Source organism: Bufo gargarizans, chromosome 1, assembly GCF_014858855.1.
Source record: "Bufo gargarizans isolate SCDJY-AF-19 chromosome 1, ASM1485885v1, whole genome shotgun sequence".
In the NCBI taxonomy this organism is placed as follows: Eukaryota; Metazoa; Chordata; class Amphibia; order Anura; family Bufonidae; genus Bufo; species Bufo gargarizans.
In genome coordinates, this window is record NC_058080.1 from 630,832,581 (window position 1) to 630,976,759 (window position 144,179).

Genomic DNA, 144,179 nt, shown 5'->3' on the forward strand with positions numbered 1-144,179 from the left:
AGCCAACAGCGTAGCAAAAGAGGGAGCAGTGGGCAAAAGCAGAACACCCGCCGCCAAGAGACTCCGCCTGCTACTGACCGCCGCCATCTGGGACCGAGCACCCCAAAGGCAGCTTCAAGGAGTTCCCTGGCATGGCACTTCTTCAAACAATGTGCTGACGACAAGACCCGAGTGGTTTGCACGCTGTGCCATCAGAGCCTGAAGCGAGGCATTAACGTTCTGAACCTGAGCACAACCTGCATGACCAGGCACCTGCATGCAAAGCATGAACTGCAGTGGAGTAAACACCTTAAAACCAAGGAAGTCACTCAGGCTCCCCCTGCTACCTCTTCTGCTGCTGCCGCCTCGGCCTATTCTGCTGCTGCCGCCTCGGCCTCTTCCTCCGCCTCTGGAGGAACGTTGGCACCTGCCGCCCAGCAAACAGGGGATGTACCACCAACACCACCACCACCACCTCCGTCACCAAGCGTCTCAACCATGTCACACGCCAGCGTTCAGCTCTCCATCTCACAAACATTTGATAGAAAGCGTAAATTCCCACCTAGCCACCCTCGATCCCTGGCCCTGAATGCCAGCATTTCTAAACTACTGGCCTATGAAATGCTGTCATTTAGGCTGGTGGACACAGACAGCTTCAAACAGCTCATGTCGCTTGCTGTCCCACAGTATGTTGTTCCCAGCCGGCACTACTTCTCCAAGAGAGCCGTGCCTTCCCTGCACAACCAAGTATCCGATAAAATCAAGTGTGCACTGCGCAACGCCATCTGTAGCAAGGTCCACCTAACCACAGATACGTGGACCAGTAAGCACGGCCAGGGACGCTATATCTCCCTAACTGCACACTGGGTAAATGTAGTGGCAGCTGGGCCCCAGGCGGAGAGCTGTTTGGCGCACGTCCTGCCGCCGCCAAGGATCGCAGGGCAACATTCTTTGCCTCCTGTTGCCACCTCCTCCTTCTCGGCTTCCTCCTCCTCTTCTTCCACCTGCTCATCCAGTCAGCCACACACCTTCACCACCAACTTCAGCACAGCCCGGGGTAAACGTCAGCAGGCCATTCTGAAACTCATATGTTTGGGGGACAGGCCCCACACCGCACAGGAGTTGTGGCGGGGTATTGAACAACAGACCGACGAGTGGTTGCTGCCGGTGAGCCTCAAGCCCGGCCTGGTGGTGTGTGATAATGGGCGAAATCTCGTTGCAGCTCTGGGACTAGCCAATTTGACGCACATCCCTTGCTTGGCGCATGTGCTGAATTTGGTGGTGCAGAAGTTCATTCACAACTACCCCGACATGTCAGAGCTGCTGCATAAAGTGCGGGCCGTCTGTTCGCGCTTCCGGCGTTCACATCCTGCCGCTGCTCGCCTGTCTGCGCTACAGCGTAACTTCGGCCTTCCCGCTCACCGCCTCATATGCGACGTGCCCACCAGGTGGAACTCCACCTTGCACATGCTGGACAGACTGTGCGAGCAGCAGCAGGCCATAGTGGAGTTTCAGCTGCAGCACGCACGGGTCAGTCGCACTACAGAACAGCACCACTTCACCACCAATGACTGGGCCTCCATGCGAGACCTGTGTGCCCTGTTGCGCTGTTTCGAGTACTCCACCAACATGGCCAGTGGCGATGACACCGTTATCAGCGTTACAATACCACTTCTATGTCTCCTTGAGAAAACACTTAGGGCGATGATGGAACAGGAGGTGGCCCAGGAGGAGGAGGAGGAGGATGAGGAAGAGGGGTCATTTTTAGCACTTTCAGGCCAGTCTCTTCGAAGTGACTCAGAGGGAGGTTTTTTGCAACAGCAGAGGCCAGGTACAAATGTGGCCAGCCAGGGCCCACTACTGGAGGACGAGGAGGACGAGGATGAGGAGGAGGTGGAGGAGGATGAGGATGAAGCATGGTCACAGCGGGGTGGCACCCAACGCAGCTCGGGTCCATCACTGGTGCGTGGCTGGGGGGAAAGGCAGGACGATGACGATACGCCTTCCACAGAGGACAGCTTGTCCTTACCCCTGGGCAGCCTGGCACACATGAGCGACTACATGCTGCAGTGCCTGCGCAACGACAGCAGAGTTGCCCACATTTTAACCTGTGCGGACTACTGGGTTGCCACCCTGCTGGATCCACGCTACAAAGACAATGTGCCCACCTTACTTCCTGCACTGGAGCGTGATAGGAAGATGCGCGAGTACAAGCGCACGTTGGTAGACGCGCTACTGAGAGCATTCCCAAATGTCACAGGGGAACAAGTGGAAGCCCAAGGCCAAGGCAGAGGAGGAGCAAGAGGTCGCCAAGGCAGCTGTGTCACGGCCAGCTCCTCTGAGGGCAGGGTTAGCATGGCAGAGATGTGGAAAACTTTTGTCAACACGCCACAGCTAACTGCACCACCACCTGATACGCAATGTGTTAGCAGGAGGCAACATTTCACTAACATGGTGGAACAGTACGTGTGCACACCCCTCCACGTACTGACTGATGGTTCGGCCCCATTCAACTTCTGGGTCTCTAAATTGTCCACGTGGCCAGAGCTAGCCTTTTATGCCTTGGAGGTGCTGGCCTGCCCGGCAGCCAGCGTTTTGTCTGAACGTGTATTCAGCACGGCAGGGGGCGTCATTACAGACAAACGCAGCCGCCTGTCTACAGCCAATGTGGACAAGCTGACGTTCATAAAAATGAACCAGGCATGGATCCCACAGGACCTGTCCGTCCCTTGTCCAGATTAGACATTAACTACCTCCCCATAACCATATATTATTGGACTCCAGGGCACTTCCTCATTCAATCCTATTTTTATTTTCATTTTACCATTATATTGCGAGGCTACCCAAAGTTGAATGAACCTCTCCTCTGCCTGTGTGCTAGGCCTAAATATATGCCAATGGACTGTTGCAGTGGTGGCTGACGTGAAGCCTCATTCTCTGCTATGACATGCAGACTGATTCTCTGCTGACATGAAGACAGATTCTCTGTTACGGGACCTCCCTCCTCTGCCTGGGTGCTGGGCCTAAATATATGCCAATGGACTGTTGCAGTGGTGGGTGACGTGAAGCCTCATTCTCTGCTATGACATGCAGACTGATTCTCTGCTGACATGAAGCCAGATTCTCTGTTACGGGACCTCTCTCCTCTGCCTGTGTGTGTGCTGGGCCTAAATATATGCCAATGGACTGTTGCAGTGGTGGCTGACGTGAAGCCTGATTCTCTGCTATGACATGCAGACTAATTCTCTGCTGACATGAAGCCAGATTGTCTGTTACGGGACCTCTCTCCTCTGCCTGGGTGCTGGGCCTAAATTTATGACAATGGACTGTTGCAGTGGTGGCTGACGTGAAGCCTGATTCTCTGCTATGACATGCAGACTGATTCTCTGCTGACATGAAGCCAGATCGTCTGTTACGGGACCTCTCTGCTCTGCCTGTGTGCTAGGCCTAAATATATGCCAATGGACTGTTGCAGTGGTGGGTGACGTGAAGCCTCATTCTCTGCTATGACATGCAGACTGATTCTCTGCTGACATGAAGCCAGATTGTCTGTTACGGGACCTCTCTGCTCTGCCTGTGTGCTAGGCCTAAATATATGCCAATGGACTGTTGCAGTGGTGGGTGACGTGAAGCCTCATTCTCTGCTATGACATGCAGACTGATTCTCTGCTGTCATGAAGCCAGATTGTCTGTTACGGGACCTCTCTGCTCTGCCTGTGTGCTAGGCCTAAATATATGCCAATGGACTGTTGCAGTGGTGGGTGACGTGAAGCCTCATTCTCTGCTATGACATGCAGACTGATTCTCTGCTGACATGAAGCCAGATTGTCTGTTACGGGACCTCTCTGCTCTGCCTGTGTGCTAGGCCTAAATATATGCCAATGGACTGTTGCAGTGGTGGGTGACGTGAAGCCTCATTCTCTGCTATGACATGCAGACTGATTCTCTGCTGTCATGAAGCCAGATTGTCTGTTACGGGACCTCTCTGCTCTGCCTGTGTGCTAGGCCTAAATATATGCCAATGGACTGTTGCAGTGGTGGGTGACGTGAAGCCTCATTCTCTGCTATGACATGCAGACTGATTCTCTGCTGACATGAAGCCAGATTGTCTGTTACGGGACCTCTCTGCTCTGCCTGTGTGCTAGGCCTAAATATATGCCAATGGACTGTTGCAGTGGTGGGTGACGTGAAGCCTCATTCTCTGCTATGACATGCAGACTGATTCTCTGCTGTCATGAAGCCAGATTGTCTGTTACGGGACCTCTCTGCTCTGCCTGTGTGCTAGGCCTAAATATATGCCAATGGACTGTTGCAGTGGTGGGTGACGTGAAGCCTCATTCTCTGCTATGACATGCAGACTAATTCTCTGCTGACATGAAGACAGATTCTCTGTTACGGGACCTCTCTCCTCTGCCTGTGTGTGTGCTGGGCCTAAATATATGCCAATGGACTGTTGCAGTGGTGGCTGACGTGAAGCCTCATTCTCTGCTATGACATGCAGACTGATTCTCTGCTGACATGAAGCCAGATTCTCTGTTACGGGACCTCTCTCCTCTGCCTGTGTGTGTGCTGGGCCTAAATATATGCCAATGGACTGTTGCAGTGGTGGCTGACGTGAAGCCTCATTCTCTGCTATGACATGCAGACTGATTCTCTGCTGACATGAAGCCAGATTCTCTGTTACGGGACCTCTCTCCTCTGCCTGTGTGTGTGCTGGGCCTAAATATATGCCAATGGACTGTTGCAGTGGTGGCTGACGTGAAGCCTCATTCTCTGCTATGACATGCAGACTGATTCTCTGCTGACATGAAGCCAGATTCTCTGTTACGGGACCTCTCTCCTCTGCCTGTGTGTGTGCTGGGCCTAAATATATGCCAATGGACTGTTGCAGTGGTGGCTGACGTGAAGCCTCATTCTCTGCTATGACATGCAGACTGATTCTCTGCTGACATGAAGCCAGATTCTCTGTTACGGGACCTCTCTCCTCTGCCTGTGTGTGTGCTGGGCCTAAATATATGCCAATGGACTGTTGCAGTGGTGGCTGACGTGAAGCCTCATTCTCTGCTATGACATGCAGACTGATTCTCTGCTGACATGAAGCCAGATTCTCTGTTACGGGACCTCTCTCCTCTGCCTGTGTGCTAGGCCTAAATATATGCCAATGGACTGTTGCAGTGGTGGCTGACGTGAAGCCTCATTCTCTGCTATGACATGCAGACTAATTCTCTGCTGACATGAAGACAGATTCTCTGTTACGGGACCTCTCTCCTCTGCCTGGGTGCCGGGGCCTAAATATCTGAGAATGGACTGTTCCAGTGGTGGGTGACGGGAAGCCAGATTCTCTGCTATGGAACCTCTCTCCAATTGATTTTGGTTAATTTTTATTTATTTAATTTTTATTTTAATTAATTTCCCTATCCACATTTGTTTGCAGGGGATTTACCTACATGTTGCTGCCTTTTGCAGCCCTCTAGCCCTTTCCTGGGCTGTTTTACAGCCGTTTTAGTGCCGAAAAGTTCGGGTCCCCATTGACTTCAATGGGGTTCGGGTTCGGGACGAAGTTCGGATCGGGTTCGGATCCCGAACCCGAACATTTCCGGGATGTTCGGCCGAACTTCTCGAACCCGAACATCCAGGTGTTCGCTCAACTCTACTTAACACCTGAACTGGTCCTTAAGAAGTGGGTTTTGGCAATTTTCTTAAACATTTTAAGAATTGCTTCTAAAATTCTAAGCCTTCTAACGTCCTAAAAAAATAAAATTACATTTCCAAAATTATGCCAACATAAAGTAGACATATGAGGAATGTTAAGTAATAAATATTTTATGAGTTATCACTTTCTGTTTTGAAGAGCAGAGAAATGGAAATTTTGAAAATTGCAAATTTTTCCACATTTTTTGGTAAATTTGGGATTTTTTCATAAATAAAGGTGAAATATATTGACTCAAATTTATGACTATCATGAAGTAAAATGTGTCACGAGAAAACAATCTCTGAAAGTGCTTTGATAAGTAAAAGCGTTCCAAAGCTATTACCACATAAAGTGAGAGATGTGAGATTTGCAAAATTAGTCCTGGTCAGGAAGGGGGCAAATGGCCCGGATGTGAAGTGGTTAAATATCCCTCTTTCTGATCTGAGGTATAGATTTGCATTGCTACATTTATAATATTGTCCCAGAAGGTGTTTGTCTGGTTCCCCTCTGTATATTTGACCCTATCTGTTATATTATTTCATTATTTGATGCAATTAGCATTTTAAAAATTTCTATATTCAGATAATGTTTGCGCTATTGTGCGCTAAGAAAACTGTTAAAGTGTATAAATATACTGGAAAAATTGACTTTCACGCAATGAACCATAAGTGTCCCTTTCTGACCACCCAAAAAGTTGGGAGGTATGCTATGGCTATATAGCGTTCTTACACACACAAACACACACACGATTATAACAGTACCTTTTGTAGTTTTTGTCCCATCTAATAAGGCTGAAAAAACTAGTTTATAAAGTTATACAAATAGGGCAACCCAAGTGTCCAGGGGCGGTGTTCAGGCTGCAAGTGCCCAGGCCCCTCTGTGATCTGCACACCTAATCCCTCCCCATTGTATCCTCTGCCCGCCCTGTAATGATCTTCAGTCATTCTTTTCATTTTTCACCTTCGCACTTCACCGCTGAGCCCAGGCATGTGCAGTGCTCTTTCAACTATTTGGCAGAGGTACAGACATGTGCAGTGCGCATGCGCTGGTTAATGCCATGGCTCACCAGCAGAGTACAGCGAGCAGGGACATTAACCAGCATATGCGCACTGCACAGGTCTGTGCCTTTGCCAAATAGTTGGAAGAGCACTGCACATGTCTGGGTCTGGCGGGGAAGTGTGCAGACGAGAACTGAAGAGGATGATGCAAGATCATAACAGGGTCAGAGGTCATAATCGGGTCAGAGGATACAATGAAGAACAGTGCAAGAATTCTATATAAGCAGTCCAAGACTTGGTGACAGACTCTCTTTAAGTTTGAATAAATATTACAATCCCTAAGATAACTTCTAAGCTATTTGATGTAACAGATATGAAATAATAACTGAAGACGAAGAGACCATATCCAGGAGCTGTCTTCCCATCACTCTCACTTAGACAATAGTCTTGAAAACAAATTGGGCAGTTGTAAAAATCCTCTATTATCAACGCTTTTCAAGGGCGAATCGTCCGCTTCATCAGGCACAATAGTGTAAGCACAATAGCTTTATAATATTGTGCCTGACGAAGAGAACAATTCACCCTTGAAACGCATTGACTCCCCAATTTGTCCTGTGCCTAGAGTGGTGGGGAGACAGGCCCTGGATGTGGTCTTCTTCTTTTTCAGTTATTATTGCATATCTGTCAAACTGAATAGCTTAGAGTTTATCTTAGGGATTGTAATATATATTTGAACTTAAAGTGTCTCTCTTACCAGTATCAACCCTATTAAACCAGACATGCTGACTGGTAGGGATCATTATGCTGATTAAAAGAATACCTTTCTTTTGTCTGTATGACAAAAGAAAGATGCAGAGAAATCTCCATTTTTATTCATATGCAAATGCAGAGAAATCTTCAAGCACTAGGAGGCAGGGCTGAATCCTTTTAGCATTGCTTTGTACCACCTCCTGTGCTCTACATACTTTTTTTGCTTAGAAACCTGAAAACTATTACTGTTTTTTTTTACAGGCACAATATATGATTATAAAGAAACCATCAATATTTATTTATTTATTATTTTTTTAATCAGATATTTATTTTTTATTTTAAGCCTAAAAACATTATTCTTAATTTGATAAGGAATTATATAGACTTTTATTATGGGTTAAATGTGGGGGGGTGGGGTGGAATCCAAAATAAAAAAAACTGTAACATTTATACTCACCTAAAGAATTATTAGGAACACCATACTAATACGGTGTTGGACCCCCTTTTGCCTTCAGAACTGCCTTAATTCTACGTGGCATTGATTCAACAAGGTGCTGATAGCATTCTTTAGAAATGTTGGCCCATATTGATAGGATAGCATCTTGCAGTTGATGGAGATTTGAGGGATGCACGTCCAGGGCACGAAGCTCCCGTTCCACCACATCCCAAAGATGCTCTATTGGGTTGAGATCTGGTGACTGTGGGGGCCATTTTAGTACAGTGAACTCATTGTCATGTTCAAGAAACCAATTTGAAATGATTCGAGCTTTGTGACATGGTGCATTATCCTGCTGGAAGTAGCCATCAGAGGATGGGTACATGGTGGTCATGAAGGGATGGACATGGTCAGAAACAATGCTCAGGTAGCCCGTGGCATTTAAACGATGGCCAATTGGCACTAAGGGGCCTAAAGTGTGCCCAGAAAACATCCCCCACACCATTACACCACCACCACCAGCCTGCACAGTGGTAACAAGGCATGATGGATACATGTTCTCATTCTGTTTACGCCAAATTCATACTCTACCATTTGAATGTCTCAACAGAAATCGAGACTCATCAGACCAGGCAACATTTTTCCAGTCTTCAACAGTCCAATTTTGGCGAGCTCGTGCAAATTGTAGCCTCTTTTTCCTATTTGTAGTGGAGATGAGTGGTACCCGGTGGGGTCTTCTGCTGTTGTAGCCCACCTTTCTTTCCCATTCTGACATTCAGTTTGGAGTTCAGGAGATTGTCTTGACCAGGACCACAACCCTACATGCATTGAAGCAACTGCCATGTGATTGGTTGACTAGATAATTGCATTAATGAGAAATAGAACAGGTGTTCCTAATAATTCTTTAGGTGAGTGTATATTATCTTAGCAGATCCCAGTGTGGTGAAGCTATAGTACATAGTGTAAATGATATGTAGATGCTAGCGACACAGCTCTGCCCTCAGTATGTCAATCGGGGGGGGGGGGGGGGGGGGGGGGGGAGTGTTATAAAGCAGTGCTGAAAGGATTGAGCCCCACCTCCTGGTGCTCAAACTTCTCATTTGCATATGAATGTTTAGCATACAGACAAAACAAAATAAAGGTAACGTTTTAATCAGCATGATGAGCACTACAAGCCAGTATGTCTGGTTTAAAAGGGTTGATCCTGGTGACAGGCCCTTTTATAGTGGTGGGGAGACAGTGCATGGATTTGGTCTTCTTCTTCAATTATTCTTTTCGTGTCCCCGGCTCACGGCTAAACCAGCAAAGCCAGTGGTGGACCATGGCTGCAGCTCCAAGCCCCCTCTGACAAAAAGGATCCTGTATATCATCCGGACAAGGCTGCTGTGATTTTTCACAAGTCTCCAAGGAAAGCTCATTAACCCTGATCCACCAGAACTGTACCTAGGCGATATCACACAAGAGGCGCTGCTTCTGCAATTTTAGTCTCATATATGCATAGACATAGAAAACCGCAACTAATTTTTCATAGAAGTGTCACTTTTGCAACATCCAAATCCCATAATGATATTTGAAGAAATATTTTCCTTTTCCTTCTTCAATTTTTATGTAGAACATTCCAAAAATAAAAAATGCATATACAATTTGCCAGGGTTATCTTGCATTTTCTTTGATGTCTAATGTGATGCACATGAAAGGGCAAACATTCTCATTTTTACCTTCACATATCAATGTGGAAAAACTCTGCTGATCACCAATAGCCGTTCAAAGTGAATGTTTTGAGGCCAGCCATAAATGAAAGTATGTTTTTTTTTCTAGTTTTTAACAACAATTAATTGATTTTAGCCACTAGTTGTCATTATGTAGCAGCTCCACATTTGCTTCCTTATAATACACCACTGCCTCTCATGTCGCATCAGAGGCAGATGTGCTTACAAAATAGCTGTCTAAAATGGGAACTGGAGTGGGTTTTAGAAAAACGGAAAAAGTCTGACCACTGACTTCAAGAAGTTATATGACCGAGCTACTTATGCAATAGCCTGCTATTTCAGTGTAGGCTTTCAGCAGAAGCTTAACGATGTGATTAAATAATAGATTACATAGAAAAAGGTACAGTGGGGGAGATTTATCAAACTGGTGTAAAGTAGAACTGGCTAAGGCTACTTTCACACTAGCGTTCGTCGGTCCGCTCGTGAGCTCCGTTTGAAGGAGCTCACGAGCGGACCCGAACGCAGCCGTCCAGCCCTGATGCAGTCTGAATGGAGCGGATCCGCTCAGACTGCATCAGTCTGGCGGCGTTCAGCCTCCGCTCCGCTCGCCTCCGCACGGACAGGCGGACAGCTGAACGCTGCTTGCAGCGTTCGGGTGTCCGCCTGGCCGTGCGGAGGCGTGCGGATCCGTGCGGATCCGTCCAGACTTACAATGTAAGTCAATGGGGACGGATCCATTTGAAGATGCCACAATATGGCTCAATCTTCAGGCGGATCCGTCCCCCATTGACTTTACATTGAAAGTCTGGACGGATCCGTACGAGGCTATTTTCACACTTAGCTGTTATATGCTAAAAATAATGCAGACGGATCCGTTCTGAACGGAGCCTCCGTCTGCATTATTATGATCGGATCCGTTCAGAACGGATCCGATCGAACGCTAGTGTGAAAGTAGCCTTAGTTGCCCACAGAAACTGGACAGGTTCCTCCTTTCATTTTTCTCTGCTCCTTTGGAAAATGAAAGGCGGAATCTGGTTGCTATGGGCAACTAAGCCAGTTCTACTTTACACCAGTTTGATAAATCTCCCCCAGTGCCCTCACTGTGCACAGTGTTCACCAGTTCTGGCAGCTGAATGATAGTAGGATGTAGGAGCCATTGGTATCATGTGAACATGTTTCAAACCATCAGGACTCCAACATGCTCATCTCGTCCATACAGTGAAGAGAATTGGGTGCTTCTGCATCACTGTGGTTGAGTAAGGGCTCGTTCACATGACCGTATGTATTTTGCGGTCCGCAAAAAATAGATCCGCAAAAGAAACTGATGACATCCATGTACATTCCATTGGTTGCGGAACGGAACAGCTGGACCTTCATAGAACAGTACTATCCTTGTCCGTACTGCAGACAATAATCGAACAAGTCATATCTTTTAGCGGAATGGAAATACGGAAACGGAATGCACACAGAGTACCTTCCGTTCTTTTTGTGGACCCATTGAAATGAATGGTTCTGTATACGGACTGTATATGGAATGAAAAAAACTGCCCGTATGCGGAACACAAAAAACGTTTGTGTGAACGAGCCCTAAGGGTAAAATCACATGTGTGTCACAGGCTTCGTTCGGGGCCTCCATCACAAATTCCATGTAAAATACTAGAAAAATTCCTGTATATTTTCTCTGCTTAAAGTCCAGACTCCCAAATGGTAGTCAATGGGATCAGTGGTTTTCATTTGGCGTTGGTCAGGTCCGCTATGTGCCGAACAACAGAAATAGATAGACTTGAGGTGAATGCCACCTAAAAGCTAGATGGGATTTTGTTGTAAATAAGCTCTATTTTTTTATATGATATTTCATTTCAATGTTTTTTAATGGTGTCTAATGAAAGGGGAGAGAGTAGGTTGTTGCCACTGTAGACTGACATGGCATATCAAGTGGATATTCTAGAAAAGTCTAAACAGTGGTGGTTAGACCTCTGAGGCCCGGGTCACACGTGATGGAAAATCCAGCAGAAAAATAGCTACCTTACATATATGGCCTATAAGTCTCTTCATGCGACTAAGGCGCTCTCTCCCCAAGGAGAGATAGTACCCCCCAAATCCTGACTTATGCCTCTTTCACACGGGCGTTGCGGATTGGGGCCGGATGCGTTCAGGGAAAATGGTGCGATTTTGACACTAAAACAAGTCAGTTTTCACTGCGATTGCGTTCCATGTTATAAGGGAAAATAATAATGATCGGGTCTCCATCCCGATCGTCTCCTAACAACTGTGCGTGAAAATCGCACCACATCAGCACTTGATTGCGGATGCTTGCGATTTTCACGCAGCCCCATTCACTTCTATGGGGCCTGCGTTGCGTGAAAAACGCAGAATATAGAACAAGCGATGCGTGAAAATCACTGCTCGTGTGCACAGCCCCATAGAAATGAATGGATCCGGATTCAGTGCGAGTGCAATGCGTTCATGTCACGCATTGCACCCGCGCGGAAAACTTGCGTGTGTGAACGGGGCCTTAGGCCTCTCACCCTGTTAAGCCAATACTCTCTGCTCTGCACTGGGAGGCAATCACCCCAAAACAGCTGCAGATGAGTTTCTGGCTTATTTAATATCTGAGTCATATATCAAGGCCTATTAAGGGTCAAACATTGACTTATAGGATAGCTGCCTTAGGCTGAGTTCACACGGGCGAGATTTCCGCGCGGGTGCAATGCAGTAGGTGAACGCATTGCACCTGCACTGAATCCTGACCCATTCATTTCAATGGGTCTGTGCACATGAGCATTTTATTTCATGCATCAGTTCTGCAATGCTTTAAAATCGCAGCATGTTCTATATTCTGCGTTTTTCACGCAGCCCTGGCTCCATAGAAGTGAATGGGGCTGCGTTAATAACGCATTGCATCTGCAAGCAAGTGCGGATGCAATGCGTTTTTCACTGATGGTTGCTAGGAGATGTTGTTTGTAAACCTTCAGTTTTTTATCACGCGCGTGAAAAACGCATCAAAACGCATTGCACCCGTGCGGAAAAAACTGAACAACTAAACGCAATTGCAGCCAAAACTGACTGAACTTGCATGCAAAATGGTGCGAGTTTAACTGAACGCACCCTGAACGCATCGGGACCAAATCTGTCACGCTCGTGTGAACTCAGCCTTACATCTGGTGGCATCAGAGACAGAGCTTATTAAGAGCTCATTAGCATTCCTTGTTTCAATAGCAAAGAAATGCAATAATACTGCACGTATTACATGCGGTTTTCGCCTACGGAAAAGCCAAAAAGCCAGCAGATTTCTTTCTCTCCATTGAGAAGGGTGAAATCCGCAAGATAATTCTGCTGTATTAATTGACATGCGGCGATTTCAAATCCACAATTCCTCAGTTTTTCTGCTGCGTTTTTTTACGCAGCACATGGATGAGAATTCACAAATCGTCTCTGCGTTTAGGAAAAATCGCAGCATGTTCTATAGTGTGCGTTTTTCACATAGACCTGACTCCATAGAAGTGAATGTGGCTTTCCTGAAAAATGGAAGGCATCCGGATGCAATGCAGTTTTTCTCTGATGGTTGCTATTCTTCAGTTTTTTTCACGTGAGTGGAAAACGTGTGCAATCCCGATCTACAGAATGCAAACACTGAATGTATTCTGTGAAAAAACTTGCATGCAAAACCATCCATTCATGCACAGTATATATTTTGCGGTCTGCAAAAAAACGAATCCGCAAAAAATATGGATGACGTCCGTGTGCATTCTGTATTTTGCGGAGTGGAATAGCTGGCCCCTGATAGAACAGCACTATCCTTGTCCGTTATGCGGACAATATAATAGGACATGTTCTATTTTTTTGGGAACAGAAATACGGACATCCGGAAACGGAATGCACACAGAGTAACTTCCGTTTTTTTGCAGACTCATTGAAATGAATGGTTCCGTATACGGTCCGCAAAAATAATGGACACGGAAAGGATCAAACATATGTTAGGCTATGCCTAATCTGTTTCTTGACAGATTTCCTCAACAGAACTCATATGGTTCCTTAACCTGTCTTAACCTGTTCTATGGTTGCATACAGTAAAACTTAGAGGAAGGAATTTCGTGTCAGTTATTACATACAAAGTTGCAACTGTGAAATGTGCCGTTCTGGTTTCTGCTATACTACTAAACGTCTGAATGGTGCTGCTTTATAGCTACTAATCTAGGAATTTGTACTTTATCTGCATAATTATCATTATGTATGAAGAGCAAAGGCATAACATATCATAAAGATAACATGTAGCGTGTAACAACAATAGAATATGTTTAGATTATTTAATCCTGAAGTAGAAGGTACCACTCTTTCACCTTATCAGACATATCTGACATTTACAGTATCTAACACAAATAAACGACTGTTTGTCTGTAAGTAGGTTAACTATTAGGCTGGTTTTAGACAGGCGTTGCAGGAAAAGATGCAGGTGCATTACGGGAAAATGCGCGATTTTTCAGCGCGAGTGCAAAACATTGCAATGCGTAAGAAAAATCGGCATGTTGGGTTAGGTGTTATGTAGATTGTATTATTTTCAAATAATAGCATTCTTAATACAGTATGCTTAGTACAATATGGCTGGAGGGGTTAAAAATAATAATAATAATTTAGCTCACCTTAATCCACTTGTTCGTGCAGCCCGGCTTATCTTCTTTCTTCAGGACATGGGTAAAGGACCTTTGATGACATCACTGCGCTCATCACATGGTCCATCACATGATCCATCACCATGGTGACGTCATCAAAGGTCCTTTTCCTACTGCACAGCAAAGAAGAAGACAGAAGAGAATCCGGGCTGTGCAAACAAGTGGATTAAGGCGAGTTAAATTATTTTTATTTATTTTTAACCCCTCCAGCCATATTGTACTATGCATTCTGTATACTCATAACTATGTTATAAGGGAAAATAAAGATTGGGTCCCCATCCTGTTGGAGGGGTTAAAAAAATAATTTAACTCATCTTAATCCACTTGATCACGCAGCCCGGCTTCTCTTCTATCTTCTTCTTTGAGGAATAGGACCTTTGATGACATCACTGCGCTCATCACATGATCCATCACCACGGTGATGGATCATGTGACGGACCACATGATGAGCGCAATTACGTCATCAAAGGTCCTTTTCCTGTGCACAGCAAAGAAGAAGACAGAAGAGAAGCCGGCTGTGTGATCAAGTGGATTAAGGTGAGTTATATTATTTTTTTATTTATTTTTAACCCCTCCAGCCCTATTGTACTATGCATTCTGTATTCAGAATGCTATTATTTTCCCTTATAACCATGTTATAAGGGAAAATAATAATGATCGGGTCCCCATCCCGATCGTCTCCTAGCAACCGTGCGTGAAAATCGCACTGCATCCGCACTTGCTTGCGGATGCTTGCGATTTTTTTTACGCAGCCCCATTCACTTCTATGGGGCCTGCGTTGCTTGAAAATTGCACAAAATAGAGCTTGCTGCGATTTTCACACAACGCACAAGTGATACGTGAAAATCACCGCTCATGTGCACAGCCCCATAGAAATTAATGGGTCCAGATTCAGTGCGGGTGCAATGCATTCACCTCACGCATTGCACCCACTCGAAAATCTCGCCCGTGTGAAAGAGGCCTTAGGGTGCCTGCACATGATGCAGATTATGTGTGTTTTTTTCTGCACGGTTTTTTGTTTGGAAAAAACACAGCGTATTACAGTACCAGCAAAGTGTATGAGATTAGACAAACCTCATGCACACGTTGCTTTTTTCTTAGATGCGGAAATTGACCTGCCGTGTGGATTTTGAAATCTGCAGCATGTCAATTGTTGAATTGTTGCGTTTTTTTTTTTTTTTTTAGTTTTTTTTTTGTCTGTGTGTATTTCACCATTTTCAATGGAAGGGTGAGATCTGTGGAAAATTCACACCAAGAACCGCAGTTATGTATTCGTGTGGATTTTCTGAACGCTGCCCTCCACCTGTGTGCAGGCGCCCTTAGGCCCCTTTGACACGAGCGAGTTTTCCGCGCAGGTGCAAAGCGTGACGTGATTACATAGCATCCGCCCATTCATTTCAATGGGTCTGTGTACATGAGCGTTTTTTTCACGCATCAGTTCTGCGTTGCGTGAAAAACGCTGCATGTTCTATATTCTGAGTTTTTTACGCAGCTTTGGCCCCATAGAAGTGAATCTGGCTTCAGTGAAAAATGCATTCCATTCGGAAGCAAGTGCGGATGCGATGCGTTTTTCACTGATGGTTGCTAGGAGATGTTGTTTGTAAACCTTCAGGTTTTTTATCACGCGCGTGAAAAACACGTCAAAACCCATTGCAGACAAACTGGCTGAACTTACAAAATAATGCGAGTTTCACTGAATGCACCCTGAACACATCTGAACTTAGGCCTCTTTCACACTACCGTTTTTTTTTTCCGTTTTGCGGGCCGTTTTTTGCGTTCCGTATACAGTCTGTCGGAACCATTCATTTCAATGAGTCCGCAAAAAAAACGGAATGTACTCCATATGTATTTCATTTCCGCATTTCCGTATCTCCGTTTCGTGGAAGGATAGAACATGTTCTATATTTCGCTGCAAATCACGTTCCGTGGCTCCATTAAAGTGAATGGGTCAGCCAAAAAAATGGAATGCATACGGAAATGCACCCATATGTCTTGTGTATCCATTCCGTTTTTTGCGGAACCATCTATTGAAAATGTTATGCCCAGCCCAATTTGTTCTATGTAATTACTGTATACTGTATATGCCATACAGAAAAACGGAACGGAAAAACAGAACCGAAATGGAAACACAACGGAAACAAAAAATGGAACAAAGGATCCGTGAAAAACAGACCGCAAAACACTGAAATAGCCATACGGTGGTATGAAAGTGGCCTTAATCCGTCACGTTCGTGTGAAAGAGGCCTTATGGTGACTGATCCCTTTGCACGGGCCAATTACTGGGCCATTTATTGGAAATAAGGATACGTATGATTGCCCTGTGCTCGTTTATTGGGTGAAAGAACCTACATTTATGAGCAACAGATTGTGCTTTGTAAACAGAAGCAATGATTCCTTATAGCAACAGCCATCCCCATACAGAGGAAATGCATGCTGCATATAAGTGCACCTCTCACCTCCACTAACAAGCAGGCAGTTATCGGGAAGAAATGGTTCATTCCCAAAAACTGACTTCTCAGTAAGCCCCTGTCAATGGGCCTTTACAGTGGGCACTGCTGGCAAAACCTGCAGTCATATTGTTTCCTTGACAAAGATGGCAAAAGTCTACCAGCAATGATACTCAGCATGATCAGCTTCTTACAGGCTGATCTGCAAACCCAACATTCTGCTAACTGAAATACCTAATTGAAAAGGCTCAGTTCACACTTTCATCAAAATATAAAAAAAAAATTGCTTCATCATGGGAACAAAAAAAGTACCCAGAATGCTTGATTTGTCTGTATAATGGATCCATTGGGTATCCCTAATGGCGTCTGACATTTTGATGTAAAGAATTGTGTAGATGTATTTAAGGCATGGATGTCAAACTCATGGCCCTCCAGATGTTGCAAAACTACAACTCCCATCATTCCCTGATAGCTGTAGTATGCCCAGGCATGATGGGAGTTGTAGTTTTGCAACCGCTGGAGGGCCACGAGTTTGACATCCCTGATTTAAGGCCTCGTGCACACGACAGTTGTTTTTCTTGGCCTCTGTTCGGTTTTTATTGCGGATAGGATAGGGACCCATTCATTTCAATGGGTCAGCAAAAAAATGCTGATAGTTCATCCGTTTGTGTTCCGCGTCCGTTGTCCGTGTTTCCCTTCAGCAAAAAAAAATAGTGCATGTCCTACTTTTTTCACATTTGCGGACAAAGATAGGCATTTATTACAAGGGATCTGTGGAAAAAAACTGATCCTCCCAAAAAACGGATGCCAACTGTGGTGTGCATGTAGCCTTAGGGCTCATGCACACCACAGTATTTTGTATTTAGTATACTGGCCGTTTTTTCAGTTCAGTATGCGGTCCGTATACTGAACCATTAATTTCAATGGTTCAGCAAAAAAAAAAAAACTGAAGTGTCTCTGTGTGCATTCCGTTTCAGTATTTCCGTATTTCCGTACTGTGAAAAGATAGAACATGTCCTACTCTTGTCCGCAAATCACGGTGCTTGGCTCCATTCAAGTCAATGGGTCCGCAAAAAAAACGGAACACATACGGAAATGCATCCATATGTCTTCCGTACCTGTTCCGTTTTTGCGGAACCATCTATTGAAAATGTTATGCCCAGCCCAATTTTTTCTATGTAATTACAGAACGGAAAAACGGAAAGGAAACGGAAACACAACGGAAACAAAAAACGGAACAACGGATCGGTAAAAAACGGACCGTAAAACACAGAAAAACCCATACGGTCGTGTGCATGAGCCCTTAGGCCTCATGCACACGACTGTTGTTGTGTTCCGTTCCGCAAAATAGAGTTCCATTGTTCCTTGATCCGTTTCCGTTTTTGTTTCCGTGTGTCTTCCTTTATTTTTGGAGGATCACCAGACATGAAGAAAAGTAAAAAAAAGTCTAAGTCAAGTTTGCCATGCAAATGATAGGAAAAAAACTAACGCGGATGACAATCTTGTGTGCCTCCGCGTTTTTTCACGGACCCATTGACTTGAATGGGTCCGCGAACCGTTTTCCGTGAAAAAAATAGGACAGGTTATATTTTTTTTGACGGACTGGAACCACGGATCATAGACGCGGATGACAAACGATGCATTAGCCGAGTTTTCAACGGACCCATTGAAAGTCAATGGGTCCACAGAAAATCATGAAATACGGAACAATGGACACGGAATGAAAAAACGGTCGTGTGCATGAGGCCTTAGTCTGAGAAACCTTTTTTAATAGGTTATTAAACCTGTTACTGTGTTTGGCTACTGCAGCTTCTATGTCTCACAGTATATATCAGCTGCAGATTGCTGTGGAGTGGAGGAGTGCTTGTTTTTATAAAGACGGAATCATAGGTAGATGTTGCATTATGGGGTCATTGTGCTTTGAACCTCTAAACCTTGGTTTGTCTTTTGTTCAAATTAGGAATTATTAATTTTCCATCTCTACTCAAAACTGTTGGTAACCACCTTGTAAAATAGATTATGCAGTGGGAATGTACAATGTTGTATAATCTCCTGTTTCCATAACAATGGACTTTAAGAGTCACTCCATTCACACACTGAACATATCATGGGTTTAATGAGCTCTTTGACACAGAAGATTTCTGCCAGTGACGGTTGCCTATAATCGATTGGCGCTAGTTTCAAGATGTTTCACCCAAGCAGAGCAATGCTCGAATAAGTGGCCACATGAATGATCCTTCATCAATTATGACCATTTGCGCAGCTATTCATTTACATTATTGTCGGCAACATATCCCCTGCCATATATATCTATGCCCAAAAAATATCAGTTTGTTCTTTTGTTGAATGATCGATGACCATGCAAAACTGCTGACAGCACAAGTTAGGGGCTGGGAAAGCAGTACAAACATATTTTTTTCAGATGTTTTATTATCAAGGAGTAGTGTGAATATGAATTTATAGTCTGCTGGGTGTTACCACTCCCTTTGTCATAGGGGTGTGTCCCTACAAAGTGACATTGTCCAGTAATTCCTGACAGTATCAGACAGTGTTGGGACACATCCTCTTGATAAACAAAACATTTCAGGAGAGCTGACAAATCCTCTTTAAATCCAGTGTCTGACAGGTGTCATCTTCTCTGAATCCCCATCTAGCCATTATGGCTTCTGACCAGATCCGTAAATAAATTCAGACTTCAAACCATAGCTAATATATATATATATATATATATATATATTCAGACCCCATACCAGACTCCTCAGCTAATCTAGACCTTATACCAAGAGCCTTAATTAATGCTGACTCCAGACCAGACCAGATACATTTAGCCCCCAGACCAGACTCCCAAATGAATCAAAATCCTAGGTCAGACCCCTAAATAATTACAGACATTTCAGACCCCAGATCAAACAGTAAAAAATATCCAGGCACCAGACCCCCCCCCCTTCCCCCCCATATAATTAACCTCTAATCCCCCAGACCCCTATGTAGCTTTAGATCACGGCAGAATCAGGCCAATATGTACACCATCTAAACTACATCCTAACATTAGATAATGTTAGGACCCAGTTTGGTGGCACCTGAAGATGAAGAGAAACTGAGCAAGGAGGGTAAGTAACAATAGCAGTTATCAATTGGATACCGACACTGTTGTGGCAGGTCAACACTTTAAGCTGGGGCTACACATTGATCTTAGGTGCAACTAAGGATCGGAGTGTTGCAGTCCATCCACAGAAACTAATGGGGTTGCAGCACCACTCACAAGTTCCTGTGACCGAGATTCGAGAATTGCAAAAACCTCTGGGGTTGAGGTTGTGGCAACTTGCTAGTAACGCTGTGACCCCATTCATTTCTATAGCTGCACTGCTATACTGCGATTGGTAGTCTTTTTCACGCTCAAGATCACAGTGTAACCTCAGCCTTATGTGTCAAGATTTGCGCTTTTTGCAGCCACTGAGGCTTCTTGGCAGCCAGAGGTCCTGCATTGCCATCCAAACTAGTCATATTATAAATCTCCAGTGTTTGTGTACCATAATAAGGTGTCTTTCTGATTGCCTCAGTTATATGACATGCAATGCTGGCTGCTCCAAATTTAAAATTTTTGAGGGAAGATTCCACATAAGGAACTTGTGTATGCCTATCAAATCAGGGTCATTCCAAAGTACTTCATGGTTCCATAGCGTCCATGAAATGTTACTACATATTTCAATTTAAAAGCATATTTTTGCACAGAATTGACTGTATTAAATAACATAGAATTGACAAATTAATGTATTATTAATTGTCCATCTCATTATCTAAGGAATTAGGCTACTTTCACACTAGCGTTTGGTGTGGATCCTGCACAGATGGATCCGTTCAGATAATACAACTGTCTGGATGCGTTCAGAATGGATCCATTTGAATTATCTTTAACATAGCCAAGACAGATCCGTCTTGAACACCATTAATATTCAATGGAGGACGGATCCGTTTTCTTTTGTGTCATAGAAAATGCATCCGTCCCCATTGACTTACATTGTGTGTCAGAAGGGATCAATTTGGCCCAGTTTCGTCAGACGGACACCAAAACACTGCAAGCAGTGTTTTGGTGTCCGCCTCCAAAGTGGAATGGAGATGGAACGGAGGCAAACTGGTGCATTCTGAGCGGATCCTTTTCCATTCAGAATGCATTAGTGCCAAATTGATCTGTTTTGGACCGCTTGTGAGAGCCCTGAAAGGATCTCATAAACAGAGAGCCAAAATGCCAATGTGAAAGTAGCCTTATGCTGCTGCACTTTTAAAGGGGTTCTGTCATCGGATATATTGTGTTCTGTCTTCTTACACGTTCACACAGTGTGCAGTCTTTACAGTATTTGTAGAGCAGCACAAAATGGACCTTCTGGCCTGCCTGGAATGCACCAGTTGTGGAGGGACAGCCAATCCAACGCCGTCCCAGTGTGCAGTCTGACATTCAGCATAAGCCATTCCTGTCTTCCAAATAAGAGGACTGTTATTTGTAGTCTAACTTGTTTATTGGTCAACAGGTTGTACTTCCTGGGGTGTGCGCATGAGTGAGAGATTGTATATGTGTGGTAAAACTGCAAGTATACACATAGCATGTATAAGTATTAAGCATTAATTAAGATTGTTATTATTAAGATTGCTCGTACAGTAACATTACATTAACAGTGAAAGCACATGGTAAAATGGCTGCCTATACATAAGATTACATACCTATCTAACAGTCATATCAACTCCCTGAGTAACAATTACAACTGAACATCTCTGCATAACATCATGTCCCTGAAACAAAGGTAGATATATCACCAGATATGCTTTTACAAGGATGGTGCAGTTTGAGAAGGAGACATGCATAGGACAGCTCTGATGATGCCTCCCCCAGAGGAAGGAATTCGCCGAAACGCGTGTCGGGGTTACGTGGCTCTCCTGAGGTGTACATCCCCACATCTATGGGTATGTAGACATGCTATATTGTTGTGGACTTTGAGGGATGTGCTCATTGGCTCCAGGTGCTCAGCTATACCCACTTGGGTTATCCACAGGTGGATGTTCACTGTGCACCTGAGCCAGTTTTGCATGTATTTGGAGGTTTAAGCTGTCACCACAGCTGCAATTGTGGTATCTGACCATTTGATATGGTGACTTCTTATGCACTTGCACTTTAACCTTCTGTTGGCTGTTATATGGTCCCACAACTTGGAACCATCAGACATCCATATGTTGCGGTGTTATCTGCAACCACTTTTTTGATATGGTGTTTTGCCACTCAGTATTTGCACTTTTGCATTTTTATATCTGTGGTTGCAGTTATACATACAGAAATCAGTGAGGTATTGTACTCCTTTTTTCTACCGCCTTTTGCACATTGCATACTCCTAAACCCCTCCCCCCCCATGTCTCATTTGTGTTAACATGCCTCCTCAGATGTAGCCATTTTTTATCTGTTGTCTCATGTCTCGTTTTTATGTGTCATTAATTCAATAAAGGATTTATTTTTGACGATATACCTGTTTAATCTCAGTTTATTTATGTTTAGTTAGAGCCCAGCCGGGCAGGTGTTTATTTTGTATGAATTATGTTTGTTTTGCTGAGGTGCCAAATAAAGCAATGTTTGGACCTTAAACTTGGTGTATGGAGAAGATACTTGTGTGAATGACCCCCGGAGAAGAGCTAACCCCATACACATGATAAGAGAACTCTTTTAAACACGTGAATGCTTAACTCACTTGGAACCACAAGTCCATGACAGCTCAGCAGCCATATTTTTTAAACTAATGTTTAATGATTGATATATTATTTTTGTAACTGCTAGTGCTGTATTTAAGATTTTAAAAAGCATAATTTGCTCAAAATGAAATAGACTCAACAAATTTAATTACAGTAGGTAACAAATTCATATCCATCTCTTTACCTTCCAGTTTGTGGTGCAGCACTATTGAGCATACGAACGTTCAGCTCACAAGTCCCAGGACGCATGGGCAGCTATTTTTTTCTATTTAAGCAGGCATGACAAGAAATCTAGAGTGAAAGGAGAGAGGCTTCCATACCTCCCTACCGGTAATTACCTGTAGTGCACAGTGCCAGTAACCTGCTGTGATCTTCGCTTACAACCCACAGATATGAGTAAATAATTAATAGGTGGAAGTTAAATGGATATGGATTATACAATTTTTGCATTTGAATGGAGGTTAAATGAGATGAGTAGAAGAACTTCTGCTTTCTGTGCCAAAACCAGGGTGTTTCACAGAAAACCAGCATGTGAGCTCACAGTCTATGAATACAGTGGATGTGCTTTGTGAAGGGAGGAGGAACGGGAGGAGGTGGAAGACAGGTACAGCAGGCGTTGTCTGCTCATGTGATCTATGCCCTCAGGTGGGAAGACAGGGACAGGTGAGATAAAGGGGTGGAAGGGGTGTTTTTTCACTGGCAGGTGAGTTCACCCCAAACTGCAGCCAAGAAAAAAAAAAAAGGTTTCTCCACCTTGCTTATGACTCAACACATGTCTGACCAAGATGATATTGTTTTGCTTCACTTGCCAAGCGGCAGAAGAACTTGTGCACCCTGCACAGATAACTTCTCAGGAGCACTGCTATCATTCCAAGGATCCTTCAAGAAGCTTCTGCCCTCCACACACCCTAGGTTGGACTGTCAAGTGTATGTCATGGAAGGAGGCATAGACAACCCTGTATTTACCACTTTGGGTGAAGTGGGCTTACAGATCGTTGATAAAGAAATCAAGGTTAAAGATGGAGTGAAGGAATCACAGGCCCACCATATAGATGAAGAGTTCAAAGAGGGTCCATGTGGATGGGGCAAAATTACTCCGAGCTGTCTGCAGTGCTGTAACAATCCCAAGGGTTACCTTGTTATGTACAGTCTCCTGGCTATTATGCAAGGTGAGTACTACAGAAATGGCATTCCTTTCTACAGCGTTCCCTGCTAGTCAGAAGTACAGTTGATCATTATTGTAAAACAAAACATGCAGTTGATCATTATTGTATGTATATGATACAGTCCAGCCTTGTTGTTTATAACACATTTATTAGTCACTGGTTTATCAGTATTAAGATATATATATATTTATACTTTACAGTGCATTATTACTAACAGTACTGTACTGTTACTATTTAATGCATGACTATATTACACTTTGCTTTCTCCTTAACATGTCTGCAGAATCACTATACTAGTGAGGAAACTGCTTAGTTTTGAGTTTGGAGCTCTTGATACTAAAGAATTGTTAGTAAATATTGAGTTCCACAATTCAGCTGTTAATGAGGTTCCTTATGCCTATTGCACCTAAAAAGAAGTTCACTTTGAGATACTGTATGAGCTGGGACTCCAACCGATCACGGTAAAAGAGCCCCCCCCCCCCCCCCCCCCGTTACCCCTGTGGTACTCAGCTGTCTCCGGCAGTCCCATAGATATGACTGAAGCTGCAGTGTGCATGCCTGACTTGCCCACTGGGGCACTGCTGGGTAAGAGGTCCCTATTCTGTGATCATTGGGGGCCTCACTGTTCCCCCGCTCATGTAATAGGTATCCCCCATCACCACATGACTTGTTATCACCAGAATAACCCTTTAAGTCTGACTTCAGACTCAGGCTGTGGCTGTTTAGTATTGTTTTAAGATTGTACTTTGTAAAATTTTCATGTGATTAAAAACATTATATTTATTTAGTCACATGTTGTTTTTCTATGTTTTTAGAGCATATATGTACAGTTTTGCTTTTCCCATTTTTGTTTTCGTGCATTATTTGATTGACTTACCACTATTTTATTATATAGTTGGAAAGGCATGGTCTGTTGAGCTTTTTTTTCTTTGATGTCTTGAGATGTTATACCACCTTTTCCTGCACACTTTTACTTGAGTGAGATTGGGAATTTTTTTTTGTAGTTTTTTGAAAATCTGCAGCTTATAAATCTAACTTCCTGATAAATCATTCTCAACAAGCATAACCATGCCCACTTTACCACCGAGTTTCCAAAAGTGGACTGTGTGGTGTGAAAATACTAAATATCACAACACTTTTTCGCAAGAAAGCTCAAAAAGATGAAAATCATATTTTGCTACTTTTTACCTCAGAATTCTGGCATTCAGGGTTTGATAAATCCCCCCTCCCCCTGCGAGTCCTTTTCCAGACTCCCACCCATAACATAGAGTGAAGCCTCTCTAAAAGACCACTTCTTAGGGCTCATTCAGACGGCCGTATGAATGAGTCCGCATCCGTTCCGCAATTTTGCGGAACTGGTGCGGACCTATTCATTTCAGTGGGCCCGCAAACTGTGTGCTGTCTGCATCCGTGGATCCGTTCCTTGGCTCCAAGAAAAAGATAGAACATGTCCTATTCGTGTCCGCATGTCCTATTCTTGCGGACAAGAAGAGGCATTTTCTATTACGGTTATGGCCATGTGCGGATCCGCAAAGCACTACAACTGTCTGAATAGGCCCCTAAAGAAGACCACCCCCTTATCCAGACTAGATTGTCAGTTCCACCATTTATTCTGCATACTGGCTATCTAAGAAAACCCCATTTCAATGCAATTTGGATAGTTATATCCAGTAAACCTTAACTTTAAATTCACTGAACTGTAAAGGCTGTATTACACAGCCCGATGTGGCAGACAAATGCTTCCCTCCCGGCAATCGCCTGCTTGCTAGTGGAGGAGTTAGCTGCTATTACATCTCATGCTATTACATGCAGCAATCTATAGTGGTTTGCCAGCGACAGATATATGCCGCCTGCAAATGATAATTTTTTAACATGTCAAAAGATATGGATTGCCCAGTGAACTAAGGTTTGCACGTTCATTGGGCAATCGGCAGCACTTCAAGATGATCGCTAATGAGCGTTCATACCAACACTCGTTAGCAATCATCTGCCAAGAAATCGGCGGTTGTAATACAGGCTTAAGACTTGAATTACCTTCATTGGAGGGGGAGGCGTTATTTCCCTAATTTAGATTATTATTCATATGTAGTAACATATTCTACTGAAACATTTTAATGATATTTCCTAGAACTGCTACTATTAAAACTTCCAGTGGTGCAATAATGTGTACTTCCCCCAGTTAGTTCCTATGTTTGGTGTTGATACTCATATTCCCAGTGTTTCACAAGTTTAGAAGTGACCTATTGATCTACATAATACCCACCTTAGGTATATTTCATTATTTGTTGCTGTTGGCCATACTGTGTATGAAAAGTGCATCTCTTGCACAATTAACCTGTTTTTGCCCATTTACCATGAAACAGACAGAGTTAAGACAATATGACAGTTGGTACTGTTTTCAGCTGAAGGATTATAGCTTTAAGGAGGTTGTCCCATTAAGGCAACTTATCTCCAATCAACAAGTTAGGGGATAAGTGTCTGGTTGGCAGAGATCCAAAAGCTGGGACCCCTGCTGATCATGAGAATGAGGACTGGTTCTTCCTGTTTGAATGGAATGCACACATGCCCACTTCTCCATTCAGCTCCTTGATACTGCTGGAGATAGCTGAGGGCTTGTACTAGACTATCTCCGGCAACACAGTATAGCTGAATGCAGCTGTGACCACTGCTCCATTCAAAACAGAGAGCACAAGCCCCCATTCTCATGCATGTTGGGGACCCCAGAGGTCAGACCCCTGACGATCAGACACATCTTTTATCCTGGTAAAGGATAAGTTGTCTTCATAGGACATCCCCTTTAAGGAACATTTTTATAGAAGTCTATTTAAGAATGTCTACATATAGAGCGTTCCCAGACAAGGAATGTACCAGTTGGTGATTTTCTTCCCCACTTTTCTAGTGTTGGGAATAAAGATATTATGCATAAAAACCTTATGTAGATTGGGTTCACACATACAGTATTTTTTTTTATGCTGTTTATGTCTTTTTTAACATGCGTTTTTATTTTCTTAGTTTTTTTTTTTGTTGGGGGGGGGGGGGGATTTTCCAGGAAAAACTCCAGATGTTAGCAGAAAATCAGTGAATTTTATAATGCATGCCACACAAATTTTATTGCTAGTGGGAATGTTTTTCAATTGTGGTGGATTGCTTGTTCCCATGCCATTTTTTTTTAAATGCAGCATGCTGTAGCAATGGTGCTTTTCCCTTTCACTATAAAGAAAAACACCTAAAAAATGCAATTCATGTATGTATAAAAAAAAACTCTGAAAAACACCATAAAAATGCAGATGACCTCATCCATTTTTACAAGCATTTTTTAGCGGTAAAGAAAGGCTGAGGCAAATTTATGTGTAAAAGGGACCTTATAAATCCCCTGCCATTTTTACTGACACAATTCAAGGCTACTGTACCTGCACACATGAATATATTTGCTTCAGATTTTCCATGTGCATTTGCATGTGGAGTTCACTACATTTGTGAAACTAATCTGCATTACTTGTGAATTTTGCAGCGGATTTTGGTGCAGATTTGTCCCAGATTCTAAGGGTCCTTTCACACTAGCGTTTTTCTTTTCCGGCACTGAGTTCCATCAAAAGGGCTCAATGCCGGAAAATAAATGATCAGTTATATCCCCATGCATTCTGAATGGAGAGTAATCCGTTCAGGATGCATAAGGATGTCCTCCGTTCAGTCATTTTGACTATTCAGGCAAAAGAGAAAACTGTAGCATGCTTACGGTTTTATCTCCGGCGAACAAAAAAAATGACGACTTGCCTGACGGCCGGATCTGGGACTTTTTTTCCATAGGAATGTATTCGTGGAAAAATACCGGTATGCCGGATCCGTCCTTCCGGTCTGAGCATGCACAGGTTTTCACAGGTGAAAAAAAAAAATGACGGATCCGTTTTGCCGGATGACACCAGAAAGACGGATCCGGCATTTCAATGCATTTTTTTTGACTGATCAGGCATAAGTCAGACAGTGATGTTGGACGAGAGGGACTGGCTCACGATCTCTGTTCTAGATCCTCCCAAAGGTATTTGATGGGGTTAAGGACATGGCTCTATGCAGGCCAGTCAAGTTCTTCCACAACAAACTCCCCCACCCAAGCCTTTATGGACCTTACTTTGTGCACTGGGGAACAGTCCTGTTGGAACAGAAAAGAGCCGTTCCCAAACTGTTCCCACAAAGTTGGAAGTATACAATTGTCCAAAATTGGTATTCCGGTCTTGGTATTCCGAACCATTAAAGGGGTTGTCCCAAGCATAGCCACTGAGTTATTCAATAAAATGTATTTGTATAGAGCCACTTGCTCTTTGCTCTTTTCCTTATGTCTTTGTCAAGCTTACTGAGAAGGCCGCACATGCTCAGTTTCATCCTTCAACTGCCTCCTGAGTTGTGATAGGGAGAGCTGAGACACGCCCCCTTAGCTGCAGCAGAAAAGACACTCCCCTTGATCTACCAGCATGATATAAATATAGAAGATCAATGAATGGAGATCTGTGGATCCATGTGAGGTGCAGGGCTGGTTCTAGCTTTCTTAGAAAGAGATTGTCATGTACTATATGATGTCAGATTTTAATGTTTTACATTAATCATGGGATAACCCCTTTAAGATTTATCTTCACTGGTATTAAGGTTTCTAGGCCAACCCCTGAAAAACTACCCCATAGCATTATCATTCCTACACCAAACTTTACAGTTGGCACAATGCAGTCAGACAGGTAACGTCCTGGCATTTACCAAATACAGATTTTTTCCATTGGACTGTCTAAAAGAGAATTCAGAGGTTAGGTAGAAGTGAAGAGATAGCTTGAATGCCTTTCTCATGGGAGATAGAGGTGTATAAACTGTTGACATCAAGTGTCACAAGCATACTTTCAGGGGACATGTTTTGTAGACTTGAGATAATGGATAAGAAGTGAGAAGTATCTAGAAGGAAGGAGTGTGTTTGTTTGACCAAGGGGGCTAATATTTTTTCAAGAAAGATGGATAGTGGTGAGAGCAAAGAATCTGTGGAAGCTACAATGGGCCTTCCAGGTTGGTAGGTCAGATTTTTATGGATTTTGGGTAGTATATAGAATACTGGTAGAATGGGGTTTTCATTAAGTAGAAAGGTGTAGGTGGCTTTATCGATAGTCCCTGTTTGAAAGTGGTGGTCAAGAAAGGTAGTGATGTCACTTTTTAGTTGAGAGGTAGGGTTGCATTGGACCTATTCGTAGGTGGTTGTGTCAGCCAATTGTCTTTGAATTTCTTGGATGTAGGCTGTGGTATCCATTACTTCTATCGCGCCGCCTTTGTCCGCCGGTTTGATAATGATCGATTTCTCTAGTTGAAGTGTATTGAGGGCAATGTGTTCTTCACTTTTCAGTTTTTTGGGAGTTTGTAGAATGCCTCTTTTTAAAGCTGAAATGTTTGTTTTAATTTCTCGGTCTTTGAGGTTGATGAATGCCTCAACTCCATGATTAGTCTTGGGGGGGGGGGGCATAAAATTGCTTTTGTTTTAAAGGCCTAGTGATCGAACAGATAATGTGGTAGAAGGTGTAGGTGGTGGGGGTGGTGTGGTATGTTGTGCATATTATGATATTTGTATCACATTTTGCATTTAGTATCACAAAAACTATGATGTTTAGTGTTCATTTTATTTACTTTTATTTCCCACAGATAAAATGATCCCAGTCAGCCAGGTAGTATGTCTCCAACCAGTAACAATAGACCTAAGATTATCTAGGGGATAATTTTGATAATATATATTCTATATACCTATTTATATACTTACCCATATACCAACTTATCTATTCTATGCCACTATATGTGTTACATCAACCCTGTTCTCCCTAAAATAGGAGGTATAATTATTATATGCCTGTTTCTCAACCACTACTTTTAGATTTACATTTTGCCATTTCTATATATCACAATATAGACACATTATACTGTTACACAGTTGATGTCCTGAGTCATGGATGCAGCTAACAGACCACATGTAACAGGGACACATTTATTCTTCATGGTACGCTAAAGAAAGTATCATCTTTTGACCGCATAATACTGAGATCCATTCATTCTGCTGTATCCTGTTGTCTGATGTACAGAATAAAGTAACTTGTGGATGAACAATTTATTGATGAGTTCAGCTATCTGATAAGGATTGTCCGCAGGGATTATATCTGCTTATATAGGCCAGGCATAGAGGTCTTACAAGGGATAGTTCGCTATCACAACAATCGGAGTCAGTATACACATACTATAAGATACTTATGTTTCCAATACTCAATATAAAAGGTAAATACACAAAGACTGCCTCTCTTTCAAGATAGTATTTTGACTGCCTCTCATTATTATAACATTTAGCCACTCCCCCCTTTTCATAAGCAATCATAATATATTTAAACACTAACCACACATAAGCCACAGTCTGCCAGTTCCCTTTCTGTGTTCCATAACCACACCGCACATGCGCCCGCTCGCGATGATGTCAGGCGCCTTGCGTCATGTGCCATACAGGAATCATGTTACGTCTTATAATTATTACTTATTATCTTTTTTGAATGTATCCCAAACAACTCTTCCCATTGATGTTCCTTACTTTTGTCTATATACGTACAGTACCAGGCCGTGAACAAGGTCTAGGTTAGACCGAAACGTTGGCCAGTGGCCAAACATAAATGTTTTTCGGATGGAGTAAGAATAAAGAAAAATAAGAAGTTCATGCAACAGAACTCAGAGTGCCGCGGTCTTTTCCAAATCTATGAGTCTACAACTTCATGACTGAGTTGCTAAACACTTCCATTTTGTAATAATACCAGTCATAGTTTGTGGTGGAATATCTAGGAAGGGATGAAATTTCACAAACTGACTTGTTGCAGAGGTGGCATCCTATTTCAGTATCCTGCTGAAATTCATTAAGCTCTTTACAACGACCTATCATTTCACAAGTGTTTGTAAAGGCAGACTGTATGGCTAGGGGCTGGATTTTATACACCTGTGGTAATGGAACTGAATGAAAACCTGAAGTCAATGATTAAGAGTTGTGTCCAATACTTTTATCCATATATTTGAATCCATGACCTATCTGCAATCTGTCATTGTTTATCAGGTTGCTGATTCAGGATCTACTTAAAAGTTAAGTGAGTTTATAAATAAATTGCTTTACTCATAAGCTGCCCATCTTGATTTACAACCTCTATAATTACCTATTCTCTTTCACATTTCCATTTCCAAATGTGCAGACTTCCGGCTTCTTACCTCTCTGCTTTTCCAGCTCATTTGGTCTGTACAGAAGAGGTGCCAGTGATTCACATTTTGGAAAGTTCACGCTTTGAAGCAGGCGCTCTGCAGTACTTATGTGAATTAGCACAATGTAGTGCGGCAGAGAGCATGGCGTTATAGGTGCTCATCTGTTACAAATATGTTCCTGGTTGGTTCCAGCTGTCTTTTGTGATTTTATGATCGATATTCAGTCTCCATGGGAAACCCTTATAAAGTTGTGTCTGTGGCATACAAAGGTTGCAATTTGTTGTGCAAAAAAATTAGATCTTTTACAATGCACTGTTCAAAAATGTGGACCAGACTTTTAGTAGAAGGCCGCTGCTTTTGACATAGAAAGTGAGTACTCATCAAGTGGTTCCTTCAGGTTTATAAACGATTTACATTTTAGGTGCTGGTCTTAATAACCCCAGCGCTGGCGGTGGATTCGTGAATTTATATAGAGGCGCCGGCCTCTACATAACTTTAGCGCCACCACTGCCAGCCTAAATCTACACCAGTTTCCTTGCCTAAAACAGGTGTAGAAAATGATAAATGGGGTGGGCCTGCCAGCCTGTCCCCTTCTTTTTAGACGTGAACAGGGAAAAGTCATAGATTCCGGCACAAATAACCTTTTGTGCATTTATCTGCAACAGATATACGCCCGAAAACTGGCCAGAAAATAAGCCAGAAAATCTGCTATGCTAGTTTTGTGGTGTAAGGATGTCGCAAGTGATGGTGTCATTTGGTCCACATTTTAGCGACATTTGATGAGCCTCGTCACTTTTAAAAGTGGAGTGAAAAGTAGGTAAGCATTTCAGATTAGAACACCTTTTAAGTCTCATTTATGATGTGTGACTTTTTAAACAATCACAAAAAAATTTGCATCTCCACAACAGCCAACCCCCTGGTGTAAATATGTTATTACTGTGGGTCATTTCATAAATTTGGCACAACCTCACAATGTGAAGACCAACCAATACCAAAACTACTGCAAATTAAGTTTTCCCCCCACAGTCTGTATTATGTGGGAATTTTCAACACAGATTCTTGTTCCTAAAAATCAGCAGCGCCATATAGTACCAGCTAAACAGATGAGATTTTTAAAGTCTCATGTACATGGAGTGGAATTGTGAGCGAGGAAAATAACCTGCGGTGCAGCTTTTGACATCCTCAGGATGTCAATTGTTTGTGTCGCTTTTGAGTGCACATGTCACCTTTTGCAAGGCAAAGGGTGAGATCAGGGGCAAACCTACAGTTGCAAGAAAAAGTATGTTAACCCTTTGGAATGATATGGATTTCTGCACAAATTGGTCATAAAATGTGATCTGATCTTCATCTAAGTCACAACAATAGACAATCACAGTCTGCTTAAACTAATAACACACAAAGAATTAAATGTTACCATGTTTTATTGAACACACAATGTAATCATTCACAGTGCAGGTGGAAAAAGTAAGTGAACCCCTAGACCAGGGATGTCAAACTCGTGGCCCTCCAGCTGTTGCAAAACTACAACTCCCATCATGCCTGGGCATACTACAGCTATCAGGGAATGATGGGAGTTGTAGTTTTGCAACATCTGGAGGGCCATGAGTTTGACATCCATGCCCTAGACTAATGACATCTCCAAGAGCTAATTGGAGTGAGGTGTCATCCAACTGGAGTCCAATCAATGAGATGAGATTGGAGGTGTTGGTTACAGCTGCCCTGCTCTATAAAAAACACACATCAGTTCTGGGTTTGCTTTTCACAAGAAGCATTGCCTGATGTGAATGATGCCTCACACAAAAGAGCTCTCAGAAGGCCTACGATTAAGAATTGTTGACTTGCATAAAGCTGGAAAGGGTTATAAAAGTATGTCCAAAAGCCTTGCTGTTAATCAGTCCACGGTAAGACAAATTGTCTATAAATGGAGAAAGTTCAGCACTGCTGCTACTCTCCCTAGGAGTGGCCGTCCTGTAAAGATGACTGCAAGAGCACAGCGCAGACTGCTCAATGAGGTGAAGAAGAATCCTAGTGTCAGCTAAAGACTTACAAAAGTCTCTGGCGTATGGTAACATCCCTGTTCGCGAATCTACGATACGTAAAACACTAAACAAGAATGGATTTCATGGGAGGATACCACAGAGGAAGCCACTGCTGTCCAAAAAATACACTGCTGCACGTTTACAGTTTGCACAAGAGCACCTGGATGTTCCACAGCAGTACTGGCAAAATATTCTGTGGACAGATGAATCCAAAGTTGAGTTGTTTGGAAGAAACACACAACACTATGTGTGGAGAAAAAGAGGCACAGCACACCAACATCAAAACCTCATCCCAACTGTGAAGTATGGTGGCGGGGGCATCATGGTTTGGGGCTGCTTTGCTGCGTCAGGGCCTGGACGGATTGCTATCATCGAAGGGAAAATGAATTCCCAAATTTATCAAGACATTTTGCAGGAGAACTTAAGGCCATCTGTCCACCAGCTGAAGCTCAACAGAAGATGGGTGTTGCAACAGGACAACGACCCAAAGCATAGAAGTAAATCAACAACAGAATGGCTTAAACAGAAGAAAATACACCTTCTGGAGTGGCCCAGTCAGAGTCCTGACCTCAACCCGATTTAGATGCTGTGGCATGACCTCAAGAAAGCGATTCACACCAGACATCCCAAGAATATTGCTGAACTGAAACAGTTTTGTAAAGAGGAATGGTCAAGAATTACTCCTGACCGTTGTGCACGTCTGATCTGCAACTACAGGAAACGTTTGGTTGAAGTTATTGCTGCCAAAGGTGGTTCAACCAGTTATTAAATCCGAAGGGTTCACATACTTTTTCCACCTGCACTGTAAATGATTACATGGTGTGTTCAATAAAACATGGTAACATTTAATTCTTTGTGTGTTATTAGTTTAAGCAGACTGTGATTGTCTATTGTTGTGACTTATATGAAGATCAGATCATATTTTATGACCAATTTGTGCAGAAACCCATATCATTCCAAAGGGTTCACATACTTGCAACTGTATGTAAAAAAAACTATATAAACTGCACTGACGTGTGTGTACTGTACTCTTAGGCCTCTTTCACACGGGCGTCATGTTTTTTGCCCGGATAAGAGGCGGGTGCGTTGTGGGAAAATGCGCGATTTTTCCGCGCGAGTGCAAAACATTGTAATTTTGCACTCGCGTGAGAAAAATCGCGCATGTTTGGTACCCAAACCCGAACTTCTTCACAGAAGTTCGGGCTTGGGATTGATGTTCTGAAGATTGTATTATTTTCCCTTATAACATGGTTATAAGGGAAAATAATAGCATTCTGAATACAGAATGCTTAGTATAATAGTGCAAGAAGGGGTTAAAAAAAATTAAAAAGTTAACTCACATTATCCTCTTGATAGCGTAGTTCCCGGTCGGTCTCTTCTTTAGCTGTGGGCTAAATGACCTGTGGTGATGTCAGATCACATGCTCCAATCACATGGTCCATCACCATGGTGATGGAGCATGTGATCTGACATCACCACAGGTCCTTTAGCCCACAGCTAAAGAAGAGACCGACCGGGAACTACGCGATCAAGGGGATAAGGTGAGTTAACTTTTTTTTTTTTTTAACCCTTCCAGCACTATTATGCTAAGCATTCTGTATTCAGAATGCTATTATTTTCCCTTATAACCATGTTATAAAGGAAAATAATACAGTGAATAGACTGTCACCTAGCAACCATGCGTGAAAATCGCACCGCATCAGCACTTGCTTGCGGATGCTTGCGATTTTCACGCAACTCCATTCATTTCTATGGGGCCTGCGTTACGTGAAAAACGCAGAATATAGAACATGCTGCAATTTTTACGCAACGCATAAGTGATTCGTGAAAATCACCGCTCATGTGAACAGCCCCATAGAAATGAATGCGTCAGGATTCAGTGCGGGTGCAATGCGTTCAACTCACGCATCGCACCCGCGCGGAAAACTCGCCCATGTGAAAGGGGCCTTAGGGTATGGGACTAGATGCTGTGCGATCTGCAACCCAAAAGCACCAGTACTAAGGAATATTTTCACAGACTGACAATAATGAGATATTTAGACACGGCTCAGGTGAACCTCAACTTTAAATCTATTAACATTTTTTTCTTGTGGAGGGGGAGTTATTTCACTGCATATTTATCACATTATCACATTAAAGTAAAGTGCAGGATCCAGATCTTAGCAGTGAGAGAAATATGATCTCCCATGGACACACAGCTTTTTTTTCTATAATATTTTCTATGTATTTTAGTATACCGTATATGTTTTATGTAAATTGTAGAGCTTTAACTGTACTATGAACCTGACAACCTGCTGTGTACACACTGATACATGGAAAGCTGTTAGGCTACATTCACATGAAAAAATGGCCATGAAAACTTGACACACTGTCCATTTTCCATGGACATTTGTAAACCATTTTTGCATCTATTTTCTGGCCGTCTGTCCAAATTTAACGTACATTTTAAAAATTGATGAGTTCAATTGGCTTTTTTTTTAACATTAAGTCCCAACCACTCTAATGCCCTGTGTATTCATAATGTCCCTCATAGTGCCCCCAGTATGATTAATTCTCCCATTGGTGGCCAACCGCATTATTAATGCCTTCATTAGTAGCCCCGAGAATTAATAATGCCTCCCTTAGTGGCCCCCATTATTAATAATGTCTCCATAAGCAGCCCCAGTATTAATAATGCTTCCATTAGTGGCCCTCAGTAATAATAATGCCCCTATTAATGGCCCCCAGTATTAATGCCCCCATTAATGGCTCCCAGTGTTAATAATGCCTCCATTAGTGGAGCCCAGTATTAATAATACCTCAATTGGTGGCCCCCAGTATTATTAATACCCCCTTTGGCTTCCATTGTGCATGTGTCAAAAAACAAACAAAAAAAACCTCATCCACTTAAGCACACAGGCTTGCTCACTAAATGGAGCAGTAAATAACCTTCACTCCCAGTGTGATAACGTCATACCTTTCCTGCTACATACAGTGAGGAGTGAGTGTCCCCTTCACTGAAAAAAGCAGGACCTGTACTCCCAGCAGGATGACATCATCATGCTGGGAGCACAGGTTATTTCCTGCTACATATAGTGAGTAGTGAGTGTCCCCTTCACTGGAGAAAGCAGGACCTGTACTCGCAGCAGGATGACATCATCATGCTGGGAGCACAGGTTATTTCCTGCTACATATAGTGAGTGTCCCCTTCACTGGAGAAAGCAGGACCTGTACTCGCAGCAGGATGACATCATCATGCTGGAAGCACAGGTTATTTCCTGCTACATATTGTGAGTAGTGAGCGTCCCCTTCACTGGAGAAAGCAGGACCTGTACTCCCAGCAGGATGACATCATCATGCTGGAAGCACAGGTTATTTCCTGCTACATATAGTGAGTAGTGAGCGTCCCCTTCACTGGAGAAAGCAGGACCTGTACTCGCAGCAGGATGACATCATCATGCTGGAAGCACAGGTTATTTCCTGCTACATATTGTGAGTAGTGAGCGTCCCCTTCACTGGAGAAAGCAGGACCTGTACTCGCAGCAGGATGACATCATCATGCTGGGAGCACAGGTTATTTCCTGCTACATATAGTGAGTGTCCCCTTCACTGGAGAAAGCAGGACCTGTACTCGCAGCAGGATGACATCATCATGCTGGAAGCACAGGTTATTTCCTGCTACATATAGTGAGTAGTGAGCGTCCCCTTCACTGGAGAAAGCAGGACCTGTACTCCCAGCAGGATGACATCATCATGCTGGAAGCACAGGTTATTTCCTGCTACATATAGTGAGTAGTGAGCGTCCCCTTCACTGGAGAAAGCAGGACCTGTACTCCCAGCAGGATGACATCATGCTGGGAGCACAGGTTATTTCCTGCTACATACAGTGAAGAGCAAGTGTCCCCACACATTCAAGTGGAAGAGGTAAGTACTGTATTTTTTTTTTTTTTAATTACACACCTTGAAAGGCCCTCTGTACCCGCTTTTAACTGGTGCACTCCAGTTTAAATAGCTGCTATTGTTTGACAGCGGCTAAAAACCCCAGCTATGTAAATAGTCCCGTTGACTTCAATTGATTCTAAAAATGGCTGTGTTTTTCCCGTTCATATGAATGTAGCCTTAATAAACCTACATATTAAACAGTTCATTATCTCTCCCTCTGCAATATCCTGCACCTACACCTTAAGGATACTTTCAAGATAATGGTGTAAAGTAGAACTGGTTTAGTTACCCATAGAAACCAATCAGATTCCCTCTTTCATTTTGGGCAGCTCCTTTGGAAATGAAAGGTGGAATCTGATTGGTTGCTATGGGCAACTAAGCCAGATCTACTTTACAACAGTTTGATAAATGACCCTCAATATATATAATACACATGGAAATAATGATGAGTAAATGACCTATTCTATACAAGAAGAACAGGGATCCTGTATATGCGTCTACATTCCCACTTGCGTTGTTGTTTTACGGTAGTGAGATCCGGCAGAGAATCTCCATACTGGAAAAAAAATGTTTACGTGTAGTTCTCATGCATTCTGAATAGAAAGAGATCTGTTCAGGATGCATCAGGATGTCTTCCGTTCCGTCAGCATTTCGTTTTTGTGACTGGACACAAAATCGCTGCAAGCTGTGGTTTTGTGTCCGTTCATAAAAAAAAGGGGAAAAAAAACGGATCCGGCACTGAAAACAATGTAAGTCAATAGTGACAGAATGTTTTTTAGGAGTCTAAAAACCTGGATCAGTCACCCATTGACTTTCAATGTATTTAGTGACGGATCCGTTTTTTCCCCATTTTGATTTCACACAACTGCATCCTAACAGAACGGATGCATTCTGATGTGCAAAATCAAAATGGATTTGGATTCCGGTGTTGAGATCCATTCAGGGAACTGAAGCACAGCCCGCTGAATCCTGACATATCCCCTTCTTCCCGCACTCAGACCCTTTGATATGAGCATCTGAGCATTTTCACACTGCTAGGCGGAGGCGTTTTACAGGCCAGGGCAGTGCCAAAATGTGTGCTGGTGATGTTACCGGGCTCACTGCTAGGCAGAAGCCTCCGCCTAGCAGAGATCCGGTACGTCACCGGAACTGCAGAAAAAGCCCCTGCCCAATTCAGCGCAGTGCAAGGGAAAGCATCGGAACATGAAATGCTCCGATGTTCATGTCAGAGGGGCTAAGTGGGGGAAGAAGGGGATATGTCCGGGTTCAGAGCCCTTTAAAGGAAGGAATGCTGTAATTTTTTGCACCGTGTATGGCCAGTAGTGCTGCTGTGTGGGAAAAACAGCGAATGTCGGGGAGGCGTCCCAACTCTTGCACATGAGAGAAGTTTCATTGAACCTGAGATGGATTTATAAGGAAAACATTTCTGTGCCCTGTTTTTGTTAGCATCCGAATATGTTGCTTACTAATGTAGAGTCTTCAGAAGCTCTGGGTGCATGGATGACACATCTCAAGCAGTTCTGTCCACATAATATTTCCTTAAAAAAAATAGATATATAGACTAGTATGTCACGTATTGGATTTTTGAATTATTTTAGATTATAAAGATTTATTGCTTTCGCAATAATGGTTTAGAAGTGGGACAAAGCGGGACATTTCACATCTACATTTGGGCTAGGACTCAGGGGTAGGCAACCTCCGGCTCCCAGCTGTTGTGAAACTACAACTCCCAGTATGCATACTTGCTCTGCTCTTCTAAGAACTCTCTTAGAAATGAATGAAGCATGCTGGGAATTGTAGTTTCACAACACCTGGGAGCCGGAGGTTGCCTACCCCTGCGGCTAGGTTCACACTAGTGTTAGGAGATCCATTACCCTGTTCCAGTAGCCTTATCCAGAATAAATGCCAGCTGTTTGCTGAATAAAAACCACTGCATTCAGCGGCATTTGACTGGCCAAAACCCAGCATTTATGCCAGAAAGTGGCTGGGCATCTGGCGGTTTCCGACATTTTCCGACTACGCCCGGTGATCTCCAGCAGGCTATTCCTCTGCCAGAACAACCTGCCAGATTTCAAACATGGATGTGAATGTACTCTAGGCAATGACTACCTTGCTCAATAGGGTGTATCTATAAATGCCAAGCTACATGGAACTATTTAATTGTAGGTTTCATTACTTTTAATAAGTTCAAACCAGATAATATATTAATAGTCTGCTCCTTGGTATCTAGTAACAGCAGCTACCTGCAAACAGTCCTACTGAAACATGAGCTCTACATGTAAATGTCTGACAAGGAAGGGGATTAGTTAATTCTCAATGAAGCAAAAAAAAGGCCTTTTCATGCAGCTCAACAATACAGTTCGTAGCACACAATTAGGATCAGTTACCTGTGGGGCTCCTTTCGCAAGAAACTAGTTTCTGTGCATTTACTGTAAGCCTGGACTTAAAGAGGACCTTTCATCGGTCCGGACTTGATTAAAGGGGTATTCCCATCTTCAGTTTTAATACTTACCTTCGTCCAGCGCGACGTCCACTTCCTGGATTCGGCTGGGCTTGAGTGACGTCTTTTCCCGGCCAGGCCCAGCTTGCGCAGAAGACTGAAGTTTTTCTCCCGGCCGGGACGCGCAATGTCCTGAATGCGCACGCTCCATGGTGACTTATTCCTGGCCTGTATAATACAGAGCCGGCGTGCGCGTTTGCGGCTCTGTTCTATACTTGGCAGGAAGAAGTCATCATAGCGCATGCGCGGCGGCATGCGCGTTCAGGACATTGTGCGGCCCGGCTGGGAGAGAATCTTTAGTCTTCTGCGCAAGCACGGTCCGGCGGGAACCGACAGGAGAGGTGGCCGTAACCAGGGGAGACGAAAGACAACATCAGGTAAGAGGGGACTAATTTTCTCAAAAAGGTTGGGAATTGGATAATAAAATGTATTTAGAAAAATTATCACTGTCAAATCATTAACAGATTTAACAGTGATCATTAAGATGGGAATACCCCTTTAAGTAAGTAGCAGGACATTAATGTTGTGGCTGTAATCTCTCCCACTCAGTCTCAATGAACTGTAGTTTAGGATTATATAACAGACAAGCTAGATCCACTTTGCAGTGCTCCAGATGGCGACCAAAATGGTCGCCAATGCGATTTAGAATTTACAAATAGCGACAAGACTTTTTAGTCTTGTCTCCATTTGCGACTAGACCCAACACTGCAGCTCTGTAGTTCAATACTGCAGCGGGGCACAGGAGATGATAGTTCTCTTCACCACCGCCTATGAGGTAGTAAATACCCGCGCAGGCGTGCATGATGACATCATCATTGCCGGCTCATGCGTGATGACGAAATCACGCCTGCCTGCGCCGGGACACAGCAAAGTGATGTGCTTCCTTTTGCCTGCCTGTGTCCCTCCATTTCAGGCTGTAAGAGAAGAGGTTGCAGCCTGCATCATGAGCGCTGGAAAATGTGGGATACAGGTGAGTGTTCGTTCACTGCCGACTTGGGGGCCTTTACATACAGGAATCATAGCACTGCAGGGGGCATTGTGGACATAATACAGAAGGGGCCCTTTGGGAGCATTACTCAATGGGAGCAGTATGAGGGACACTACAGGAGGGACACTTTGGAGGACATTACTATAGGAGGGGCACTGTGTCTGACATTATTACAGAAAGGGCACTGTGGGGGACATTACTACAGGAGGGGCACTGTGGGGGACATTACTACAGGAAGGGGCACTGTGGGGGACGTTACTACAGGAGGGGCACTGTGGGGTGCGTTACTACAGGAGGGGCACTGTGGGGGACGTTTCTACAGGAGGGGCACTGTGGGGGACGTTTCTACAGGAGGGGCACTGTAGGGGACGTTACTACAGGAGGAGCACAGTGAGGGACATTACTACTGGACGGGTGGTGTGGGGGACGTTACTACTGGAGGGGTGGTGTGGGGGACATTAATACTGGAGGGGCACTGTGGGGGAGTTTACTGTTGAAAGGGTACTGTGGGGGACATTGCTACTGGAGAGGCACTTTGGAGAACATTAATAATGGAGTTGTCTGTGGGGGACATAACTGGCAGCATTATTGGGGCACTCTAGAGGAATTTGTAATACAGGGGACAGTAAAACTACCATTCCTACATACAAACTCTCTATAGGGGCATTACCAGGGCATTTTTTAATATGAGGGAAATATATGGGGCATTATTGGATGTACTGGGGGGCATTTTAATCTTGGGGCACTATAGCAGGATTTTTTTGTACATGGCCATTACTACTACTACATTACCTGGGGTAAAATAGGAGATATTAATGCTGCAGGCACTGTAGGAGCATTTCTATTACAGGGACATTATTTTTTGGGACACTATACAGGCATTATTACTGGGAGCACAATATAGAGTTTTATTATTATTTTTTGGGGCATTTTAACGGACATGATTATTACTGGGGGAGGGCACTCTTGGGGACATTATAATTGCTGGAGGCACCACAGTGACACTATGTCTACTGGGGTCAGTATCTTTTCAGCCGGGTTATTGGGGAGCACAGTGGGCACAGGACTCAGAGGGACAGCAGGATGACATTGTTGGGAAACCAGGGTGGGGAGGTTGTGTTGAAAATGTAGGGAGGCTTATAGAAAAATGTAGAAATCTAACATGTTTTAAGAAACTCTGCAGAAACCAGATGCGGCTGAAAAAATTTGTCATGGCAGTCTGGATTAAGCAAAATAGAAGAGGAAAGAGAAGGTCTACATGACAGGAGATGTCACTGGATGGAAGAGGTATGTGTTGCTGTAGACTCCTTTGTTTCCTAGTGCTGGCAGGAAGTCTGCTGTATGTAGAACTGGCTCACAACTGTGACCTACATCTCATCATGCTCCAAGTCTTTTTTTATTAGAAATATAAATTTAAATTTGGCGACTAAAAATGTAATTTGGCTCCTAAATTTTTCAGCTCAGAAGCCAATGGCTCCTAGGTATTTTGTTTAGTCTGGAGCACTGCTTTGTAAATGTTTACCAGGATCTTGAAATGTATAAAATATATTGTATCTACTCCATCTCATAAGAAAGCAATTGTTTTTCAGAGAAGATCCAGGGGAATACTTCCCTACTGTACATGCATGTATATAAGACAATGGACACCTTTACTAATGCTATCTAATACACTAAGTGACAAAAAGAATAACCCTTTCCTGACAGTGGTTTTCCATTTTTTGCATTTTAGTTTTTTTACTCCCTGCCTTCTTGAAGCCATAACCTTTTTATTTTTCTATTCACATTGCCTTATGGGGACTTGTTTTTTGCGGGACACGTTGTACATTCTGCCACAGTTTTATGGGTTTTGTTTTTACGTTAAAACTGACGTGCTCTTCATTCTCCAGGTCAGTACTAGGGATGAGCGAACTCGAACTGTATAGTTCGGGTTCGTACCGAATTTTGGGGTGTCCGTGACACGGACCCGAACCCGGACATTTTCGTAAAAGTCCGGGTTCGGGTTCGGTGTTCGTCGCTTTCTTCGCGCTTTTGTGACGCTTTCTTGGCGCTTTTTGAAAGGCTGCAAAGCAGCCAATCAACAAGCGTCATACTACTTGCCCCAAGAGGCCATCACAGCCATGCCTACTATTGGCATGGCTGTGATTGGCCAGAGCACCATGTGACCCAGCCTCTATTTAAGCTGGAGTCACATAGCGCCGCCCGTCACTCTGCTCTGATTAGCGTAGGGAGAGGTTGCGGCTGCGACAGTAGGGCGAGATTAGGCAGATTAACTCCTCCAAAGGACTTGATTAACTGATCGATCTGCAGCTGTGGATCATTGAGCTGCTGATCCTCAATTGCTCACTGTTTTTAGGCTGCACAGACCGTTTGTCAGTCTCATTTTTCTGGGGTGATCGGCGGCCATTTTGTGTCTTGTGGTGCGCCAGCACAAGCTGCGACCAAGTGCATTTAACCCTCAATGGTGTGGTTGTTTTTTGGCTAAAGCCTACATCAGGGTGAAGCTGTCACACCAAGTGCATTTAACCAGCAATAGTCTGTTCATTTTTTGGCCATATACAAAATCAGGGGCAAGCTGCGCCTGTCACCAAGTGCATTTAACCCTCAATGGTGTGGTTGTTTTTTGGCTAAAGCCTACATCAGGGTGAAGCTGTCACACCAAGTGCATTTAACCAGCAATAGTCTGTTCATTTTTTGGCCATATACAAAATCAGGGGCAAGCTGCGCCTGTCACCAAGTGCATTTAACCCTCAATGGTGTGGTTGTTTTTTGGCTAAAGCCTACATCAGGGTGAAGCTGTCACACCAAGTGCATTTAACCAGCAATAGTCTGTTCATTTTTTGGCCATATACAAAATCAGGGGCAAGCTGCGCCTGTCACCAAGTGCATTTAACCCTCAATGGTGTGGTTGTTTTTTGGCTAAAGCCTACATCAGGGTGAAGCTGTCACACCAAGTGCATTTAACCAGCAATAGTCTGTTCATTTTTTGGCCATATCCCAGTCTAATTCTGTCACTAAATCCATACCGGTCACCCAGCGCCTAAATACTAGGCCTCAAATTTATATCCAGCTAAATCTGTCCCTAGTGCTGTAGCTGGGCGAGTTATTTAGTGTCCGTTCAAGCACATTTCTTGTTCTGGGTTGAAATACAATTCCCAATTTAGCAATTTCATAATTTAGTGGTTCCTGCTATATCAGAGCTATTTGAAATCTATCCCAAAAAGGGTATATAATATTGAAGGTGCACATTGGGTCATTCAGAATAACTTCACACACACCCGCTACTGTGTATTTCCAAGTCTAATTCTGTCACTAAACCCATACCTGTCACCCAGCGCCTAAATACTAGGCCTCAAATTTAAATCCCTCTAAATCTCTCGTTACCCACCGCTGTACTGTTGTTGCTGGGCAAGATATTTAGTGTCCGTCAAAGCACATTTTTTGTTCTGGGTTGAAGTACAATTCCCAATTTAGCAATTTCATAATTTAGTGGTTTCTGCTATATCAGAGCTATTTGAAATCTATCCCTAAAAGGGTATATAATATTGAAGGTGCACATAGGGTCATTCAGAATAACTTCACACACACGCTTCTGTGCATTTCCAAGTCTAATTCTGTCACTAAATCCATACCGGTGACCCAGCGCCTAAATACTAGGCCTCAAATTTAAATCCCTCTAAATCTCTCGTTACCCACCACTGTACTGTTGTTGCTGGGCAAGATATTTAGTGTCCGTCAAAGCACATTTTTTGTTCTGGGTTGAAGTACAATTCCCAATTTAGCAATTTCATAATTTAGTGGTTTCTGCTATATCAGAGCTATTTGAAATCTATCCCTAAAAGGGTATATAATATTGAAGGTGCACATAGGGTCATTCAGAATAACTTCACACACACGCTTCTGTGCATTTCCAAGTCTAATTCTGTCACTAAATCCATACCGGTGACCCAGCGCCTAAATACTAGGCCTCAAATTTAAATCCCTCTAAATCTCTCGTTACCCACCGCTGTACTGTTGTTGCTGGGCAAGATATTTAGTGTCCGTCAAAGCACATTTTTTGTTCTGGGTTGAAGTACAATTCCCAATTTAGCAATTTCATAATTTAGTGGTTTCTGCTATATCAGAGCTATTTGAAATCTATCCCTAAAAGGGTATATAATATTGAAGGTGCACATAGGGTCATTCAGAATAACTTCACACACACGCTTCTGTGCATTTCCAAGTCTAATTCTGTCACTAAATCCATACCGGTGACCCAGCGCCTAAATACTAGGCCTCAAATTTAAATCCCTCTAAATCTCTCGTTACCCACCGCTGTACTGTTGTTGCTGGGCAAGATATTTAGTGTCCGTCAAAGCACATTTTTTGTTCTGGGTTGAAGTACAATTCCCAATTTAGCAATTTCATAATTTAGTGGTTCCTGCTATATCAGAGCTATTTGAAATCTATCCCAAAAAGGGTATATAATATTGAAGGTGCACATTGGGTCATTCAGAATAACTTCACACACACCCGCTACTGTGTATTTCCAAGTCTAATTCTGTCACTAAACCCATACCTGTCACCCAGCGCCTAAATACTAGGCCTCAAATTTAAATCCCTCTAAATCTCTCGTTACCCACCGCTGTACTGTTGTTGCTGGGCAAGATATTTAGTGTCCGTCAAAGCACATTTTTTGTTCTGGGTTGAAGTACAATTCCCAATTTAGCAATTTCATAATTTAGTGGTTTCTGCTATATCAGAGCTATTTGAAATCTATCCCTAAAAGGGTATATAATATTGAAGGTGCACATAGGGTCATTCAGAATAACTTCACACACACGCTTCTGTGCATTTCCAAGTCTAATTCTGTCACTAAATCCATACCGGTGACCCAGCGCCTAAATACTAGGCCTCAAATTTAAATCCCTCTAAATCTCTCGTTACCCACCGCTGTACTGTTGTTGCTGGGCAAGATATTTAGTGTCCGTCAAAGCACATTTTTTGTTCTGGGTTGAAGTACAATTCCCAATTTAGCAATTTCATAATTTAGTGGTTTCTGCTATATCAGAGCTATTTGAAATCTATCCCTAAAAGGGTATATAATATTGAAGGTGCACATAGGGTCATTCAGAATAACTTCACACACACGCTTCTGTGCATTTCCAAGTCTAATTCTGTCACTAAATCCATACCGGTGACCCAGCGCCTAAATACTAGGCCTCAAATTTAAATCCCTCTAAATCTCTCGTTACCCACCACTGTACTGTTGTTGCTGGGCAAGATATTTAGTGTCCGTCAAAGCACATTTTTTGTTCTGGGTTGAAGTACAATTCCCAATTTAGCAATTTCATAATTTAGTGGTTCCTGCTATATCAGAGCTATTTGAAATCTATCCCTAAAAGGGTATATAATATTGAAGGTGCACATTGGGTCATTCAGAATAACTTCACACACACCCGCTACTGTGTATTTCCAAGTCTAATTCTGTCACTAAACCCATACCTGTCACCCAGCGCCTAAATACTAGGCCTCAAATTTAAATCCCTCTAAATCTCTCGTTACCCACCGCTGTACTGTTGTTGCTGGGCAAGATATTTAGTGTCCGTCAAAGCACATTTTTTGTTCTGGGTTGAAGTACAATTCCCAATTTAGCAATTTCATAATTTAGTGGTTTCTGCTATATCAGAGCTATTTGAAATCTATCCCTAAAAGGGTATATAATATTGAAGGTGCACATAGGGTCATTCAGAATAACTTCACACACACGCTTCTGTGCATTTCCAAGTCTAATTCTGTCACTAAATCCATACCGGTGACCCAGCGCCTAAATACTAGGCCTCAAATTTAAATCCCTCTAAATCTCTCGTTACCCACCGCTGTACTGTTGTTGCTGGGCAAGATATTTAGTGTCCGTCAAAGCACATTTTTTGTTCTGGGTTGAAGTACAATTCCCAATTTAGCAATTTCATAATTTAGTGGTTCCTGCTATATCAGAGCTATTTGAAATCTATCCCAAAAAGGGTATATAATATTGAAGGTGCACATTGGGTCATTCAGAATAACTTCACACACACCCGCTACTGTGTATTTCCAAGTCTAATTCTGTCACTAAACCCATACCTGTCACCCAGCGCCTAAATACTAGGCCTCAAATTTAAATCCCTCTAAATCTCTCGTTACCGCTGTACTGTTGTAGCTGGGAAAGTTATTTAGTGCCCGTCAAAGCACATTTTTTGTTCTGGGTTGAAGTACAATTCCCAATTTAGCAATTTCATAATTTAGTGGTTCCTGCTATATCAGAGCTATTTGAAATCTATCCCAAAAAGGGTATATAATATTCAAGGTGCACATTGGGTCATTCAGAATAACTTCACACACACGCTTCTGTGCATTTCCAAGTCTAATTCTGTCACTAAATCCATACCGGTCACCCAGCGCCTAAATACTAGGCCTCAAATTTATATCCCGCTGAATTTGAATACAATACATTGGGCCAAATAATATATTTGTTGTTGTGGTGAACCATAACAATGAGAAAAACATCTAGTAAGGGACGCGGACGTGGACATGGTCGTGGTGGTGTTAGTGGACCCTCTGGTGCTGGGAGAGGACGTGGCCGTTCTGCCACATCCACACGTCCTAGTGTACCAACTACCTCAGGTCCCAGTAGCCGCCAGAATTTACAGCGATATATGGTGGGGCCCAATGCCGTTCTAAGGATGGTAAGGCCTGAGCAGGTACAGGCATTAGTCAATTGGGTGGCCGACAGTGGATCCAGCACGTTCACATTATCTCCCACCCAGTCTTCTGCAGAAAGCGCACAGATGGCGCCTGAAAACCAACCCCATCAGTCTGTCACATCACCCCCATGCATACCAGGGAAACTGTCTCAGCCTCAAGTTATGCAGCAGTCTCTTATGCTGTTTGAAGACTCCGCTGGCAGGGTTTCCCAAGGGCATCCACCTAGCCCTTCCCCAGCGGTGAAAGACATAGAATGCACTGACGCACAACCACTTATGTTTCCTGATGATGAGGACATGGGAATACCACCTCAGCATGTCTCTGATGATGACGAAACACAGGTGCCAACTGCTGCGTCTTTCTGCAGTGTGCAGACTGAACAGGAGGTCAGGGATCAAGACTGGGTGGAAGACGATGCAGGGGACGATGAGGTCCTAGACCCCACATGGAATGAAGGTCGTGCCACTGACTTTCACAGTTCGGAGGAAGAGGCAGTGGTGAGACCGAGCCAACAGCGTAGCAAAAGAGGGAGCAGTGGGCAAAAGCAGAACACCCGCCGCCAAGAGACTCCGCCTGCTACTGACCGCCGCCATCTGGGACCGAGCACCCCAAAGGCAGCTTCAAGGAGTTCCCTGGCATGGCACTTCTTCAAACAATGTGCTGACGACAAGACCCGAGTGGTTTGCACGCTGTGCCATCAGAGCCTGAAGCGAGGCATTAACGTTCTGAACCTGAGCACAACCTGCATGACCAGGCACCTGCATGCAAAGCATGAACTGCAGTGGAGTAAACACCTTAAAACCAAGGAAGTCACTCAGGCTCCCCCTGCTACCTCTTCTGCTGCTGCCGCCTCGGCCTATTCTGCTGCTGCCGCCTCGGCCTCTTCCTCCGCCTCTGGAGGAACGTTGGCACCTGCCGCCCAGCAAACAGGGGATGTACCACCAACACCACCACCACCACCTCCGTCACCAAGCGTCTCAACCATGTCACACGCCAGCGTTCAGCTCTCCATCTCACAAACATTTGATAGAAAGCGTAAATTCCCACCTAGCCACCCTCGATCCCTGGCCCTGAATGCCAGCATTTCTAAACTACTGGCCTATGAAATGCTGTCATTTAGGCTGGTGGACACAGACAGCTTCAAACAGCTCATGTCGCTTGCTGTCCCACAGTATGTTGTTCCCAGCCGGCACTACTTCTCCAAGAGAGCCGTGCCTTCCCTGCACAACCAAGTATCCGATAAAATCAAGTGTGCACTGCGCAACGCCATCTGTAGCAAGGTCCACCTAACCACAGATACGTGGACCAGTAAGCACGGCCAGGGACGCTATATCTCCCTAACTGCACACTGGGTAAATGTAGTGGCAGCTGGGCCCCAGGCGGAGAGCTGTTTGGCGCACGTCCTGCCGCCGCCAAGGATCGCAGGGCAACATTCTTTGCCTCCTGTTGCCACCTCCTCCTTCTCGGCTTCCTCCTCCTCTTCTTCCACCTGCTCATCCAGTCAGCCACACACCTTCACCACCAACTTCAGCACAGCCCGGGGTAAACGTCAGCAGGCCATTCTGAAACTCATATGTTTGGGGGACAGGCCCCACACCGCACAGGAGTTGTGGCGGGGTATTGAACAACAGACCGACGAGTGGTTGCTGCCGGTGAGCCTCAAGCCCGGCCTGGTGGTGTGTGATAATGGGCGAAATCTCGTTGCAGCTCTGGGACTAGCCAATTTGACGCACATCCCTTGCTTGGCGCATGTGCTGAATTTGGTGGTGCAGAAGTTCATTCACAACTACCCCGACATGTCAGAGCTGCTGCATAAAGTGCGGGCCGTCTGTTCGCGCTTCCGGCGTTCACATCCTGCCGCTGCTCGCCTGTCTGCGCTACAGCGTAACTTCGGCCTTCCCGCTCACCGCCTCATATGCGACGTGCCCACCAGGTGGAACTCCACCTTGCACATGCTGGACAGACTGTGCGAGCAGCAGCAGGCCATAGTGGAGTTTCAGCTGCAGCACGCACGGGTCAGTCGCACTACAGAACAGCACCACTTCACCACCAATGACTGGGCCTCCATGCGAGACCTGTGTGCCCTGTTGCGCTGTTTCGAGTACTCCACCAACATGGCCAGTGGCGATGACACCGTTATCAGCGTTACAATACCACTTCTATGTCTCCTTGAGAAAACACTTAGGGCGATGATGGAACAGGAGGTGGCCCAGGAGGAGGAGGAGGAGGATGAGGAAGAGGGGTCATTTTTAGCACTTTCAGGCCAGTCTCTTCGAAGTGACTCAGAGGGAGGTTTTTTGCAACAGCAGAGGCCAGGTACAAATGTGGCCAGCCAGGGCCCACTACTGGAGGACGAGGAGGACGAGGATGAGGAGGAGGTGGAGGAGGATGAGGATGAAGCATGGTCACAGCGGGGTGGCACCCAACGCAGCTCGGGTCCATCACTGGTGCGTGGCTGGGGGGAAAGGCAGGACGATGACGATACGCCTCCCACAGAGGACAGCTTGTCCTTACCCCTGGGCAGCCTGGCACACATGAGCGACTACATGCTGCAGTGCCTGCGCAACGACAGCAGAGTTGCCCACATTTTAACCTGTGCGGACTACTGGGTTGCCACCCTGCTGGATCCACGCTACAAAGACAATGTGCCCACCTTACTTCCTGCACTGGAGCGTGATAGGAAGATGCGCGAGTACAAGCGCACGTTGGTAGACGCGCTACTGAGAGCATTCCCAAATGTCACAGGGGAACAAGTGGAAGCCCAAGGCCAAGGCAGAGGAGGAGCAAGAGGTCGCCAAGGCAGCTGTGTCACGGCCAGCTCCTCTGAGGGCAGGGTTAGCATGGCAGAGATGTGGAAAACTTTTGTCAACACGCCACAGCTAACTGCACCACCACCTGATACGCAACGTGTTAGCAGGAGGCAACATTTCACTAACATGGTGGAACAGTACGTGTGCACACCCCTCCACGTACTGACTGATGGTTCGGCCCCATTCAACTTCTGGGTCTCTAAATTGTCCACGTGGCCAGAGCTAGCCTTTTATGCCTTGGAGGTGCTGGCCTGCCCGGCAGCCAGCGTTTTGTCTGAACGTGTATTCAGCACGGCAGGGGGCGTCATTACAGACAAACGCAGCCGCCTGTCTACAGCCAATGTGGACAAGCTGACGTTCATAAAAATGAACCAGGCATGGATCCCACAGGACCTGTCCGTCCCTTGTCCAGATTAGACATTAACTACCTCCCCATAACCATATATTATTGGACTCCAGGGCACTTCCTCATTCAATCCTATTTTTATTTTCATTTTACCATTATATTGCGATGCTACCCAAAGTTGAATGAACCTCTCCTCTGCCTGTGTGCTAGGCCTAAATATATGCCAATGGACTGTTGCAGTGGTGGCTGACATGAAGCCTGATTCTCTGCTATGACATGCAGACTAATTCTCTGCTGACATGAAGCCAGATTGTCTGTTACGGGACCTCTCTCCTCTGCCTGGGTGCTGGGCCTAAATTTATGACAATGGACTGTTGCAGTGGTGGCTGACGTGAAGCCTGATTCTCTGCTATGACATGCAGACTGATTCTCTGCTGACATGAAGCCAGATCGTCTGTTACGGGACCTCTCTGCTCTGCCTGTGTGCTAGGCCTAAATATATGCCAATGGACTGTTGCAGTGGTGGGTGACGTGAAGCCTCATTCTCTGCTATGACATGCAGACTGATTCTCTGCTGTCATGAAGCCAGATTGTCTGTTACGGGACCTCTCTGCTCTGCCTGTGTGCTAGGCCTAAATATATGCCAATGGACTGTTGCAGTGGTGGGTGACGTGAAGCCTCATTCTCTGCTATGACATGCAGACTGATTCTCTGCTGACATGAAGCCAGATTGTCTGTTACGGGACCTCTCTGCTCTGCCTGTGTGCTAGGCCTAAATATATGCCAATGGACTGTTGCAGTGGTGGGTGACGTGAAGCCTCATTCTCTGCTATGACATGCAGACTAATTCTCTGCTGACATGAAGACAGATTCTCTGTTACGGGACCTCCCTCCTCTGCCTGGGTGCTGGGCCTAAATATATGCCAATGGACTGTTGCAGTGGTGGCTGACGTGAAGCCTCATTCTCTGCTATGACATGCAGACTGATTCTCTGCTGACATGAAGCCAGATTCTCTGTTACGGGACCTCTCTCCTCTGCCTGTGTGTGTGCTGGGCCTAAATATATGCCAATGGACTGTTGCAGTGGTGGCTGACGTGAAGCCTCATTCTCTGCTATGACATGCAGACTGATTCTCTGCTGACATGAAGCCAGATTCTCTGTTACGGGACCTCTCTCCTCTGCCTGTGTGTGTGCTGGGCCTAAATATATGCCAATGGACTGTTGCAGTGGTGGCTGACGTGAAGCCTCATTCTCTGCTATGACATGCAGACTAATTCTCTGCTGACATGAAGACAGATTCTCTGTTACGGGACCTCCCTCCTCTGCCTGGGTGCTGGGCCTAAATATATGCCAATGGACTGTTGCAGTGGTGGCTGACGTGAAGCCTCATTCTCTGCTATGACATGCAGACTGATTCTCTGCTGACATGAAGACAGATTCTCTGTTACGGGACCTCTCTCCTCTGCCTGTGTGCTAGGCCTAAATATATGCCAATGGACTGTTGCAGTGGTGGGTGACGTGAAGCCTCATTCTCTGCTATGACATGCAGACTGATTCTCTGCTGTCATGAAGCCAGATTGTCTGTTACGGGACCTCTCTGCTCTGCCTGTGTGCTAGGCCTAAATATATGCCAATGGACTGTTGCAGTGGTGGGTGACGTGAAGCCTCATTCTCTGCTATGACATGCAGACTAATTCTCTGCTGACATGAAGACAGATTCTCTGTTACGGGACCTCTCTCCTCTGCCTGTGTGTGTGCTGGGCCTAAATATATGCCAATGGACTGTTGCAGTGGTGGCTGACGTGAAGCCTCATTCTCTGCTATGACATGCAGACTGATTCTCTGCTGACATGAAGCCAGATTCTCTGTTACGGGACCTCTCTCCTCTGCCTGTGTGCTAGGCCTAAATATATGCCAATGGACTGTTGCAGTGGTGGCTGACGTGAAGCCTCATTCTCTGCTATGACATGCAGACTAATTCTCTGCTGACATGAAGACAGATTCTCTGTTACGGGACCTCTCTCCTCTGCCTGGGTGCCGGGGCCTAAATATCTGAGAATGGACTGTTCCAGTGGTGGGTGACGGGAAGCCAGATTCTCTGCTATGGAACCTCTCTCCAATTGATTTTGGTTAATTTTTATTTATTTAATTTTTATTTTAATTAATTTCCCTATCCACATTTGTTTGCAGGGGATTTACCTACATGTTGCTGCCTTTTGCAGCCCTCTAGCCCTTTCCTGGGCTGTTTTACAGCCGTTTTAGTGCCGAAAAGTTCGGGTCCCCATTGACTTCAATGGGGTTCGGGTTCGGGACGAAGTTCGGATCGGGTTCGGATCCCGAACCCGAACATTTCCGGGATGTTCGGCCGAACTTCTCGAACCCGAACATCCAGGTGTTCGCTCAACTCTAGTCAGTACCATTATAGCCATACCACTTTTGTACAGTTTTTCTTGTGTTTCAATAATGAAACCGTTTTTTCTTTTCATTGCCATAGTCTGACTCCCATAACCCTACTGAAATGTGTGAGGTCTCATTTGTTGCAAGACAGTCTGTAGTTTTTATTGATACCACTTTGAGGTCTGTATGACTTTGTGATAACCTTTTATTCATTTTTTTCTTGGAGAGAGGGGGTCTAATCAGAGGCTGATATGGTCTAATTGGGGGTCTGATCTGAGTCTGTGGGTTCCCATCTGAGGCTGATTGGGGTCTGATCTCAGTCTGATGGGAGCTGGGGGGTGCTGGGGGTCTGATGGGGGCTGGGGGATCTGATCTGAGGATGAGTGGGCCTGGGGGGGGTCTGATATGGGGGGCTTGAAGGCTGACATGGGCTGATCTGAGGCTGTGGGTTCCCATCTGAGGCTGATTGGGGTTCTGATCTCAGTCTGATGGGAGCTGGGGGGTCTGATGGGAAGCTGATCTGAGGCTAATGGAGGCTGGAAGTATCTGATCTAAGGCTGAAGGAGGCTGGGGGGGTCTGATGTAAGGTTGATCTGAGGCTAATGGGTGCTGGAGGGGTCTGATGGGAGGCTGATGGAGGCCAGGGGCTCTGATCTGAGGCTGATGGAGGTTGAGGGGTTTGACTGAGGCTGATGAAGAATGGGGGTCTGATTTGGGGGTGTGCTCTAAGGTCTGATGCAAAATATTTTAGTCCAGTTTGTCTTATAGTCCAAAAAATACAGTATATATATATTAGTGATAAGCAAATCAGATATGCCACAGGCATGCTGTAAAATCTATTGGCTCCAATGAGACTGTATGAAGATGGCTGCCATTATCGAGAGACTTTCTCAGTCTTGTGCATGCTCTGCTAATGTGATAATGGATTCGTTAACGATTGTAGCATGTACCATGAATTCAGGTTCCAATTAATTGTGAAGTAACGCCACACGCAAAAGGCTGAGAAAGTCTTGTGATAATGGCAGCCATCTTTATACAGCCTCATTGGAGCCAATATTTACGGAGATAGGAATTTTAATTCAGTAAGAGATGAACAAATCAGCTTCTTCCAAGGCAGGTGGTGTCATACAGTGATTGATGGCATTCTCTGTGTTAGGGCCCATTCACACGACTGTATATTTCTGTCCGCATCCATTACACAATTTTGCAGATCGGATCAGCTGTGGCCGTGCTTGCACACTATAGGAAAAAGCGCTGGCCTCTCTGGTGGCCGGGACTGTGGAAGCTCATATAGGCTGGTGCTTTTTAGTATAGTGTGCAAGTATGGCCACCAATGCTGGAATGCAGGGTGGTCGTAATCATGGAAACAAGCTTTGTATAATGTGATAGAGAAATGAATCCAGCAATATGGATAATAACATTATATTAGTAGCCTTTAACAGCTATGGACACCTTTGGGGCAATTTTATTGCACTGCCTACATTACTAAATTAAAAAATATTTACAATTGGTTTCCAAATTTTGTTCTGTTGGTCTTCTGCAGCCTGCCTGTATTCTCATACATTGCAGACTACTCAGGTCCATCATTTAGTGTGAAATCCTTCAAGCCAGCATGCTGATAGCTCAATCTGCAGCACAACTCTCTGAAAGTGACTTATTAACAATCAAATAAACTTAAATTAAAAGGGTTTTCAGCTTTACTCGTGTTCAGGAAAGCAGAGAGAGCGGCCGCAGACCAAGCCATCAGGGAGCTTGTCTATAACGGTTTTCTTACTGAACGGGACTGAAAAGCCTACAATGTATGAGAATACATACAGGCTGCAGAAGACAGATTGAACAAGTATAAAAAAAAATGCAAATGCATCTTTCATCCCATAATATGCTTTCTTACTCAATGGGACTGAGCAGCCTCCAGTGTATAAGAATGCATGCAGGCTGCAGAAGACAAATTGAACAAGTATAAAATACTGTATGTCTTTCATCCCATAATATAATATCCCGTTCCATAAAAAAAAAAAATATCACCCCAAAGGTGTCCATGAGACATTTTTTTGTTGCAGAAATTTTTGCGACTAATAATTAGTTCTATTCTTCTGAATGGGGCTTGCAAAAATCCATGTGCTTACCACTAAAACAACCTCATTCAGAGGAATTGAATGGATTTTCAGTAACAGAAATGTCTGCAACAAAATCTGCCCTGTGTGAAAGCACACTAAAGGGTCAAAGGGGTATTCCAAGACCTAGAATGTCCCCCCCCCCATATGCCCAGGCTCCTCACACAGATTGTACTTACCCTGCTTCCTGACACCCATGTTGCTTCTGATGCCAGCATGGCCGCCACTGCATCTCCCCGGGGGTGGGGTTAGCCAATAGCAGGCCACAACGGGAACAAGCCTCCCTAGCTCCACCCACATTGCTAGGAAGGCCCGCCACCTTCATGGCCTGCTATTGGCTGCCTCCCCTCATGGCTGGATGTTTTCATCCATGCGATGGAGAAATGCAGCGGTGGCCGTGCCGGTATCAGAAGCAACGCAGGGTGAGTAAGGCCTGTGTGAGTGGCCCAGGCATATGGGGGGCAATATAGGTCTTGGGTAACCCTTTAAAGTAATTCCCTCTGTTGTGCATTTTACAGTTTCCTAGGTCTCCATTTTTGCTATTACTGTACTTACCATAGAAACATAGAATGTGTCAGCAGATAAGAACCATTTGGCCCCTCTACTCTGCCCAATATACTGAATACTATGGATAGCCCCTGGTTCTATCTTATATGAAGGATGGCCTTATGCCTATCCCATGCATGCTTAAACTCCTTCACTGTATTTGCAGCTGCCACTTCTGCAGGAAGGCTATTCCATGCATCCACTACTCTCTCAGTAAAGAGAAACACTTTTGCATTTGTTCGTACAATGAGAAAAAAATAAATAAAATATATATATATATATATATATATATATATATTACATGCCTACCTATGATATCCTTATTCTATAACTTTGTGCTTATTGCCTGTTTTATTTGTTTCGCTGCTAATTACGAACTCATTTCTATCCATCTGGCAGTATCCTCATAAAACCGAGAAGCAGATTGTTGGTTTAATAGTTTCTTTGGCAATGAAATCAGTTTAACAAGTGAGTGATTTTTTTTTTTGGAGAGTCAAGAACAAAACTCATGTCAAATCCTGTAAGAAATGTACAGTATTTCTACAGCCGTTTCCCATTATCTGTGCTTGCCCTGTGGGTGGTGTCAGCCAGTGTATAGAAACCTGCATTCTCCTATTGCACTGCATCTGGTGATTGAGTATTGATCTATGTCTGTGCGACATCCAAGCAGCAGTAGCCCCTTTGGGACAAAAGAGGAATTCTATGTCCTTGACGATCTTTAAGAGTTTTTTTTGAGATTTTTTTACAGCAATAAAAAATTATGCATGATGTAATATTTTGGCGGCAGTGATGGCGTGTCCTTATACTGCAGCACGTAAGTACAGTATAAGGACGCAGTATATAGCTGTTGGAGCTAGTGTTTGGCTGCAGCGGTCACGTGTGGTACACAGTCACATCACCCCTGCAGTAAGTGTTAGGGAGGACGGGGTGGTTGCAATGGAAAGGGGTTCAGGGAGGTAAGTATTTATTTATTTTAGTACATGTCACAGCCATACTGCAATGAGGGCCTAGGGGGCCCGGGGCTGGGAGAAGAGTGGGATGTGAAAAGTAAGAAAATCCAGGGAGTTAGATCTCATGCACACAACCGTGTGCATTTTGCAGGCTGCAAAAAACGGATCCGCAAAAAATACGGATGATGTCCGTGTGCATTCCTTATTTTGCAGAACGTAACAGCTGGCCACTGATAGAACAGTACAATCCTTGTCTGTAATACGGACAATAATTGGACATGTTCTGTTTTTTTTGCGGAAAGTAAATACGGACGTATGGAAACGGAATGCACACAGAATAGCTTCCTTTCTTTTGCAGACCGATTTAAATGAATGGTTCCTCATACGGTCCGCAAAAAAACGGAACGGACATGGACAGAAAATACGTTCATGTGCATGAGCCCTTATTCTTATTGCCTGATTGGAGTCGGGAAGGAATTTTTTTCCCTAAAGTGGGGAAAATTGGCTTCTACCTCACAGTTTTTTTTTTTTTTGTCTTCCTCTGGATCAACTTGCAGGATAACAGGCTGAACTGGATGGACAGATGTCTTTTATCAGCCTTATAAACTATGTTACTGTCACGAGGGTATCGAGAACCACGCCTGACTCCGTTATACCCGGGGTCAGGAAGTCGCAGCGGTTGGCTGCACGCTCTATTTAAGATAGGGCTGTTTTCCTTATGGTAGCTTTCTGGGTTTGCTTTGCAAACCTTTTTGGCTCACTCAGGGATCCGTAGCTCCTTCTCCTCAGCTGTTCCTTGTCCAGCACTCCCAAACCTCCTTATATTCCCCTCTCACACTTCTCTGGTTGCCAGAGATAGAGCTTCCTGCCTGGACATCTATCCTGACCCACTGGAGCTGTGTTGCTGCGTTCTCTGACTGTTGATTCAGAACGCTACCCTCCGGATCCCTGTTGGACCTTTGTGGACTGCTGTGGTCGTCCACGTTTGTGTTTGTCTATATTTGTCTGTCCTCTCCCTGGTGTTTCCCTCTTAGTGCAGTGGTGAGGACTAGCGATCCCACCGGCCCGTTCACTATCTAGGGCTCATTTCAGGGAAAGCCAGGGTTTAGGCACGTGATCGCCGCACGGGTGAGGAACCCGTCTAGGGACGTCAGGGCAGTCAGGTGCCAGCCGCAAGGTGAGTTAGGGGTCACCACCTTTCCCTCTCCCTTGGGCAGGGCTTTCCCTGTTTTCCTCCCTGTGCGTGACACCGGTCATTACAGTTACTGTGTTACTATTTTTGCTATTTCAAACACATATACAGTTTACACTTCTTTTTTATAAGGCTCCAGATCTACTACAAGTGACTCCTATGCATTTCACTTTAACACATGGCCTTGCTGTATTTTTACCTAGTGTGTGTTTTGAGATTACAGCATCTTCTATGTTATTCTATTTGGAACAGTGTTTCCATGGTACATTTCTCAGAGGGTGTAAGTGACTATGACTATCCCAGGGAAAGACAAATGAATACTGAATATTAGCACATTGATATTTTCTCATCAAGGCTCATGCACATGACTATTTGTATTTTGCCATCCACAAAACATGGATCCGCACGGATGACGGAACAGCTGGCCCCTAATAGAGCAGTCCTATACTTGTCCGTAACAGGAACAATAATAGGACATATTCTATTTTTGGGTGGAACGGACATGCGGAATCAGAATGCCCACTGAGTAACAGTTTTTTTTTTGTGAACACATTCAAATGAATAGTCCCGCATACGGCCCATAAAAAAAAAAAAAAAAAAAAAATGGAACAGACACAGAAAGAAAATACACTTGTGTCTGTCACCGACGACCTCCGTATCCAACTGCTTGCATTGGCTGTGGTTCACCTGATTAAAACACAGCTTTTATTTTGTTGACCCGAGGCTCCATTCTTAAGTTATGATACTTTTCTTAATATGCAAATTAGTCCTTTAGTGCAATCAGTGTGCCCCAGTTGCTCTTATTGCACCCAAGCGCCACTCTTTTCTGTGGTCAGCCCCTCCCTTGCTGCTTTGCCACTGCTTGACCCTTCCAATCCAAGCAGCCAGGTAGGAACTGGTCACAGAAAGGAGTGGAGCTTGTGTGCAATAAGAGCAACGGTGAGTAACCCATGAGTAGTACTACAGATAAAGGCCTGCTTTACAGTATTATGTCTTCACTGCAGATTTCTGGCTTCTAAAAAGATTTTTCGTCTCACTTGCTTTGCTAAAAAAGTTTGAGACTTTTTGCTTGTTTACACCACTCACTCCAGTTTTGAAATATGAGCGGGAAAGTGGGCAAAGTTCGCTATGTTAATGAGATTTACTCCAGATTTATCATTGAGTTGCAAAAAAATCCCACTCACTCCAGTAAGAGGGCGACTAGGAAAAATGGAGTCGTTTTTCTAGATAAAAGTGCAAGGTTTAAAGGGATTCTGCCATGAGATTTTAGCCCTATAAGCTATACACTCACCTAAAGAATTATTAGGAACACCATACTAATATGGTGTTGGACCCTCTTTTGCCTTCAGAACTGCCTTAATTCTACGTGGCATTGATTCAACAAGGTGCCGATAGCATTCTTTAGAAATGTTGGCCCATATTGATAGGATAGCATCTTGCAGTTGATGGAGATTTGAGGGATGCATATCCAGAGCACAAAGCTCCCGTTCCACCACATCCCAAAGATGCTGTATTGGGTTGAGATCTGGTGACTGTGGGGGCCATTTTAGTACAGTGAACTAATTTTCATGTTCAAGAAACCAATTTAAAATGATTCGAGCTTTGTGACATGGTGCATTATCCTGCTGGAAGTAGCCATCAGAGGTTGGGTACATGGTGGTCATGAATAGATGGACATGGTCAGAAACAATGCTCAGGTAGCCCGTGGCATTTAAACGATGGCCAATTGGCACTAAGGGGCCTAAAGTGTGCCCAGAAAACATCCCCCACACCATTACATCACCACCACCAGCCTGCACAGTGGTAACAAGACATGATGGATACATGTTCTCATTCTGTTTACGCCAAATTCGGACTCAACAGAAATCGAGACTCATCAGACCAGGCAACATTTTTCCAGTCTTCAACAGTCCAATTTTGCTGAGCTCATACAAATTGTAGCCTCTTTTTCCTAATTGTAGTGGAGATGAGTGGTACCCGGTGGGGTCTTCTGCTGTTGTAGCCCATCCGCCTCAAGGTTGTGCGTGTTGTGGCTTCACAAATGCTTTGCTGCATACCTCGGTTGTAACAAGTGGTTATTTCAGTCAACGTTGCTCTTCTATCAGCTTGAATCAGTCAGTCCATTCTCCTCTGACCTCTAGCATCAACAAGGCATTTTCGCCCACAGGACGGCCGCATACTGGATGTTTTTCCCTTTTCACACCATTCTTTGCAAACCCTAGAAATGGTTGTGCGTGAAAATCCCAGTAACTGAGCAGATTGTGAAATACTCAGACCGACCCGTCTGGCACCAACAACCATGCCACGCTCAAAATTGCTTAAATCACCTTTCTTTCCCATTCTGACATTCAGTTTGGAGTTCAGGAGATTGTCTTGACCAGGACCACAACCCTACATGCATTGAAGCAACTGCCATGTGATTGGTCGACTAGAGAATCGCATTAATGAGAAATAGAACAGGTGTTCCTAATAATTCTTTAGGTGAGTGTACATATGCCCATGTCCATACTAATAACATGAATCCTAAACTGGCCTTATTAAACCTGCTTGTGGCTCTATTAGCCCACAAAACAGGTTTTTATAACCGGTCACTTGCCTACCTAAGGTGCCCAAGGGGACGTCAGTTAATACAGGGTGCCCGGCCGTCTGGTGCCCAGCGCCTCCTCCCCAGTCTTAATCGCCGCCCTCCTCACCTCAGCGCCGCCTCCGCCAGATCCAGCGCCTGCGCACTATGCTCAGCCTGATGCACCGCGGACTCCTGGCAGCGGCTTCGTTGAGCAAAGTGCGCATGCGCCGCCTGGTGTGTACTTTGCTCAGCGAAGCCGCTGCCAGGAGTCAGCGGCGCATCAGGCTGAGCATAATGCGCAGGCGCCGGATCAGGCAGATGGCTGGCCAGATCTGGCGGAGGCCATTGCAGACTCAAGCAAATCTGAATTCAAATATTCCCCTCATGATAAATTCCCCCCAAAGAGTCCAGACCACCATTTTTTTTTTCTTCTCCCGCCCGTTCGGCCCCCCGCTGTCAGCACTCATAGCTGCTCTAAAATTCACCGTCAGGACTACTGTGCTGTGATAACATAATGAAGAGGACTCATGTCCTGACAATGTATTTCAGCACAGCTTTTAACCCTAGCAGTGGAGGGACGGGGGGCAGTAGGGTATTAAAAAATAGCAGTCTCGACTCCTTATCTGTAGTGCCACTCAAGTAGAAGATAATAGTCCAAGATCGTGGTGAAAGATTCCCTTTAAATTCATCAGCAAGGGAATATTGCAAGACAGACCCTTCTATTAGGAACTCCATAAAGAAAAATCAGGTGATGATATGGTCCTTTTCCGGGAGAAAATGTCTTTAGAAACACATTTAGAAATAACTTTAATTAGTTAACCATTGATGCTTTCTCTAGGGAGTAATCACTGTAGGACGGGAATTGAAATCCCTGTGTCTGTGTGGTTGGCGGGAGGATGAGGTGGAGACTGGTCCACGATCAGCTGAGGCGGGGAGAGAATACTTCACTTCTGTTCTATTCCTTACAAGATTTTGGAGACATGGACTGGCGGCTGCAGCATCAGGTTACTGATTAAGGCCTCTTTCACACGACCGTATAGCTTTTTCAGTGTTTTGCGGGCCGTTTTTTCCAGATCTGTTCCGTTTTTTGTTTCGGTTGTGTTTCAGATCTTTCGTAAGGCATATACAATATACAGTAATTACATAGAAAAAAATTGGGCTGGGCATAACATTTTCAATAGATGGTTCCGCAAAAACGGAATGGATACGGAAGGCATACGGAATCGGATGCATTTCCGTATGTGTTCCATTTTTTTTGCGGACCCATTGACTTGAATGGAGCCACGGAAAGTGATTTGCGGGCAATAATGGGACCTGTTCTATCTTTCAACGGAACGGAAATGGAATGCATACGGAGTACATTCTGTTTTTTTTTGCGGAACCATTGACATGAATGGTTCCGTAAATGGAACGCAAAAAACGGCCTGTAAACGGAAAAAAAACAAAACGGTCATGTGAAAGAGGCCTAAGGTACAGCATTAGATATGTCCTTGGCTGTTCCTCAATCAGTTACTCTATACAGCAGCTACAGGTCTATGACCCCCAAATCCTGTAAGGCTGACTAAGCACAAGGTTCACATCCAGCCAGCCTGAACATATCTTCTGACACCTCCCCCTCCCAGCTGAAACAGTCCCCCTCATAGGTCTTAAGCACCTGTGCTAGTTACATTCCTGGATGGGTTTCTGACTGTTTAAGAGGATGACAACAATTTTAATGTACTTAAAGTGTAACTTATTCATTTTTTTATTGTAATGTGTAGAGGCAGCGATACTGACCATTTTTGTAATATACTTGAATTACTGAGTTTGTACATTTCTCTTAGAAAAGTAGCTCTAAAGTGGCCCTTTATGTGCCTTAGCTCCAGACTGACTGCTGTTGCCCTCACTACCTCTCTATCTAAAGAGAGAGACGAGAGAAAGAAAGAAAGAAAGAAAGAAAGAAGAGAGAAAGAAAGAGAAGAGAGAACGAAAGAGAGAGAAGAGAGAAAGAAAAAGAGAGAAGAGAGAAAGAAAGAGAAAAGAGAGAAAGAAATAGAAAAGAGAGAAAGAAAGAGAGAGAGAAAAGAGAGACGGGAGAAAGAAAGAGAGAGAAGAGAGAAAAAAAGAGAGAGAAGAGAGAAAAAAAGAGAGAGAAGAGAGAAAAAAAGAGAGAGAGAAGAGAGAAAGAAAGAGAGAAGCGAGAAAGAGAGAAGGAAGGAAGAGAGAAAGAAGGAAGAGAGAAAGAAGGAAGAGAGGTCAGTGTGGAGCTAAGGCACATAGGAGGGCCACTTTAGGGCCACTTTAGAGCTACTTTTCTAATAGAAATGTACAAACTCAGTAATTCAAGTATATTACAAAAATGGTCAGTATCGCTGCCTCTACACATTACAAAAAAAGAATGACAGTAATTTATTTGTTTATTTTTGTGTTTTCCTGGAGAACAGTTATTCCTCCAGGTACAGTATAATTCTTTAGCCAACACAAGTTACCGCAGACTTCACGGTGTAAACCCCCAAGGGAAACTACAAGCGTAGTCTTGTAATCCACAAATGCTAACTGGAGGGTTAACTACTGTATTTGTGATCCAAGAAAGGCAAATATAGTGTCAAGTTGTAATCTACAAACATTAGATGTAATCTGAAATTGTAACCCAGAAACATCAAATATGTTGTCCACTTTATACTCCACCAATGGGGGTGAGCTTACTTAAGGAGAAACTGTATTACTGATAGTAATTGATTACACCTTGAGATACCTGATGTGAAACACGTTGGGGTGGTGAGGTGGTGGTCTGGCGTACTTGCTGGTGGTCTGGCATACTTGCTGTACCATGTCATCCATAGATAGGGAATATGTTCAATACCAGTCTTGCTTGGGATATTGTCTTTGCCTATATATTGAATAATGGGAGAAAAGAAGAAATGAATCGCACATCCACTGCTAATGCTATGATCTCATCCCTGCGTTCCTGCAGGAGACAACACTGAATAGCGCATGTGTACTACCTCCATGCTACATGCTAAATGAGGCACTAGTGTACATTTTGATCAAAAGGCATAAGCCCACTCACCACGCCAAGGTTGCCTCTATGAGTGGGTCCTAACCTAAAATTGGCGCCATCCCGGCCGGCGGCGGGACCCAGTGGCCAAACAGCACCCCTGCTGCCTGACCATGCCAAACCTAGCTCTGGGCTCCACCAACCAGCCAACCAGAAAAACAGTACAGTGTGTGATGATGTCATACATCACAGTGCATGAGATTTCACACTGATCTTCAAACAAGATGGCCGCGGCAGCCTCTTCGAGTACAAGAGGATGGGGTGAGTATGATTTATTTTATTTAGTTTTTTCCTGCCATTTCAGGGAAAATTGATTTGTTACCACGAAGCACAAGGACTTTCGGCTTCATGGTGAATCGATTGGATTGAAGTCCACTCAGGACTTCAATCCACTAGTTATTGTAATGAACAATTGGATGTCAACATACAAAGTACACTTTAGACATTTGATCCTTTGCAATTAAAGGGCTTGTCCCATGAAAAATATTCTACAGTTTTTAAACCAGTTTTCAAACCAGCACCTGGATCTGAATACTTTTCTAATTGCATGTAATTCAAAATGTTGTATAGCCAGTGATTTATTCAATAAAATGTATCTGTATTTACCTGCTCACTGAGATGGTCGCACATGCTCAGTTTCATCCTTCAACTGCCACCTGAGTTGTGATAGGGAGAGCTGAGACACGCCCCCCAGCTGCAGCAGAAAAGACACTCCCCTTGAGCTGTCAGCTTGATATAAATCTAGCAGAGCAATGAATGGGGATATCTCTGGATCCATGTGAGGTACAGGGTTGGTTCTAGCTTTGTTAGAAAGGTAGTGTCATGTACTATATGATGCCTGATTTTTATTTTTTACATTAGTCATGGGATAATCCCTTTAATATATATTTCTACTTTTATTTTTCAGGTACTGCTGTAAACGGTTTGGTAAATGTGGTAATTTCCACTATTGAAAAGCGTTACGACTTAAACAGTTCACTTACCGGCTTGATTTCAGCCAGCTACGACATTGCATTCTGTCTTTTGTCACTTGTTGTGTCATTTTATGGTCAAAGAGGGCACAAACCAAGATGGCTTGCCTTTTCTGCTCTGATGATTGGCATAGGATCTATTGTTTTTTCCATACCTCATTTTACCAGTGGAATGTATCAGTTTGGAAACAGCTATAATGGTAAGTTAAGGGCAGACGAAAAGCGAAAGCAAGGCAGGGCACTGATGAGTCCACGAACAATGAAGTAGTCCATAAAGGGGTTGTGCAGTGCTAATGTATCCTCAGGATAGGCCATCAATACCAGTCCATTAATTGAAGAGGCCCTGACGCTCATGCAAACGCAGCATACACTTCACTGCTTAACTGCATGCCGTCTAACTTGTAGCGGTGGTGCAGTGTAATTACAACTGCTTATCAAGAGAACGGGACGAGCAGTTGTAGTTACACTGCACCACCGCTACAATCTAGATGGCGCTCAATTAAACAGGGAAGTGGATGTAGCGCTCACACAAGCACCATGGACTCTTCAATCAGCTGATTGGTGTGGTACTGACTCCTGGCAAACCCAACAATGTGATATTGATGGCCTGTCCCGAGGATAGATCATCAATATACTAGTACTGAACAACCCCTTTAAATAAAGATCAGTTTTTTTTTTATTCTAGCAAGGGCTCATGCACATGAACGTGTGTGGCCTATACCCGTATTACAGCCCACAAACAGCGCGTCCTCAATTTATGGGCATCGGCCGTGTGCGCTCCATATCAGGGATGTGGACCCAATCACTTGAATGGGTCCACAATCCGCAAGACACTGTACAGAGTGGTGCGCTGCGGAGGCACGGAGCAGAAGACCACAGAAGCATACGGAGCACTTCCGCAGGATTTTGGTCCATGCTTCTGCACCGCACAGTCCGTGGTGTGAACTAAATCTTGTCCGCAGCACCGCTGTGTCTGTTATTGCAGCTCAGCCCTATTTGAGTGAATTTGGCAGAGCTACAAGATTGGACACGGCCTATGAGCAAAAGCTCTGCTGTTTATGGAGAAAGTAAAAAAGAACCGCAGACTAACCCGTAAAGGGGACTTGTCACCATGAAAATGCAGTCAACGTGCTATAGAGCGGGAGGAGCTGAGCAGATTAATACATAGTTTTATGGGAAAAGATGAAAAGACTTCAGTGAAACTTGTAATTGATTTATTTAAACCTTTGCTTTTTTATACTTAGGAGTCATGTGGGAGGTGCTGTCTGTGATTGACAGCTAATTCTGCATGACTATGTATAGAGAGCTAGCTGTCAATCAGTAAGGAGGACTGCCCACCTGACTCAGGCATGGAAAGAGCAGAGATTTAAATGAATACAAGTCATACTGAATCTTTTCCCGACAAAACTATATATCAGTCTGCTCAGCTCCTCCTGCTCTATAACCTGCTGATTGTACTGCATTTTCTTGGTGACAGGTTCCCATTAAAAAAGTTTCTGGAGTATATGTCTAATAAATACAGCTTCATATATACTTTGGTCAAAAATGACTTGCTGATCGGGGGAGGTGGTTGGGTTTGGAGTCGCATTAGGCTTTAAATTACCAACATGTGTCCTGTATTTTGCATTGACGGTCCACTCTGTTTTCTTTTTAAGATTTTTGTGAAACGTCAGGAAATGGCACCAATTTAGAGGACTGCACTGCGAAGGCTGATTCCACCTTATCCCACTACCTCTATGTTTTCATTTTGGGTCAGCTGCTAATGGGAGTAGGAGGGACTCCCTTATATACTTTGGGTACCGCATTTTTTGATGACAGTCTTCCAACACATAAATCCTCATTATACATAGGTAAGTAAGTACACATTGCCAAAAAAATGTAACAGAGCTTATTGTGAGATCACTGTATAGTATCTGCTGCATTAAGATATGGAGATCTGTAACTACAATGTAGTGAAGAAGAGTTTGTCAGATGTAGCAAAATCTGAAGGCAGAATGTGGGACAAGTTTGCTAAGTGGGATATCATTTATGAGTTTCCATTACAGCTGTGATATCGCATTCGGTCATTTTACATAGAACTACAAATGAGCCAGTTGGTTTGGAAAGCACACTAAAGAGATAAATGACAAATTCAGACGAGCTAAATCTGCCCTATAATTGGCATTATTGTATTCTCCCATCCAGCTGTCCCTTATGTTCTGCTAACAGTACCCACACTACCAAATCTATGTTTGGGAAAATAGGGGAAGATGGACCCATGAATGGGGACTGTAGAATTGGGCCACACAGGGTGCATTTCTGGTCAGTATCCATGAAGAAACACAGGGCCAAGACAAAGGGTAGGTCTGGGTAGGCACACTCTGAGGGTGCCATTAAATTTCACACACCAGGCCCTGGGACTGTCAGTGGTGGATTGGAGCTGCTGGGAAGAGGTGTATTATTTTCTATATTCTGGGTTAGGGTTGGACAACCTCTTTAAACTGTTCTGCTCAATACGTTACATGACACCAGCAGCACCCGCCAGACCTCATTAACTATAATGGGGCCTTTAAGGTTACCTCTATGGTGTCTGTCATTTTACTGGACAAAATCACCTAGTAGGGTTTTCAGAAATCTTTTGATATGTCAAAGAGACATATGAAAAGTTTTGATCACTAGGGGTTGGGGACCCCCACGGATCTCTAGAATGAAGAGTGAGAAGCGTTAGTATATTGCTGATTACTTTTTACTTATTACCGTGCGGCCATTAACATCACACAACTACATTTTAGCTGCTTAGTGGGCCAATGGGAACCAATGGGAATTCCAAATATCAGCATGCCATTACTGGCACATTTATGAAAAGTGTTGTGCCAAAATGGTCATTTATCATCTACCTACAGGATAGGTAATAAGTGTCTTATTGCTGGAGGACACACCACCTGGGATCCCCACAAATTCCTAGATGAGCAGAATTCCCAGGCGTTTGAATGGACTAGTAGTGTAGATATTTGAGTGGTGATTGCTGCACCATTCAAACCCTTCCCCACTACATGAGGATCAGGGCCCTTAATGTTTTACAAAAAAAAAAAAAAAGATAAACTGTACTGGCACAGGCGAAAGCCAAGCTTGGTGGATAGCTCAGTAAGTTGTAATTTAGACGCACCAATAATTGTTCAGATTATCACGAACGACCCATCATCTGGTTGTCTAAATGTGCAGCTGATTACCTGAATCGTGTGATCCCGTCGCTTGTGAATGCACCACTGATCATGGCTTCTGGGCAGAAGATCATGCAGTCATAATAGCAATCTACTGCTCAGAAGCCATCATTCTATATGAGGACGAGGGATTGCTGCATGTAAACACTCCGTCTGTCACGGCGTGTTTGGGTAGACAACTCCACACCGAACACAAGAGGGAAGGGAAAAGGTACTAGGCCTGGGAACAAGGAAAGGGGAAAAGGTCACCACCTAGTGAATCCCTAAACTAAGCCCTGACTACTATTAGTATGAACATACCTTGATAGTAGGAGTGTTCATACGCTGGAACCTAGGGCCCTATTTGGCCCTAAAGGGCCCTGGAAATAGTGTCAGGACAAGAGATGACCTGTTCCTTCCCAGCTGAAGGAACAGGAGACTCCCTCAGGCCTAATACCACAAGGTAGGGGAAAATAACAAACAAGAAATAAAGGAAAGAATTAACTCTGAAGTATGCGGACGAGCAGGAACTCAGAGGAGAACCAAAACCAGAACTTCCCACATCCAAAAGAAGCTATCAACCTCATAGCATAATGGGTGAGGTTAGACTAAATAAAGGAGCTGGAATGACCACTAAAGCTACACCTGGGACCAGAGGCATGGTCATACCCAGCAACAACACAGAAGCAAGTGAAACCAGAGAGGCTGTCAGATCACATCACGTGCAGCCAGTCTCCTAGATCTTCTGGCCCCTGTCAAAGGAGCGACCGTGACCCAGTCTCCTTCACTGAGCGAGTGGGCGACTGTTGGGAAGGAATGCTTTGGCCTGTCTAAATCCACCTGTATTCTACTGAAGGGATTGAGGGCAGTGATGCAGTTACCAGCTCTAGCAACTATGCATTGGATGGAGCCGTGTTGTTCTGGTGGCAATAGAGCTACAAGGAAACGGCTGATTAGACCCCTGACAATCCGATATTGATGGTCAATCCTGAGGATAATTCATCAATATTAAAATCATGGACAACCCTTTTAAGAGGATAGGATATGCCCTCAATGTCTGAAAGGGGCACCTCTGGGACCCACAACTATCTTTAGAACGGAGCCAGCAAAGTGAACGAGGGTGTATAGCACATGCACGACTGCCTTCCATTAATTCCGATGGGAGCGTTGCGCTCTGCTACTTTCGGCAGTCCTATTGAAATGAATTGCAAGCGCACACTGTGGAAGTGCGCCTACCGTTTCATTCACTTCTATGAAGCTAGTGCTCAGCTATTTTTGGCGCTCCCATGGGAATGAATAGAGGGTTGCCGAGCATGCACATTGCAGGTTCCTTCACTATGCAAGCTCCATTCAAAATATGGGTGCATGTCCCAGAGGTGGGACCCGCACCTATATGACATTGGGGGCATATCCTAGAGGTGAGACAACCCCTTTAAGAGTGAGTCTGCTGAATGAAGGTTTGGTGTTGCATTGCATCGGCCAGTTTTGCAGATGCATAGTATGACTCCCTGTTTACGTGTATGTTCTTCTTTGTTTCAGGCATTGCATATGGGATGTCTGTAGTGGGCCCTGCTATTGGATATGTAATTGGAGGACAGCTGCTGAATATTTATATTGATTTTGAAAAAACAAACAGGCAAGTATTACACCCATAAGCGTTATATCACAAAACATACCTATGTGGTTAAGAATTTTAAGGCTGAGTAGATATGAAACAGATTATTTGGGTCACTGGTGCCAGAGGGAGAACCGTGAGTGCTACTATCCCTCTTGGAGCCACAACCACCACCCCCTCCTTCTCTGCCCTGCGCCTCCCGTGTGGCTTTCTGCAACAGGAATAACCAGCAAGTTCCTTATATGCAGTATGACTACTCACTACCCACAAACATGAGATAGCAGCATTGCCTTATATAATTTACTTCCTTCTTTAAAGTTGTAAAGTGTGTAAATAGTTTGTGATCAACTCCAAGAAAACTGCCTAAAAAGGACTCTTTAAAAGGACAATACTTTTATGTACAAATATTCCACTTCATAAAAAAATGTATTATATTAGCAACCTAATATGTGAATATATATATTGGGTATTAAAAAATTCCCCTTTCTGATGAATGTGTCCCTTTAAAGAGGTTGTCCGGGATTAGACATGGCTGCTTTTTTAAAAAAAAAAAAAAACACCAGCACACCTGTCAAAAAGTTGTGTGCCGTATTATTATTTTTTTATCCTGGACAACCCCTTTAAGTAAAAAAAAATGTTACTTCTTTGACCCTGGCTAGCATTGAGACCACGTATCTGCTTTTCCGTTTTGCACTGTTCCTGTTAGCACAGTTTTTACTATATCCTGCTAGTTTGTGCCAGACCATCTCTTGCCACTAGCAACCAATGTCTCCTGTAACTCTCACTTTCACTTTTCTTAGAAAATTGACTTCTGGAAATCAAACATACACAGAGGTCCTAGGGCCAAAGGAGTGCTAAGACTCTAAGTGAAGTTGTAGAAAAATGGTGTGCCATCAGTGAAATGTGCAGCCCAGTAAAGCTCTTTTTTGTATATCTCAGACGTTGGCGTGCTACACAATACCAGTGTTAGACTTGGAGGCTTTGGGGAAGATTTATCATCTCCCTGCACCACTTTTTGACTTAAAAAAGCCACAAACCTCATGATTGCAACTTTTTAAACACCACATGAGACAACTTTTACCACTTTCTGCAAAAGGAACGGGAGTGGGCTGAGCCAGCTGGTCCCCTACATTTATCTTCATTTGCACCAGTTTTCAAATGCAAATGTAGACAGAAATCTACGGCAACTCTGAGCTGCTGTAGATTTCATTCTGGCTTATGGACTGCCAGAGGATGTGTCTAATTTATGACCTGGGCCTCTCCATAAATTAGGTACACCCGCCAGCAGTGCAGGAGCTTTCAAAGAGCAGTGAAAAATGGAGGTCTTTGATAAATCTCCCCCGTTATCTTAAACACACACGAAATACCCTTACTGCTTTAAGTTAATACTAATTGATGATTCATGTATACAAGTACCCTGGTGAGTTATGTAATTGTTATCATTTGTTATAGTAGATTTACACCTTATGTGTATTATTCATCACATTTTCTTTCTTTCCCAATAAAGTCCGCCTCTGTCTCCCAATGACCCCCGATGGCTTGGAGCATGGTGGATTGCCTTTGTAATTGTGGGTCTTGTTACCTGGATGCTGATTATACCATTCTCCTGCTTCCCGAAACACTTGCCTGGTATGTATACTATACACAATACTGTGTTCAAAGGCTTTTCTTTTCATCAGAGTTACTGTATCTGTTTATACAAACAAAAGCAAAAAAGCCAATAAAAAATCATGGGTGGCTACACAGCAAACATCCGCTGGGTATTTTACACTGCCAGTAGTGTCTGTGATCAGACACAATTCTGATCTCAGACATTTAACTCAAATTCTGTGATCAAGTGCAAACATGGCTCACAAGCGGTTAGTTACTGGGCGAAGGTTGTTCCTAAAGACCAAATGCCCCCTCCTGCAATGAGATTTTGGGAGCTGTTTATCTATGGCAGACAGGAGCCTTGTGTAGGTTCCCAGGCATGCCATAGTAAAGTTCCCATTGAGCTCTACCTCATAACAACATAACAATTCTCCAATAGAGTGCAATGGTAAACCACTGGTAAAAGCAATCTATTGATTACATATTCAACTTTCCTGGGGGGGAGAGGGTATTAAAAGTAAAAACATAAAAATAAAATTAAATATAAACAGACAGATATATATATATATATATATATATATAAAAGAGAAATCCTGAGGGAGCACCACCTTAAACGTGGGTGCAAAATCCACAAGGGCAACGGCAGAGACCCAATATTATAACTGAAGAAAGATAGGACTGCACTCCGGATAAAAGTGAAATTCTGTGAGGCTTTATTCACCCATAGTATGGCAACTTTGCGACGTTTCGGCTCACAAGAGCCTTCTTCCAGCTGGAAGAAGGCTCTTGTGAGCCGAAACGTCGCAAAGTTGCCATACTATGGGTGAATAAAGCCTCACAGAATTTCACTTTTATCCGGAGTGCAGTCCTATCTTTCTTCAGTTATATATATATATATATATATATATATATACAGTATATATATATATTTATCCTATATAGTGAACCCCATAATGGGATAAAATATCTAATTTGCCAATTTTTCATTACTTTACCTCCCAAAAACAATGACAAAAATAATTAACCCCTTCAGGACCCTGCCATTTTTCCCCTTAAGGACCAGGAAATTTTTTTGCAAATCTGACATGTCACTTTATGTGGTGATAACTTTAAAACGCTTTTACTTATCCAAGCCATTCTGAGATTTTTCTCTTTTCACATATTGTACTTGTTAGAGTCAAATTGGTAAATTTGAGTCAAAATATTTCATTTGACACACTTTTTTTTTTTTTTTTTTACAGTGTTCACTTGAGGGGTTAGGTCATATGATATTTTTATAGAGCAGGTTCTTACAGACGCGGTAATACCTAATATGTACACTTTTTTTTATTTAAGTTTTACACAATAATATCATTTTTGAAAAATGATTGTCTTAGGTATGGGCCTCATTTTTTGCAGGAAGAGGTGACGGTTAGATTGGTACTATTTTGGGGGGCATACACCTTTTTGATCACTTGGGGTTGCACTTTTAATGATTTAACGTGACAAAAAAATGTTTTTTTGACAATTATTTTTTATTTTTTTATTTACGGTGTTCCCCTTAGGGGTTAGGTCATATGATATTTTTTATAAAGCAGGTCGATACGGATGCAGCAATACCTAATATGTCTACTTTTCTTTTTTTCCCTATTTTTAAAATAATTTTTGGGGGAAAAGCACACTTTTTATTTTATAACTTCTATTTTCACTTTATTTTTTGTCCCACTTTGGGACTTCAACTTTTGGGGGTCTGATTCCCTTTACAATGCATTCCAATTCTTCTGTATTGTAATGCATTGGCTGTAAGTGATACACTTACAACCTGCTTGCCTGTGAGATCCAGGGGGCTGTGACGGAAGGCAGCCACAATGCCTAAGGGGTGCGCTGCTTTGACGGGGACCTGAAGGCCACCCCGCACCCGGCAGGATACTGCACGTGCCGCGGTCATAGAAGACCGCGGCAGTGCAAGGGTTAATGCGTCAGCATCTGTGTTTTCACAGATGCTGGCATATGCAGCAGGGACCCGGCTGTCAGTGACTGCCGGGTCCGTGCCGCCGCCCGATCTCCATGAAGTAAATGTACTTCACTGGTCCTTAAGGGGTTAAAAAAAAGTCATATTGTTCATATCCCAGCAGATTATCAATAAAAACAACAGATTGTCTGATGTCAGAAGATGAAGATGCAAAGAAAACATTTTTCAAGTGTTAAAAGTATAATACAGAAGAAAACAGTTGTCACATTTACCATACACCCTTAAAACTGTAGTGGAATTTATTTTTTTATTTTTTCCCAATTCCATCCCATTAATAATATTTTTTTCCACCTTTCCAATACATTGTATGAAATATTAAATGGTGCTGCTTAATATGCAATAGAACAAGCCCTCATTTGGCTGTGTGAATGGAAAAATTGAAAAGTTATGGCTTTTGGAAGGCAGGGAGTAAAACACAAAAATGGAAAATGGCTGCATTGGTAAGGGGAGGCTTGGACTAGCCCACAGGCAACAGGTGAACCCTCTGGTGGGCCCTTGACAAAGATGGACCCCCCAGTCGCCCCCTAGCACAAGATTTCAACTAGCCTATATCCATATAAAAACATGGTAGATTATAGAGGGTTGGACCATCTCAGACATTGAAGACACATGCTAACATATGGCATCAATATAAGACAGGTGCAAGTCATACCTCTAGGACCCGCACCTATCTCCAGAACATGGCCCCTGAGTTGGAGGAGAGCACCTTGCACATTCTCTTCGTGCTGTTCATTCACTGCACTGTGACTGCCGGGAATAGCGGAGCCAGCGTTTGGCTATTTCCGAAACTCCCATAGTGGTGAACAGAGGGTTGCTGCGCATACATGGCTTTTCTTCCTTCACTTTGAGGGCCCTGTTCTAGAGATATGAGTGGGTGCCAGAGGTGGGACCTACACCTACTGTATCTGACAAATAATGGCATATGCTAGAGATTGATATGTCATTGATGTCTGAGAAGGGCTAACCCCTTTAACAAACTATCCATATTATTATTATTATAATAGATGCATCTGGTGGCTCAGAAGACTTCTAGGTACAGAGACAGCTCAGCCTTATCCGCTTTCCTCAGGGACCTTCTCTTTGCAGGGACACCCACAATCATCTTGTAGCATCTTTCTGCTGCCTGCCGCTGTGTGAGCGGGTAAAATCTTCATGTAGATATAGAGTGGGACTCTAGAATAAATTTTACTGATGGGCCCTAGATACCACAGTCCAACACTGGGTTTAGAGGTTAGGACTGGTTCACATACAAGCAATGTGCCAGCATCCCTCTTGGAAGAGAAAGACAATGCCAGATCAGACCTAGCATTGTTTCCTGATGCAGCTCTAAAGTTTCACAAATATGGCATTATAGAATTCAGTTGTGTAATTTTTAATCCAGCTTTTTCCTCATTTTCTAAAATGGAATATGTATTACAGGTACAGCAGCAGTACAATCTGAACGGATTTCACAAGCCCATAGCAATGGAAGTGAATGCATTGTTGAGTCCAAAAATCTTGGCAAAAATTTTAAAGATTTTCCTTTGGCTTTCTGGGTAATAATAATACCAATAATCGCAACAATACTATTAGTACTTCTAACTGTGATAATGATACTATAAATGTACAGTGTTGGAGAAATGTGATATGTAATATAGTTGGTCTTCATAGGCTTCATGCATGTAAGGGTCCACAGTATGAATCTAATTTGGATCATGTGGTTCCTTGTGCTACCCAAGTCTTCTTATACTGATATAGTGATATGGAACATGCTGAAATTTTTCATTATGTGAGAAAGAAATTCTTGTATGATCATACAAAGACATATATAGGTACAGCAGTGTCCTGTTAGATTATATGAGCTGCATATTCAAGATCTGTTCAATATGTACAGTATAGAAATAAAAAATGTCAGAATGACATGAACATTCTTTTTTGAAATTCCAATATTTTATGTTTTTCTTCATTCTGAACTGCAGAGGTATAAAATACTTGCACCCCAATGGCAAATATTAGAGGTGAGCAAAGGTATAAAAAATGTAATTTGGCTACTTTGTCAATTTCACAAAGAAATTTAATTTGTTATGAATTATTTCATGACAAACCGCATTACATTGTAGATAGCGGGCTCAGTAACGAGGAACGGCGATGATTGCGCCGCCCCCCTTCATTAAACTCCTCAGATGCCATGTTCATCACTGATTGCGGCATCTGACATCAAAATCGAGGTCTTTCACGGGTTAATCAGGGTTAAAATACATACTCATCTTCTCCATTTGCTCACAGAGAGGCCGTCGAGGCAAAATCACGCTGGCTGGGGGCAGTGATGTGGTGACGTCACATGTCACCATGCATGAGATTTTACACGGTTGTGTCAATCAAGATGGCTGCAACGTCCTCTCTGCGAGCAAATGGATGAGTTTTTTACTGGAAAAATAGATTCGTTACCACGAAGTGGGATGAAATTCGACTTCGGAGCAAATCAAATTTTTCCTGAAATTCGGATCAAGGTCAATCCATTTGACTTCAATTTGCTCAACACTGGCAAATATGTAACAGGGTACCCAACCTTCAATGTGCGATTTATAATACAGGTGTGCAAGAGGGTCTTTTTGGTCGCTTCAGATAGAGATTTTGCAGTTAGGGTTCAGCTGCATGTATCCTATCTAATAGCTAATGTAATCACTTTCTACTCTTTTCAGTCTCGTGTTGACACCAGGATGATATGGTGATCAGAATTGAAATGATTTAGGCATTTTTTATGTACTATTTTTATATGCTTTACTTCATTTTACTAACAAGGCAACTTACATTTATTTTAGCTTTTGGTGAAAAACCCCGTTCTTATGACTTTATCATTTGCCAGCTGTGCAGATGCATTGATCACCACTGGCTTTGCAACATTTCTTCCCAAATTTATTGAAAACCAGTTTTCACTAACATCAAGCTTCTCAGCAATTCTTGGAGGTGAGTAAAGACACTTCATATCTACTGTTTTTATTAAAGCGGCTTAGTACAGTTACAAAAAATTATAGGGTTTGAAGACTTTTCCATGGCTGAAATCCCCATAGACCTCTTCTGAAACAAAGTAGAGCAGATTTAATAATCCTATTGATGGCGTGAATTTGGACAGACTGTCTAGACTTGTACTGGATTTATCACAGTGTCTCAGGCTGGATTATACTGTAAATGTGGTTCAGGGATAGACACTATTTGTTAGATCTATACCAACTATTGATTGGCGTACTTTGAGACAACGGCAAAATGATGGCTCAGTTTTCTTGCAAAACGGCACGGCTAAGGTCGTAGCCTCACCAAATGGCACCAATTTGTGAAACTTTTTAGACATATTATAGATGCAAACACATTAGTAAATCTGGACCAATTTTTTTTAAAAAGCAGTACTATCTTCTTCTCCAAGATGCAAATGTACTGAAGAGAAACTACTGTTGTAATCTTAGTCCTAATTCTATCCACAGCAGGTTACATGATTTATTCCACTTTGGTGAAGCACAAATAAAACACAACAAACCATATGAGTTGTACTTTGTGCACCTTGTAGACTGACTGTTGAACCAACACCTTCACTGTCACCCATTTGTGTATGGACATGCTGTGGACCACATGCAGAAGGTAGAATCCTGCCCCTTACATTTACTTCAGTGACATCAGAAGAGCAGCAGATCCTCTAAGTGTTGCCATTGTTTTGAGTATAGTGTCCACTATAACTGGCACTGTGTCCAGCATTGTCAGTACTGAAGGGGAGTATTGGACCTTTAACCCCCTCAAACTTCACTAGACACATTGGTTACTGTGGTAAATTGCATCTCAACTGCAGATAAAAATTACTTCTCAAAAATGTTTTTTTCATGTTTCCTCTGAATATTTGGTGCACACTTTATAGAAATTATTTTGAACAAATTCTTACCACGTGTCACTCCTCATTAGGCAACACACCACTCACTCAGTCTGATATTAACCTAGAAAAGCACGAATAATTCACAGGTTCTATAGAGTAATATTGGCTCTACCACAGACAGGACTGGATCATGCCATACACATTTTAATCACTTCTTGCAATTTGATATACCTGTACGTCGAGGTCGGGTTTACTTCCCACACCTTGATGCACAGTTGCTTGGAATGGGCACAATTTTTGTCCGCTCCATGGGCAGCAGAGCTGACTCTAATATACAGCTGGGCTCTAGGTACAATAGCCCAGGCAGTGATAGCTCTGATTCTAGCTGTTAAACCTTACATTCAAAGCAGGTAGAAGCCACAGCACCCAAGCAGCTAAAGTGGACTTTGTTAGATGTCTTGGCAGGGTGCAAGGCAGGAATGTGGATGAAGTGGCCGGTGATTGGTTAAGGAGTCAGTAACCAGTCCAGTAGTAGAATATAAACAGGTCTCTCTTTACCAAAGTGCAAGGTAATACAGTGCAGTATTAGTACAACAGTACCACACTACCTAACACCCTGCACTGGAACCTATAAGCTACACTATATCACTATCTAACTTACACTGACTATCTCCCACTAACTATCTGTATTATATATATGAGCTGACTACATAGAAACTACATTTGGCCCCTCTAGTCTGCCCAATATACTGAATACTATGAATAGCCCCTGGTTCTATCTTATATGAAGGATGGCCTTATGCCTATCCCATGCATGCTTAAACTCCTTCACTGTATTTGCAGCTACCACTTCTGCAGGAAGGCTATTCCATGCATCCACTACTCTCTCAGTAAAGTAATACTTCCTTATATTACTTTTAAACCTTTGCCCCTCTAATTTAAAACTGTGTCCTCTTGTGGTAGTTTTTCTTTTTAAACATTCTCTCCTCTTTTACCTTGTTGATTCCCTTTATGTATTTTAAAGTTTCTATCATATCCCCTCTGTCTCGTCTTTCTTCCAAGCTATACATGTTAAGGTCCTTTAATCTTTCCTGGCAAGTTTTATCCTGCAATCCATGTACTAGTTTAGTAGCTCTTCTCTGAACTCTCTCCAAAGTATCAATATCCTTCTGGAGATATGGTCTCCAGTACTGAGCACAATACTCCAAATGAGGTCTCACTAGTGCTCTGTAGAGCGGCATGGGCACCTCCCTCTTTCTACTGGTAATTCCTCTCCCTATACACCCAAGCATTCTGCTAGCATTTCCTGCTTCTCTATGACATTGTCTGCCTAACCTTTTAAGTCTTCTGAATTAATGACCCCTAAATCCCTTTCCTCAGATACTGAGGTTAGGACTGTATCACTGATTTTATATTCTGCTCTTGGGTTTTTACGCCCCAGGTGCATTATTTTGCACTTATCAACATTATATTTTAGTTGCCAGATTTTTGACCATTCCTCTAGTTTTCCTAAATCCTTTTCCATTTGGTGTATCCCTCCAGGAACATCAACCCTGTTACAAATCTTTGTGTCATCAGCAAAAAGACACACCTAACCATCGAGGCCTTCTGCAATTTCGTTGATAAAGATATTAAACAATATGGGTCCCAGAACAGATCCCTGAGGTACCCCACTGGTAACAAGACCTTGGTCTGAATATACTCCATTGACTACAACCCTCTGTTGTCTGTCTCTCAGCCACTGCCTAATCAATTCAACAATATGGATGTCCAAGCCCAAAGACTCTAATTTTTTGATAAGCCTTCTATGTGGGACAGTATCAAAAGCCTTACTAAAGTCTAGATAAGCGATGTCTACTGCTCCTCCGCCATCTATTATTTTAATCACCCAATCAAAAAAATCAATAAGATTAGTTTGACATGATCTCCCTGACGTAAACCCATGCTGTTTTTCATCTTTCAATCCATTGGATTTTAGATGTTCCATAATCCTCTCCTTAAGTATGGTTTCCATTAATTTCCCCACTATTGATGTCAGGCTTACTGGCCTATAGTTGCCCAATTCCTCCCTACTACCTTTCTTGTGAATAGGCACAACATTTGCTAATTTCCAATCTTCTGGACTACTCCTGTTACCAGTGATTGGTTAAATAACTATCTAATATAATTTAAGGATCCAGATTACGCAGCAAAGCACAGATCACAGCAATGGCACTGCTCTATCGCTCTCAGAACTGCAAAAATCAGCATACAATGGCTGCTGCGGAGTTTCCTATATAGTAAGGGGTAGGCAACTTTCCTATTGGTTTCTAGGGATGTTGCTAAGCTCAGACAAAGATATTGTAGCCTTCTCATTGGCCCACAAGCAAGAATCAGTGAGGGTACTGATGAAAAATAAATCTAGAATATTCGCGATTACAAAGATATAGCACTATATTCTAGATCTTTGCGAATTATTGAACTGCCGATATTTGTGATTAGTAATGTTTCCTCTCACTAAAGCCAAGTCTCTTTCTCTCCCATAAACTGGTACAATACTCTGCTGACTGACTTCAGCGCACGGTCTTGTAGATTTTGGACCTTCTAACTGCTCCTCTCTAAAGCACTTTAATGCAGCAGTTGTTTTTTAATTGTAGAAACCTTAGAGGTGATGATTCTCTGAGCCCTGATGAGTAAGCACATGGAGGTCTTCTTTCTTTCTCAGGTAGCACAAAACAACAACCAGCAACTACTTACCAGGTCCATCTCCTGGCCTACTAATGGATTGAGTCAAGCTGTTAATCCTGACTTATCCATACCACACTTCTAGGTATACAAACACATATAATCAAAACATTTCATTCAACAATACAATATTATAACAATTTTACCCTTATGCAGTTACCCTATTCTGGGATATTGCTGATTTTCAGAGACAGCCCCGGCAAATTTATATTGTCCCGGACCGAAAATGAACAAGGCTAACAAAACCCCTATCTCTATAAGTGAGTGTTTCCAGGAGGGTTTCAGGCATTCTCTAGGGCAGGGCTTCTATTTCCTGATTTTACCAACTGAAATGTTGGTAAGTATGCACTTAGCAATCAACAGTTTGACACGCCAACTCCAAATTGAAAAGGGGTTGTCTGGGATAAGTCCAGTAAGGCCAGTTAGGCTGACATGTTTGAAAAAAAGCTCAGTTTCACAATGGAATGGTATGGGATTACAGAGAAGATAGGCACAATACCCATCCTCTAGCAATTTACTAACCATTTTAAAAGGAGTTAGTAGGTTTGGCCCAATTTGATACAAATGGGAAATTAGTGAAAATTAAAGGCTAGGAGAGTTTTCATTTTCTTTTTTTATTGAATTGAATATACTGTATTATATGATTTAAAAAAATAGTAATTTGGTTTTTAATCACAAATTCTTCCTCCGCCAGCAAGTGTACAGATACAGGAGATAAGGGCAACAGAGTAAGCCATCAGACGCATTCCACTCTGCATGGAACTGTGCAGCCTGTAATGTATGTGAACGCATGTAAGCTGCAGAAGATATATGGTTGAGAATTTATGATGAAAACCATTTTACATTTATGATTTTTATCATAACACGTGTGATTCAATAAAAATAAAATGGACAAAGGTGTCCATAGTGTTTCTTGTTTTTTATGAAAGAAAATTACAGATTGAGTAAGGGCTCATGCACACGTATTGCAGACCACAAACAGCGGGTCTGCAATATACGGGCACCGGCCGTGTGCGCTACCTATCATGGATGCGGATCGATTGAATGGGCAATCCTCAAGACCACATCTGTGGGCTTTCGGTCCGTGCCTCTGCGCTGCAAAAACATTGAACATGTCCTATTTTTTTGTGTTGTGGACTGTCTCTAGTGGGTCGCAAACCCATTCACCTCAATGGGTCCGCATCCGTAAATGGCGTGCACTTGGACTGTGCCGTGCTTTGCGGACTGCTGTTTGCAGACTGCAATATGGCCACGGGGCACACACACTTGTTTGCATGAGACCTAAGTCTAGTATATTCAGATTTAACCCCAACTTTTATTCTCTTCTCTGTTCTGTGATGATGAAAAACAAACTAAAGGTCTCATTTTACAGTTGTTCATCTATTTGTAAAGAACTTTAACACTGCGATATATGGTATGATAGGAATGACCACATTTTTGGCAGATGGTCAACAGAAACGCAACACTAATACGGAAGTATCTGAACAATGAACCACAGAACAGTGTGACCGTCTCTTATTAGCAGGCTTTAATGTTAAGGTACAGGATAATCTGTGTGTAAGAACTGCTAATGGCATTCTCACATTTCCATGTAAACATTTTAGCTGATCTGTAAATGGCTTACCGTATATTGATTTTGGCTTATTTAATAGTTATTTTAATGATGCAACTCCATAATAAATCTCTGATTAACTGATGCCCTTTTATATGCCAGCCCCACCGATTGGCATAGACCTGGCTGCTGAATCAGTTCATGTTGGCAGGAGAAGTTGGGGGTGCCCACACTATTTCCATGCAAATGTAGCATTAAATGACATCCATTTTCAGGAGTTCTTTGCTCTATTTAGTACAGGGGGACCTCCCTGCCCCAGTGCACATGCTTTATTAAGGTTTATTGATAAGGCTTATCTTTTTGAAGTACTATAGCCTCCACTCTATTGCCTTGCTTAATCTTACTACCTCTAGTACTGTAGTTTTGGTTAAAGTGAAGGTCTATGGCTACAAAATGTCCTGTAGGCATGTTATGGAAAATGCAGTTGTAATAATTGTCTAGGTGACCCTAACAAAATAGTAAAAAACTCAATCACAGCTATAATTTAGCTGACACATGTATTTAACCACAAGAAGATCAAATGTAGAGACGGTAGAATCAGTTTTCTGGGTTTGAAATATGCAGCAAATCTGAGAGACTTGCACAATGGAATAGCAATGGAAATTTGTAATTAAAAGAATTCCTGAATTACACACTGTAATCAGATAACACAGCACATCGTTAGAGAACCGGAGAAGTTCTTAGAGAGCAGTTTTGAGTTGAGCAGAATATTTTAATTTTATCAAAAAGACATCCATTAAATTTAAGTGGACCTGTCAAATTTAACATGGTGTCTGATCTGCTGGCTTCAAGTTATAGAGCAGGAGGAGCTGAGCAGATTGAGAGATTCAGTATAACCTGTTCATGTAAAGTTCTCCTCTATCTAGGCTTCAAGGTCAAGTGGGTGGTTATATCCATGATTGATAGCCTTACCCGGTTCTCTTTAAGTGTATTATTTTGTAATGCTGAGTAAATAGAATCAATTACTGTTGACGCATATTTATGCCTATTACTACACTGTTGAAGAAGAGTGAAGTGTATAAGAATGTTCTCTAGTGCTCCCCTCCACCCACACACAAAATGCTATTAAACAGGTCCTGTACATGCCAGACAGCACATGTGGGGAATACTATTCCACTAAAAGTTCTTACTTACAAATTACTTTTAGTAACAGTTCCAAGATTTAAAATAACCATCTAGCCCCCCTTATTATGTCTTGTTCCCCTCAGTATACAGTATGTGTCAGTTACTTGATAATCAGTTTTTTTTCTTAATCTGTATTTCATTATCATTCTGTGCTGTAATTTGTCAGTTTTCCATGTACTTACTTCTAGTAAGCCTGGGAGGCAGAGCTGTAGGGTGGGCGTGGGTGTGTTGGGGATAAAGGGGGTTGGGAGGATGGTTTTAAGAGCATCAGCCTGAACCAATGATGAGACAAGAGGTGTGTCTTAGACTACCCCAGGATCCCTATAAGCATCATAGATAAACTGTAGTTACAGATGACAGCTCTGCCTAAAGGAAGCTGTGCTAAGAATATAAAAAAACAAGGATCGAGATCTGAGGTATAAGTGCAGCCGAGGATGGTATAGAATTTCTTCCTATGAGGTCAGAAAAACCTTTCCCAAAATCAGCTGATCCTTCCCTATCATGGCTAGGTCTAAACCTTTATTGTAACTATACAGATGATGCACGGAGTCAGAATTTATTTTCATTAGCGACATGCAAATTGATTCTTCCAATTCAGAATTCATCCCAAATTTCCCCATAAGGGGTACCCCATCATTAGGCATCACATAGGCTTAGTGTTCTTTTATTTTGTGGGCAGCACGGTGGCTCAGTGGTTAGCACTGTTGCCTTGCAGCACTGGGGTACTAGGTTTGAATCCGACCAAGGGCAACATCTCCATGGAGTTTGTATGTTCTCCCCGTGTTTGTGTGGGTTTCCTCCCACACTCCAAAGACATACTGATAGGGACCTTAGATTGTGAGCCCCATTGGGGACTGTTGGATGATAATGTCTGTAAAGCACTGCGGAATTTAGAAGGAAATCTAATTTGAATATCTTTCCCAGAAACCCAAAGTTATGTAAATAAAATTCCTTCCAAAAAGAAAACAACCCCAAGCCTTTTTTTGAAAGGAAAGCTAACTTGAATATCTTTCCTAGAAAATAAAAGGTATGCAAATTTAGCTTCCTTTCCAAAAAGAAAAGAACCCTAAGCTTACCTGTTGCCAGCAAATGTAAGATATGTCAATTTGCATATATGTGTCCCAGAAACTTAGCTGACTACAAAACTCCTCATGCATAGTAGGTGATCTCCCTTATGTGAAAGAACACACCAAAGAGCACCCTATCTGATGCTAGCAGATGCAATATATGCTAATTTGCATATATGTTACCAGAAACATAGAGCAGCATAAGCTGGACTACAAGACTAAAATACTCTATATGCATACTAGGTGGTCTCCTTAATGAGAAAGAACACCCCAAAAACCACCCAAGCTAACAAGGGTAATTTTCTCTTGAGACACTCAACTCAGTCAGAGGAGAGTAATATTGGGATATTCAGGACACATTCTCATCTTCTAGGACTTATATTTTTCTATGATATCTGAGACAAAAAATGTGAGTCCCAGGAGTCCTAAGTATGTTATATACAAACTTTCATAACAATGGTATTATATTTGATTTAGGTATGATTGAGTTGGACCTGAATTGAATATTTTGAAAACTTTGACAAATCAGAGATTAAACTAATTTCAGGAAGTTGCTCATCTCTAAATTGTGTGCATGAGCCTGGGATACCATGTGTTTCATTTACATGAGTGGGTGAATTATCTTATCCATCTGTCTCATATAACAGCTGCCTTCCTTCTTTGTAATTTTCAGGTGGTGTACTGATTCCAGCAGCAGCCATTGGACAAATTATAGGTGGCATAATTGTCTCAAAATTCAAGTTTAACTGTAAAAATATCATAAGGTTCTCTATTATATTATCATTTATATCACTGGCCTTGGCAACCGTGTTTATATTTGCTAAATGTGGAAATGATCCATTTGCTGGTGTCTCCGTGGCTTATAATGGGTGAGTTGGTCTTCCAATATTCAGTGTATTGTCCGGTGGCTCGCTAGCATGCTAAAATCTGCAAATCTGTTAGCTATGCATATGCTTCTATGTCCAAACAAATTTTCTTGTCCTTTGTGTTTAAATAAACATGTTTCCACTTTGACATGAAATTTGAATGGAAATAGATACTAATACATAACTTGTGGACCTTTAATTGTTTAGGGGAATCATCTATTTCAATATGGACCTTTTACTCTTTTTCGATGTTTTATTTTAACAAATTATGTTACAATGATATAATAATTTTCTCTAACTCACACTGTGATCCTCCCACATATTTGAAGGGTGAATATACACAATTTTTGGTACATTATTGGTGTGTTTCAATTGGAAAAATCGGAAGCCAAAAAAAGATCACATAACCACAACAAATTTGTGGCAGAACATTTTTTACTTGTGTCAATGAAGATAAACTCTTGTAATTAAGATGCTAATGAATTATGGTTTCCACCCTTTTAGAATACATAATTTACCACCTTCTTCTAAAATTCAGCTGACCTCCCTGACTTCTGTATTGCAGTTAGTGTGATTGGTCACTCCAAGCTTAAGACTCATTCAAATTAGAAAATCCCCTAAACACATTTGCTCTTAAAATATCCTGCAAAACAGTTCTAGAAATTATGGCGGCAAATCCCCTTTAATAATGGTAAATTACCCCTTGGGGGCATTAATGGTAAATTACCCCTTGGGGGCATATTGATACGTGGGGTTATACTCAACTGAAGTTCATGGAAATAATTGTATATCCTGTAATTTTCTTCACTTTTTGCTCTTTTGTATTATTAGGAGTGACAACGTAGGTGATTTGATGGCCCCATGTAACAGCAACTGTTCATGTGCCCGCTCATTTTATGACCCAGTTTGTGGCGCTGATGGAGTGCAGTATTTTTCAGCATGTTATGCAGGATGTAGTTCTCAAGGTGTGTCCAGTGATAATGCTACTAAGGTAGGTTGTTCATGTTGTGTTTTATTTTTATTTTACTTTTCCTAATTACTTGTTTTAATATTCTTGTCCATAGAAAAGAGTATTACGGCATAGAAAGGCGAAAAATTCCCTTGAAGATCCACATAACATGTTCTGTTTGTGCAGTGACAACAGTACTCTGCTCACCTAATGGCCTTTAGTGGCTGCATTTCTGCCGTCCCCTTCCCGCCAATGAGATATCCAAAGACAAAAATTTTCCAAAGTGAGACAGCACTCTAATTTGCAATGAAGAATCAATTAGTTTATTATTCTTCCAGCCAAATCGTGCATAGTATTTCCAAGTACCTACAGTTGCAAAGTTTTGGGCCATATAGGTACCTTAAGCCTTTCCTCAGGCTAAGATAATGTAGCACATTTCTAATGGCTGGAGCCTGAGGAAGGGCCTTATGTGCCTATATGGCCCAAAACGTTGCATGAAAATACTATGCTTGATTTAGCTGGAGGAATAAACTAACTGATTCTTTATTGCAAACTGGAGATCTATCTCACAGTGCCACATAACATGGCCAGAGATAGCGTCTCTATAACCGATAATGCCAATTACAGTTATAGAGCCAACCACTGTGCCACCATTGCCTCATAGTATCCCTCTTACAGAACTAGCCATAGTAATACACCCGCTGCTTCCTTATTTTACACACAGAACTAAAGTCTAAAGGGGAACAGTAGTCAGAGATAGAGGGTCTATAAGCATGAAAGATATTCCTTAAACCTGTCAGCAGGATCAACCACATTAAGCCAATCATACTGACTAGTAATGTAGATCCTGCTGATTAAAATGATACCTGTCTTGTGAAAATATGTTATAGTATTCCCAAGAAAAAAAGGCTGGTATTATTTATAGACATGGGGGCTTCAGTGCATAGAGCCACCATTAAAAAGCTGAGGAGCTGAAGTGCACTGAGGGGGTAGGTCCTGCCCCTCAGTGCACTGAAGCCCTAATTTGTAGAAACAATAAAATGGTTCAACAGATTTTCACAAGGCAGGTATCATTTTTAGCAGCAGTGTCAAACTTATAAGGCAGCATACCTGGTATAATGGGATTGATCCTGCTGATAGGTGCTCTTAAAAGGTAATTACTTTTTATAGTTGATGCAATGCTCCCCACTTCTGGGTGGAGCTTGATGGACGGAGATACGACCCAACAAATTTACTATAATTTACACCAGAAATTGGTGTAAATCATGGCAGAAATCTATGCAAGCTCATTGCTGGCAATGGCATAGATGTGGGTTTCTGTCCTCTGGATGGCCAGAGACGGCGATAAATGTATTAAAAGGCATACGTTTCTTAATAAATTTGGTGCATTTTACTCTAGTGGAAGTATTATTAAAGCCACCCACTTAGTTCTAGGCATGCTCTGTGGAGTATGAAGAAGTCACTGTGCAGGGAGGAAGAGGAGGTAAGCTCTAGCATCAATTTGTTATAGATGGCCCCCACTTTCCAATAGGGGTATCTAGTAGTGCTGCAGTAATGCAGCAGTACCGTAACTGATGCAATTAAAAGCTACTGTTGAGTATAAAATAAATGTGTCACTGCACCTTTTACTATTCCCCCCTCTTCTATATCTTACCCAGTATCCTGGGTTATAATACTTGCAAACACAGTGTAAGTGAATTGATGGTTCAGCCGCTCTCCTCTTTCTTCCTTTAACTGTCTTCCTCGCATGTGCGTCTGGGTGGCTACTTCTGTCTGGTGCATGCTTTCAAGGGTTCGTTTTACTTGCCTTGGGAGTCCTTGATGTACTCTCGGAGGAGTGCCATCGGCCGTGGCATAACTCCGAGATTACATCAAGGACTCCAATTCAAGTAAATCTAACTCTTGAGAGCTCTAACATCTATTGTCAATGGTGCATTAATAATAAAGGTGTTACCTTTCATTGTTACCATGTCTATGATGATAAGATTACTGCTGAGAAGATGCACCATTGGTTAAATACCCGACATCCATAATACTAACATTTCAGTTTAGTTTATAGTTTGCTTTTTAATACAAAAATATTCTTTTTGTCTTACAGATTTATACTAATTGTGAATGTGTCGGGAAACCAGTCCGCAGTATAGCACAGTCTCTCAGCTTAAATGTTTCGGATGCTGCCCCTGGAAAATGTGAATCCTCATGTAATAACTTGATATTATTCATGGTGTTTTTCTTCTTTGTTGTTATAACCACCTTCATGACTGCTACTCCAGTAACGATGGCCATCCTCAGGTTAGTAATAGTTTATGACACATGTTTGATTTGATTCAACTTTATTGTCATTACACATGTATAATACAGGGTAGCGAAATACAATTCAAACTTATATTGAAACTTATGTTCAAACTTATATTGAATGGTACAGTATATACTTGAATTTCTGGGCCATACCTACGGGAGATTTCAACTTTTAAACATTGCTCATATATTAACTCTTTTCCATCCAGTTGGCCACTGCTCCAAATTAAATACAGTCAGGTCCATAAATATTGGGACGTCGGCACATTTCTAACATTTTTGGCTCTATACACCACAATGGATTTGAAATTAAACAAACAAGATGTGCTTTAACTGCAGACTGTCAGCTTTAATTGAATAAGTGGGAGGCACATATGCAAACTGTTGTAATTCCTACACCGTTCACCTGATTTGGATGTAAATACCCTCAAATTAAAGCTGACAGTCTGCAGGTAAAGCACATCTTGTTTGTTTCATTTCAAATCCATTGTGGCGGTGTACAGAGCCAAAAATGATAGAATTGTGTCGATGTCCCAATATTTATGGACCTGGTTGTAATTTTCTAAAGGACCCAGGAGAATACAGTGAGGGTCATTTATTTTAGCTTTATTCCAGTTTTTATCAAATTGTGCAACAAAATTTGAGACTTTATAGCTTTTTAGAGAATAGAATATATGTCAGTAACTGTCTTTATTGAGTAAAAAAATAGATATATAGATAATACATTACTTTAAAGAGCACCAGTCAACAGGATCAACCATATTAAACCAGTTATGCTGCCTTATAGGGCTGATGCTGCTCATTAAAATGATACCTGTCTTGTGAAAATCAGTTGAAGACACTTATTATTTCTAACCTCTGTGGAGTTCATTTTAAAAGGAAAGGGCAAATAAGATGTGCCATCATAAATTGTAAATGATGGATCCTGTGTTATTTACACAGTTGAGTCACATTATTATGACCACCAGCTAATATCCAGAATAACCGCCATGTGCAGCATGGACAGTAGCTAGGCGTGCTGGGAGTGACTCAGTAAGGTCCTAGTAGGTTGTCACAGGTATCAGCAGCTATGCTGACTGCAGTAGATTCCACAACTGCAGGAGGGTGCGTGGAAAAGGATCCATAGAGCGAACATGACAATTAAGGTTCTCCCACAGATGCTCAATTAGGTTCAGATCTGGGGAATTAGGGGACCAGGGTAATACTTGGAAGTATTGGTCATGCTCTTCCAACCAATGTCAGACACTTCTAGCCACGTAACATGTTGAATTGTCTTCCTGGAAGATCCCATCCACCTCTGAAAAGACAGTCAGCATGTATGGGTGTACATGATCTTCAAAGATTTACTCATACCCAAATCAGTGGCTTCCACATGATTGGGCCCAGAGAATACCACAAAAACATTCCCCAGATCATAAAGCTGCCACCACCAGCTTTTGTCTTTCCAGCAATGGTTACAGGGTGTTTCCTCTCTGATGTTTCTCGCCTAACATGCCAACATCCATCCGTTTGATGAGAGAAGGCAACCGTTTGCCAATTATCATAGACCCAATTCTCATACTGCCGTGATAATTGAAGCCTTTTCTGACAATGCAACTTATTAGCAGAGGTGTAATGACCATCCATCTGCTTCGTAGCTCCATAGTAGTAGGGTTCACTGATCTGTTTTAGAAATACTGCAACTCTTGGCCTGAAAGCCAATAATCATACCTCTTTGCAACTCTGATAAATTGCCCATTTTACCCATGAGAGGGATATTGTCATGGAAGTACCGAGACATGCGGATGTCCCTGCGACAGTGAGTGGCAGGAGATCTTTGAGACTGGCAAAACGTAGTTTGAGTTGTTTGAATTTATAGTTGTTTCTCCCACAATGCTGTGTGGTTTATAGCTTCAGTTGGACCTGTGGATAGCTGGTGTTTGGATTTTGGCTGAGTTCCTGGTGCTGACATAGCTTCTTGGAAGTTATATGTCACCTTTCCCTTCGTATTTTGGCTTTTCTGTGTGTTGTATTTCCTTGTCATTTTGTATTAGGCCTTAGGGAGACTCCCGTTCATCCTTCCTTTTGGAGGAACAGGATGTATCATTCCTGTTATTAGTACCAGAGTGGAGCCTATTATTAGGCTTAGTGGCATAGTCCAAAAACAGCAGGATTTTAGTATATTTTTTAAATATGGATAGTGACGTGGAAAATTTTAAATATAATCACCTAAATTCTATAAAAATATGTTGAATATAAAAACTTTATTTAAATGATATGTTATTTTATGAGAACATATTTCTTTTAAAATGATCATGTAAGATTTTGCAAGTCTTACAAAACATTGTTAGAAACAGTGACAGCATTCGTGTCAAACTTTGTAAGAGCTATGTAAAATAAATCTTTGCTGGGGCGTATATAACTTATATAATGCTAATTATTCCTGATTTACAGGACTTACCTTAAATACCTTGGTTTAAATAAATGCAGTATAACATTGCCATCACCATGCTCTATGACACTGCTGGACAAAGTGTCCATATTACAAAGTCAGATATATTGTCCCATTGCAGTGGTTGCCAAAGTGTTGCCTTTACAGCGCCAGCCACAATGTCTTCATTATGGAGTTGTAGTGTCCCATGATAGTGCCAGCCATATTGTTTCCTTTCTATAGCTAGTCATAGTGTCGACATTACAGAGCCAGCCACGGTGCTCCCAATACATAGACATCTATAATGTTCCAACTACAGAGAAAGCCACAGTGTTGCCTTTAAAGCACTATCCACATTGTCTTCATTACTGTGCCATAGTATTCCTATTGCAGAGCCAGCGACTGCATCCTCATTACAGTACCAGCAACATTGCCTTTATTACAGATAAAATTATGTGTCCCCCATTACAGAGCCGGCCACAGTGCCCTCAGCATCCTTATTATTGTATCAGCTATACGGCTGTATTACAGCATTAGCCTCACCGTCTCCGTTACAGAGCCAGCCATAGTGCCCCTTTACAATGCCAGTCAGAGTGCTTCTTTTCCTGAACTACAGCACTTTCACACTGCACACAAAAATGCAAGGTCTGGCATACAGGACAATTATACAGATGGAGCAGGGTTAGCACTCAAACTCTTAACTCAAATTTCTTAAATCATTGTGTTATCTTGAAACAAAAGCCATTGATAAGCAATTGAAGGTGTTTACTTAGTTTAGATAACGCATCTCAGAAAGCATGAGTGTTAACTCTACTACATTGGTATGTGAAAAGGAAAAAAGATAGCGGACAAAGAGGTGGTAAGGTGCTGGGATGTCCACTGTGATAGATGAGACCTAAGAAGAGCATAATGTACAATGTACAATGTACAATGTGTTAAAATTGTTGTTTTTGGGAACACTTAAAAATATCTTTAATATGTCATGTAGTCTTCGAGGCAATAACAAATCTTTCTTGCAGGTGTGTCCCCGACAAGCAGAGGTCATTTGCGCTAGGTGTACAGTGGACTTTTATTCGGTTATTAGGTATTTACAGTTACATTTATGAACAGATTTATGGAATACTGATATTATTGTCAGAAAGGCAGTTATACTGTATATTTATGCAAATATTTCTTATCGCAGGAGAATGTAGGCCCCAAATATCAGACACTGATCATCATTTACGTCACACTTTTTAAAGGGGTTCTCCGAAAATGATTTAAAATGGCCACAAGCAACCTGTCCTAGAATGTGAGCAGGGCTGGTTGCCTCCACATGCAGAGCTGCTTAGGGAGGTGAGAGGAGGGCGCTTCACTACACACTATGCTCTGGCACTTGCATATACTACATATTGGTGAGTGTTGCTGTCAGGCTGCTCAGCCATGATGGCATATCATAGGACACACCACTTCATTACCATTTATTTAAGGGTAGTGTAGCGCAGTGGGTCTTATATCCATATATACATTTCCCTGTAGCAGACCCCCATTCCCTGGGTCTTATATCCATATATACATTTCCCTGTAGAAGACCCCCATTCCCTGGGTCTTATATCCATATATACATTTCCCTGTAGCAGACCCCCATTCCCTGGGTCTTATATCCATATATACATTTCCCTGTAGCAGACCCCCATTCCCTGGGTCTTATATCCATATATACATTTCCCTGTAGCAGACACCCATTCCCTGGGTCTTATATCCATACATACATTTCCCTGTAGCAGACCCCCATTCCCTGGGTCTTATATCCATATATACATTTCCCTGTAGAAGACACCCATTCCTTGGGTCTTATATCCATATATACATTTCCCTATAGCAGACACCCATTCCCTGGGTCTTATATCTATATATACATTTCCCTGTAGCAGACACCCATTCCCTGGGTCTTATATCCATATATACATTTCCCTGTAGCAGACACCCATTCCCTGGGTCTTATATCCATATATACATTTCCCTGTAGCAGACACCCATTTCATGGGTCTTATATCTATATATACATTTCCCTGTAGCAGACCCCCATTCCCTGGGTCTTATATCCATATATGCATTTCCCTGTAGCAGACCCCCATTCCCTGGGTCTTATATCTATATATACATTTCCCTGTAGAAGACACCCATTCCCTGGGTCTTATATCCATATATACATTTCCCTGTAGCAGACCCCCATTCCCTGGGTCTTATATCCATATATACATTTCCCTGTAGCAGACCCCCATTCCCTGGGTCTTATATCCATATATACATTTCCCTGTAGAAGACCCCCATTCCCTGGGTCTTATATCCATATATACATTTCCCTGTAGCAGACCCCCATTCCCTGGGTCTTATATCTATATATACATTTCCCTGTAGCAGACACCCATTCCCTGGGTCTTATATCTATATATACATTTCCCTGTAGCAGACCCCCATTCCCTGGGTCTTATATCCATATATACATTTCCCTGTAGCAGACACCCATTCCCTGGGTCTTATATCCATATATACATTTCCCTGTAGCAGACACCCATTCCATGGGTCTTATATCCATATATACATTTCCCTGTAGAAGACACCCATTCCCTGGGTCTTATATCCATATATACATTTCCCTGTAGCAGACACCCATTCCCTGGGTCTTATATCCATATATACATTTCCCTGTAGCAGACACCCATTCCCTGGGTCTTATATCCATATATACATTTCCCTGTAGCAGACCCCATTCCCTGGGTCTTATATCCATATATACATTTCCCTGTAGCAGACCCCCATTCCATGGGTCTTATATCCATATATACATTTCCCTGTAGCAGACACCCATTTCCTGGGTCTTATATCCATATATACATTTCCCTGTAGCAGACACCCATTCCCTGGGTCTTATATCCATATATACATTTCCCTGTAGCAGACACCCATTCCCTGGGTCTTATATCCATATATACATTTCCCTGTAGCAGACCCCATTCCCTGGGTCTTATATCCATATATACATTTCCCTGTAGCAGACACCCATTCCATGGGTCTTATATCCATATATACATTTCCCTGTAGCAGACCCCCATTCCATGGGTCTTATATCCATATATACATTTCCCTGTAGCAGACACCCATTCCATGGGTCTTATATCCATATATACATTTCCCTGTAGCAGACCCCCATTCCATGGGTCTTATATCCATATATACATTTCCCTGTAGCAGACCCCCATTCCCTGGGTCTTATATCCATATATACATTTCCCTGTAGAAGACACCCATTCCCTGGGTCTTATATCCATATATACATTTCCCTGTAGCAGACCCCCATTCCCTGGGTCTTATATCCATATATACATTTCCCTGTAGCAGACCCCCATTCCCTGGGTCTTATATCCATATATACATTTCCCTGTAGCAGACCCCCATTCCCTGGGTCTTATATCCATATATACATTTCCCTGTAGCAGACCCCCATTCCCTGGGTCTTATATCCATATATACATTTCCCTGTAGCAGACCCCCATTCCCTGGGTCTTATATCCATATATACATTTCCCTGTAGCAGACCCCCATTCCCTGGGTCTTATATCCATATATACATTTCCCTGTAGAAGACACCCTTTCCATGGGTCTTATATCCATATATACATTTCCCTGTAGCAGACCCCCATTCCCTGGGTCTTATATCCATATATACATTTCCCTGTAGCAGACCCCCATTCCCTGGGTCTTATATCCATATATACATTTCCCTGTAGCAGACCCCCATTCCATGGGTCTTATATCCATATATACATTTCCCTGTAGCAGACCCCCATTCCATGGGTCTTATATCCATATATACATTTCCCTGTAGCAGACCCCCATTCCCTGGGTCTTATATCCATATATACATTTCCCTGTAGAAGACACCCATTCCCTGGGTCTTATATCCATATATACATTTCCCTGTAGCAGACCCCCATTCCATGGGTCTTATATCCATATATACATTTCCCTGTAGCAGACCCCCATTCCCTGGGTCTTATATCCATATATACATTTCCCTGTAGAAGACACCCATTCCCTGGGTCTTATATCCATATATACATTTCCCTGTAGAAGACACCCATTCCCTGGGTCTTATATCCATATATACATTTCCCTGTAGAAGACACCCATTCCCTGGGTCTTATATCCATATATACATTTCCCTGTAGCAGACCCCCATTCCCTGGGTCTTATATCCATATATACATTTCCCTGTAGCAGACCCCCATTCCCTGGGTCTTATATCCATATATACATTTCCCTGTAGCAGACCCCCATTCCCTGGGTCTTATATCCATATATACATTTCCCTGTAGCAGACCCCCATTCCCTGGGTCTTATATCCATATATACATTTCCCTGTAGCAGACCCCCATTCCCTGGGTCTTATATCCATATATACATTTCCCTGTAGAAGACACCCTTTCCATGGGTCTTATATCCATATATACATTTCCCTGTAGCAGACCCCCATTCCCTGGGTCTTATATCCATATATACATTTCCCTGTAGAAGACACCCTTTCCATGGGTCTTATATCCATATATACATTTCCCTGTAGCAGACACCCATTCCCTGGGTCTTATATCCATATATACATTTCCCTGTAGCAGACACCCATTCCCTGGGTCTTATATCCATATATACATTTCCCTGTAGCAGACACCCATTCCCTGGGTCTACTGTGCTTATAGGTAAATCTGATCCAATAGATTTTTGGAGAAGCATATCCCAGCACGATGACACTGTACTGCAGACAGGTTCTATCTTGTGTGTCCACTAAAAAGCATTCAGCTGTGTAACTATAAGGTGAGCAGAAGATGCAGGTGAACCCGTGACCTGAAGCCTCACTGGCCCAAGAGACCACTCTGCCCCATATGAGGTGAAAAGTACTATAAATGACTCATAATAGTTGGAAGCCCTGTTTTTGCGTCAGAAACCAGGAGGTTTACGTTAAGAAAAGTCTGTCACCAGGAAATTCATGGTCAACCAGGCACAATCCTTGTAGGGTTAGCTTAGCTGAATGCAATGTCACTCAATCATCTGTTGCTTCATTCAGGAGAAAATGTCCTTTTAATCCATATGCTAATGAGCAGTCACGTTCACTTTGGGTGGGCCCAAGCCACTCTGTGCACCCTTACTCCTGCTTTTTCCTCTCCTAGCCCTTCCCTTTTCTTGATTGATAGGGCCAGGCAAAATGACTATGCAGGAACTTGGCTCTGTCAAAGAAGAAGGAGAGGAAGAGTCTGGTGGAGGAAGCAGGAGGAGCAAGGGTGCACAGAGTTGCTTGAGCCCGCACTTGGTGCTCTGCTGATTTGCGTATGGATTGAAACTACTTTTACTCCAGAATAAAGCAACAGATCGCCAAGTTATCATTACATTTAACTGAGCTTGCCCTCAAAGTGCTTGGTTTAACAGTGAATTTCCCGGTGACAGACTCCTTTTAAGCCACTAATACTTCATGTGAGATTTCACTTGTATGTGTGAGATTTATACTCCTTATGGGTCAAAGAATCATAATCGTGATGCTCCTATTGTATTATGACATGTATCACCTTGTGGTGGTGGTGGTGGTGGTGGTGGTGGGGGGTATAATTAGTTCATGGTGAAATTGCTACCACCTTAATTTTTCTAAAGATGCCATGGGCCATTTCAGATTAATTTCCAATACACTGGATATTGAAATATTTTTACAATATCATTCCTTATGTTGTCGTATGATTGTACTGTTTTTGTTATTCTTCTAGGTTCCATTCCAGGACCAATAGTATTTGGAGTTGTCATTGATAGCAGTTGTATTTTATGGAACTTGAATGAATGTGGGACACAGGGAGCATGCTGGACATACAATAATACTGGAATATCTTACAAACTGATTGGCATCAGTAAGTAGTAATAATTCTATAAATAAATAAATATATATATATATATATATATATATATATATATCTTCTTTATTAAAAAATGTTTTTTTAATTACTTTTTTCTAGGAAGGATTTTTTTTTCATTTTATTGAACTTTTGGCTGCTTAAAGGACTAGAAGTTGTGATTATTTGATTAGTATTTCAAAGCATTAGTACCTGTCAGTGCAACACTGACAGACAAACGTTTAGGCCATCCATATTGCGCACAGCCTAATAGGTAGATGACTCTGGCAGACCTGGGGGACTTTGCTGTCATGGGGCACCAGTGGGCTGACAGTGGGAGCCTCCTTGCTCTGTTAAACTCCTTCGATTGCATAGACAATATTGTGTTGAATGACTGGGATCAGGGATAGCACTAATCCCAGGTGGTGCAGCTTGATGTTTTCTATATATTACATCTTTTACCCACTGCTGATTGCACCAGTGTTGCTATGCTCTTGAAATATCAGGGACAACCATTTTAATTACTGGTTACACAGTATTTTGTCGAGCAATAATAGTACATGCAAGTCCAGCAAAAAGATTTGGGGCCCAAGCCCCAATGCATATAAGTCAAATTCTTGATCCAATCCACCAGCCCAAGTGCTAAAAGCATATTTAGATGAACATTACACTCAGTGCTATCACACATACAGGAGAATATAGCACTGCATACTTATTACATCCATTGACATCTCCTCTGATGTAAAAGTTCTCTTTCCTTATCTTCTCCATTTGGCCCAGACATCCATGATGACTTCTTTCAGCCATGTCTCATCTCTGCAGAGTTTGCCACGCAGACATTTTAGGTTCCTCACTTTCTACCATCGTCCTCTCCTGGTGCCCCACCTATTGTGTGCCAGCCCCAATACTGTGCCCGCTGTATTCCCAAATGCCCCAAGTTGCTTTATTTTTGGAATAAAAGTACCATACAGGTTTTCCACAATGTACTCCTAAAATTCCCACCAATAGTAATAGTTATCTCCCACAGTGCCCTCATTAGTTATAGTAATGTGCACATCCACCTACTGGTGTGGATGCACATGCTCTGTTCCACCCTTCAACTGCCACCAGCGACATCTACTGTTAGACACTGAGACAGTTACAGAAAGTAAGCTGCAGCAAAAAGGACATGCACCCTAAGCTGTGAGACAACAAGAGATCTGCAGGAGAAAGCTAGAAAGTGAGATGTCTGGATCCTTGTTAAGTACAGCTTTGTATTTTACATTTTATTCATGGCATAACCCTTTTAAGTTATCAATACTCACCTAGCACTGCTCCTTGCTTTCTACCTTGGAGGCACTCTGTCCGATCTTTGCCCTGTTTCCTGGCTTTATGAAGCTTTTCATGGATCCTCAAGAGGGTTCCTGTTAGACCAATCACTGGGGGTAACCAGTAGGGCTATAGATGAGGGGAGGAACTGCTGAAGAGGAGGTGGGAGGGAGCAGGACAAAGGATGGAGGCTGGATGGATTTTTTATTTTATGGAAGGTGCTGAAGGAACACTGCTGAATGCTGGAGCAGGGAGGCTGCCTGCTTTAACATAGTATATAGTATATCCTCAGGATGCAGATATGGTTGACATTGGTGCTTGCCCTGGGTTCTAGGACTTCTGTGGATACCTGTGTTTGGCCGCTGTCAATCAGTAGTTCATGCATTTTGATGCATAATGTATAGAATGCAGAATCTGTTACATTCCAGAGATAAATGACTATACCATTCCCTGTAGTATCATAAAGATGGTACCATATTGAGCATTTTTCTTTTATGTGACTTCTATAAAGACAATGTAGAAATACTGATTTATTTGATATCTTCCCTTTTAGGTGCAGCAAGCAAAGTCATCACAATCATTTTCCTTTTTATTGCCTATTTTATATATAAACCTCCGCCAAGCAAACCTGACTTTTCACATGATAATGGAAAGATCATCTCTTCAGAGGCACTTTAAGAAGACAGTAATGGACATACTAATGTACATCATTGATTTTGTGTAATAATTTAGGTTATCTATAGTTCTCACATCGTTCTTCCTGAAATAATCAAAAACAGGCCAAATAAATAGATAGAATCCATAACCGTGGAAAATAATACTTTCCAATGGGCACTTATATACGATGAAGAACTGAGGTCTGAACAAAGCTGAATTTGTTGTATTTTTTTTAAATATCTTCTTTAGAAGATTTATTGGAAGGTTATATTAACCTTTTCGGCTCAGCTGATGGCAGTATACTATGTAGTTTGCTGAACTTAAAGTGAATGTTCAACTGTTGACACTATTTACAAAGGAAATTAACATAAAAGCATAAAAAGTCATAAAAGCATTGTATTACTGGTTTTGTACTGATCCTGAGTTATAGACTGTATTAGCCTTAAGGGCTGAAATCTCCCAGTATTTTCTGTATAGAGTCTGGGCTCATGCACACGAACGTATGTCGTGTCCGTTCCGGTTGTTTTTACAACCCGGATGCGGAACCATTTATTTCAATGGGGGCAGCAAAAAAAATAAAAAATGCCTCCTTGTTAATTCAGTTTCCTCATGTCAGGATGGCTGTTCCGCAAAAAAGATAGAACATGTCCTATTCTTGTCCGTTTGCAGACAAGGATAGGCATTGTTACAATGGATTCGCAAAAAAAAACAAAAAACTGGGGCAATACGGATGTCACATGGACATCATCCATATTTGTTGCAGATCCGTGTTTTGTGGACTGCAAAATACATACGGTCGTGTGCATGAGCCCTATATCTGTAGAATATGCTGTAGTAATTTGCATTCTGGGAAGTTTAGCCTTAAAGAGGTTTTTCTGATTGCATCAACATCCTATAAGCTATCGCAATCATTTATGAAGGTAGCTGTAATTTTGTAATGTATTTCTTTTGCCTTCATTGCTCCTATCTTCCGTTCTGGGCTGTGGTCATATGGTCATGTCCATATAGCTCTTTCTTCACATCATCACACTTGGCATTGACCTGCTAAAGTCAATGAAACTGGAGAGGATGTGGCAGTTGCAGAGAGAGCAGAGCCTCTAGGTGTAACGGCAACACCCCTGTTGCTCCTAGAGGCTCATTTGCATATAATACAACTTCATTATTTGCAGCAATTTGGACACATATGAACATGGGACCAACACAGATGTCTTCAGCTGTCAAGCGCACATGTAACAGGTCAGCCAGTGTCATAGGTACAAATCTGCCGATAGATGCTCTTTAAGATTAATGCATCTTTAAACCTCACACTTTTGTCTAGAAATGCTACTCCAGTTTTTCTATGCGACTGCTATGGGGCTCAGGGCAAGAGGAGGGGGCCCAGTCTTAGTTAGGATGATCCCCTCTTCTACTGGAGGCCAGGACTCTACCCTGTAAAGAAATAACTTTTGGCATATGAGGCAGTGGAAAAAAGGGGTTTTGGCAGAAACCCTTCTGTCCTGAATTGATCCTTTCTATGGGGCCCTTACTTCTCTATCTACGCCACTGGCTTATCCCCTTCCAAGTGAATAGGGCTGAACTAAAATACTGGACACAGCCCATGGGAAGGTATAGTGCTCTTTCTAGATACAATGTAAAACTTTTTTTAGTCTGACAGAGCAGGGGAAAAAATCGAATCCATAGTGAGCTGTTCTAATTGTTCCCGAATTAGAGAAAATAAGTGACATTTGACAGATCTTGAATGTGTATAGAAGCTTTAATGTGTACTAAAGCTTGACCTTTGGTGATCCTTCAAGCATATATTAGAGAACAGCAAAAAAATAAAATCACAATACAGACAATATGAGAACTGGGCCATTTACTAGCAAGTGAAATCCTATGATATGATAAATACTGCAGGGAATTCCTCCATTACTCTACAAACCAGACACCAGAACATGTGCTATTGTCAAATGAACCCATCTTGTAAATGGCCAGTTCTGATAAAACACACACCCCGACACACACACACACATATATATATATATATATATATATATATATAATACTACTTCTCTAATATCGAAGTGTAGGCTTACCACTAAGGATTCCCAATCCAATACACCAACTGTGTATTGGCTACTGTTTCTGTGCCATCTCACTAGTACTTTTAAGCCAGGGGTGCAGTTTCCTAGAAGAAATGATGATCAAACAGTAAACATGACCTGAAGTTTTAAACACTAGATTCTCTATATTGAATAAGGTTTGGCATATGCATTAAAGGGGTTTTGGCCTTTTACTATTGATAACCTATCTTCAGGATAGGTCATCAATATCAGATTGGCGGGGTCCGACACCCGGCACCCCTGCCGATCAGTTGAATGAAGAGACAGCGTGCACAGTGCATGCGTGCCATCTCCATTCTATCTTCCTGTCTCCTTCTGCTGTCTATGGCAAAAACTCTAGACAGCAGCGGTGAACAGGAAGAGAGAAGGGTGATGGCACGTGTGCACTGTGCACGTCGTTTCTTCATACAGCTGATTGTGAGGGTGCCGGGTGTTGGACCTCTGACGATCTGATATTGATGACCTATCCTGAGGATAGGTCATCAATAGTAAAAGCCCAGAGAACCCCTTTAATAGATACAATTATTTTAAATTCACATGTATATTTTCCATTTATAACATTGCAATGTATAGAATTTGCCTTGACTCAGGAATAGTGGACTGTAAATATTGAAATCTTTTTAAATTGTATTTGAAATAAACTGTACCTTTAAAATAATGTTTCTTGGATTTATTATTTACCTATTGTGAGGCAGTGACAGACCTCATATAGGAAGGAAGGTATGTGTCTCCGAGAATGGTGCAGTAAACATATTAGAGGCGATGCACCTGAGATGTGCCACCAAGGTACCCGATCTTGGTGGAGTGGAAGCCACTAGCTAGAATGTCCACTAAGATAGATAGTGGATACTGTTGCTACCTAGTATAGCTGGTATCAGCTAATCCAGGCCTGGCTTTTACTGGGAGTAAGCAAAGAGCTGGGTGGGTATTTACTCCCCACGATCCACTAATAAAACTGGGGAACTGGAATTAGTGATGTGTGAGGAGGACTATGACATAGTGGGAATAACTGAGACATGGCTGGATGATAGCTATGACTGGGCAGTTAATGTACAAGGTTACAGTCTGTTTAGAAAAGATCGTCAAAACCGGAGAGGGGGAGGGGTCTGTCTTTACGTAAAGTCCTGTCTAAAGCCCACACTCCGGGAAGATATAAGTGAGGGACATGAATATGTGGAGTCACTGTGGGTAGAGATACATGGAGCTAAAAACAATAATAAATTACTAATAGGAGTTTACTATAAACCACCTAATATACCAAAGTCCACAGAAAATCTACTACTAAATGAGATAGACAAGGCGGCAAATCATAATGAGGTGGTTATTATGGGGGACTTCAACTACCCAGATATATACTGGGAAACTGAAAGCTGTACATCCCATAAAGGAAACAGGTTCTTGGCAATAACCAAAGACAATTACCTCTCCCAACTGTTTCAGGACCCGACTAGAGGCCATACTGGACTGAAAAATAAAAATACAGCCACAAAATGGGATATCTTTAAAAGCATCCTAAAATCTCATTGTGAGAGATACATACCGTATGGGAATAAAAGGTTGAGGAACAAAAAGAAATGTGGATAAATAGAACTGTAAAGAAAGCAATAAATGACAAAAAGAAAGCATATAAATCACTAAATCAGGAGGGCAACAAGGAAGCACAGAAAAACTATAAGGAAAAAAATAGAACATGTAAAAAAACAAATAAAATCGGCCAAACTAGAGACAGAGAGATTAATTGCCAAAGAGAGTAAAACTAACCCTAAAATGATCCTCAATTATATAAATGTTATAAAGTATAAATCTGAAGGTTTCGGTCCTTTAAAGAGTAATGAGAGGAGAGTCGCAGAGAGCGACGAGGAGAAAGCAAAGCTGTTAAAAAAAATAAAAAATTCTCCAATGTATTTACTGAGGAAAAAAAACTGTCAGATGAAATGCTGAATGTAAAAATAAATTCTCAATTAAAAGTGTCCTGTCTGACCCAGGAAGAAGTACAACAGCGACTTAAAAAGATTAAAATAGACAAATCCCAGAACCGGATGGCATACACCCCCGTATCCTAAGGGAATTAAGTAATATCATAGCCAGACCCTTATTTCTGATATTTGCGGACTCTATACTGACAGGGAATGTCCCACAGGATTGGCGCATAGCAAATGTAGTGCCAATATTCAAAAAGGGTCCAAAAAAGGAGCCTAGCAACTATAGGCTGGTAAGTTTAACATCTGTTGTGGGTAAATTGTTTGAAGGTTTTCTAAGAGATGCTTAGAGCATCTCAACGGAAATAAGCAAATAACGCCATATCAGCATGGTTTCATGAGGAATCGGTCATGCCAAACTAATGCTGAATCTGGCATTCAGGCAAGTCTTCAGTTTTTTTTTTGTTGGAGATAAAACCGTAGCATGCTACGGTTTTCTCTTTTGCCTGATCAGTCAAAAAGACTGAACTGAACTGAAGACATCCTGATGCATCCTGAACGGATTACTCTCCATTCAGAATGCATGGGGATATGCCTGATCAGTTATTTTCCGGTATAGAGCCCCTAGGACAGAAGTCTATGCCAGAAAAGAAAAACGCTAGTGTGAAACTACCGTGACACTGACAAATGTAAAGTTATGCACATGGGAAGGAATAATGCAAGTCACCTGTACATACTAAATGGTAAAAAACTCGGTAACACTGACATGAAAAAGGATCTAGGAATTTTAATAAACGGCTAACTAAGCTGCAAAAACCATTGTCAGGCAGCTGCTGCCAAGTCCAATAACATAATGGGTTGCATCAAAAGGGGCATAGATGCCCGTGATAAGAACATAGTCCTACCACTTTACAAATCGCTAGTCAGACCACACGTGGAGTACTGTGTACAGTTCTGGGCTCCTGTGAACAAGGCGAACATAGTAGAGCTGGAGAGGAGGGCAACTAAAGTAATAACTGGAATGGGGCAACTACAGTACCATGAAAGATTATCAAAATTAGGGTTATTTACTTTAGAAAAAAGACGACTTAGGGGAGATCTAATTAATATGCATAAATATAACAGGGGTCAGTACAGAGATCTCTCCCATAATCTATTTATCCCCAGGACTGTGACGAGGGGACATCCTCTACGTCTGGAGGAAAGAGGGTTTGTACACAAACATAGAAAAGGATTATTTGCGGTAAGAGCAGTGAGACTATGGAACTCTCTGCCTGAGGAGGTGGTGATGGTGAGTACACTAATAGAATTCAAGAGGGGCCTGGATGTATTTCTGGAGTGTAATAATATTACAGGCTATAGCTACTAGAGAGGGGTCGTTGATCCAGGGAGTTATTCTGATTGCCTGATTGGAGTCGGGAAGGAATTTTTTATTCCTCTAAAGTGGGGAAAATTGGCTTCTACCTCAGTTTTTTTTTTTGCCTTCCTCAGGATCAACTTGCAGGATGACAGGCCAAACTGGACGGACAAATGTATTTTTTCGGCCTTATGTACTATGTTACGATGACTGCAATGATTTACTATTGCAGTGTATGGGAGAATCACTAAGAAGCCTTCAGAAGGCCAGAGACTGCCATAGCAACAAAATCGCATTTGAAATCTTGTTGCAGGCGAGATGTTCAGTCACCAGGGGTGCAGTGCTCCAAGTACTGCTCAGATGCCATGGTCACAATATGGCATCTGAGAGGTTAAAAGTGCATGATCAGAGTTATTAGGGTTTGCTGTGTAAAATAAATTGCCATCATGTCGGTGTGCCTTCAAATGCAGCTGATTTTGTTGTAGAAAGTTTTCTGCAACTAAAAATAAGTACCATTCATTTGAATTGGGTCATTTTGGCAGGACGGATGTGAATTTCTGCAAGTCACATTAAGGTAAATGGAACCAAAGTTCAGTCTTTGACAATTTTCTGCAACAAAATCTGAAGCATGAGAAATCACCCTTAATATAACTATTTAAAGGGGTTGTCCGGGATTAGGGACCATTGTTTAATAGCATTGCACATACACACACTTTACATACACCCATGTCCTACCTTTTCAGCATGTTTCCAAGTACCCTTTTTACCCCAAACCTTTATGGCAGGAAGTAACTGATTCCTTTCAGTCAGTGACATACCGGGTCCCTTGCAGAGGAGGAAAGCTTCCTCTTCCGCTGTTCAGTGAGCCCGGTGACGTCACTGACAGCCTAATTAATTATGCAAAAGTCTAGAAGGGGCAGTAACTCTCCAGGCCAAGATTGTGCTAAGCTCCGCCCCTCCAGTCCGGTGACTTCACCGGGCGCCGACAAGGGACCAATCAGAGTGGTCCCTTGCCGACATTCAGTTGCAGTGTAATGTAAAAATTCAAGTAAGTGCCCCCATAAAAGTGAAATAAAGGGCCTCCCCTAAAATGCTCCACTCCTTTCTGCCCCCATTGTCCCATATATAACAAATGTCCCACCCCCCTTGATGCGTCCGCTCCTTGTGGTGCCGATATTGATGGCAGGAGAGAGCGTTAGCTGTAACTGTAACAGCTAACACCCTGCTGGTGTCGCATCCATGTGGTTGAGAAGAAGGGAGCTCCCTCTCTCTACCATCGCGCCCCTGCAGCGGCGCGATCGTTGCCATGGCAACCGGACGCCTAACAAAGGCGTCCTGGTTGCTATGGACCTAAGGCTAATCAGACCCTAGGGTCTGATTAGCCTTAGTGCAAAAGTAGCACTGACAATACAGTGCATTGAAATACAAACCGGATTCCAAAAAAGTTGGGACACTATACAAATCGTGAATAAAAACTGAATGCAATGATGTGGAGGTGCCAACTTCTAATATTTTATTCAGAATAGAACATAAATCACGGAACAAAAGTTTAAACTGAGAAAATGTATCATTTTAAGGGAAAAATATGTTGAATCAGAATTTCATGGTGTCAACAAATCCCCAAAAAGTTGGGACAAGGCCATTTTCACCACTGTGTGGCATCTCCCCTTCTTCTTACAACACTCAACAGACGTCTGGGGACCAAGGAGACCAGTTTGTCAAGTTTAGAAATAGGAATGCTCTGCCATTCTTGTCTAATACAGGCCTCTAACTGTTCAATCGTCTTGGGCCTTCTTTGTTGCACCTTCCTCTTTATGATGCGCCAAATGTTCTCTATAGGTGAAAGATCTGGACTGCAGACTGGCCATTTCAGTACCCGGATCCTTCTCCTACGCAGCCATGATGCTGTGATTGATGCGGAATGTGGTCTGGCATTATCTTGTTGAAAAATGCAGGTTCTTCCCTGAAAGAGATGACGTCTGGATGGGAGCATATGTTGTTCTAGAACCTGAATATATTTTTCTGCATTGATGGTGCCTTTCCAGACATGCAAGCTGCCCATGCCACACGCACTCATGCAACCCCATACCATCAGAGATGCAGGCTTCTGAACTGAGCGTTGATAACAACTTGGGTTGTCCTTGTCCTCTTTGGTCCGGATGACATGGCGTCCCAGATTTCCAAAAAGAACTTCGAATCGTGACTCGTCTGACCACAGAACAGTCTTCCATTTTGCCACACTCCATTTTAAATGATCCCTGGCCCAGTGAAAACGCCTGAGCTTGTGGATCTTGCTTAGAAATGGCTTCTTCTTTGCACTGTAGAGTTTCAGCTGGCAACGGCGGATGGCACGGTGGATTGTGTTCACTGACAATGGTTTCTGGAAGTATTCCTGAGCCCATTCTGTGATTTCCTTTACAGTAGCATTCCTGTTTGTGGTGCAGTGTCGTTTAAGGGCCCATGGATCACGGGCATCCAGTATGGTTTTACGGCCTTGACCCTTACGCACAGAGATTGTTCCAGATCCTCTGAATCTTCGGATGATGTTATGCATAGTTGATGATGATAGATGCAAAGTCTTTGCAATTTTTCGCTAGGTAACACCTTTCTGATATTGCTCCACTATCTTTCTGCGCAACATTGTGGGAATTGGTGATCCTCTACCCATCTTGGCTTCTGAGAGACACTGCCACTCTGAGAAGCTCTTTTTATACCCAATCATGTTGCCAATTGACCTAATTAGTGTTAATTGGTCTTCCAGCTTATGCTCAAATTTACTTTTTCCAGCCTCTTATTGCTTCCTGTCCCAACTTTTTGGGGATTTGTTGACACCGTGAAAATTTGAATCAACGTATTTTTCCTTTAAAATGATACATTTACTCGGATTACACGTTTGATCTGTCATCTACGCTCTATTACAAATAAAATATTGACATTTGCCATCTCCACATCATTGCATTCAGTTTTTATTCACAATTTGTTTAGTGTCCCAACTTTTTTGGAATCCAGTTTGTAGATGACTATTGCAATGCACTGTATGAAAGTGAAAGTATTAAAAAAGGTAATGAAAAAAAAGTTAAAGTAAAAAAAAGTGACAGTAAAAAAAAGTGAAACTGAAAAAAAGGGAACGTGCAAACAAGTGAACGTGCATACAAATTCAAAGTGTAAAAAATAAATTTGAATTCAAAATAAAAGAAAAATTTTCTTTTATCCGTTCATTTATGCCTTAAAAAAATTAAATGAATAAAAAAAAAACTAAATAGAAATATGGGCTGGCTCACAGTATTTTTGCATAATTTTTTTTTATTAATAACTATATAAACAATCTTTGTGTCATCACATCAGCATATATAAACATATAAATTACACAAGTATGTGCGGAGCTCACGCACAAACTTAAATAGCTGGAGTACTCCTAAGTATAGGACCAAAGTGACTACAGTGGGGCTGCAAGAAATAATTACTTATGCCGCTTGAATGTCCTGGACATGAGTGTCAGGTAATTGAGACAAAATTATATCTCAGTCGCTACAGCGATTCCAATGTATCCTTGCTGTAATTGATACAAAAAGGTTTCTCTGTTCGAGTATCCTGTATTATAACAGGACCACTTTATTGTGTAAGCGATATTACACTTACTATTAGCTGTTAACTTGCAGCACAAGACCTGTTGTTTCGCTCAGCGTCCCACGTGTCCAGCCAAGCAGTTGATCGCTGGAAGATGACGTAGGTGCCCGTGGCCGTCAAGCACACGGAAGATGGATAAGCTGAGCTGAGCTGGTGTTTAGCTGGGCCTGTCTGGCCGGCAGTTGTGGATACAGCAAGGTTTATCCTTAAACTTGTAATGGTATTGGATATAGCAGCATAGGTTTTAGTCCATTTGGTAGATGGTTGAAAATACAAAAGGCTTTTCAGGTGATTTGTAGCGTCTTCGAATCCTTGTAGATGTTTCAAAGGTTGAAGATTAAAGAAAGTCCTTTTCTTGCATATTATGTAATAAACCGCACCTGTAGTCTTGGTCACTATACACACTAGACGCGTTTCGGAAACAAGTTCCTTCCTCAGTAGACAATCATAGAACGCTTCTATGATTGTCTACTGAGGAAGGAACTTGTTTCCGAAACGCGTCTAGTGTGTATAGTGACCAAGACTACAGGTGCGGTTTTTTACATAATATGCAAGAAAAGGACTTTCTTTAATCTTCAACCTTTGAAACATCTACAAGGATTCGAAGACGCTACAAATCACCTGAAAAGCCTTTTGTATTTTCAACCATCTACCAAATGGACTAAAACCTATGCTGCTATATCCAATACCATTACAAGTTTAAGGATAAACCTTGCTGTATCCACAACTGCCGGCCAGACAGGCCCAGCTAAACACCAGCTCAGCTCAGCTTATCCATCTTCCGTGTGCTTGACGGCCACGGGCACCTACGTCATCTTCCAGCGATCAACTGCTTGGCTGGACACGTGGGACGCTGAGCGAAACAACAGGTCTTGTGCTGCAAGTTAACAGCTAATAGTAAGTGTAATATCGCTTACACAATAAAGCGGTCCTGTTATAATACAGGATACTCGAACAGAGAAACCTTTTTGTATCAATTACAGCAAGGATACATTGGAATCGCTGTAGCGACTGAGATATAATTTTGTCTCAATTACCTGACACTCATGTCCAGGACATTCAAGCGGCATAAGTAATTATTTCTTGCAGCCCCACTGTAGTCACTTTGGTCCTATACTTAGGAGTACTCCAGCTATTTAAGTTTGTGCGTGAGCTCCGCACATACTTGTGTAATTTATATGTTTATATATGCTGATGTGATGACACAAAGATTGTTTATATAGTTATTAATAAAAAAAAATTATGCAAAAATACTGTGAGCCAGCCCATATTTCTATTTATTTATTCCTATCTTTCAGCTGGTAACTGAAGGGCTGAGCTCCAGTAGTCCGCTGGTAGAGCCTTTCTAAATATTTGTTAGTAAAAAAAAAACTACACATATTTGGTATTGCCTTGTCCATAACAACTGGCTCCATAAATATATCACATTACACACCATGTCCGAAAAACACCTTAAAAAATATCATAAAAACAGTTTAAAAAAAAAGGCTTTTTTTTTTACCTAACATCACATAAAGTGCAACAACAAGCGTTCAAAAAGGCGCATGTCCCCCAAAATAGTACTAATCAAACCGTCACCTGGCTCTCAGACTATGGACACACTAAGGCCCCTTTCACACGGGCGACTTTTCCGTGCGGGTGCGATCCGTGCGGCGAACGTATGGCACCCGCACTAAATCCTGACCCATTCATTTCTATGGGGCTGTGCACATGAGCGATGTTTTTAACGCATCACTTGTACGTTCAGTGCAAATCGCAGCATGCTCTATAATGTCCGATTTTGACGTGACGCAGGCCCCATAGAAGTGAATGGGGTGTGTGAAAATCGGATGGCATCCGCAAGCAAGTACGGATGCCATGCGATTTGCACGCACGGTTGCTAGGAGACCATCGGGATGGAGACCCGATCATTATTATTTTCCCTTATAACATGGTTATAAGGGAAAATAATAGCATTCTGAATACAGAATGCATAGTAAACCAGCGCTAGAGGGGTTAAAATAAAATAAAAAATAATTTAACTCACCTTAGTCCACTTGTTCGCGAAGCCGGCATCTCCTTGTGTCTCCGCTGCTGATGAACAGGACCTGGGATGAGCTGCTCCATTAAATAGAGCTTAAGGACCTTCGATGACGTCACTCCGGTCATCACATGATCTTTTACCATGGTGAATCACCATGGTAAAAGATCATGTGACGTACCATGTGATGACCGGAGTGACGTCATCGAAGGTCCTTAACCGGTATTTAATGGAGCAGCTCATCCCAGGTCCTGTTCATCAGCAGCGGAGACACAAGGAGATGCCGGCTTCGCGAACAAGTGGACTAAGGTGAGTTAAATTATTTTTTATTTTATTTTAACCCCTCTAGCGCTGGTTTACTATGCATTCTGTATTCAGAATGCTATTATTTTCCCTTATAACCATGTTATAAGGGAAAATAATACAATCTTCAGAACATCAATCTCAAGCCCGAACTTCTATGAAGAAGTTCGGGTTTGGGTACCAAACATGCGCGATTTTTCTCACGCGAGTGCAACGCATGACAATGTTTTGCACTTGCGCAGAAAAAATCGCGCATTTTCCCGCAACGCACCCGGCTCTTAGCCGGGCCAAAAAAATGACGCCCGTGTGAAAGAGGCCTAAAACAATATTTTTTTGTTTCAAAGCTGCTATAATTGTGTAAGGCTGGTTTCACACGGGCGTTGCGGATTGGGTCCGGATGCGTTCAGGGTGCGTTCAGTGAAACTCCCACTATTTTGCAAGCAAGTTCAGTCAGTTTTGTCTGCGATTGCGTTCAGTTGTTCAGTTTTTTCCGCGCGGGTGCAATGCGTTTTGATGCGTTTTTCACGCGCGTGATAAAAATCTGAAGGTTTACAAACAACATCTCCTAGCAACCATCAGTGAAAAACGCTTCGCACCCGCACTTTCTTGCGGAAGCAATGCGTTTTTCACGCAGCCCCATTCACTTCTATGGGGCCAGGGCTGCGTGAAAAACGCTAAATATAGAAAATGCTGCGATTTTCACGCAACGCAGAACTGATGTATGAAAAACAACGCTCATGTACACAGACACATTGAAATAAATAGGTCAGGATTCAGTGCGGGTGCTATGCATTCACGTCACGCATTGCACCCGCGCGGAAAACTTGCTTGTGTGAAAGGGACTAGGGATGAGCGAACTCGAACTGTATAGTTCGGGTTTGTACCGAATTTTGGGGTGTCCGTGACACGGACCCGAACCCGGACATTTTCGTAAAAGTCCGGGTTCGGGTTCGGTGTTCGTCGCTTTCTTGGCGCTTTTGTGACGCTTTCTTGGCGCTTTTTAAAAGGCTGCAAAGCAGCCAATCAACAAGCGTCATACTACTTGCCCCAAGAGGCCGTCACAGCCATGCCTACTATTGGCATGGCTGTGATTGGCCAGAGCACCATGTGACCCAGCCTCTATTTAAGCTGGAGTCACATAGCGCCGCCCGTCACTCTGCTCTGATTAGCGTAGGGAGAGGTTGCGGCTGCGACAGTAGGGCGAGATTAGGCAGATTAACTCCTCCAAAGGACTTGATTAATCGATCGATCTGCAGCTGTGCATCATTGAGCTGCTGAAATTCAATTGCTCACTGTTTTTAGGCTGCCCAGACCGTTTGTCAGTCACTTTTTTCTGGGGTGCTCGGCGGCCATTTTGTGTCTTGTGCGGTGCTGCGACCAAGTGCATCCAAGCTGCGACCAAGTGCATTTAACCCTCAATGGTGTGGTTGTTTTTTGGCTAAAGCCTACATCAGGGTGAAGCTGTCACACCAAGTGCATTTAACCAGCAATAGTCTGTTTATTTTTTGGCCATATACTACATCAGGGGCAAGCTGCGCCTGTCACCAAGTGCATTTAAACCTCAATGGTGTGGTTGTTTTTTGGCTAAAGCCTACATCAGGGTGAAGCTGTCACACCAAGTGCATTTAACCAGCAATAGTCTGTTTATTTTTTGGCCATATACTACATCAGGGGCAAGCTGCGCCTGTCACCAAGTGCATTTAACCCTCAATGGTGTGGTTGTTTTTTGGCTAAAGCCTACATCAGGGTGAAGCTGTCACACCAAGTGCATTTAACCAGCAATAGTCTGTTAATTTTTTGGCCATATACTAAATCAGGGGCAAGCTGCGCCCGTCACCAAGTGCATTTAACCCTCAGTAGTGTGGTTGGTCAAGCTGTCACACCAAGTGCATTTAACCAGCAATAGTCTGTTCATTTTTTGGCCATATACGACATCAGGGGCAAGCTGCGCCCGTCACCAAGTGCATTTAACCCTCAGTAGTGTGGTTGGTCAAGCTGTCACACCAAGTGCATTTAACCAGCAATAGTCTGTTCATTTTTTGGCCATATACTACATCAGGGGCAAGCTGCGCCTGTCACCAAGTGCATTTAACCCTCAATGGTGTGGTTGTTTTTTGGCTAAAGCCTACATCAGGGTGAAGCTGTCACACCAAGTGCATTTAACCAGCAATAGTCTGTTCATTTTTTGGCCATATACTACATCAGGGGCAGGCTGCGCCCGTCACCAAGTGCATTTAACCCTCAGTAGTGTGGTTGGTCAAGCTGTCACACCAAGTGCATTTAACCAGCAATAGTGTGGTTATTTTTTGGCCATATCCCAGTCTAATTCTGTCACTAAATCCATACCGGTCACCCAGCGCCTAAATACTAGGCCTCAAATTTATATCCCGCTAAATCTGTCGTTACCGCTGTACTGTTGTGGCTGGGCAAGTTATTTAGTGTCCGTTAAAGCACATTTTTTGTTCAGGGTTGAAATACAATTCCCAATTTAGCAATTTCATAATTTAGTGGTTTCTGCTATATCAGAGCTATTTGAAATCTATCCCTAAAAGGGTATATAATATTCAAGGTGCACATAGGGTCATTCAGAATAACTTCACACACACGCTACTGTGCATTTCCAAGTCTAATTCTGTCACTAAATCCATACTGGTCACCCAGCGCCTAAATACTAGGCCTCAAATTTATATCCCGGTAAATCTGTCGTTACCGCTGTACTGTTGTGGCTGGGCAAGTTATTTAGTGTCCGTCAAAGCACATTTTTTGTTCAGGGTTGAAATACAATTCCCAATTTAGCAATTTCATAATTTAGTGGTTTCTGCTATATCAGAGCTATTTGAAATCTATCCCTAAAAGGGTATATAATATTCAAGGTGCACATAGGGTCATTCAGAATAACTTCACACACACGCTACTGTGCATTTCCAAGTCTAATTCTGTTAGTAAATCCATACCGGTCACCCAGCGCCTAAATACTAGGCCTCAAATTTATATCCCGCTAAATCTGTCGTTACCGCTGTACTGTTGTGGCTGGGCAAGTTATTTAGTGTCCGTTAAAGCACATTTTTTGTTCAGGGTTGAAATACAATTCCCAATTTAGCAATTTCATAATTTAGTGGTTTCTGCTATATCAGAGCTATTTGAAATCTATCCCTAAAAGGGTATATAATATTCAAGGTGCACATAGGGTCATTCAGAATAACTTCACACACACGCTACTGTGCATTTCCAAGTCTAATTCTGTTAGTAAATCCATACCGGTCACCCAGCGCCTAAATACTAGGCCTCAAATTTATATCCCACTAAATCTGTCGTTACCGCTGTACTGTTGTGGCTGGGCAAGTTATTTAGTGTCCGTTAAAGCACATTTTTTGTTCAGGGTTGAAATACAATTCCCAATTTAGCAATTTCATAATTTAGTGGTTTCTGCTATATCAGAGCTATTTGAAATCTATCCCTAAAAGGGTATATAATATTCAAGGTGCACATAGGGTCATTCAGAATAACTTCACACACGCTACTGTGCATTTCCAAGTCTAATTCTGTCACTAAATCCATACTGGTCACCCAGCGCCTAAATACTAGGCCTCAAATTTATATCCCGCTAAATCTGTCGTTACCGCTGTACTGTTGTGGCTGGGCAAGTTATTTAGTGTCCGTCAAAGCACATTTTTTGTTCAGGGTTGAAATACAATTCCCAATTTAGCAATTTCATAATTTAGTGGTTTCTGCTATATCAGAGCTATTTGAAATCTATCCCTAAAAGGGTATATAATATTCAAGGTGCACATAGGGTCATTCAGAATAACTTCACACACACGCTACTGTGCATTTCCAAGTCTAATTCTGTTAGTAAATCCATACCGGTCACCCAGCGCCTAAATACTAGGCCTCAAATTTATATCCCGCTAAATCTGTCGTTACCGCTGTACTGTTGTGGCTGGGCAAGTTATTTAGTGTCCGTTAAAGCACATTTTTTGTTCAGGGTTGAAATACAATTCCCAATTTAGCAATTTCATAATTTAGTGGTTTCTGCTATATCAGAGCTATTTGAAATCTATCCCTAAAAGGGTATATAATATTCAAGGTGCACATAGGGTCATTCAGAATAACTTCACACACGCTACTGTGCATTTCCAAGTCTAATTCTGTCACTAAATCCATACCGGTCACCCAGCGCCTAAATACTAGGCCTCAAATTTATATCCCGCTAAATCTGTCGTTACCGCTGTACTGTTGTGGCTGGGCAAGTTATTTAGTGTCCGTTAAAGCACATTTTTTGTTCAGGGTTGAAATACAATTCCCAATTTAGCAATTTCATAATTTAGTGGTTTCTGCTATATCAGAGCTATTTGAAATCTATCCCTAAAAGGGTATATAATATTCAAGGTGCACATAGGGTCATTCAGAATAACTTCACACACACGCTACTGTGCATTTCCAAGTCTAATTCTGTTAGTAAATCCATACCGGTCACCCAGCGCCTAAATACTAGGCCTCAAATTTATATCCCGCTAAATCTGTCGTTACCGCTGTACTGTTGTGGCTGGGCAAGTTATTTAGTGTCCGTTCAAAGCACATTTTTTGTTCAGGGTTGAAATACAATTCCCAATTTAGCAATTTCATAATTTAGTGGTTTCTGCTATATCAGAGCTATTTGAAATCTATCCCTAAAAGGGTATATAATATTCAAGGTGCACATAGGGTCATTCAGAATAACTTCACACACACGCTACTGTGCATTTCCAAGTCTAATTCTGTCACTAAATCCATACTGGTCACCCAGCGCCTAAATACTAGGCCTCAAATTTATATCCCGCTAAATCTGTCGTTACCGCTGTACTGTTGTGGCTGGGCAAGTTATTTAGTGTCCGTCAAAGCACATTTTTTGTTCAGGGTTGAAATACAATTCCCAATTTAGCAATTTCATAATTTAGTGGTTTCTGCTATATCAGAGCTATTTGAAATCTATCCCTAAAAGGGTATATAATATTCAAGGTGCACATAGGGTCATTCAGAATAACTTCACACACACGCTACTGTGCATTTCCAAGTCTAATTCTGTTAGTAAATCCATACCGGTCACCCAGCGCCTAAATACTAGGCCTCAAATTTATATCCCGCTAAATCTGTCGTTACCGCTGTACTGTTGTGGCTGGGCAAGTTATTTAGTGTCCGTTAAAGCACATTTTTTGTTCAGGGTTGAAATACAATACCCAATTTAGCAATTTCATAATTTAGTGGTTTCTGCTATATCAGAGCTATTTGAAATCTATCCCTAAAAGGGTATATAATATTCAAGGTGCACATAGGGTCATTCAGAATAACTTCACACACACGCTACTGTGCATTTCCAAGTCTAATTCTGTTAGTAAATCCATACCGGTCACCCAGCGCCTAAATACTAGGCCTCAAATTTATATCCCGCTAAATCTGTCGTTACCGCTGTCCTGTTGTGGCTGGGCAAGTTATTTAGTGTCCGTTAAAGCACATTTTTGTTCAGGGTTGAAATACAATTCCCAATTTAGCAATTTCATAATTTAGTGGTTTCTGCTATATCAGAGCTATTTGAAATCTATCCCTAAAAGGGTATATAATATTCAAGGTGCACATAGGGTCATTCAGAATAACTTACACACACGCTACTGTGCATTTCCAAGTCTAATTCTGTCACTAAATCCATACCGGTCACCCAGCGCCTAAATACTAGGCCTCAAATTTATATCCCGCTAAATCTGTCGTTACCGCTGTACTGTTGTGGATGGGCAAGTTATTTAGTGTCCGTCAAAGCACATTTTTTGTTCTGGGTTGAAATACAATTCCCAATTTAGCAATTTCATAATTTAGTGGTTTCTGCTATATCAGAGCTATTTGAAATCTATCCCTAAAAGGGTATATAATATTCAAGGTGCACATAGGGTCATTCAGAATAACTTCACACACACGCTACTGTGCATTTCCAAGTCTAATTCTGTCACTAAATCCATACTGGTCACCCAGCGCCTAAATACTAGGCCTCAAATTTATATCCCGCTAAATCTGTCGTTACCGCTGTACTGTTGTGGCTGGGCAAGTTATTTAGTGTCCGTCAAAGCACATTTTTTGTTCAGGGTTGAAATACAATTCCCAATTTAGCAATTTCATAATTTAGTGGTTTCTGCTATATCAGAGCTATTTGAAATCTATCCCTAAAAGGGTATATAATATTCAAGGTGCACATAGGGTCATTCAGAATAACTTCACACACACGCTACTGTGCATTTCCAAGTCTAATTCTGTTAGTAAATCCATACCGGTCACCCAGCGCCTAAATACTAGGCCTCAAATTTATATCCCGCTAAATCTGTCGTTACCGCTGTACTGTTGTGGCTGGGCAAGTTATTTAGTGTCCGGTAAAGCACATTTTTTGTTCAGGGTTGAAATACAATTCCCAATTTAGCAATTTCATAATTTAGTGGTTTCTGCTATATCAGAGCTATTTGAAATCTATCCCTAAAAGGGTATATAATATTCAAGGTGCACATAGGGTCATTCAGAATAACTTCACACACACGCTACTGTGCATTTCCAAGTCTAATTCTGTTAGTAAATCCATACCGGTCACCCAGCGCCTAAATACTAGGCCTCAAATTTATATCCCGCTAAATCTGTCGTTACCGCTGTACTGTTGTGGCTGGGCAAGTTATTTAGTGTCCGTTAAAGCACATTTTTTGTTCAGGGTTGAAATACAATTCCCAATTTAGCAATTTCATAATTTAGTGGTTTCTGCTATATCAGAGCTATTTGAAATCTATCCCTAAAAGGGTATATAATATTCAAGGTGCACATAGGGTCATTCAGAATAACTTCACACACACGCTACTGTGCATTTCCAAGTCTAATTCTGTCACTAAATCCATACTGGTCACCCAGCGCCTAAATACTAGGCCTCAAATTTATATCCCGCTAAATCTGTCGTTACCGCTGTACTGTTGTGGCTGGGCAAGTTATTTAGTGTCCGTCAAAGCACATTTTTTGTTCAGGGTTGAAATACAATTCCCAATTTAGCAATTTCATAATTTAGTGGTTTCTGCTATATCAGAGCTATTTGAAATCTATCCCTAAAAGGGTATATAATATTCAAGGTGCACATAGGGTCATTCAGAATAACTTCACACACACGCTACTGTGCATTTCCAAGTCTAATTCTGTTAGTAAATCCATACCGGTCACCCAGCGCCTAAATACTAGGCCTCAAATTTATATCCCGCTAAATCTGTCGTTACCGCTGTACTGTTGTGGCTGGGCAAGTTATTTAGTGTCCGTTAAAGCACATTTTTTGTTCAGGGTTGAAATACAATTCCCAATTTAGCAATTTCATAATTTAGTGGTTTCTGCTATATCAGAGCTATTTGAAATCTATCCCTAAAAGGGTATATAATATTCAAGGTGCACATAGGGTCATTCAGAATAACTTCACACACACGCTACTGTGCATTTCCAAGTCTAATTCTGTTAGTAAATCCATACCGGTCACCCAGCGCCTAAATACTAGGCCTCAAATTTATATCCCGCTAAATCTGTCGTTACCGCTGTACTGTTGTGGCTGGGCAAGTTATTTAGTGTCCGTTAAAGCACATTTTTTGTTCAGGGTTAAAATACAATTCCCAATTTAGCAATTTCATAATTTAGTGGTTTCTGCTATATCAGAGCTATTTGAAATCTATCCCTAAAAGGGTATATAATATTCAAGGTGCACATAGGGTCATTCAGAATAACTTCACACACGCTACTGTGCATTTCCAAGTCTAATTCTGTCACTAAATCCATACCGGTCACCCAGCGCCTAAATACTAGGCCTCAAATTTATATCCAGCTAAATCTGTTGTTACCGCTGTACTGTTGTGGATGGGCAAGTTATTTAGTGTCCGTCAAAGCACATTTTTTGTTCTGGGTTGAAATACAATTCCCAATTTAGAAATTTCATAATTTAGTGGTTTCTGCTATATCAGAGCTATTTGAAATCTATCCCTAAAAGGGTATATAATATTCAAGGTGCACATAGGGTCATTCAGAATAACTTCACACACACGCTACTGTGCATTTCCAAGTCTAATTCTGTCACTAAATCCATACCGGTCACCCAGCGCCTAAATACTAGGCCTCAAATTTATATCCCGCTAAATCTGTCGTTACCGCTGTCCTGTTGTGGATGGGCAAGTTATTTAGTGTCCGTCAAAGCACATTTTTTGTTCAGGTTTGAAATACAATTCCCAATTTAGCAATTTCATAATTTAGTGGTTTCTGCTATATCAGAGCTATTTGAAATCTATCCCTAAAAGGGTATATAATATTCAAGGTGCACATAGGGTCATTCAGAATAACTTCACACACACGCTACTGTGCATTTCCAAGTCTAATTCTGTTAGTAAATCCATACCGGTCACCCAGCGCCTAAATACTAGGCCTCAAATTTATATCCCGCTAAATCTGTCGTTACCGCTGTCCTGTTGTGGCTGGGCAAGTTATTTAGTGTCCGTTAAAGCACAATTTTTGTTCAGGGTTGAAATACAATTCCCAATTTAGCAATTTCATAATTTAGTGGTTTCTGCTATATCAGAGCTATTTGAAATCTATCCCTAAAAGGGTATATAATATTCAAGGTGCACATAGGGTCATTCAGAATAACTTTACACACACGCTACTGTGCATTTCCAAGTCTAATTCTGTCACTAAATCCATACCGGTCACCCAGCGCCTAAATACTAGGCCTCAAATTTATATCCCGCTAAATCTGTCGTTACCGCTGTCCTGTTGTGGATGGGCAAGTTATTTAGTGTCCGTCAAAGCACATTTTTTGTTCTGGGTTGAAATACAATTCCCAATTTAGCAATTTCATAATTTAGTGGTTTCTGCTATATCAGAGCTATTTGAAATCTATCCCTAAAAGGGTATATAATATTCAAGGTGCACATAGGGTCATTCAGAATAACTTCACACACACGCTACTGTGCATTTCCAAGTCTAATTCTGTTAGTAAATCCATACCGGTCACCCAGCGCCTAAATACTAGGCCTCAAATTTATATCCCGCTAAATCTGTCGTTACTGCTGTACTGTTGTGGCTGGGCAAGTTATTTAGTGTCCGTTAAAGCACATTTTTTGTTCAGGGTTGAAATACAATTCCCAATTTAGCAATTTCATAATTTAGTGGTTTCTGCTATATCAGAGCTATTTGAAATCTATCCCTAAAAGGGTATATAATATTCAAGGTGCACATAGGGTCATTCAGAATAACTTCACACACACGCTACTGTGCATTTTCAAGTCTAATTCTGTCACTAAATCCATACCGGTCACCCAGCGCCTAAATACTAGGCCTCAAATTTATATTCAGCTGAATTTGAATACAATACATTGGGCCAAATAATATTTTTGTTGTTGTGGTGAACCATAACAATGAGGAAAACATCTAGTAAGGGACACGGACGTGGACATGGTCGTGGTGGTGTTAGTGGACCCTCTGGTGCTGGGAGAGGACGTGGCCGTTCTGCCACATCCACACGTCCTAGTGTACCAACTACCTCAGGTCCCAGTAGCCGCCAGAATTTACAGCGATATATGGTGGGGCCCAATGCCGTTCTAAGGATGGTAAGGCCTGAGCAGGTACAGGCATTAGTCAATTGGGTGGCCGACAGTGGATCCAGCACGTTCACATTATCTCCCACCCAGTCTTCTGCAGAAAGCGCACAGATGGCGCCTGAAAACCAACCCCATCAGTCTGTCACATCACCCCCATGCATATCAGGGAAACTGTCTGAGCCTCAAGTTATGCAGCAGTCTCTTATGCTGTTTGAAGACTCTGCTAGCAGGGTTTCCCAAGGGCATCCACCTAGCCCTTCCCCAGCGGTGGAAGACATAGACTGCACTGACGCACAACCACTTATGTTTCCTGATGATGAGGACATGGGAATACCACCTCAGCATGTCTCTGATGATGACGAAACACAGGTGCCAACTGCTGCGTCTTTCTGCAGTGTGCAGACTGAACAGGAGGTCAGGGATCAAGACTGGGTGGAAGACGATGCAGGGGACGATGAGGTCCTAGACCCCACATGGAATGAAGGTCGTGCCACTGACTTTCACAGTTCGGAGGAAGAGGTAGTGGTGAGACCGAGCCAACAGCGTAGCAAAAGAGGGAGCAGTGGGCAAAAGCAGAACACCCGCCGCCAAGAGACTCCGCCTGCTACTGACCGCCGCCATCTGGGACCGAGCACCCCAAAGGCAGCTTCAAGGAGTTCCCTGGCATGGCACTTCTTCAAACAATGTGCTGACGACAAGACCCGAGTGGTTTGCACGCTGTGCCATCAGAGCCTGAAGCGAGGCATTAACGTTCTGAACCTGAGCACAACCTGCATGACCAGGCACCTGCATGCAAAGCATGAACTGCAGTGGAGTAAACACCTTAAAACCAAGGAAGTCACTCAGGCTCCCCCTGCTAACTCTTCTGCTGCTGCCGCCTCGGCCTCTTCCTCTGCCTCTGGAGGAACGTTGGCACCTGCCGCCCAGCAAACAGGGGATGTACCACCAACACCACCACCACCTCCGTCACCAAGCGTCTCAACCATGTCACACGGCAGCGTTCAGCTCTCCATCTCACAAACATTTGAGAGAAAGCGTAAATTCCCACCTAGCCACCCTCGATCCCTGGCCCTGAATGCCAGCGTTTCTAAACTACTGGCCTATGAAATGCTGTCATTTAGGCTGGTGGACACAGACAGCTTCAAACAGCTCATGTCGCTTGCTGTCCCACAGTATGTTGTTCCCAGCCGCCACTACTTCTCCAAGAGAGCCGTGCCTTCCCTGCACAACCAAGTATCCGATAAAATCAAGTGTGCACTGCGCAACGCCATCTGTAGCAAGGTCCACCTAACCACAGATACGTGGACCAGTAAGCACGGCCAGGGACGCTATATCTCCCTAACTGCACACTGGGTAAATGTAGTGGCAGCTGGGCCCCAGGCGGAGAGCTGTTTGGCGCACGTCCTTCCGCCGCCAAGGATCGCAGGGCAACATTCTTTGCCTCCTGTTGCCACCTCCTCCTTCTCGGCTTCCTCCTCCTCTTCTTCCACCTGCTCATCCAGTCAGCCACACACCTTCACCACCAACTTCAGCACAGCCCGGGGTAAACGTCAGCAGGCCATTCTGAAACTCATATGTTTGGGGGACAGGCCCCACACCGCACAGGAGTTGTGGCGGGGTATAGAACAACAGACCGACGAGTAGTTGCTGCCGGTGAGCCTCAAGCCCGGCCTGGTGGTGTGTGATAATGGGCGAAATCTCATTGCAGCTCTGGGACTAGCCAATTTGACGCACATCCCTTGCTTGGCGCATGTGCTGAATTTGGTGGTGCAGAAGTTCATTCACAACTACCCCGACATGTCAGAGCTGCTGCATAAAGTGCGGGCCGTCTGTTCGCGCTTCCGGCGTTCACATCCTGCTGCTGCTCGCCTGTCTGCGCTACAGCGTAACTTCGGCCTTCCCGCTCACCGCCTCATATGCGACATGCCCACCAGGTGGAACTCCACCTTGCACATGCTGGACAGACTGTGCGAGCAGCAGCAGGCCATAGTGGAGTTTCAGCTGCAGCACGCACGGGTCAGTCGCACTACAGAACAGCACCACTTCACCACCAATGACTGGGCCTCCATGCGAGACCTGTGTGCCCTGTTGCGCTGTTTCGAGTACTCCACCAACATGGCCATTGGCGATGACGCCGTTATCAGCGTTACAATACCACTTCTATGTCTCCTTGAGAAAACACTTAGGGCGATGATGGAAGAGGAGGTGGCCCAGGAGGAGGAGGAGGAGGAAGAGGGGTCATTTTTAGCACTTTCAGACCAGGCTCTTCGAAGTGACTCAGAGGGAGGTTTTTGGCAACAGCAGAGGCCAGGTACAAATGTGGCCAGCCAGGGCCCACTACTGGAGGACGAGGAGGACAAGGATGAGGAGGAGGTGGAGGAGGATGAGGATGAAGCATGGTCACAGCGGGGTGGCACCCAACGCAGCTCGGGTCCATCACTGGTGCGTGGCTGGGGGGAAAGGCAGGACGATGACGATACGCCTCCCACAGAGGACAGCTTGTCCTTACCCCTGGGCAGCCTGGCACACCTGAGCGACTACATGCTGCAGTGCCTGCGCAACGACAGCAGAGTTGCCCACATTTTAACCTGTGCGGACTACTGGGTTGCCACCCTGCTGGATCCACGCTACAAAGACAATGTGCCCACCTTACTTCCTGCACTGGAGCGTGATAGGAAGATGCGCGAGTACAAGCGCACGTTGGTAGACGCGCTACTGAGAGCATTCCCAAATGTCACAGGGGAACAAGTGGAAGCCCAAGGCCAAGGCAGAGGAGGAGCAAGAGGTCGCCAAGGCAGCTGTGTCACGGCCAGCTCCTCTGAAGGCAGGGTTAGCATGGCAGAGATGTGGAAAACTTTTGTCAACACGCCACAGCTAACTGCACCACCACCTGATACGCAACGTGTTAGCAGGAGGCAACATTTCACTAACATGGTGGAACAGTACATGTGCACACCCCTCCACGTACTGACTGATGGTTCGGCCCCATTCAACTTCTGGGTCTCTAAATTGTCCACGTGGCCAGAGCTAGCCTTTTATGCCTTGGAGGTGCTGGTCTGCCCGGCGGCCAGCGTTTTGTCTGAACGTGTATTCAGCACGGCAGGGGGCGTCATTACAGACAAACGCAGCCGCCTGTCTACAGCCAATGTGGACAAGCTGACGTTCATAAAAATGAACCAGGCATGGATCCCACAGGACCTGTCCGTCCCTTGTCCAGATTAGACATTAACTACCTCCCCTTAACCATATATTATTGGACTCCAGGGCACTTCCTCATTCAATCCTATTTTTATTTTCATTTTACCATTATATTGCGAGGCTACCCAAAGTTGAATGAACCTCTCCTCTGTCTGGGTGCCAGGGCCTAAATATATGCCAATGGACTGTTCCAATGTTGGGTGACGTGAAGCCTGATTCTCTGCTATGACATGCAGACTAATTCTCTGCTGACATGAATCCAGATCCTCTGTTACGTGACCTCTCTCCTCTGCCTGGGTGCTGGGCCTAAATATCTGACAATGGACTGTTGCAGTGGTGGCTGACGTGAAGCCTGATTTTCTGCTATGACATGCAGACTGATTCTCTGCTGACATGAAGCCAGATCCTCTGTTACGGGACCTCTCTCCTCTGCCTGGGTGCTGGGCCTAAATATATGCCAATGGACTGTTGCAGTGGTGGCTGACGTGAAGCCTCATTCTCTGCTATGACATGCAGACTAATTCTCTGCTGACATGAAGCCAGATTGTCTGTTACGGGACCTCTCTCCTCTGCCTGGGTGCTGGGCCTAAATTTATGAAAATGGACTCTTACAGTGGTGGGTGACGTGAAGCCTGATTCTCTGCTATGACATGAAGACTGATTCTCTGCTGACATGAAGCCAGATTGTCTGTTACGGGACCTCTCTCCTCCGCCTGGGTGCTGGGCCTAAATTTATGAAAATGGACTCTTACAGTGGTGGGTGACGTGAAGCCTGATTCTCTGCTATGACATGAAGACTGATTCTCTGCTATGACATGCAGACTGATTCTCTGCTGACATGAAGCCAGATCCTCTGTTACGGGACCTCTCTCCTCTGCCTGGGTGCTGGGCCTAAATATCTGACAATGGACTGTTGCAGTGGTGGCTGACGTGAAGCCTGATTCTCTGCTATGATATGAAGACTGATTCTCTGCTGACATGAAGCCAGATTGTCTGTTACGGGACCTCTCTCCTCTGCCTGGGTGCTGGGCCTAAATGTATGACAATGGACTGTTGCAGTGGTGGGTGACGTGAAGCCTGATTCTCTGCTATGACATGCAGACTGATTCTCTGCTGACATGAAGCCAGATCCTCTGTTACAGGACCTCTCTCCTCTGCCTGGGTGCTGGGCCTAAATATCTGACAATGGACTGTTGCATTGGTGGCTGACGTGAAGCCTGATTCTCTGCTATGACATGCAGACTAATTCTCTGCTGACATGAAGCCAGATCCTCTGTTACGGGACCTCTCTCCTCTGCCTGGGTGCTGGGCCTATATTTATGAAAATGGACTCTTACAGTGGTGGGTGACGTGAAGCCTGATTCTCTGCTATGACATGAAGACTGATTCTCTGCTGACATGAAGCCAGATTGTCTGTTACGGGACCTCTCTCCTCTGCCTGGGTGCTGGGCCTAAATTTATGAAAATGGACTGTTGCAGTGGTGGGTGACGTGAAGCCTGATTCTCTGCTATGATATGAAGACTCATTCTCTGCTGACATGAAGCCAGATCCTCTGTTACGGGACCTCTCTCCTCTGCCTGGGTGCTGGGCCTAAATATCTGAGAATGGACTGTTGCATTGGTGGCTGACGTGAAGCCTGATTCTCTGCTATGACATGCAGACTAATTCTCTGCTGACATGAAGCCAGATTATCTGTTACGGGACCTCTCTCCTCTGCCTGGGTGCTGGGCCTAAATTTATGAAAATGGACTGTTGCAGTGGTGGGTGACGTGAAGCCTGATTCTCTGCTATGACATGAAGACTGATTCTCTGCTGACATGAAGCCAGATTGTCTGTTACGGGACCTCTCTCCTCTACCTGGGTGCTGGGCCTAAATTTATGAAAATGGACTCTTACAGTGGTGGGTGACGTGAAGCCTGATTCTCTGCTATGACATGAAGACTGATTCTCTGCTGACATGAAGCCAGATTGTCTGTTACGGGACCTCTCTCCTCTGCCTGGGTGCTGGGCCTAAATTTATGAAAATGGACTCTTACAGTGGTGGGTGACGTGAAGCCTGATTCTCTGCTATGACATGAAGACTGATTCTCTGCTATGACATGCAGACTGATTCTCTGCTGACATGAAGCCAGATCCTCTGTTACGGGACCTCTCTCCTCTGCCTGGGTGCTGGGCCTAAATATCTGACAATGGACTGTTGCATTGGTGGCTGACGTGAAGCCTGATTCTCTGCTATGACATGCAGACTAATTCTCTGCTGACATGAAGCCAGATTGTCTGTTACGGGACCTCTCTCCTCTGCCTGGGTGCTGGGCCTAAATTTATGACAATGGACTGTTGCAGTGGTGGCTGACGTGAAGCCTGATTCTCTGCTATGACATGCAGACTGATTCTCTGCTGACATGAAGCCAGATCCTCTGTTACGGGACCTCTCTCCTCTGCCTGGGTGCTGGGCCTAAATTTATGAAAATGGACTGTTGCAGTGGTGGGTGACGTGAAGCCTGATTCTCTGCTATGATATGAAGACTGATTCTCTGCTGACATGAAGCCAGATTCTCTGTTACGGGACCTCTCTCCTCTGCCTGGGTGCCGGGGCCTAAATATCTGAGAATGGACTGTTCCAGTGGTGGATGACGGGAAGCCAGATTCTCTGCTATGGGACCTCTCTCCAATTGATTTTGGTTAATTTTTATTTATTTAATTTTTATTTTAATTCATTTCCCTATCCACATTTGTTTGCAGGGGATTTACCTACATGTTGCTGCCTTTTGCAGCCCTCTAGCCCTTTCCTGGGCTGTTTTACAGCCGTTTTAGTGCCAAAAAGTTCGGGTCCCCATTGACTTCAATGGGGTTCGGGTTCGGGACGAAGTTCGGATCGGGTTCGGATCCCGAACCCGAACATTTTCGGGAAGTTCGGCCGAACGTCTCGAACCTGAACATCCAGGTGTTCGCTCAACTCTAAAAGGGACCTAAAGCTCTCAGTCATGTTTAGGGACAGTGGCGTACCTACCAGGGAAGCAGGGGAAGCAGCTGCTTCGGGGCCCGGGCTGACAAGGGGCCCGGAGCAGTAGTAAACAGACTGACCACACACCCCCCTCTACACTCACTTCACTGCTGCTTTAGAATGTCCTCGGAGCAGGGAGCTAAGTCCCGCCAATCAGCACGGACCATTAATAGAGGAGCCTGACTGCTTAATAGTGCAGCCAGGGCACAGTACAGTGTGTTACAGGGAGATCCTGTCTCCCCTCCCTCTACTAACTATTAGTACAGCCCAGCTTCTGCTACAGAGACTGCTCTGTAGTCGGCAGTCACAGGAGGGAGAGGGGAGACAGGAAGTGCTGCAGAAAGAAGATTCTGTGCCTGTCACTATCAGGAGCCCATACATTCCAGGCTTATCCCTGCCAACCCTAGCTGTCCTGCATCTCATGTAGCCCCCCCGCAGCTGCATTCATCTGCATTCATCTGCATTCATCTGCTGTCCTTCCCCCCCCAGCTGCATTCATCTGCTGTCCTTTGCCCCCCCCCCCCAGCTGCATTTATCTGTTGTCCTTTGTCCCCCCAGCTGCATTCATCTGCTGTCCTTTGCCCCCCCCCCCCCAGCTGCATTTATCTGTTGTCCTTTGTCCCCCCAGCTGCATTCATCTGCTGTCCTTTGCCCCCCCCCAGCTGCATTCATCTGCTGTCCTTTCAGAAGCCCCCCCCAGTCCTGTCCTGTGGGCCCCCTACTTATCTGATGCCCTGCCCTCTAGGCCCCCTATCTATCTGATGCCACACTCCTCTAGGTGCCCATGTGCAGCTTGGGGACACCAGTATGAGGCCAGAATGGGGACTGGAAGATCACGGAGTGGCGGGGAGCAGGCGAGTATGGTTTTTTCAACAACTGTACAATGCACCGCTAGTTCACATCACATTTTTGACCCACATTTAAGGCTGGGTTCACATTCGGATGCCTCATACTGATGCCATGACAGTGACATCTGTTCACCATAGAGTTTCATTGTAAAAAAAAAAAAAAAAAAGGATAATTTTTTTTTTACCAGACTGTGCAGGATACAAGAGCGTGGAGTACTGCATTTTTGTATTGTGTACGTCATAGTCCAGTAAAAACACATGTATGGTAAAGAATCAAATGCCACTGTATGACGCCTGCCTGCCCGTTAAAAAATTTGCTGTGGGGCCCAATCATTTCTAGCTACTCCACTGGTTACCAGGGGTTCAGACTATGGGGACAGACTACAGTCGGTGTCAGCCCTGCAGCAATACATAGAATGGGCGCCTATCCTACAGCAGGGGTCATACTGTACATACAGTGTAGTGTGATGTCATGTTCACCTCTCCGGGTATATTACCCAGGAAAGCACAATTCTGCAAAAAGCACATGTTCTATCTTTTGGTGGAACGAAAGTGCGGAATGGAACCCCACGGAAGCACTGCGTAGTGCTTACGTACTGTTCTGTTTTCGTAATTCCGTTTCGCACCCTTCCGCATTAAAGTGAATGGGTCCGCATCCGTGATGCGGAATGCACACAGAAGGGTGCCCATTTATTGCTAATCCGCATATGCGGTCCGCAATACGGGAATGGCTGGCCCCTTTCATATGAACAATACGGGTTGGCTCCAGATGCTTTCAGTGTGCATTCAGTGAAACTCTCACCTTTTTTCAAGCAAGTTCAGTCAGTTTTGTCTTTTTTCTGCGCGGGTGCAATGCGTTTTGATGCGTTTTTCATGCACGTGATAAAAAACAAAAAGTTTAAAAACAATATCTCCTAGCAACCTGGTGGTGAGCGTGGTGACGTCGGCGCAGGTCCTGCTGAATGAAGATAGAAGATTTCTATCTTCATTCAGCAGGACCTGCTCCAACGTCACCACGCTCACCACGTTGTGAGCGCGGTGACGTCACCAAAAGTACTTTTCCTGCCAGGTCCTGAAAAAAGACGAGCTGGGCTGCGCGATCCAGTGGATGAGGTGAATAATTCAATATTTTATAATTTTTTAACCCCTCAAGCCACATGTTACTTAGCATTCTGTATTAAGAATGCTATAATTTTCCATTATAACCATGTTATAAGGGAAAATAATAAAGTTCGGGACCCTATCATATCCTAGCAACCATCTGTGAAAATCGCATTGCATCCGCAATGCTTGCGGATGCAATGCGATTTTCAAGCAGCCCCATTCACTTCTGTGGGGCCTGCGCTACGTGAAAAACACAGAATATTGAGCATGCTGCGATTTTTACGCAACGCACAAGTGATGCGTGAAAATCACTGATCATGTACACAGCCCCATTGAAGTGAATGGGTCCGGATTCAGTGCGGGTGCAATGCGTTGTATAAGACACTATATGATGTATGATAGAATGACACTACATGACAGATAGGGTGTGTGTGTATGTATATATAATAGGAAAAGGATGGCGTGGCAGCCTGGTCTGGTCTAGATCGTGACTAGTCAAAGGAGCGGGGTTTACACAGGGGGGGCCCATACAAAAATTTGCTGTGGGGCCCAGTCACCTCTAGTTACGCCCCTGTTTAGGGATCTATATGGGAGCGTGGCCCTTATAGTGTGACCCTGTCAGCGATGTTTAGGGATCTATATGGGAGCGTGGCCCTTATAGTGTGACCCTGTCAGCGATGTTTAGGGATCTATATAGGAGCGTGGCCCTTATAGTGTGACGCTGTCAGCGATGTTTATGGATAGATGTGGGAGCGTGGCCCTTATAGTGTGACGCTGTCAGCAATGTTTATGGATAGATGTGGGAGCGTGGCCCTTATAGTGTGACGCTGTCAGCAATGTTTATGGATAGATGTGGGTGCGTGGCCCTTATAGTGTGACGCTGTCAGCGATGTTTATGGATAGATGTGGGAGCGTGGCCCTTATAGTGTGACGCTGTCAGCGATGTTTATGGATAGATGTGGGAGCGTGGCCCTTGTAGTGTGACGCTGTCAGCGATGTTTATGGATAGCTGTGGGAGTGTGGCCCTTATTTTGTGACGCTGTCAGCGATGTTTATGGATAGATGTGGGAGCGTGGCCCTTATAGTGTGACGCTGTCAGCGATGTTTAGGGATCTATATGGGAGCGTGGCCCTTATAGTGTGACGCTGTCAGCGATGTTTATGGATAGATGTGGGAGCGTGGCCCTTATAGTGTGACGCTGTCAGCAATGTTTATGGATAGATGTGGGAGCGTGGCCCTTATAGTGTGACGCTGTCAGCGATGTTTATGGATAGATGTGGGAGCGTGGCCCTTATTGTGTGACGCTGTCAGCGATGTTTATGGATAGATGTGGGAGCGTGGCCCTTATAGTGTGACGCTGTCAGCAATGTTTATGGATAGATGTGGGAGCGTGGCCCTTATAGTGTGACGCTGTCAGCAATGTTTATGGATAGATGTGGGAGCGTGGCCCTTATAGTGTGACGCTGTCAGTGATGTTTATGGATAGATGTGGGAGCGTGGCCCTTATAGTGTGACGCTGTCAGCGATGTTTAGGGATCTATATGGGAGCGTGGCCCTTATAGTGTGACGCTGTCAGCGATGTTTATGGATAGATGTGGGAGCGTGGCCCTTATAGTGTGACCCTGTCAGCGATGTTTATGGATAGATGTGGGAGCGTGGCCTTTATAGTTTGTTGCAGTCTGCTATCCCTAAGTTTGTATACCATGAGTAACTAGCACAAGTAAAATAAAAATAAAGTATTTATCAAATAATCTGACACTTAGGATGTTTCTAAATATGGTGCGTTAATGTAATTTAAAAATTGGCTAAGTAGTGAAGGTTTTTAAAATACATTTTTGGAATATTTATTGACAATGATATAATTTTTTTTCTATCAGAATGCCGTCTTGCATTGTTCGTGGATGCAAGACGACTCAAAAAAAAAAAAGGGACCGTTCCATCATCCTCCATTCTTTTCCTCGTGATGTGGAACTAATCCGCAAATGGCTCAGATAAACAAGTCAGTACCCTCATAATCTGGATGAAATGGTTATAAAAGTGAAGGAGGGGACTCTGTTTGACAATTATAGAATGTGTTCATTACATTTTACAAATGATGAGTACACTCATCATGAAGACCGTAGAAGATTTTTTTTTTTTTGTTAAACAATTTTTATTGGTTTTTCATATATATAGACAATGAAATAACAATCACAGTACATCACTGAGAGTGCTTAGAAACCTCTGACGCAGCAGAGGAATGGAGCAAAGGAAAGCATCAAGAAGTACAAGCAATAGACTGTACAAGGAGGCCAAAGTATGAGATAATTACCGTTGGAGAGTCATACAACCTAAAATTAGCGCTTGCAAGTAGTGAAACCTAGAAATTACAATCCAAAAGCTTCAAATTAAAACCAAAGAATCGAACATACAGAAGATAAGGCCAAAAGACATAAAGAGGAAACAGATCTGATTAGATTATGAAAAACCTCTATAACTCCTCCAAGCCGACCATGTTGTAATGAGATAGGGGAGCAGTCCCACCATACGTGAATGAAGGTGCCTTTTTCTGATCCGCACCGCCAACACCGATCTGAAGCGTCAGGATAAAGGATAGAGATTTTGTCAGGGGTTTTATACCATCTCGACAGGACTTTGTACCCGTTCTCCTGAACTTGGACACATCTAGAGACCTTATGGGGAGCAATGAGTAGTGAATCGATCTCTTTCTCTGAGAATTGTTTGTTTAGGTCTTTCTCCCAGTAGCCTATAAAAGAGGGTTTGACCTTAGTGGGTGGGTCAATAAGTTTTTTGTAGAGAAGAGAGATCAATTTGGGAGGGTATTTGTCGGAAGCGAGCAAATTCTCAAACCAAGAGGAGGAATGGTCCTTGGGCAAAGAGCGGGAAAGGGTAAGTAGTTCTTTTTTGAGATATTGGAGAGTGAGGAAATTGGGAGTGGTATCAAGAACGGATGTCAAGGCTGGTTCCAATAGGACACACCCGTTTTCATCTAACAGATCTGATATGGGGATGTTTGAGTCCCTGAGCTGGGAGGGAGTGGAGGATCTTATCTCAGATGGAGCTAAGGAGAAAAGATCTTTGGTTCGAAGGAGGGCTGTTAAGGGGAGCTGATCGCTGTATTTGGACGAGAACCAGTTCCAGACTTTAATAGAATTAAAGGATTGGACATCCGAGGGAGTGGAGTAAGGGGTTTCCCTAATAGCAGAAGGGATCTAAGAGAGGAAACAAAGTTAGCATTTTCCATATAGACCCAGAATTTGTTAGGAGGGGAGCGAATCCAATCAATTATCCTACCTAGATGTATAGCTTTTAGATAAAGTTCAGGATTAGGTAAACCTATTCCTCCAAAACGTTTAGACTTAGTGAGAGTCGCTATAGAAATTCTGGGCTTTCTCTTTTCCCATACAAAGCGGCTTATGAGAGTATTAAGCTTCCTAAGAAAAGTTCGGGGTATCTCGATGGGGAGGACCTGAAAAAGATATGTAAGTCTAGGGAGAATTACAGAGATCACCATATTTTTCCTCCCAAACCAGGATGGAAGTGGCCTTCGAGAGATTCCAATTGAGCGGTGATAGAGTGCAGTAAGGGCGTATAATTTAGATGGAAAAGGTCTGGTAGATGGGCATTGATTTTGATTCCTAAATAGGAGATAAGTTGAGTGGCCCAAGTACAAGGGGAGTTTGCCTGTAATTGTTTGATGGTTGTAAGGGGTAGGCCCATATGTAGGATCTGCGATTTGTGGGGATTAATTTTAAAGTTAGAGAGCGAACTGAAGGTGTCTAATATTTTAAGAATCTTGGGCATCGAAATAAGGGGATTGGTTGTTAAGATCAATAAATCGTCTGCAAAAGCAGCTAGTTTACATTCATGAAGACCCACCCTTAGACCCCGAATAGAGTCCTCTTGTCTGAGGGCCTGCAAGAGGGTTTCCATGACTAAAACAAAAATAAGGGGGGAAAGGGGACAACCCTGACGAGTTCCATTCTTGATTAGGAAGTAGTTGGATAATTGGTTATTTACTAGGACAGAGGCGGAGGCGTTGTCGTACATTGCAAAAATAGCTTGGATATAGGATTCTGGAAAATTGAATTTCCTTAGGGTAAGTTTGATAAAGGGCCAGTCAATCCTATCAAAAGCCTTTTCCGCGTCTGTACCTAGAAGAACCAATGGAAGTTTTTTATTGGAGGCAAAATAAAGGGCATTCAATACTTTGGTAGTATTGTCCTTTCCCTCTCTCCCTTTGATAAATCAGGGAGAATAGACTGAATTCTAGTTGCCAGCATTTTAGCTAATAGTTTCAAGTCTATATTCAGGAGTGATATGGGTCTGTAATTAGCGCAAATGGAGGGATCCTTACCCTCTTTAGGTATGATCGTAATCACAGCTCTTGTCATGTCGGATGAGAGAGGGAAATTTGAAAGCGTTTGGTTATATACCCGGATAAGATAGGGAGCTAAAGTTTTAGAGAAAGCCGAATAATAGGTTGTTGGGAGACCGTCGGGGCCAGGACATTTGTTTTTAGGGGAGGATTTTAAGGCAATAGAGAATTCCGTGATGTCAAAAGGTTTTGAGATGTCCAATTTTTGGGGTATGGTTAGGGAAGGCAAGTTAAGGGAGTCCAAAAATGATTTAGTATGAGAAGGTGAGCCCGAGGGAGGGGCTAAATTATAAAGGTCTCTATAGAAAAGCCTAAATTGTTCCGCAATGGACTCGGGGGAAAAAAGTTGGTGTCCTTGAGTAGATTTAATCAAAGTTACGTATCTAGCGTTTTTTCTTTTCTTCAATCGGTTCATCATGAATCTGGAGGCCTTATTGCCGTGGGCATAGAATTTATGTTGGGAAGAAAGGTAAATTTTGGCCGACTTTTTATTTAATAGGTTTTTGAGCTCTGATCTGAGGGTAGAGAGGTCAGAAAGGTGTTGGGGGTCTAGGGAATGTTTGTGGAGGTTCTCCAAAGTATGAATGCGGTCTAATAGAGAGGAGAAGTGCTGATCTGTGACTTTTTTCAAATGGGAACATTTACTTATGAAATGACCACGAATATAAGCTTTGTGAGCATCCCATAGAGTTTGTGGGGATATATCAGGAGAGTCGTTTTCCCTAAAATAGTGTTCCAGAAGGGAGGTGAAGTGTGCTACATGTCTTTCATCGCTCAATATGGATTCGTTTAATCTCCAGTTAGAGGACTTACCAGAGCCAGGCTGGGTGTGGAAGGAGCAAAACACTGGGGCATGGTCGGATATGGTGATATCTCCAATTCTCGGATTTGAGGAAAGATACAGGAAATCTTTAGGTATGAAGATGTAATCAATCCTACTGTAAGAATGACCTGGAGCAGAATAAAAGGTATAGTCATTAGTGGACGGATTCAAACACCTCCAAACGTCTATTAGGCCTAGTATATGTAGTTTTCTCTTCAGTTTTCTGAGAAGTTTGATAGGGACAGAGGATTTTTTAGAGTAAGTGTCTGATGGAGGATGTAACGCTAGATTAAAATCACCAGCTAAAATAACTGTTCCTTCTCTGGTTTCTTCAATTAAAGAGAGAACTTTGAGGAGCCAAGGGACCTGGTTATAATTTGGAGCATATATATTTACCAATGTGAACATTTTGTGACCTATAAGACCTTTTAAAATAAGAAATCTTCCCTCAGTGTCAGCAGAATGTGAGGAGTATTGAAAAGGGGTGTTTCTTCTGAAGCCAATGCTGACTCCCCTGGAGGCCGCCCCATCCGAGCCACTATGAAACCAGACAGGAAATCTGGAATGGGAAAGGTCAGGAAATTTCCCTTGTTTGTAGTGTGTTTCTTGAAGAAAAATAACTGAACAATTTTCTCTCCACAAAAGGGAAAGAATCTGGGTCCTTTTAGAGGGGGATCTCAAACCCTTCACGTTGAAGGAAGATAATGTAAAATCAGTCATGGTGGTTCAAATACGGGGGGGGGGGGGGGGGAAGCGGGATAGTGGCAGCCTCCAGGGGGGCCAGGTATCTCATAGGAGCAAGTATGTGACTCTCCAAAGGAAGAGACCGTAGTCTCAGGGTGTACCGTGTCATAATAAGACAAAAACATAACAGAAAATAACAATTAGAACAAGGTCGCTCTGTGGCAACCAACTCAGGTGACATTTGTTAATTATTCAGGTAATGAAATACTTGAACAGTGAAGTATTAGTATCGGGGGGGGGGGGGGAAAGGAGGTGAAAAACCTCATAGGTATGGACCTGCACAAGGACATCAATTAGAAAAGATCTAGAGACCAGTAAATGTTAGGGTAAGGGAGAGGTAAAGGGGGGGAGGAAGAGGAGAAAGGGGGTAGGAGACAGGGAAGGGACGGGGATGGAATGAGAGAGGGTGGATATGAAAGCAGTTAAGGGAGGTAAGCAAATGGTTAATAAGCTAAATTAATGAAAAGACCATGCGATTTTCTTGGGGGTCAAGAGGCTCTTCAATCTCTGTTGTTTCGGAGTACCGACTTTCTCCCATGGCGTCATCTTTGGGAGATCGGGGAGAGATGCGATATTTGACACGGAGTCCCAGCTGGCAATATCAAGTGGAGGGGTGTCCGGAGAAGAAATCTTGTAGGTCTTCATGAGAAGAAATCCTGAAGGCTTTTCCGGAAAAATTAAAGGCAATCCCGAAGGGAAAGGTCCATCTGTAAGGAATGCGTTTATCTCAGAGGAAGTCAGTGAGCGGCTTAAGGAATTTGCGCTTCTGGAGAGTGACCTGAGCTAAGTCTTGAAAGATAGAGATCTGGTTGTTTTCAAAGTTAATATTCTTCATGGATCTTGCCGCTGAAAGAATCTTCTCTTTGTCCCCAAAGTTAAGAAAGCGACATATAATGTCTCTAGGGGGTTCGCTGTTTTTTGGTTTAGGTCTTAAGGCTCTGTGAGCTCTTTCAATTTGAGGAATTGTCACCTATCATGAGTCCAGAGGTGGTTGTGGAACATAGAGTGCGAGAAATAGAGGAAGAAAATGTTGATCCATCAGCTACTACTTATGAGGACCCAGATGACGAAACGTTCCATCCTTCTGAATCAGACACTGAGTTAGAAGAAAGTTTTGTGGCTCATAGTGACGAGGATATACAGTCATGTGAAAAAATTAGGACACCCTTTGAAAGCATGTGGTTTTTTGTAACATTTTTAATAAAAGGTTATTTCATTCTACAAAAATGCCTATTCTAACTGAGGAAAAAGATAGGACACCCTTGCCCCTAATAGCGAGTGTTACCTCCTTTGGCTGAAATAACTGCAGTGAGACGGTTCTTGTAGCCATCTACCAGTCTTCGACATCGGTCTGAGGAAATTTTACCCCACTCCTCAATGCAGAACTTTTTCAGCTGTGAGATGTTTGAGGGGTTTCTTGCACGTACAGCCCTTTTCAAGTCACCCCACAGCATCTCAATGGGATTCAAATCTGGACTTTGACTTGGCCATTCCAGGACTCTCCATTTCTTCTTTTTCAGCCAATCTTTGGTTGATTTACTAGTATGTTTTGGGTCATTGTCATGTTGCATGGTCCAGTTCCGCTTCAGCTTTAATTTTCTAACTGATGGTCTCACATGTTCTTCAAGCACCTTCTGATACACAGTAGAATTCATCGTGGATTCTATGATGGTGAGCTGACCAGGTCCTGCTGCAGCAAAGCAGCCCCAAACCATGACACTTCCACCTCCATGCTTCACAGTTGGTATGAGGTTCTTTTCTTGGAATGCTGTGTTTGGTTTACGCCAAACATGTCCTCTGCTGTTGTGTCCAAATAATTCAATTTTGGACTCATCTGTCCAAAGAACATTATTCCAGAAGTCCTGGTCTTTGTCAACTTTATCTCTGGCAAATGTCAGTCTGGCCTCGATGTTTCTCTTGGAAAGCAAAGGTTTCCTCCTTGCACACCTCCCATGCAAGTTAAACTTGTACAGTCTCTTTCTGATTGTAGAGGCATGTACTTCTACATCAACAGTAGCCAGAGCCTGCTGTAGTTCGCGAGATGACACTTTAGGGTTTTTGGAGACCTCTTTTAGCATCTTGCGGTCTGCTCTTGGGGTGAACTTGCTGGGGCGACCAGTCCTGGGCATGTTGGCAGTTGTTTTGAAAGCCCTCCACTTGTAGACTATCTTCCGGACAGTGGAATGGCTGATTTCAAAATCTTTTGAGATCTTTTTAAATCCCTTCCCAGACTCATAGGCTGCTACAATCTTTTTTCTGAAGTCCTCTGACAGCTCTTTTGCTCTCACCATGGTGCTCACTCTCACTTCAACAGTCAGGAGCACACCAAACTAAATGTCTGAGGTTTAAATAGGGCAAGCCTCATTCAACATGCAGAGTAACGATCTACTAATTATGTGCACCTGGTGTGATATACCTGTGTGAGATCTGAGCCAATTTAAGAGGGAATACATGTGAGGGTGTCCTATCTTTTTCCTCAGTTAGAATAGGCATTTTTGTAGAATGACATTTACAGAAGATCTTGAAAAGACTTTTCTTCAGTTTTCTTTGTTTAGTTGGATTACTTTAATCTCTCTGTATTGTTGAAACGGAGATGAAATAACCTTTTATTAAAAATGTTACAAAAAACCACATGCTTTCAAAGGGTGTCCTATTTTTTTCACATGACTGTAGATGTTGAAGAAGAATTTGAAGTTCTGGAACATGACTGTTTTAGCCATGCAATGGAGCCAAAATATATAGTTTTCGATTGCTCTTTACGTCTTCTATTATCACTAGTACCATGTCAATCAAGATCAAAGCGTAATGGCAACAATAACCGCGTTTAAAAAACAAAAAATTGGAAGCATGATCAGTGTAACCGTAAAATGTTCAAATGGCCATATTTTAAATATTTATGGTCAGGGCTAGGAAACGTCGGTGTACGCGGAGACTCCCGCCCTGAGCAAGGTGGCTGGATTATGCCGGGAGCCACGGCGAGGGTACACCAAGAAAGGGGGCAAAAGCAACCATTAGGAACAATACTTTATTACGTGGATTACAAAGCCAAAGAACAAAAGGCACGGGATATCTCTACTTGAGGATCAGGGATATATCTAGTGTAGCAAGAGGACCGCCACCGCCCCATGCTCCGAATGACGTGAGCTGGCACCTGATGCCGTGATGCGGCTGAAGCCGCCCCTATGCGGAAAGAATGCCCTGATATTACTTTGGGGTCGTATCCTAGGCCTTGGGCGAGAGCACGGATGCAGGATATGAACCGTGTGGCAGTGAGGGGTTTGCCTGCGTGCGGCAGGAGTGGACTGTCTGGAGAAGAGACCTGGATGTGTAATAATAATTGGTGCAGCACCTGAACTGGGCACCACATGTTGGTAGTCGGATAAAATCTGATTGCAGTGGGGGGACCCGTCTGACTGGTTTTGGTGGAGGGTAGGAGGAGAGTGTAGCAACCTCGGCCCCAAGACAGATGCTGTTTCAACGGGTGACCCTGACGGTTCGGCCCGGCTAAGACTTCCCCGGGCCTAAGAAACCCATAAAAAATGAGGTACATGGCCGCTTTCAGGATCAAGCTAGTGGAGGGCCCAAAAGGAAAACCGTCCAACGACGAGGAGAGAGCCCTAAACAATTCGCTAGACACAGGTTGCCTACGGCTATGGGACCCCTTACCCTCCTTTTGAATACCCCGAAGGGTGGCCTTAATGGCCTGAACAGAGAAAAAGGACCCGCGGTGAGGATCATCCAGCATGAAGTGGTGTTGAAGTCCGGCTAAATAGAGTTTGATGGTATTGTGTGACAGAGACAGTTGGTAATGACAATGGGCTAGAAAGGCCATGATGTGGGAAGTTTCGGAATGATGACCCCTTGGATGAGTCCTGGAGAATTTATCAAACACTCATTATTGTAAACAAAATGAGAGCATCGGAGCATGAACTGCTCCAATACTCAAGTACCGGTAGCTGCCTGGCTGAAAATGGGGGTATGTCCAAGTTCAGCTCTGAAACTATACAACCCTTTTAAATATTTCCTTACCATGCAGTTCAAATTCGTGTTGAGTGATTTGTGCATCGTATTCTATTAGTTCGACCAGATAACTGCGATCGATTACTTTTGTTGTAAAAAATTGATGTAGAGTTACACAGGGAACCTCAACCAAAAAACATGACATCTGGGCATACTCATGGCAACATAAGCTTTCTTCCAATCTTGCCATTTTTTTGCAGTTTCCACATTTGCACCAATTCGTGTTTACAAGGCGACCTTCTGGATCTTCAGGAGGACGTGGGATAATGGATGTAGTCTGTTTTCTGAAGAAACACCCTCTCTCAGTCTTGCTAGAAGCCCTGTAAATTGCTGATACAAAAAATAAATATTTAACCTACTATACTGTCTCACTAGACATGCATGTTTAAAATATAAAGTACCGTTTTTTATAGACATATTTGTTTCTTAAAAAAGTGTGTGAAAAATGACCCTGCGTTTTATTTGTCAAGTAATGATGAGCCGCTCCCATTAGTACAGGCGGATCGGGAAACGGTGAAAGCTTTGTACTCCCCGCTTTCTGGTACACATTTGACAGTTGTGAAGGCTGTGGGCAGAATTCACAGCACAGTGGGTGGCAGGATGAAGACGATCGTGCTGGAGGAGAGGATCCGCGTTGTCCGGAACCTTGATTTATTTTTTTTTAACCCATAGTAGGCTGGTGGGGGTTGTTATGAAGCTACAGTGGGCTGCTATAAGGATAATGGGGGCTGATGAGAGGCATGGGACTATTATCTGTGGTCTTATTGGGGTCATTAACCTTGGTGTCTGATTTGAGTTCTTATTGGGGCTCTCACTTGAGGTCTGATTAACATTGGGGGTGTGATTGCTGGTCTGAACAGAGGCCAAATAAAAAAAATATTGTTCCCCTCTAAATCCTAGGTGTTTTGTCTTATAGGTTGAAAAATACTGTTAATAGAATGGGATTTTTGCTAAATTATCTAAGACTTACCGGTCTCGATGCATTTGTGGCAGATGGACTAACTAATTCTTTGGTTGTTCCATCAGAACTTTCCTCCTGAAAATAAGATAATGAATATGTTTTTATTTAATATTGATATTATTAGCAAAATTAACCAAAAAACTGTAAATAGTTTTACCTCAACATAATTTTCATCATCACTTTCTACTTTAAACTCCTCTGATTCCTCTCCGCGAAAATTGGTTTGCTGATTCTGGAATAGTATGTGGATTCTAACATTGTTTAGTCTGCAAATATTATTTTCTGAAAGCACAATGTTGGTTATTTTGTAAGGTAATTAAAGTTGTTGTCCAGGTTCAGAGCGAAACCGGGACATATCTCCATTATCACCCAGCCAGCCTCCCTGACAGGAGCATCTTAGCAGTTTATGCTCCAATGCTCTTTGTGCTGAGCTAAATTGCACATGGCAAAGTCATTTTCTTCAGTTTTGTTGAGGAAACAGGCTCTCTGTGTGACTGGCTGAAAGCCTGGTGACTTCAACGACACTGATGGGCGGGCCTTAATGCTGCCCTAGCCAGTAAAACATATATGGCATTGATAAATCATGCCCATCATTGCTGGTGACGTCACCAAACACATCAATGGGGCTGTCTGGGTGGTCAATGAAAACTCAGGGTCTGAAACTGGCTGACCTGTCTATGAAGAGGGGGGTGGCTCTACTTCTATAAATGTTTAATAGAACAGGTTCTGTGAACATCTATGTCGAATCACCAGTCGATGGAGCTAGAGGAGTGCACTTTTTCACTCTATAGTAGTATTTTGTCCCTCTGCACATTTATTTATGCCTGCCGCAAACATTGTCCTGATAAGGCTTTATGAACACGAAGGGCTCATGCACACGATTGCGGTCCCCAATGCATGGGCAGCAACTGTGCGGCTGCTGCAGCCGGATACAGACCCATTCAACTTGAATGTGTCCGTGAACACGGAAGTACGCTGAGGTCTTCCGTGGTGTTGCGCTCCGTGCTTCTGCACTGCATCTCCCGGATTGCGGACCCTTTCACTTCAATGGGTGCAGACGGATAACGTCCCCTTCCAGTAGTGTGCATGAGCCATTCATGTGCATAAAGCCTCATGAGGAGAATTTTAGCGGCAGGTATAAATGATATGTTATGCGGGTACACAGTCACATGCATGAGCCCAAAGGTTGTGCTTCTTTCCCTGCAATTGAGAAAGCAATATGCAGTCCACAATGCATTGGGAATATGTTTTTTATGAATTAAGGCGCAGAGAGAAACATCAGAGAAGCATTTTGTATTGTTTCCATGGAGTTTCCCATTAGTGCCTCCATTACGACTCTGCGATATCGGACTCATGAAAGTGAACGGTTCTGAAGGTTCTGAATCCGTGGTGAGGAATGCACAAGGACCAGTACCCATGTATTGCTGCCCGCAATTAGCTTGTTTGTGTGCAGGAGGCTTTAGTGAAGTGTGTAGTGATTCTAAGGCCTCATGCACACATCCATGTTTTGTCTCAGCATCCGAGCGGCATGTTTTTTTTGTCTCGTGTACGTACACAGTCACTTCATTGTGACCACAATACATGCGTACAGTAATATGTGTGCTGTCCGCATTCGTTGAGCAGTTCTGTGACCACAAAAAATATATATATTATGTCCTATTCGTGTAGGTTTTACTGAAAAGAAGAGGTGTTTCTATGAGGGCACATTCACCCAGTCGTAGGAGTGCCTTTCCGTGCACTGTTGGCCTCAATTTCAGGTCACCAAGTCACGGGCAACGTCTGTGCAGCCGCTGGGATGGATCCATCCATGATACTTCCTTTACACAAAAAAGTATTGCATGCAATATTTTTTTATGTGCGGAGGCCAGAAACACCACAAAGGCACTCCGTAGTGTTTCTGTGGGGTTCCCTTGTGCATTTCTGCACTGCATCTCCTTGATTGCGTACAATTTCAAGTGAATAGGTCCTTGATCCGTGTTGCATATGACCAGTGGATGTGTATTATGGGCCCACTGTATGCGGGAGGCAATACGGCCATGGCTGGCCAGCCGCAGTGTACATGAGCCCTGATGGACTGTTTATTTTGACAAATTTATGACAGCACACAGGCGGCATTTGTGTTTTTTAACTGCCGCATAAGGGCTTATTCGCGTGACCATGTGCAGCCTGTGCCTGTGCTGTTGAGGTCCACAATGCACGTGCACCGACCGTGGGCCAGCCACATACAGATCATGGACCAATTCACTTGAATGGGTCCACGATTCATCCGTTCAGCAAAAAGATAGAGCAAGTTCTATCCTTTTGCAGTGCAGAGAAATCGAATGGAACCCCAGGAAACACTCCTTAGTGCCCCATTCCAAATCGCATGATTTGCGGAATGGGTCTGCATCGGTGAATCACAATGCAAACGGAACGGTGAACATATATTGCGGATCCACCAATGCGATCCGCAATAAGACTTCTTTCACACAGGAGATTTAGATCTCACAAGAGGTCTCCAAAACAGATCAGTTTTGCCCTAATGCATTCTGAATTGATCTGATCAGAATGCATCAGTTTGGCTCCGTTCTGCCTCCATTTCACTTTAGAGGCAGACAACAAAACGCTGCTGGCTGTGTTTTGGTGTCCGCATAACCAAACTGAGCCAGACGGATCCGTCCTGACACACAATGTTAGGCCTCTTTCACATCATTTTTCTCAGCAATGCGGGCACATATGAACATGGGACCAACAGAGATGTCTACAGCTGCCAAGCGCTCATGTAGGGCTCTTTCACACTTGCGTTGTGTGGATCCGGCGTGCACTTACGTCGCCGGAAATGCCCGCCGGATCCATCACAGCGCAAGACAACTGAAAGCATTTGAAGACTGATCAGTCTTCAAAATGCTTTCAGTGTTACTATGGCAGCCAGGACGCTATTAAAGTCCTGGTTGCCATAGTAAGTAGTGGGGAGCGGAAGAGCAGTATACTTACCATCCGTGCGGGTCCTGGGGCGCTCCACAATGACGTCAGAGCGCCCCACGTGCATGGATCACATGATCCATGCTCATGGCGCTCTGACGTCATTGTGGAGCGCCCCGAGAATCGGGAGCCTCACGGACGGTAAGTATACTTGTCCCCTGCCTCCCCACTACACTTTACCATGGCAGCCGGGACTTTAGCATCCTGGCTGCCATGGTAACCATTCATAAAAGCTAAACGTCGGGTCCGGATTAATGCACTTCAATGGACATTAATTCCGGATCCGGCGTTATGGCATGTCTTCCGGATTTTTGGACGGAGACAAATCCGCAGCATGATACGGTTTTGTCAACGTCCAAAAAACGTTCACATACTGAACGGAAGACATCCTGATGCATCCTGAAGGGATTTCTCTCCATTCAGAATGCATGGGGATAATCCTGATCAGTATCTTTCCGTCCTGGAGCCCAGAGGACGGAACTCTAGGATGGAAAGCAAAAACGCCAGTGTGAAAGAACCCTAAGTCAATGGGGACTGATCAGTTTTTTATAACAATCTGGCACAATAGAAAATAGATCCATCTCCCATTGACTTTTAATGGTGTTCAAGATGGATACATATTGGCTAAGGTAAAGATAATACAAACTGTTGGGATCCCGAAAATGAAATATGGAGGGATCCTCATGGGATTATAATCATCCCAGAGGTTTTACTTAGGAGATTCTGGCGGGAATTTTTCACGCCAAAAAGATAAGGTTTATGGCTAAGAATAGGAAGGTTGCTGGGCAGAGTAGGGGAGGTCAGTGATTGGGTCAGGAAGGGACCTATGGTATTGGTTGCTGGGCAGAATTGTGTAGGGATACCCAGCAACAGGTTCGGGATTGGGTGGAAGGTTTGGGGCTGGGACCAGGTTGGAGTGATAAAAAGAGGAGTTTGACAGCTGAGGGCTGTCAGAACGAGTACCTGAGGGAGGTTTTGCTGCTCTCCTGTGAAGATTGGCTGTTCCCGTTTTGCTGCTTTTGGAGAATTGCGGTCTGTTCCTGTCTGCTGCCTTTCATGATGGAGGATTTCGTTGCGGAACTTCGGAGGCGTGCGGGAGATGGCGATACTGCGTCCTGGCTGGAGTCCTGCCTGGCTGAAATGTCATCCCTTTCTGCGGTCCCTGTGGTGGTCGGCGGTTCCGGTGCGGCGGCGGAGCAGTCTGAGATGGTGGCTGAGGATTCGGGTGTTCCCTCCATATTGCCTGCGCTGCGCTCTTCTGTGAGAGAGAAGAGGCAGCGCACCCGTTTTTCTCCTTCCCCATGCAGGTCCGGTCAGGAGAGGAAGAGGCCGGAGAGACGCAGTGCCTCGGCTAATGAGGGCGCCGGAAGCAGCAGCAGTTTGATGACGTCGGCGGTGCAGCAGGAATTGATGTCCCCGGAAATCGTGGACCAGAATTTCCGTTCCTCTTGCAGTTTTCAGAGTCTGGATCCTGTTCCTGAGGTCTCTGCGGCTGGGAGAGCTTCCACTGATGCCACCAACGTTCCGGTCCAGTCAAGAAGAAGGGGAAGGCGCAGAGAGGGACGGCGGCCTGTGCAGCATTCTTCCCAGCAGCTCCACTTAGGTGTTGAGCGCGGGGGGAGTGCGTGCCTGGAAGATGGACCACAGCTGCAGGATTTCCCTAGATCTTCCTCAGGTGTCCAGGCTTCTGCTTCTGCGGGTGGTGAGTGCACCAGTGGTCTGAGTTCTGTGATTGCTTCCTTACCCTCTGTGCTTTCCTCCTTAAAGAATTTTGTCCCCCCCCTCCCCCGCCTCCTGAGCCGGCTGGTGTGACAGGCGTTTTTTTGGACGCTTGATGGTTTTCCGGTCAGGAGGTGGGTGGGGATTCAGATAGTGAGGAATCTCTCCCAAGGCCAGTTGCAAAACGGAAAGGTGTTTCCGAATTGTGTTATAAAGAAACATTGCCATGTGAATTATCTCCTTTAGGTTTTCATCTCTCCATGTCGGTGAAGGAGAATATATGGAGAAATTAATTTGTAGATATGTTATCTCTTCTTCCCGCTTCTAAAGATTTTGTTTCAAAGCTTGAAAAGCGGGAAGATAAGTCTGAGGAGGACAGAAGGCGTCCCATTCCGCAGACTTTTAATAATTGGCTTCAAGCTTACTGTATTTTTTGTAGCGTGATGGGAGAGAAATTTCCTATGAAGTGTTCCGTCCTTTTTCAGCATTTAGATAATGTGTTAGAGGCGTATAAAAATTTCGGGGGAATTGGTTGGTTTATATATGATGAAGGTTTCAGACAGAGGCTGTCGGGGTATCCTAGCATGCGTTGGGGTGCAAAGGATGTTGGTCTGTGGCTGAACTTATTGTTGCCGCAGCGTTCATCCTTTGCGACTGTGAGGCAGCAGGCAGCTCCGTCAGCCTCGCATTCGCAGTTATTTAGGAAAGGCACTTGCTTTGCATTTAATGAATCGCAGTGTAAGTGGCCTGCATCTTGCAAGTACCGACATGAGTGTGCTTTTTGTGGAGGTAGCCACCCGCTGGTTCGGTGTTATAAAAGAGCTAACATGCCGGCCCAGCCTTCCACAAAAGAGTATGTGTCTAAGAGCTTGGACGCCAGTAAAGCTGGAGAACATGCGTCCTTGGCTCGAGCGTTACCCAAATTTAATGATGGCGGAGTTGCTTCTGGATAGCTTTGCTTTTGGTTTTCGGTTACCGTCATTTTGTGGCTCTGGTTGTGAATGGGTCAATAATTTATCTTCTGTTGATCAGTTCCCTTCAGTGGTTCAGTCCAAGTTAGCAAAGGAATTGGCCTTAGGTAGGATTGCAGGTCCTTTTTCCTCTCCTCCTTTTGCTAATTTTCGCCTTTCTCCATTAGGGGTGGTACCTAAGAAGGAGCCTAATGCTTATCGTTTGATTCACCACTTGTCCTTTCCTTATGGGGCGTTGAATGATGAAATCGATAAAGCATTATGCTCTGTTAAGTATGCCACCTTTGATTCTGCTGTAGATTTTGTGCGGGGTTGTGGCAAAGGCGCTTTAATGGCAAAAGCGGACATACAGTCCGCTTTTCGTTTATTGCAGTCCGCTTTTCGTCCAGCCTTCATGCTTTAATTCTCTAGGTTTCCAATTTAATGGTTTGTTTTACTTTGATAAATGTCTTCCTATGGGATGTTCTTTATCATGTTTTTATTTTGAAGTTTTTTCTTCTTTTCTTGAATGGGCGGTTTCGGTGAGATGTATGCGAGGAGCAGTTACGCATTACTTGGATGATTTTTTGTTTGTTGGTCCGGCGGGTTCTGATGTATGTTCTGAATTGTTGGAGTCCTTCTTTGCGGTATGTTCTGAGTTCGGTGTTCCGCTAGCGGTGGATAAGACGATTTACCCAGTTAATCGTTTGGAGTATTTAGGAATAGTCATTGATTCAGAGAAGGGTGTGTGTTGTCTCCCATTGGATAAGGTTGCCAAGATATGCACAGTTTTGTCTGATTTATTAAAAAGGCATAAAGGTACAGTGAGAGAGATTCAGTCGATTTTAGGTATGTTAGCTTTTGCTAGTAGGGTAATGCCGATGGGACGAGTATTTTGTAGGAGATTGTCTTAAAAAATTTCAGGTATTAGGAATTCAGCTTTTCATGTTCGGTTGTGCAGAGAGGTTAAAGAGGATTTTGTGGTTTGGTTGGAATTTTTTCAGCAGTATAATGGTAGGTCATTTTGGCAGGATTTTGTTGTGGCTTCATCTTTCGATTTATTTACAGATGCTGCCGGTTCGTGTGGTTTCGGTGCGTATTGGACTGGGCATTGGTGTGCTGCAGAGTGGCATCCGGCATGGGTTTCTAATGGGGTCACTAAGAATATTGTTCTGTTGGAACTATTCCCTGTTGTGGTGGCTTTGGTTTTATGGGGTAGTTGTTTCTCTAATAAAAGGATTATTTAGCATTCTGATAATAGGGGTGTTTTATTTGCAGTTAATTGTTTGTCATCTAAGTGTCCGTTGGTAGTTAAGTTGTTGCGTCATTTAGTTCTTTTGTGTTTAAAGTTAAATATTTGGCTGAAGGCTCGTCATGTTCCTGGGATAGATAACTTTATTGCTGATTCATTGTCGCGTTTTCAGTTTCAGAGATTTCATCGGCTGGCG

General features: G+C 43.3%; 1 protein-coding gene across 1 annotated transcript; it reads left to right on the forward strand.

The window, feature by feature from the left end:
- Positions 1 to 22,991: 22,991 nt before the first annotated feature.
- SLCO4C1 (solute carrier organic anion transporter family member 4C1) lies at positions 22,992 to 99,829 on the forward strand. Its single transcript, XM_044275974.1, has 13 exons — positions 22,992 to 23,580; positions 63,851 to 64,114; positions 65,570 to 65,764; positions 68,633 to 68,729; positions 70,216 to 70,337; positions 73,729 to 73,844; positions 75,111 to 75,255; positions 83,349 to 83,544; positions 84,373 to 84,532; positions 86,589 to 86,782; positions 90,218 to 90,282; positions 94,988 to 95,125; positions 96,969 to 99,829. The coding sequence occupies exons 1-13, from the start codon at positions 23,172 to 23,174 to the stop codon at positions 97,091 to 97,093; spliced, it is 2,226 nt and encodes a 741-aa protein (XP_044131909.1). The 5' UTR covers positions 22,992 to 23,171; the 3' UTR covers positions 97,094 to 99,829.
- The last annotated feature ends 44,350 nt before the right edge of the window (positions 99,830 to 144,179 follow it).

Coding starts and splice junctions, on each gene's coding strand:
- SLCO4C1 (XM_044275974.1), top strand. CDS start 23,172: ATGACTCAACACATGTCTGACCAAGATGATATTGTTTTGCTTCACTTG. Junction 83,545..84,372: donor GTCTCCGTGGCTTATAATGG/GTGAGTTGGTCT, acceptor TTGTATTATTAG/GAGTGACAACGTAGGTGATT. Junction 84,533..86,588: donor CCAGTGATAATGCTACTAAG/GTAGGTTGTTCA, acceptor TTTGTCTTACAG/ATTTATACTAATTGTGAATG.